Source organism: Panthera onca, chromosome B1, assembly GCF_046562875.1.
Source record: "Panthera onca isolate mPanOnc1 chromosome B1, mPanOnc1 haplotype 2, whole genome shotgun sequence".
In the NCBI taxonomy this organism is placed as follows: Eukaryota; Metazoa; Chordata; class Mammalia; order Carnivora; family Felidae; genus Panthera; species Panthera onca.
The window spans coordinates 203,090,287-203,220,992 of NC_138342.1; the positions used below are offsets into that span (position 1 = coordinate 203,090,287).

Genomic DNA, 130,706 nt, shown 5'->3' on the forward strand with positions numbered 1-130,706 from the left:
AATATTTTAAGTTCTAGTTTCTTTTTAACTAAGCCCTCTTGAGTATGTTAAATACACAATTATAACATCAGCACAAGTCAACAGTTAATGTTTTTTGTCTTGTACTAGTTTGAAGGGATTCACTGTGTCTTACTGCTGTTATTAGAAATTTTCTTAAATAATGACAAGTCATGACATGATGTGTCTAATTCCTAGTTTTAACTGAAAATTTTTTTTTAGTGTTTTGCTGCTTCGGTAATATTTGGTATTTATTTTTGACATTTGCTCTCATATCTATCTAATCTTCTTGTATTCCTAACTTCACACGTATTAGGATATTTAGGACTGCCTGCTCTATCTTATCGAATGCATTTCTAGGTTCTGATCAGAGGATCATACGATTTTTCTCTCTTAACTTATTTATGAGTGCACTGCGTTAACGGGTATCGTGATAATTAACTTCCTCTGGACTCCCAAAGTAAGCTGTAACAGTCCTTAGTATATTATTCTGTCAATATTGCATTCCATCCTATGTATTAAATTTTTATTTAGAAGTTCACACCTCTAACTGTAAAATAAATCGATCTAATCGATCTTTATAAAGTTATAATATTAAAGTTGCACTGAACTTATAACATAAATTGCTTTCTATGATAAATGTTCATTTCAATGACATTATATTCGTCCACCCTTTAAAATTAACTAGGTATTAGTGGCAAAACAACCGAGTCTGCTGACTTTTTAAACAGGAAGCATTAGGGGCACCTGGATGGTTCAGTCAAGCATCCGAGTTCGGCTCAGGTCAGGATCTCAGAGTTTGTGACTTTGAGCCACGCATCAGGCTCTGTGCGTGCTGACAGCTCGGGGCCTGCATCCTGCTTCGGATTCTGTGTCTCCCTCTCTCTCTGCCCGCCCCCCCCCCCACTTGCACTCTGTCTCTCTCCCTCAAAAGTAAAAATAAGTATTAAAATAATAAATAAATAAATAAATAAATAAATAAACAGGAAAACTCAGATCACTTTTCCAAGCTCTGAAGTGATCTACGATGTGTTCAAGATCCCTAGTTCTTCCATTTTGATGGTTTCATTTTGCCAAGAAATCACTTTTTCTAGGTTTGCAAATTGGTTGCAGTAGATGTCCATATAATATTTGCTTGCGTTTTCCATTGCAGACTTTACCTAACATTGTCATTTCTTACTATTAATCTTAAACATTTTGTTCATTTTCTTTCTTTAGTCAGCCTTTGAAAAGTTTATCTAATTTCATAACTTTAAAAGATAGGAAATTATTCTTTCCACAATGCTTTCTTAATTTCATTAATTTGAGGGTTTTGATTAGTAATTCCCTCTTCATGATTTTTAGTTATTTTACTCTTCTTTTTTAAATTTATCAAGATCAACTCATGCCATTCGCAGCAACGTGGACAGAACTGGAAGGTAATATGCTGAGTGAAATAAGCAGTCAGAGAAAGATATCATGTTTTCACTCATATGTGGATCTTGAGAAACTTAACAGAAGACCATGGGGGAGGGGAAGAGGAAAAAAAAGTTAGAGAGGGAGGGAGGCAAACCATCAGAGACTCTTAAATACAGAGAACAAACTGGGGGTTGATGGAAGGGTGAGGGAGACAGGAAAGTGGGTGACGGGCACTGAGGAGGGCACTTGTTGGGACGAGCACTGGGTGTTGTATACAAACGATGAACCATGGGAATCTACCCCAGAACCGAGAGCACACTTGACACACTGTATGTTAGCCTATGTGACAATAAATTATGTTAAAAAATAATTAAGATTTTCTACTGAGTTTTTTTTCTTTACCAGTGATGTAATTTGACGGGTACACTTTGCTGTGAGTATAGTTTTGCTGGTTTCCCTCGGATCTGATAGCAAGCGTGCTTTATAAGTAGCGGGAGGTCTCAGCACCGGCTTTCCTTTGATCTGGCCTTTACCCAGCACCACTTGGCTTAATTTGCCAGTCATTAAGGAGTATTTTTTTAAATTGTTATCATTTTTGCCTTGGCTTCCTCACATCTCCTTGATAAGTGAGCAAAGCAAAACTTTACATTTTAGAGCAAAGGTAAGTTTTGCTATATGTTACTTCTATGGACACGTATGCCTGACTGATACAGAATTTGGTAACAAGAAAAGCGTCCTACAAGAGACAGATGCGAAAATGTGCAATCGGCTGCACGGAAGGGTGAGGGCGGCCAGTAGGGGGCACACGAACACCAGCACCCCGACTTTCTAGAAGGAGACCAGGTGCCTCGGATTCCAGCTCTGTGTCCCGACACCTGCGAGGTGGGAAGGGAACCATGGCGTGAACCTAGTGCCTGAGCACGTCCGCTACTATTTTGAACTTAAAAAAAACTAACTCATATTCTACACGTTTTTAAGTCAGGAGCAGACCTGAGGTAGAGTTGTCCACCATATTTGCTCATAGAACCTCACAGTCTACGCGGCATTTTCACGCGCACACGACGACTGAATCCGAGCCCCACGGCAGCTCTGTGAGCTCCTCTCAGTTGTGGGCAGCTTCTCCCGTGGAGATGGGGAGAGGAAAGGAGTCTCCGAGGTAGCTCTCTTAGGGGGCGGCAGCCGAGTCCACTCAGACCCGCCCTCACCACCCCTGCCTCGCTAGATGTTCCCGGCACGTGCCCTCCTCCCCGGACTCACAGAGAATCAGTACACCCCACCGACCACCACATCCGTGCCTCACTGCGGGTGCAAGCGAACCCCGGGTATTTTTATAACATGAAAGCAAACGTGCTCGTTAGGATAGCCACCATCAAAAGAACAGAAGAGAACAGAGGTCGGTGAGGACGCGGAGAAAGGGGAAGCCTCGTGCACTGTTGGTGGGAATGCAAACTGGCGCAGCCGCTCTGGAGAGCAGCGTGGAGGCCTCTCGAACAACTAAAAGGAGAAATGCCATGTGATCCAGCAACTCCCCTCCTGAGTATTTCTTCAAGAGAATTGCAATCCAGATCTCCAATAGATATCTGCACAACTGTGTTCATCATACCCTCACTCACAATAGCCAAGATATAGAAACAAGGCAAATGTCCATCGAAAGACGGGTGCATAAAGAAAACGTGCATATACAGTGGAATATTAAAAAAATATTTAAGGGGCGGCTGGGTGGCTCAGTCGGCGAAACATCCGACTTCGCTCAGGTCGTGATCTCACGGTTCGTGAGTTCAAGCCCCACGTCGGAACGTGCTTTGATTCTGTGTCTCCCTCTGTCTCTGCCCCTGCCGTGCTCCCACTCTGTCTCTGTCTCTCAAAAAGTGAATAAACGTTAAAATAAATAAATAAATAAATAAACAAATGAATAAATAAACATAAAAATTAAAATTAAAATTAAAAAATATTTAAGACGTAAGGCCATCCTGCCATTTGTGACCACGCAGGTGAACCTAGGGGACGTTCTGGTAACTGAAATAAGCCAGCCAGAGACAGATAGTGTATGATTCCACCCACGTGAAGTATCTGAAGTAGTCAAAATCGCAGAAAGTCCGTTTCTACAAGCCAAAGGCTGGGGCGGGCGGGGGGGGGGGGGGAGGAGGGGCCGATCTGTGTTTGGTGGGGACGCAGTGTGAGTTTTGCAAGATCAACAAGCTCCATACGTGTGTTGAGGACGGCGTGAATGCACGCGACACGACCGAATGTACACTCAGCAACGGTGAACGCGTTACACGTGCTGGTAGGTATGTTTTGCCACGATAAGAATGAAGCGTAGCACGGAGATCCAAAGGCAAAGCCTCAACTATAAATCATATGAGTGCTGATTTTAGAGGCATTTTATTAACACAAACAAGTGTGTGACAAAGCTAAGACAATTCTATGCAGGAAGTGAAGAAATCCAGTGAGTGAACACATGTGGCCAGGGTCCAGCATTTCCTGGGATTCTCTATTCAAGTCAAGGGGCTGTCACATCTAGAAACCGAACCGCAAAGAACTACAAGAGTTTCTCAACAAGCAGGAACATCGCTGGACACTACAAAGTGCCAAGCCTTCTACCAAGCCCCCTCTGTGTTACTTTGACTGGGCACTGATTAAATTAAATGGGCCTTTCCGTATCTTTTACTTGTCTTTATTTTTAAACTCTCCTTTATGCTGGCAAAATCATGGGGGAAAACCCCACACGTTAAATATACACATACGGGGTCTTGAAGTTGAGCCCAGAATTAGGGGGTAGTCACGTAGGACTCCAGGGAGACAGGTGATCTGGTTCCAGGGTGAGCAAACCCGCCCACAGAGTAGACTGCTTACCTTCTAGAAGTCCCTTGTCATAGATCAGCCAGGGCACCAAGGGACATTGAGAAGTAGCTTTTCCCGCGTGACAAATGACACCTGCTGATACCGTTGGTGTCATCCACCAGCCACAGTAGCTGACGTGAGGGGGTGGACGGGCCACCGGGCGTCTGGGGCCTCTCCTGGCCGCTGCCCAGGGTGTCCGGTGGAGGGCGTGCGCCCGCACGGTCCACCTGCACACGCGCCCCGCCCTCTTCGCGTTTCTCTTCATCCTCGAGGGCCGTGTGCTGGCCTGCCATCGCCCCGTCCCCAGAGCCACGGCACCGTACCAGCTGGCACAGTTAACGCATGCCAGCGCCATGGGCACGTTCTGTGACAAGCTCGCTGTGCTCCAGAGAGGGGGCAGGTGGGTCTACCTGGGAGGTGCGGGTGGGGCGGTCTCAGGACTGCTCCGGGGAGGGGGGGGGGGCACGGGTTCTCCCCAGGAACAAAAGCGCTCTGGGTGTCCTCCGGGAGCCCAGGGTATCACCTTCCCTGAGACCAAACCAGCGTGGAGATAAAGCAGAGCCCTCTGTTGGGAGGGGCCTTGCCGCCTTAGCCCCAGGGAGGAGCAGGGGCTCAGGGATGCGAGGGGCCCACGGCCGGCACGACCTTGGGGATTCCAGCCCCATCGGTCTCCAGGGCCCCGCTCACCCCCACCCTGCCTCCTGCTCACCGCCTCGCCCCCAGCACCTGCTTTCGGTCACCGGCGCCAGCTCTGGGGGGACACGAGGCGGTGCCTCCGCTGAGCTCTGCTTCTTCACGAACCTGGGATGTTCGGAGGCCCTGCTGAGTCTCCGCTCAAAGGTCACTCCGCCTGGCCTGGCGGGAGCGGCCCTCCGGAAACCGTGAATCCCAGCGAAACCCCCTTTGGCTCCGGAGAATTCGAGCGCCCTCCCTCTGCTGCGGGGATCGTTGGCCGCACTTGAATGGCTACACTACACGCGGGGATCGTTGGCCGCACTTGAATGGCTACACTACACGCCACAACTCGGGATCAAAACCAGCCGCGTTTAGCCCTTGTGTCAGGGCAGCAGCCTTGGGGGAGTTCAGCAGCCCCGTGTGATGGCGTTCTGACTCCAGGGACCTCTACACAGACTGGGGTCCCGCAGGGACGCTTCTTTCCCGTGAGTCCTCCGGCCTCTCAGGGCCTTTGTAGAAAAATCCCGAGATACCGGGCCGCATGTGCCCGTGCACACCCAGCTCAGGGCTTAATTGGAGTGGGACTGATTATTCCCGCTTAGATTGTGAAGATACGGTACCGCGGGCTGCCCTTTCTCAGAATGAGAGACTCATAGATCCTTTTAATGGCGTGTTAATAATTTCATTCTGTTTTTTAATTCAGCGTATTAATTGGCCGAGGCGCACTGGCAGCACTGAGGATCTGCAGGGGTTTACGACAGAACATAAGGAAAGGCGCCTCCACTGGTCATCAGTCTGCACCCGAGAGCAGGTGTGCGAGCATCTAATATGGAAATGCCCCTAATTCACACCAGGGCCCACCAAACAAGCGGCCCAATGGAGGGGCTGGGTTTTATACTGTTATTTGTCTGCAGAAGGAAGGAGGAGGAGGTCCGGTGAGCATTTCATCGAGTTCGTCTGCACACCCTCTGGCCCCCGGCGAGGGAGCCCGGGATGCGTGCGCTGTGTGCTTGGGTCTTGCAGAAGGGGCGCGTCGAGTACTGAGACGTGCACGAGGTAACGCCGCAAGAGAGGGGAAAAGGCCCACGAGGGACCAGCTCAAACCAGTGGTGACTCACGCAGACTGCTTTCCCGGCGTCGGGTGGAGGCTGTTCAGGGACACTGAGGACACAGAGTGAGAAGGAAGGGCGTCACCGGGCAGGAGCGGAAAGGTCCCTCCTGCCACCTCCGCCCTTACAGAGCCTGTTTGCTTACCTGTGAAGTGAAGCTGGCTCCTCGCTGAGCCTCCGGGTACAGAGAAGAGAAAATTCAGGAAGCCCCAGGGGCAGTTCACAGTGTAACTAAGAAGAGGTGTGGAAGGAAGAGAGGCAGGGAGGGAGGGATCCGCCGGGCCCCGCTCCCCCTCCCCCTCCCTCAGAGAGTCATGGGGGCAGGTGAGGGGGCTGCGAGCAGGGCTGGCCGGACGGTGGAGCTGTGATTACCGCCCCTCTCGGCACCCAGCAGGGAGAGACAGCAGCTCCTGAGTGTCCCCGCAGGGGCGGAGGGGGGCGCAGCTGTGTATCTGTCCCCAACTACGTTTGAGAAACCCTCCCGGTCCACACGGGGCCAAAAGCGCATCCGGCCTCTCCCTGCGTCTCGAATTTGACGAATGGCACTCACTAGTCACCCTTCCGACGGCATCCGAGCAGCCACCACGTGTCAAAAGTATAAAACGCTTCCTATGGGAACGTCCCCTTGGCTGAAGGAAGTGATCTAAGTTCAAGACGAAAGTAAGTAAACAGCACTGGGGGGAAACTCTTATCAGCAAAATAAACACACGGAAGTTCTCCTGGAGCCGGTAAGCCTTGAGGTTCATCCCGGACGGGCGGCGGCTTGACAGGCTGGCCTGACAAGTGAGGTAAGAAAAGGCCAACTGTAAGGTGACCAAATGCGCTCTGTCCCCCGCGAGAGGATGCTAACTGCACAGAGTGCGAATCACATACCACCTGGTGAGTCTGGTTGTCGGCGACATGTCAAGATGTGCACCTGTTGCCAGTTTTCTAAAACGGAATGATGATCCTTCGACAATGAAAGTAACGGGACATCAGTCGCTGGATAAGGTCCTAAGCGAGAAGATTTACCCACACGCCGCACATCGCCCACCTCGCGCCCCAGGGCAGCTTCCCGCCGCACCCCTGCTACAGGGGAGAGTCCACCCCCCCCCCCCGCCGTGGGCTGTCCTTTCTTGAGCTGAATGGCGGCAGTCTCCTGGCCTCTTCGCTTCTAGGACACGTGTCGCTTCTGCTCTCCAGCACCCCCAGTGTGGACAAGACCCCAGGCCCAACCCCAGGAGGCGGCGTCCTGGGGGTTATCATCCCAGGAGACACACTGTCATTGACACCCTCCCCCCTCCTCTTCCTCCTCCTCCTCCTCCTCATCCCCATCACCTCGTCAAATCCTATGCCAGACACCATCATAAGCAATAGGCATCTATCCCCTTGCTGGTGCTTTCGGCTCCCACGTGGCTGGTTTTATCGCTGTCCTGCAGCCAAGGACACTGAGGGGAGACACCTGTTAAGGAGACTTTGAAGAGCCCCCAGCTCCTAACAAGGAGACCAACATTTTCTTATGTTCACAAAAACACGAGTGAAAATCACATTCACTCTGTATTTTCCATTGAACAAATGACCAAAAGCGCGAGCAGTCCACAAAGAGGACCCATATACAGATAGCAAAATACTTAAAAAAACACCCCATCTCTATGGTAATTCAATGATCTCCCGTCAAAAGGAATGAAAACTAACAATTTGCACTTGTTGAAATGACATGTTACAGTCACGGGGCTCCCACATCTTGTTTTCCAAAGCGATGTTGCCGATGTCGAGCGCGTACTGAGTGTTCACGCAAAGGACGATGCACGCTGTAGACTTTTGCTACCCCCTGGGCTGCTTCCTCTGCAAACAGACTTCTGGTAATTAAGTAAATCGAACGTTCATTTGAAATAAGTGACCGTTACCAATCGACCCCTGGGACTGTCAAAATTTAAAATATTCATAGCAAAAAAATAAAAATAAAACTTACCCGAAAAGAAATGTCCAATATGAGAAGAAAGGCAATCTAAATTATGACACATTGAGTAAACAGGTGAATTCTTGTATTTACGCCATTGTTACGTCCGTGGAAGGATGGTGAAGGGTATACGCACTATTGTGATGTGGAAAAAATAGCTGACGTCATGGTAAGTTCACAAGTTGCCACTCCTGTAAAAACACGATGCCTACGAATTAAGGATCCAGCATGAAAATGAGCTTCCCCTCTCTCGTGCCTATTCAGCAGGAGCTCCTCAATAAGGGGTGTTAGCAAATGACGCTTTTTTTTTTTTCTTCACAAAACTATCTGTTGTTTAAGAAGTTACCAGTCAGGGGCACCTGGTGGCTCAGTCGGTTGAGCGTCGACTTCAGCTCAGGTCGTGATCTCGCGGTTCATGGGTCCGAGCCCCACGTCGGGCTCTGCGCTGACTGTGCAGAGCCTGCTTGAGATTCTCTTTCTCCCTCTCTCTCTGCCCCTCTCCTGCTCATGTGCGTGCTCCCTCTCTCTCGAAATAAATAAACATGAAAAAAATTCTGAAGAAGGAGTCACCAGTCAATTGAGGAAACTGATTAACCTCGATTACATTCTATCATCTCCTTCTGACACATCACCCCGGTCTCTTACTCTCTTGCTGTAGACGTGGATAGCACTGTGCAATTCCATCAACAGCACATTTATAAATTAGTTCTTAGGTTACCTCATCCTGCTCCTCCTTAATCTCACTCATACGGTCGACTTTTCGCTGAACTTGACTAGACGTTAGTGCAGTCACCTTGTTACAAATCGTTGACCCGTTTGCTCACCTGCTAGAAAAGTGTTCCTCTCTCCGCCGTAAGACTAATTCACGTCAGGTATCTCCTCGGGATCTGGGCTGTTCCAGTCCCCGGGGGGGATGGGAAAGCCAGAAGGCATGCTCAGGGAACCTTCTTGCTTGGTCGTCTCTTGTGCCCTCGTGGCCCCATTAACTGAGTTGTAGCTTTGTTCTCAGGATCTTCACAACCCACCACGACCACCAGGGTCTGCAGGTGAGTCCCTCCGTTAATTGCACTCGGACTCCTTCCAGGAAACCTTCCCCATCCTCCACAGCTCTTGTGACTTCACTCTCATCACCCATCTGGGAAATCTGGGACGGGGATCCTGATATCTCCTGATCAATGCGTTACAATCCCCCTCCTCTCGTGCCCCAAACCCCAGACCGCCCATCCAGAAACCCTGGGAGACATTTCTGACGGTAGCTGCTTCCTGGAACCCCACCTGCTGTGTGGCCGTCCTTTCTGGGTTACTAAATCTTACCTGCCTGATCTGACATTATTCCATTACCAGCAGTTGGGTCTGTTCCCTGTAACAGGCGGGTGAACACTAAATCCTAGCTCTTCTCACTTGGCCCAAAGCTGGGAGGCCACGAATTCCTTCGCGCCTGGCAAGAGCTCAGACCACACCACAGATCCGTTTCAGGAAATCGATGTTATGCGTGTTGCCGTGTGTCCTCTCATAAAACTTGCAAAGTCAGAGCAAGAGAAGATACGGACATCGGTGTATCTATCGCTAAATGTTTTAAAGTTAAAATCAAGCTAAGTAGCGGTGAAGTAGAGTGTTTTTGGAACCCCACCCTTTGCAAATATACTTCCATAATATCCAGGGAGGTCTGGTTCTTCCTGAGAACAATCCATTTTCCCAGAGCTCTGCCTCAAATGTGAGGGTGGGGTGCGGGGAGACGGGGTCCGGCCTCGCCTAACATGCTGGTCTGCCCACCCCCGGGGTCCTCCTACACTGCAAGTGGCATCACGCACCCATGTGGAGACCCACCCCTGCTCACCCGAGTTCCATGCACCTGCTCATCCCTTACCCAGGTACCTTTTGGGTTCACGCTGAGGAAGAGGCATGCCTTCAGTCAAGGACCTGGGGAAGAAGCCCAAGAATCTCTACAACAAAGATCAATCATCAGGAAACCTGAGGGCCGTGGTGGGCATGTCCCTTAGGCCCTGTGGTCAGGGTGTGGCCTGAGAGGGTCAGGGCAGAGGCCCGGGTAGCTCCTGTCTGGCTCCAAGGGCATCACAGCTCTCAGAGGCCCACTGTTTGCTAACAAGACAGATGTCATGGCCACCACGGTGTCTCCCGTCCCCATCCTCCCGAAAAGAAGAGTGGCAGGTGTCCTGGACCCCCCTCGAGTCTCTCTGAGGGGTAACCACCTCTGAGTCGGCCGACAGTGACCCCCACTTACAGGCTGGTCAAACTAGCTAAGGGACCAGAGAAAGAAAGCCACGTGACCAGACCCTCTGTGTTTGGAGAGCTACAGGAAAGCAGCACGCCTGCGGGCCGAGGGAAGGGAGGGGGACAGCAGTGGTCATGGGTGGGCCTTCAGCCCCGGTCCAGCTGGCTGGGAAGGTATCTGATCGCGCAACGGAGGGGGCCACCCTTAGCGCTGCAACCACAGGATCCCGGGAAAGGGTGTTTGCACCTGGCAGTGAGGGAGCGGGCGTCTCCTCCTGCCTGCGTGGTGGCCCAGAACTGGGCCTGCGTCCAAAACCCCACTGCGTGCAGAAGCGAGACTGTGGGCTGATGGGATCCTGGGGCTCTGCCACCTGGTGTTGAAGCCAGAGGGCTTCCTTGAAGGGACGTGGGACAGCTCAGGGCCGGGACCCACACCCAGATAATACATGTGCAGAGTTCAAACGAGCACCTGGCTGTAAGCCAGGTAGGGAAGCAGCCGTTTGTACAACAGATGCACGTGTTCTCTTCTCCGGAAAAATGCTTATTCAAAGGCCTGAAATTATTCTTAAAGTCGGACAAAGTATAACAGGCTCAGAATGCCTACGCCATGCGTAGGTTTTGCTGAGATGCTCACTTTGAGAGCTTTGTGCTTTTCCTTTCTTTTTTTTTTTTTCTCTTAATACTTCACCTCTCACATCTCGGAGAGGAAGGCCTTTGCACTCAGCACTTTGGGAACATCAGGAATGGAGCTGCGGTGGGCTAGGAGGCTTTCTGGTACTGCTCCGGGACTTGCCCATCCACTCGCTCCATAATGGACGTTGTCACACAGAAGTCCCGAGCGCTGCTGTGCACAACTTACTCAGACTGGGGGTCAGGCTCCCTGGAACCGCCTGAAAAGACGGCATCCAAGGACCAGGAGGAAATGGACACAGATTCATAAAGAGATAAGAAGACCAGCAGGTGCCGACAGCACATCAAGTGAGCGGAAAGAAATCGAGCCTTCACTTCCTGTTTCATGTTTCTGTAGCTGAGGACTCGTTCCGTGTGGGTTTGGGGGTGCTTAGACTGCAGTCCAAGGGAATCACTGTCCAGTGGTTTCATTTAATTGAACACACACCAGATTGGCTGAGACCAAAGCCACTCTCCCTTTGTTATCTTTCACAATACATCCCAAAACTCAGCGTCCTCAGAATCCCCTCAGTATTTTTTTAGGACTTGTTCCAATTCCCTTGTTGTCTCTGGGTTCTCCTGAGCTCAGAGAGAAACTCATTTCCACATTTCACCCCTGCACAAGTTCACACCATGATGTTCACATCTGTGTGCTAGTTTTCAAAATCGTAATATCCCCTCTTTATTTTCTCTTTGACCCAACTTCCCTTTACTTCATGCCATTGTGCTCTACAAGTTCTTGTAAACTACCTTGAAACAGTTTTGAAATGAAGGACAAGATAGATTGGTTGGCCAGTTGTTTGGTAGATGACAGATTAGATGGAAGGATGGACAGGCAGACAGAAGGATGGATGGATGGATGGATGGATGGATAATAGATAGATAGATGATAGAATAGAGGAATGGCAGATGGATGGAAAGAAGGAACGACAGATGCACAGACTGGATAGACGGATGGATGGATGGATGGATGGAAGGAAGGATGGATGGAAGGAAGGATGGATGGAAGGAAGGATGGATGGATGGATAGATGGATGAAAAGATGGAAGTATGGATGGAAAGATGGATGGATGGATGGATGGATGGATGAATGATAGATAGATGGAAAGATGGATGGATGGATGGATGGATGGATGGATGGAAAGATGGATGGATGGATGGATGGATGGAAGGATGGATGGATGGATGGAAAGATGGATGGATGGATGGGTGGATGGATGATAGATGGATGGAAAGATGGATGGATGGATGGAAGGATGGATGGATGAATGGATGGATGGAAGGATGGATGGATGGATGGAGGATTAGATAGAGAGAGAGGATAATTTAAGATAGTATTAATCTTCCACATAGGAGAATATAAATCAAACTCTTAACACCAATGACCTGGGTGGAGGGTGGAGGAAGAGCACAAGAAAGGCGACTGGAATAGAAGTGAGCAGGGGTGTGTTTTTTTCCCACTTTCTAGTATTTGATTTTTTGCAATGAGCACTTATTATTTTCAACACTTAAAAAATGCAAGGTGGGGCACCTGGGAGTCTCAGTTGGTTAAGCGTCCAACTCTTGATTTCGGCTCAGGTCAGGATCTCATGGTTCATGGGTTCAAGTTCCACATCAGGCTCCTCACTGATGGCACTGGGGTCTGCTTGGGATTCTCTCTCTCTCTCTCTCTCTCTCTCTGTCCCCCACTCTCTCTGCCCCTCCTCTACTCTCTCTGTCTCTCAAAAATAAACATTTGTTTATGCAAAGTAATAGCAACATATATAGTCTGTGAACATAAATACTACACAAATGAAGTACTAGAAATATAAATAAATATAAATATAGGGTTGATATGCAGTATGTCCCTAAGTTTTACATGTGAAATGCCATGAAGGCATCACCAATGTACATTCACGCCAACGGTGCAAAAGGATCCCTTTTACCAACATGCTCACCAGTACTTGTTGATAACCTAATTTCTGATCTGTTGTAACATGTCTCAAAAGGTATCTTGATTATAGACTCACTTTGTATTTGGAAGATAGAAACAAAAATGGATTAACTAAGATTCGAGGCAGAGCAGAAAGAGAACTACAATGGTTTTTAACCCACTCCCCGCAGAAAAATTTAGAGATTTGTAGTTTCCTGCAGAATAGTCATTGCATAATCATTCATAATTTTGTTAAATGATTTGATTTTTTTGTTTGCTTAGTATACGTGATTTACGATAAGTAGAGTCCACGAGATTTTTTAAGTACAATACATTAGTAATTTAGGAATAGATATATTTATATATTTGGTGGGTACTTTGATTTATTTTTACATGATGAAAAATAGGGGTATCTATAGGAAAAATGTGATCCAGAGAATGAATAACTAGAACAAATAAGCATATAAACAAACAAAACATATCATCTAAAAATGGTGCCAACACATGTCTCATGTCTCTATCTTCTCCTAATATCTCTACTTTCATGTACTTTGACATAAGCTTCATACGCAAAATTTGGTATCAAACGCTATTGCAAAGAAATTATTTTTACAGCAGTTATACAATCTGTCAAAATGCCACTTTATTTCAGGAACAGGAATTATACTGGATTGCACAGAGTAACATAAGAGAAAGGGGCATTTGCGTCTTAAAAGCTGATTATCCGAAAGTTCTGAGGCCTAATGCAGAGTCCTAACACACTGGGGGATTAGGTAACTTTGGCTCTCACAAATTACCCCTGGACTTAGGGGTATTTATAGAATATTGAGTTACATAAGGCATGCAGATATAAATTTCATTAGGAACGAACGCTGACAGCCGCATTCTGTCCGTCGGATCTGGCCGGACACCTGGCATGCGCTGGGTCACTGGCGCCGCGCTGCATAAGCTCCTTCTGGACGTGCCAACCACGCCCCACGCTCCTTCCCCACTGGCAGAACCTTGGCACGAAGTGTCTGATCTACAGCGTCTCTTCATTAGCCTTCAACCCAGGCCCGTTGCTGCTCTAAAAATAAAGGTCCACCACCTGCGTGTCCTCAGATGTGCAGTGACAACACCGGGCAGCAGGCGCCGTCTCTCAAAATGGCTCCCACTGCCCAAGAGACAGAAGTCATATTCCTTTAAAGAAGGATCGACGTCTGCTCCTGGCGCATACACTTCCACCTATGGAAAACTGAATCAAGAAGATGTCAGTTGACAGTAACTCTCAGTTTCTCAGAAACAGGTAAAATAGAGCTCCGTGAAAAGAAGTAAAAAAAAAGTGGAAAGTCTGAAGTTGACAGAGTTGGTGAGGTCCATGGGAATAGGGGACGGGGGCAAATAGCCATTGGTTTCCAGACCACGCTGACCACACCTCTGCTCTGTTAACTGGGTCAAGTTACCGTCTAAGTGCGTAAGAGCCATGGAAAGAGTCACCGTCTTGATTTCACAAATGGGGAGAGGAAACCAGAGAGAACAGAGATGATTTACTTCAAGACCTGAGCACCTTGATGAGAACGTGATTCGTTGCGGCTTAGACCACTGTTATTATCAGCACACATCGTGATGGAGACAGCAACGGTTGACTATTTTGTGCTCTCGACATTTGGATCTTGACACAGAAGACAGCAGATGGGAGGCAGGGTCCGTAAACTCGGATTACTTTCTCTCTGCCGGCCAACAAGATGTGAAGACAGACCACGTTCTAGAAGGTTCCAGCAACAGTCCACTCTAACTGTACACAGATACATCTCGCACACCAAGTAGAACAGGGGAGGTCGGGCACCTGTTTACAAGTCCCTGTATAGCCATTTTCCTATCACCCCACCAAAAATGAGACAAGAGAGACTCCCGTGACCATCAGACTGTAAGGGAACTATTTGCCCTCTGGTTTGGGAAAAGGCCAGGAGAATTATGTGGTCACTTAGGCAGCCTCAGTGACCAGTCAGCCTTGGCTAACTGGGTCGCAACAGGCTTGAAGTTAAAACATAGGGTAAATCAGCTTCTTAGAATATTATGCACAGGAGAGAGATCATTATCAGGTACCAATTGTTGACTGATTAGGTTACTTGCTCCTAATGGTGGCTCCCGGTGTTTTAATTAAACACACAATGCCAAGGTGCTCCACCAGGTGGGGTGTGAAGTAACCGGAAGGGAAGATTCTGCCAGCCCCTGAAAACCAGGAACAGAAATTTGAAGACATTTCTATTCCCAGATGGTCTCGTATGAATAGTGATGTTTTCAGGTGCATGACAGACACCGATTTTATACGGCAGGTGCACACATTAGATGAGGGTCAGTGAAGACAGAGCTTGCCCTGGGCCGGGCGGAGGTGGATGGCTTTGTGACGGTCGTGGACCCTGACGAGGTGGCTTCAGAACCCCCTGGGAACGCCCAGAAATGCTGCCCAGCATCTTCCCGGGTTGAAGACGCGTTCCCAGGGGCCCAGCTACAACACGACCTCACAGTTTCTCAATGAGCCTAGGGACTCAGCTGATGGAACCTTTGTTTTAATCTATCCATCGTCCTCAGCCTGCAAGTGTCTGTGAGATCGAATCTCACCCACTCGGTGAAATCAGGTAGCGGTGTCACGGAACAGGAAATTAAGTTGTCACCGTTGACGGGTAATACCGCACCACTGACGAAGCCCTCGGTGAATATTTTTCCCATTTGACGTCGCAGGAGCGTGAAAGGGGGATAGTGAATGTGGAGGGTTGAAAGGCTGTGCTGGTAAGAGTCCTCTGTGAGCACCTCATGTCAGCACCTCGGGGGAGGAAGCCAAGGTGCCCGATGACACTGTAGACCCCATGGGACCTCCGGGCCTCCAGATCCCACACCTCTGCACTTTGTTCCCCCCTGCACAGCGGCCAGCGTTGCCTACACAGCGAAAACACAGAATGCAGGCAGAATTGCTCAGAGAAACACTTTGGGGAACTTTCTTCCTCTGGAGTGAAGAAGTTCGGGGGTGCCTGGTGGTTCAGCCCGTTGGTTAAGCATCTGACTTTGGCTCAGGTCATTATCTAGAGGTTCTCGGGTTTGAGCCCCGTGTAGGGCTCTGTGCTGACAGCTCAGAGCCTGGGGCCTGCTTCGGATTCTGTGTCTCCCTATCTCCCTCTCTATCCGTCTATCTCTCTCTCTCTCAAAAATAAATAAACATTAAAAAAAAACCTTTGTGTTTCCAAATGATTTCCTTATTTCATCATTTGTTCCTTGGTGACTGACTCCTCCACTGAGGATAATAATAAAATCATGAGGTTTTCAAGTTTTCTTGTTTTAGTAAAACACGGTGTCTAAGCCAATGGGAAATACACGGGTTATGGTGTTTGCCTGCAGTAATTAGATGGAAACAGCCGTATCCTTCAGTCCGTGGAGCTGGAAGTTTCTAAGCAGCTTTTTTGTTGTCTGTATATGTGGGTTTGAGGGGCGGTTGTTTGGGTTTTGCTTTCTTTCTGGTGAGATGGGTGGTTCAGACATTTATGCGTACACGCTGGGGCACCTGGGAGTCGGCTAACGCCCACACGCTTCGTCAGTGGTGGTGTTTCTTTGGTGCAAGAAAAGGCAACATTCATCTGCTTATTCATATTTCCTGAAGGATGAGGAAAAAATTAAGAATTTATCTTCAACTTAATTATAACAGGGAAGAGTGTTACCTTTGGTGTTTCTTTCCTCCCCGCCAAAAACGGCAAGAAAAAAACGTCCCTGAGCCTTGGGCCTCATTGTTCGCAGATTCGTCACAGCTGTCCTGTGGAGAATCTTCTTTCCGTGACCGCAAAAGGGAAATGTTGTTTAGTATTTCTCTTCTCTAAGCACCTGGGTGTTAAAAATGACAGGGAGCATATTTTATGCGTATTAGTTTAAGAAATCTGTTGAAAATCGACGCGGGGCAATGAGATGAAGTCCGAATCCACTGTGGTGACACATTTCCATGACACAGAGGTGGGGGCTCTTGCCCGGAGAGTGTGGCCTCACTACCGGCCGGCAGGGAGCGAGCAGAGCCTCTCAGGACATGTGGCCCCGAGGCGGACGCTTTCCCACAGGCGTCCCTGGAAAAGCACTGGGTCCGACCCAGCTTCTCCAAACCAGAAGGAAAGAGTGGAGGTCAGGGGAGTCATGAGCCCCCGGGGGGAGCAGTGACCTTCCTCTTCCAAGAACAGCCTCTCTGTGCAACCCCCGCCCCCCCCCAGGGAAAAGCCAGGCAGATACACCAGCCCCTCCCCTCCCCCCGCCCCCAGCGACATTCACCAGGCTTTCTCGGCCACAGAAGCCTCTTTGTTCTAGGCTTTTCCTTTCTGTGCTTTCCGCCTGTACGGCCTGTTGTCACGGGGAGCGAGTTGAGTTCAATTATGTTCCTTCCAGACCAGCTCCCTGGGAGGGTCAACCAAAGACCCCAAGTCTCAGAGCACATATACATCTAATTATTTAGGCCTTAAACGTTCAGCTTACTTGGGGCAACTAGTGACTTATCTCTTTAAGTCGAATGAAGGCCTCGGACTTTCCTATCAGGATAATGACGCAAAAGGCAACGTTGCCAGGGATCCTGTTGTGTGATGTGCACCAAGTCGAGTGTTAAACAAAGGCGATCGAATACACCCCCATGAAAGTCAGACGGAGGGGTCACACGAGCCCGTTTAGAGTTAGGAACCCAACGGCGAAGGAGGGGGTATAACTGACCCTCATCTGGCTGAGAAGCAGGGTCCGGGCCAAGGCTCCGTCTCTGATCCCCGGTATCTGCACTCGTTCGTGCAGATCTATCGTCTTCTCATAGGCCCCGGGATTCACTTACTGTGTCGGGCACACAAGTCATGGTCTTTGTCAAGGTAGGAGAGAACGCTCACTGCCAGTCAACACGAGCTGAGTTGAGCTCAGTAGAGAACCAGGGTGATGGACCCCTGGCCGCCGTCCGCCCTCCCCAGCGTCTGACGGGGGGAGCGCTGGCCGACCAAGTCACCGGGGACACCGCGTTCCAGTGTTGAATACGTCCAGTGGACGTGTTCGAGGAAAAATCGAATAGCTGAATATCAAAGAGGACCCGTCTTCTGAGCCTCCGCAGTAAACAATGAACTCACGAATTAAAAACGCCTTGTGGGAATATTTGAGTCTGAATTGAGGGCAAATGACATGTTGATTGAGCAGCAGAGATGCTGCAACAATGAATTCAGGGAACAGAAAAATTAATTACCACCCCCCCAGGACCACGCCCTCCAGCTCTCCCGCGGACCAACGATGCGGCTCACACACGCCATCTTCCAACGCTGGGCAACATCACTGGGACACAGGAAGGTGCAGCGTCTATTGGTTACGACAAACACTATGCCCGCAACTTAGTAGTACAAGAAAATTGAAGGCGTGACATCTTCTGTCTGCCGCGTTTGCACGTGATCTCACTGATCTCACGGGAGCTTTGCACCAGCCGACTCAGTTTACCTGAGGTATTATTGATCGATCAGTTTTCATTTCGCACCCAAAAGCTAAAATATGATGGAATGTAACGTAAAATATTCATTCTCAGAGGTTCCCATTAGATCATTATGACAAAAAATAATATGTAAAAAATTACCCATGAAATTGAGCTAAATAAGACAGAAGGAAAATAAATGCCACCGGGAGAAAAGGTTGCACCAGTGTCTCTGTCTTAAAGACCACGTGTGGGGCACCTGGAGGGCTCAGTTGGTTGAGCGTCCGACTTCGGCTCAGGTCTCGATCTCGGAGTCCATGAGTTCGAGCCCGGCATCGGACTCTGTGCTGACAGTTCTGAGCCTGGAGCCTGCTTCGGATTCTGTGTCTCCATCTCTCTCTGCCCCTCCCCCACTCGTGCTCTGTCTCTCTCTGTCTCGGAAATAAAAAAACATTAAAATTTTTTTTAAATTAAAAAACAAAACCAAAAATAGACCATGTGTGCTTCCTTAGAATTGGATGGAGACGTTGATGTTGAGGTCCTAGTTATTAATTCTTCTTCTCCCAGGTATAATTGATACAAATCGTAAATATCAAAGGTGCACAAGTCGATGTTGAGATATAGGTGTACATTGTGGAATAATCAACACACCAAGCTGATTAGCACACCCACATCCCTACATAGTCACCATGTTCTTTGCTTATTTTTTCTTCTTCTTGTTCATTTATTTATGTATTTGGTGAGTAGTTCTTAAGGTTTAAATGGCTGTTTATTTATAAAGAAACCAATTTCTGTGTTACCATATTGGCAGGCCTCGACGGAACACTTGATGCGATTTGAGGGGAAATCTCATTTCCTTGACTAGATTGAATTGAGGCTACGCCATTGTAAAAAAGCTGCTGGTTGACTTGAATATAGAAATAGAAAAGAAGTATGTTCTCAGGGGGAAAAAAGCACGGTTCACGTTATGTAGAGGGAAGGACAATGACACCGCAGGACAATAGATCCCAACCCGGAATAAGCATGTGTCTGGAAGGAACAGTGTCCGCCCCATCACCAGGCAGAGGAGGGGAAGGTTGCTGCTGTGATCTGGGGTGTCAGTGGCCCGGGGCGGGGGCACAGAGAGAAACGGATCTGAATTCTAGGATTTTTAAAGCACTGTTCGGTGGTCCTCTTGATGGGGATCTTTTCAGGAAAGAAACCCAGCAACAGTAGGCAGATGCCATCACAAGGAAATATGGTTCAGCCGAAGCAATGATATAAGGGAGCCTAAGGAGGGGTCTAGGGGAGAACTCTCTGTAGGTCTGACATGCTTCCCCGGTGCCTTCTGTCCTGCCGAACTGAGACAACCAAGGAGGCTCCAGCGCCCTCCCAGGCACCTCTCTTGAACTGAAATAAGAATGTGGGATGACAAACATGTACAGGAAAGGGGACTCAGTCAGTGTCAAGACGGATAAGAATATATACTTCCTCCGAGGAATGAAGAGTGGGAAATAAAGTATGGGATCAGCATGATGCCCTCAGATTAAGTAAACGTCATAAAAATAGGAGCAAATCCGGTTCCGGGAAGAAGGGGTAATACAAAGTTGTTTCGACTTCCGCAAGAGTCAAAACTGGCTCCATGGACAAGGCATGGCATGCGCTGGGTCCTTCATAAACAGAAGAGGGTAGAAAGAGAGAAGAGGAACATTTCAGGTGACGAGACAGCTCGAGGAAGTTCCAGAAGAGAAAGGGCGGCGGGGGGAGACCAGATAAAGATAAAACCGTCTTTGCCAGAACAGAGCATAGGGGTAGAGAAGCCGCGAGGGCAACTCTAGAAGCGAAGCCAACCTGCTGGGGACCACGTGCGCGCAGAAGGAAACAATGGAAGCCAGGCTTGAGAAAGTGAAATTTAAACCTGCAGGCAAAAGGGAGTCCTGCCAAGGGTTTTGAACAAGGGATTCTCTTTATCACTGCCTCACTCGGGGAAGGGCGACGGGGCAGCACGTGGCGGCCAGCTGGGAGGAAAGCAAGTGACGACACGTCCAGGGAGGAGGCCAGCCAGGGAGTCAGGAAGAGGTCTTCAGGGCCTGAAAGAGACCTGTGGCAAAAAGACATGAAAGGAGAATACAGATGATATATAATGAGAGAGTCAGGCTGTTCCTAGTGTCTCCCTCTGCCCATTCCAGAATATGCCAGAGCTTCCAGAACGAGAAATCCCTTTCGAGGATGGTGTTCACCAACACAAGAGTCAACTAGTAAGAAGGAAATGGACCCACAAGTAAAATCATTTAGTTACAAAGCACGAAGTCTGAGAAGTTTATACAAAAACCACCACTTTCTCAAGTTGTGTCTTAGACACGTCTGGGCGTGAAAGAAAATTCATAGCACACGTGGCTACTAGAAGTCACGTTATAGCCTAGAAAACAACCTACCACTCATTGGACTTCCACAAACACTACATCCCCCGATTAGGGAATCTGTGTGTGAGAGTGACAATGTCCACTGCCCAACCTCTAAGCTCGCTGTTTCATTGAAACCACAACTTTACATATCCTTTTTACATAAACACTCCTGAGTTCCCCCATTTGAGAAACATGGCAGACGAGGATATTACAGAAAAATTCCTTCTACAGACACCTAGAAATGCTTTTACTATTTTTTTTTTTTTAGTTCAAAGGACTGTGCAGTCCCTGGTGGCAGGAGTGGTGAGCTGGGGAAGGCAAGGAAGATGCATTGATGACACGGGACCTTAGGGCTCAAAAAAGACAGGATCAAAAGCTGTAGGTTGGCACTACACACCCACGAGAATGGCTCCAAAGCCAAAACACCGCAACACCAAGCACCGGCAAGGACGTGGGGAAACGGGGGCTCCCGCTCGGTGTTGATGGGGACACAGGATGGTGTGGCCACTTTGGAAGATGGCTTGGTGGTTTCCTGCAAAACTGAACATACTCTTACCTACAACCCAGGAACCACACTCTTGGTATTCACCCAACGGAGCTGAAAACGTGTTCGCACACACAACCTGCACATGGGTGCATACAGCAGCTTTACCATAACGGCCAAAACTTGGACGCCCTTCAGTAGGTGATGATGAACGAACTGTGGTCCATCCAGACATGGAATATTCTTTGGTGCTAGAAAGAAGTGAGCCATCAAGCCACGATAAAGCATGGAGGAGTTGTACGTGCATATTACTTCGTGAAAGCAGCCGAAATGCAAGGGCTACGTACCGTATGCTGCCGACGGGTATGACATTCTGGAGAAGTGAAAACTGTGACAAGGTCAGCGGCTTCCAGGTGCGGAGGATGCCGAGGGCAGGATGAACATGTGGAGCACAGAGGACTTGGGGGGCAGTGAAAGTATTCTGCACGACGCTATAATGGTGCAAGCGTCACTATACGTTTGTTCACACCCATAGAATGAACAACACCAAGAGTGACCCTAATATGAACTGTGGACTCTGGGCGATGACGACATACCCATGTGGGTTCATTGATGGTGACAGACATGCCATCTGGGGTGAGGATGCTGATGATGGGGGACCTGTCTCTCTCTCAAAAACAAAGAAACATTTAAAATTTAAAAAAATAGAAACAAAAGAGGAAATGGGAATTGTAGCAGGTATAGATACAATACTGACAAAACTCAACAATTGCTTGGGACCTTAAAAGGGACACCGTTTGTAGCAACTAAGAGTGAAAAGGAACATCGTTGGCCTGATGAGCAGGATCTATGGAAAACTCGCCATGATGGCATTCCATGGCCCCACGTCAGGGACGCGGAGCACGCCAGCCTGCTATTACCCCTTCTCCCCTTTGCCCCCAACGGGAGGGTATAACCGGCCAATGCATCAAGAAAAATGAAATTTGTGAGAATCATAAGGCAAGAAAGGAAATTATTGGAATCTGCAGGCAATACAGTTTTCAACATAGAAAATCAGAACACGGGGCACCTTGGTGGTTCAGTTGGTTAAGCATCTGACTTCAGCTCAGGTCACGATCTCACACTCCGTGAGTTCGAGCCCCGCATCGGGCTCTGTGCTGACGGCTCAGAGCCTGGAGCCCACTTCGGATTCTGTGTCTCCCCATCTCTCTGCCCCTCCCCTGCTCATGCTCTGTCTCTGTCTCGAAAATAAATAAAAACATTAAAAAATGTGAAAGAAAGAAAGAAAGAAAGAAAGAGAAAGAAAGAAAGAAAGAAAGAAAGAAGAAAGAAAGAAAGAAAGAAAGAAAGAAAATCAGAGCACATCTACAGACCAGTAGCACACGGAGAGAGGCAGTTGTAACACATGCTTTCGGAGCCATCAGCCATGTTGCATCGTGTCATAGCCAATGTGTACAAGAGTACAGAGCAGCACGAGTGCCATACGTCCCTGATCATAGCAACAGCTCAATTACCATTTCGGGGAGCAGCCTGACGACGGCTAAGGAAGTCGACGGTGCATAAATCCTACGACACACCCATTCCACTTCCACGCACCTGCTTTAGAAAACCCATAAACGTACACAGTTACGTTATTAAAGACACTCGTTGAACGCGGTTCACAATATCAAAGATTATGAACACCCTGGTTATCCCTCGCCAGGAAAATGCACAGCTATAGACAAAGAATAAGAACAGGCAAGAGAATTCACAGCGACATCAAGACGTGGCTAACTCTGGAGCAGGAGAGGGGAGAGGGCTGGGCAGCAAACTTCACCTCCAACACCCAATGGTGTGTGTGTGCACGCGTGCGCCTGAGACACAATTTTCTGAAGTCTTGTGGGTGTTTTAAATTTTTACCTATAAAACCATAAAACTAAAATAGACCCATGCAGTGTAAACACAAAGGAAAGAAGGAGCAAGGGGCAATGGAGGGAGGGAGGGAAGAAAAACAAAGAGAAGAGAGGAACCCATCCAGAAATAACCGTGATTATCCTTTAACATTTACGAAGAGCATGATGACTCTTGATCTGGTTGTGCAGACACGGACACAGCTCGACTTGTTCGATAAATTCCAATACATACCTAGGTTTCCTTCCATGTATACGAGGGCTGAATTATAAACATGGTTAATGAGATGTTTCCTCAACTATCTCTAGTAACACAAAGTGGAATGACAAGGAAGGACCTAGCATAGACCCTCTGTAGTTTGCCGCACCATATTTATACTCTGCAGAATATCCATGGAGCACCTGCCTTGTGCCAGGCATGATTCTCAGGGCTGGAGGTAACGCAGCAAATAACACGGGTTCTGCCCTTGGGGGGTACAGCGTATGGATGATTAGGGCTTCCTGTGTTAACTGTTCCCGTGCTTCCGAAGTGGGCTTTCAATTTACTGGGAATCGGAGTGAGTGCAAATATTTCTCCCACGATCTTGTTCACATTTATTATTTTGCTTCGTAAATCCCCTGCTCAGAGATAATTCCAAATAAAAACTAGCTTATTAACCAAACTAGGTTATTTCGCTAGAGGGATCCAAAAAACTAAGATTTTCCCAGGTTTGTGGATCTGTCGATGAAGCGAATTTTTGCTGCAAAAATGCAATGTTTACCCCCTCTTATCGTTGTTTGCAAATGTCTAGTGAACAGCTATGATCTGAGCTGAATTGTGCTCAATGATAGAAGAATGAAATAATTCTTTGTGGTCTCAGGTGCTTGTTGAAGAAGTGATGGGATGAACGCATGAATGAGTGAATGGTTTAATGACGATTTGCCTAGAGCCAGGACATAATTTTTCAAAAGACCGTAAGGCAAGTAGCAATGGTGTAGGGGTGGAAAATATTTTAAAAGCATCCTATTACCCAGGTAGCCTCGATGATAAATACAAGCACTTGCTTTTTCTTCTTCTTCTCTTAATCTCTAGTAGGGGAGCATGGAATTACAGGCCTGTGAGTTTTCTTCCATTGGGCAAAAATCAAAATCATTCTTTTTATAGCTGAAGAATACTCTATCGTGCATATAATATACACCACATCCTCTTCATCCGCTCATCTATCGAGGGTGGTTTCAATAAAACACTTGGGCTGTTGCTGTAATTTGGTTATTGTAAATAATGCTGCTATAAACATAGGTGTGCATGTATTTCTTTGAATTAGTGTTTTTGTATTTTGGGGGCGAATCACTCAGCCATGAAAAAGAACGAAATCTTGGGGCACCCGGGTGGTTCAGTCGGTTAACCATCCGACTCTTGGTTTCCACCCAGGTCATGATCCCACAGTTCGTGGGGTCGAGCCCCACATCAGGCTCTGCACTGACAGAGTGGGGCCTGCTTGGGATTCTGTCTCTCTCCCTCTCTTTCTGCTCCTACCCCCCCACTCTTGCACACTCTCTCTCTCTCTCTCAAAAATAAATAAATAAACTTAAAAAAAAATGAAATCTTGCCATTTGCAGCAACATGGATGGAGCTAGAGAGTATAATGTTAAACGAAATAAGTCAGGGAAAGGCAAATACCATATGATTTCACTCCTATGCGGAATTTAAGGAACCAAACAAGCAAAGGAAAAAAGAGAGCGAGACAAGCCAGGAAACAGACTCTTAACTCAGGAGAACACACCGGTGGTCACCAGAGGGGAGGGGGCTGGGGGAGGGGGACACACATGATGGGAACAAGAATACACTTGTGGTGAGGGCACCGGGTGTGGGGAGGACGTGCAGGGCCACTGTATTGCACACCTGGAACTAATATTACACTGTGTGTTAACTACACTGGAAAGAAAATAAAATGAAGTAAACACAACAAACAAAAACCAAAATCACTCTATGCCAGTCGAAGGCAGACTTGAGGAGGGCCTTGAAGGTGAGGAGGCTGTGCCCGCCCACTGGAGGAGATCCCCGTCCCCCTCCCTTGGGCCCCCCTTCCCTGACCCCTTCCCCCCACCCCCGCACCCACCCCCCTGCCCAAGCCCTGACCACCTGCTCCCCCCAACCAGCACCATGACCCCGCCCACTTATGGAGCAGGCCCCGCCCGCTTGTGGGGACGGCCCCGCCCACTGCTGGATTCCGGGTTTGCAGGGCGGGACACACAGCCTTTCCCGCTGGAAGCCCTGGGCCTAAGGTCGCTCTGCGGGAATCCTCGGAAGACCGTCCTCTGTCTGTCCCGGGTGCTGTCCCCACCCTCCTGACAAGCCGGTCCTCAATCAGCAGGTGCCTACGAAGCGCCCTCTGCGGATCTTGGGGGGCACACTGCGGCCTGTCCAGGGCGAGTCCTGGAATGGCCCTCAAATGTGGCCTGTTTCTCAGAGTCCGTCCTGGTGGGGCTGGGAGGCCCGCTGTCTGTACCCGTGTGGTAACCTGGCTCTTCAGGCCCTTCACGCGTTCTGAATAGTTCCGTTGGGATATGGGAAGAAAGCCGGAAGGACGAACGGGGTGGCTGCCGTCCCAACCTGCTGCCAGAACCGACGGTGGCCCGCGTGGCATCCCCGACCAGGAGACCAGCTCCGCGGGGGCGAAGGCCGCGCACAGTCTCCACCAGGCCAGGCCCGGGAGGACGGAGGCCTCGGCACCCCAGGCCCGTGGCACGGAGGCTGGGTAGCCGAGGTCGTGAGCAGACTCCCCATCCACACGAGAGACACACGTGCTGATGTCCCAACGCGAGAGCTCTGACGGGGCTTTAGGAAACCTCTGGCCGGCTGGCCCGACAGAACGAACGATCCCAAGAAGGTGTTGGCAACGAAAGTCCCACGTGCAGGACACTGCGGAGCGTGCCCGGTGGGGGGTACAGGTGTGCTGGGCCCTGTGGCTCCTGAATGGGGCTCGGCGTGAGACCTGCTGACCCCGCTCCCCCCTCGAGGAAACCGAGGCGCCGAAAGACCAGACAGGCGCAAGGCGGTGCAGACAGCCTCTCGGAGCCAATACCGTGCCCTTCGCTATTCCCTCCCCGCATAAGAAGTATCATTGTGGTTCTCCAGGTAAAATGATGTTTAAATGGACCCCATCCATTTCGAAGCCAGTGAAAAATGAGACCGTTACAAGTTAATCTTTCTTTCCATTACTTAACTAAATCTCAAAGGGGCAATTAAAACCAAGAAACAGTAAAGACACACAGTTAACCATGTTGGTTCACTGTAAAAAGACGGGGTGATAGGACTCCCCGATGCCTCCCCAAAGCTTCTTCTGCCAAATATCCATAAGGAAGACGCCTCTGAAAATCAGGAACCAGAACAACCACGGAGAAAACACTCAAGGACACACAAGGACGCGGGGGGAGCGCAGCTCCGGGACGATCCAGAAACCCCTCCGCCTCACCTCCTCCGTCCCCGACTGAACTTTTGTAATATCGGATGCTTCCCGTGAAAAACGTCAATGCCGTATAATTCACTGCTTTGAAAAATGAGTGAACCGACTGCATTTGACATGACTCCTTGAAACATGGAATATTTAAAATTCATGCCCCAAACTTAATGTATAGATACATCACATATTTTGATGACTTTGCTGATGTCATAAGAGCCTTGTAATATCTCACAAGGTGTGTTTTATTCCTTCTAATGTGTATCATGTGAAGATTAAGAGGCTATATTATTGCCTTCAGAATGGCCTGCTATTTCCTGGAAACAGTACTTTGCCGGACCTGTCCTTGTCACGGTGCCTTTAATCATCTTCCATCACTAAGTGATTGTGTTTGCATCAGGAAGATGTATCCGGGTCGGCCGCGCAGGCAGGCAGTCCGGGATCTGTTCTCGGAGCGCCATCTAGAGGCTTCGCGGGGCCTGAAAACCATTCTTCACGTTATTTACTTGGCTCCTAACACCCTTTCGTGAGGCTGGGAACAGAGGCCTCCAGGGGTGCTGTCATTATGTAACTTCTCTCCCAGGGGGAACCGATGGCTCAGCTGAGGGCCAGCCTGGCCGGGGCGGGGCTGAACCCTAGTCTGTTCCCTCCCAGTGGGAACAGACAGGTGACACTCAGCTGAGGGCCAGCCTGGCCGGGGCGGGGCTGAACCCCGGTCGGGGGCAGGTTGTACCAGGGAAACAGAAAGCGGGAAGCTCACCCGTGAACCTCCAGCATCCCTCGAGCTAACATCTCAAAGCCGCCGAGAAGCTGGCCTTGGCAAGGCTTTAACAGATTTCCTTTTCTGACAAGCAGGTGCGCAGGAAGATTGGGGGAGATAGGTGCTTCCGCAGGAGCACCGCACGAGGGCCATCTTCCCAGCCCCGCGGGCTCGGAAAGCACTGAGCTGGGCCGCCACCCGACCACCTGCCACCGGGAGGCCACGGCGGCCACCGCGGTTCTGGAGAGGGCAGTAGACACCATGGAAGAGGTCCCCGCCCGCCAGGCTGGGGATTCGCAGTTGAATCGCGCCCTGTGGGTTTGTGAGCACCAAGCACTAAGACCGGGGAGGGGACCCTGCTTTACGCTGGAGTCACACGTGCTGTCTGTGCTGCCGTTTGAGCACAGGCGATGGAGACATGTGACTGACCGGTCTCGCTATTTCAGGAATGGCCGCCGACCTACCGAAGGTTCCATTTTCTGCTACTACAGCAACAAAGCCATAATTTTGATGGAAATGCGGAACAATCCCATCTTTCCAAGAGCATTATTTTTTTAAGGGAATGTTTACAGAGTAAACGTAGAGACAAGAAAAAAGCATCCCTCAGTAGCTCTACAGACAAGTGGTCCGTGATGGGTGGGAGGAGAGGCCTGACCCCAGATGAAAACTCCCGTGAAGGAAAACGGTACGGAACGGCCTAAAATGTTCAATGAAATCACAGAAAGGATGATTGAGAAAAGGCATCAAAGTGTGGATGGGGAAAAAAGAGGAAAAAATCAAGACAAAAATAATCTAGGTGAAATACTAAATATTAGACATTAATGCTAGTAGTGATGGGTGTTAGCCAGCATGCATTTATGTAGCACTTGCTGTATACTAGGCACTTGACCTGTGCTCACAAGTGTTCCGATGGAGCCCTGGGCTGGAACTGTCACCCCCGCCTGACAGCTGAAGAATGAGGCACCAAGAGGCAAGGATTGTCCCCGGCTCCCAGGGCGTCAACGCAGGGCTGGCGTTCGAACCTCACAGCTCAGGAGTCTGGGCCCTCGGCAGCCTTGGTGCGGACCGGCTGGGACACTAAACGGGGACCAGATGTACCACAGAGTGTAGGGGGAAGTAGAGAGGAGAAGAAGGCTCCTTATTTCTTAAAGAATGATCTGGCCTGGCCATGCCGTGGGGGACATCCGGGCAGGCTGGTGGCTGAGACGGGGCTGTGTTGGCCACCTGGTGCCCACGGCAGTGCCTCCCTGGCCCTCCCAGTGACAGGACATGGGGCCCTATCTGTCGTGATGGTTGTATGTCCGAGGGATGGCTCCCAGATCCCTGAGCGGGACAGTCCAGGTTATGAGACTGGCAAGGGGCTCGGAGATTTACGTACACGTCAAAGGGAGGTCGGAGGCATAGACACAGGAAGACTCCAGGCTACAGAGTTTCCTCGAGCTCACGTGAAGGCTGTCTTCATCAGGGCCTAGAAACTTCCAGACAGCTCAGAAAATGTTTGGGGCTGGCGGGACATCAGCTGAGCGCTGCAGACAGACTTCGTCCAAGTGTAAGAACAGAAAGTGGCTGGGGTGCCTGGGTGTCTCAGTCAGTTGAGCATCTGACTTCGGCTCAGGCCATGATCTCGCGGTCTGTGAGTTCAAGCCCCGCGTTGGGCTCTGTGCTGACAGCTCAGAGCCTGGAGCCTGCTTCAGATTCTGTGTCTCCCTCCCTCTCTACTCCTCCCCCGCCCATACTCTGTCTCTCTCTGTCTCTCAAAAATAAATTAAAACAGTAAAAAAAAAAAAAAAAAAAAGAACGGAAAGTGGCTGGGATGTGGAATCTTCCTCGTGGGGCATTGCCCAACATTCCCTTGGGGACCACCTCCCTCACCTCTTGAACTGAAAGGTGAGTTAATGCCATTCCGTTGGGAACAAGGCAGGAGAGTCGTGTTGGTCTGACCGGTCACAGGCGCCCCGCACACGCACCCCTGGCCTTCTTTGGAAATCCTCTTAGTAGAAATCCATCCAACCCAGAACCCCAGAATGGAAGAAAAGCTTTCTGTGAAGCACCCGGGTGATAGACTTTCCCCCATCGACATTCGCACAAACCTACCTTTGTTTAGTTAATAAATAATTTGAATCCTTAAAACAAAACAAAACCAAACCTTTATAGCAAGTACCCACCCAGTAATGAAACACTCTGGGTACCTTTTGCCACGAATGCACATCTGTTTAATGCCGTGCACGTACTTTCTATGAAATTTAATTTCTAAATCTATTTATGGTTTTTAATTTTCCAAGTCATTAACGTTCACATGTGGATTCCCACTGAGCTCCCCGGTTAAAACGTTTCATGGGGGGAAAGTACATGTTTTGCTGAAAGGAACACATTTGTTGCCCACTGAATGAGGTGCACAAATGAAATCCGAGCGCTAGCAATGGTACCTGTCTCCCTCTTGGCCATCGGGGTAAATCCCCAGAACGCGTCTCCTTCTCCAAAAACAGTGAGCCGCTCTGAGGTGCTGTAAGAGATGGGATTCCCTGTAATGTCTCTTGACTAAAGAAGCTAGTGGGGGACCCTTAGGGAGCAGCTGGTTCGTGCAAAGGGCCTGCGGTCCCCTTTGCTTCTCTGCCGTGCATCTCGGGGATCAGGGCTCATGTGACGTAGGTGAATTGCACTAAACACTGCAGACAAAGGGTACTTTCCTGTTCCCGGGTCTCCATCCACAGGAAATTTTACTTTTGCCAACATGCCCTTCCGATGCATAAAACAAAACGAAACAAACACATGAAAAACAGCAATCCCAGAAAGGAGTCTCCAGCTCACGTTCTAACTCATACCCTTTCATTCTGGCCAGGCCTGAGAGCAGAGAGGAGGAAAGTAAGAAATGAATTATTTCTTTAAAAACAGGACATGAGCAATCTTAAAATTTAATTTTCAGAAGATGCAAAATCCTTCTGTTTCTCTCATGAGTTGACCGGGGTAGCGCATACATTCCCCCAGCTCTAGAAGATACAACTGAGGCAGGACATCTGGCAAGGCATACAAGGTGCTGATTTAACATATTGCAAAGGGATTACCACCACGGCGTCGCCATCACATAATTACGATTTCATTTTGTGGTGAGAGCTTTCCGGGTCAGCTCTCTTAGCAGCTTTCCCATATATAATACTGTATTGTTGGCCATAGTCACCCTGCTGGGCACGGGACCCCCAGAGCCCACCCATCTTAGAGCTGGAAGTTTGCTTCCTTTGGCCAACGCCTCCTGTTTCCCTCGCCCGCCCCTGGTAATGAGCATTCTACCCCCTGCTTCTGCGGGGTCTCCCTTATTAGATTCTGCATATAAATGAAACCATACGGTGTTTCTCTTCCTCTGACTTACCTCCTTTAGGATAATGTCCTCAAGGTCCATCGCAGTTGTCTACAATGGCAGGATCCCCTTCCTTTTTGTGGCTGATATTCCACTCTGTGTGTGTGTGTGTGTGTGTGCGTGCACGCACGCGTGTGCCTGTGTGCGTGCACATGCGTGTGTGCACGTGTGCATCTGTGTGTGTGTGCATGCATGCATGTCTGTATGTGTGCATCTGTGTGTATGTGTGTGCATGCATGCATGTGTGTCTGTGTGTGCACACGTGCGTGCGTGCCTGTGTGTGCACACGTGGGTGTCTCTGTGTGTGTGCACGCATGCATGCGTGTGTGTGTGTGTGTGTGTGTGTGTGTGCGCGCACGCACACATCTTTATCGGTTCATCCATCCATGGACACTTAGGTTGTTTCCACGTCTTGGGGATTGTGAGTAACATAGCAATGACCGTCGGGGGGCAGGTGTGTCCGGAGACAGTAATTGCGTTTTCTTTGGAGACACGCCCACGAGCATTAACAGATTCCAGTGACAAACGGCTAGTAGGAACGTGGAAAGCTGCAAAGAAGTGTTGTGGTCGGCTGTCCCCTAATTAGCCTTGACTCGGTTTTGGAGCTGATGACCTGGGACGTCATCGGTTTGGTGAGCACAACGTTCGTAAACGAGGGCTCACTTTTCAGCTATTCACAGCCCCACACGCCCACCCTGCTTCCTGCTCGGGGCAGCCGCGTCTCAGGGGAAGCCGACTTCTGGGGCTGACTTATATTAACTTGTATCTAACTATTCTCAAGAGGTGGCCCTGGAAATGGCAGAACTGATGCACATTTTTAATAGATGGCTGATTTATTTAAAGGCCCCACTTCTACCCCAAATCACCACATTTTGTGATCACGCAAATCCTAAATTTACTCTTTCTGTAACTGAGCTATTGGAATATAGACCACACCCCTCATAAAAGGCATCGTTTCTTCTATTTTCATAGATAAAAGGAAACAAGGCTTAAAGAGTCCAACGACCGGCCCGTAATGAAAAAGCTGCCCAGCCACTGAGCGGGGACGCAGTGCAGGACTCGTGGACCCCACACACCTCGTTGTCCTTGGCCTGGGTGCGGTCGTCAGCCGACAGCCACAGGTGGGAACAGGGGAGGTTGTGTCCGGGTCACGGGTCCTTCCCAGGGCAGCAAGCCGTGAAAAGGAAGCGTGACCCCCGACATGGGCGTTATCAGGGGAGCTCCCAATTCCCAGCCTATGGGCTATCATCTATCTATCCATCATCTGTCTATCTACCTATCTATATGTCTATCATCTATCTACCTATATATCTACATATCTATATATATATATCATCTATCCACCTATCGTCTATCATCCATCTATCTCCATATCTATCTATCTATTCATTGTCTACCTATAATCTATCTAGCGGCTATCATCTATCTCCTATTGGTTTTGTGTCCCTGGAGAACCTTAACTAATGCAAATAGTAATGCAACCAGGGATGCATAGCTTGAATTTAATCATCAGTAAACATCAGCAAACCCCAATTAAGAAAGACTCTATAGGGGCGCCTGGGTGGCTCAGTCAGTTAAGCTTCCGACTTTGGCTCAGGTCATGATCTCACAGTTCATGGGTTCGAGCCCCATGTCGGGCTCTGTGCTGACAGCTCAGAGCCTGGAGCCTGCTTCGGATTCTGTGTCTCCCTCTCCGTCTGCCCCTTCTCCACTCATGCTCTGTCTCTGTCTCACAAAAATAAATAAATGTTAAAAACAATTAAAAAAAAAAAGAAATACTCTATAAAATAACTGGCCTGTGTCCTTCAAAACTAACAACATGAAGAAAAGGAAGGGTGGGGAGCCGTCCCAGGTTTGAGAAAAGTCAAGAGACGTGGCCAGTAAATGCAATACAGGATCCTAACCTGGGTTCTGGATTCAAGGGAACCTCTAGAGCTTATGACTGGGATCACCGGCAAGGTCAGAGTGTGGACTGTGCATTACAGTTCTGTATCAAAGGTAAATTCCTTCCACTCGATAACTGTACGGTGGCAACATAAGAGGATACCTTCGTCTTCGTTCGAAGGAGACATAGCCACAGTGTTAAGGGAGAGAGACCAATGATGTGTGTGACGTGTGCCGTGTGCTCTCATGTGGTTCTGAAAACAGTGCTATTTCGGCTCACCGAATCAGCGCCTTAGCCGGGCAGCCTTGTGCTTCTCACGGCCGTCACGGGAGCACGCGATTCAAGGGAGCAAGTAGGGCTCCCAGGGCCCAATGGCGTCCCCTAACCGAGCCGTGAGCGTTCCTCACCCCCGTCCCCTGATCCTAGCCCAGCGCAGTCTCAACAAGAGCGGTGTGGATTCCAGAAAGGAACTAAAGGCAGACAACCGCTCTTTGGAGGCAAAGCCCAGTCATTTCTAGACAGTTAATGGATGACACCGATACCTTCCCCAGGTACTTAATCCCTTCTGTCTCCCAGGGAGTAACTGGTAATCGTATTGGGATCACCTATACTGTGCTGCAGAGATACAGCAGGTGGGATGTGTGATAAAAAATACGAGATGTTGGGGCGCCTGGGTGGCGCAGTCGGTTGAGCCTCCGACTTCGGCCAGGTCACGATCTCGCGGTCCGTGAGTTCGAGCCCCGCGTCAGGCTCTGGGCTGATGGCTCGGAGCCTGGAGCCTGTTTCCGATTCTGTGTCTCCCTCTCTCTCTGCCCCTCCCCCGTTCATGCTCTGTCTCTCTCTGTCCCAAAAATAAATAAAAAAAAAAAAAAAAAAAAAAAAAAAAAAAATACGAGATGACCCCAGCCCCAGTCCTTGGATTCTGGTCCCACGGTCCAGGACGAGGAACCAGGTGTCCCTGGAGAAACGGCCGAGTCTAGGGCTGGGCCAGGGTAGATGCAAGGTGAGCCCGCGGTGTCCGCGAGAGCCAGAAGGTCAGGAAGGGCTCAAAACAGCAAATGGCAAAGGACCTGGGGGCCAAGCCTAAGGAGACTGTGGGGGCCAAAGTGGAACAGTCTGGACAAGGAGAGCAGTCGCTTCATAATGGATCATAACCCAGAGTAGGAAGGAAGTCTCCTGACTCCATGCCAGTATACATGAGTGGCTGGAGAAAGAAAGAAAAGGCAGAGAAGAGACTCGTGTTTCTTACAGAAGAACCCTAAATACCGTATGCAGACCCTCTCCCTCCAAGAGGAGGGCTCCCAGCCCGCAGACCCCTCCCTTGAGGGTGGAAGGGCCCTCGGCACTCGGATGCAGGAACAGACCAGGAGAGGGGGAGTCGGTCACACTGCGGGGAGAAACCACCGACACCCCTCGTCACGTGAGGAAGGTTAGCGCCACCCTGATGTGTGGGTGCGGGCCGCCCACCAGGTCTTCCCAAAGCCCCCAAACCCCACCCCGGGCCCATCAGGAGGGGCCGTCGGACAGACCCGGACCAGATAGCATCCTCAAAACCATCGTGCTCTGGTTTTGAAACAAGGGGAGACGAAGTGTCGGGGACCAGACCGGGGAGAAGTGGCAGCCGGGTGCCAGTGGCGTCCAGAGAGGGCACGGGTGCGACCAGCGGGGGGATCCAGAAGCCGGCTGCAGCGGACAGCCAGCCTACCAAGGTCGGGCTCCTGAGCTCCCGCAAAGGTACGGTGGAAGCCACGTGTGGGGCGGGGAACTCTGCACTGTCTTCGCAACGGTTGTGTGAGCCTCAGGTTGTTGAAACAGAACAAGCATGTGTTTAAGATAGTGTAAGCCAAGGGGCGCCTGGGGGGCTCAGTCACCTGAGCGTCCGACTTCAGCTCAGGTCACGATCTCACGGTTCATGGGTTCGAGCCCCGTGTCGGGCTCTGTGCCGACCGCTAGGAGCCTGGAGCCTGCTTCGGATTCTGTGTCTCCCTCTCTCTGCCCCTCCACCACTCATGCTCTGTCTCTATCTCAAAAATAAATGAACATTTAAAAAACTTAAAAAACGTAAAATATTATAAGCCAAACTGGAGACAGCGAAGAGGTCGGTGGCTGCCAGGGGTTGTGGGAGGAGGGAGGACGAACAGGTAGAGCACAGAGAGGTTTGGGGCAGTGAGACTATGCTGGTACTCTGTAATGATGGACACATGTCATTATACATTTGTCCAGACCCTCAGAATGTACGAGACCAAGAGGGACCCTGACGTAGACTGTGGACTCTGGGCGATGACGACATCATCAGTTCTAACAAATGCACCGTCTGGTGGGGGTGCTGGTGGAGGGGGAGGCTGTGTGTGCCGGGAGGTGTGGGGGGCAGGGGTACCCGGGAAATCTCTGCACCTTTGTCTCAAGTTTGCTGTGAACCTAAAACTGCTCTAAAAATATAAAGCCCGCCAAAAGAAGTGATAGGGCTTTTAAGAAATTCACAACCGTTTCATTCTTTCCCACGAACTACGATTGCTAAACAAAAATGACTATTGAAACTAGAAAATAAGCCAGTTCCGTTTAACCCAATAAAGGCCAAGTAACAGGAAAATCTGTCTGTGCCCACCCTCGCCAAGATGTCTGGGAAATCTGCTCCACACTGCAGTACTAATAGAGGCAGCTGGAGTTCGCCTGCCCGACACAGAAGGTAAAAATACTTGTGGAAATTCTGGAGGGTACTCGCTCTACCTGCCATAAACCCCCTCAACCACCTGGCGATACCAGAGACGTATTTAAATGGCAGAGTTTCTTTTATGACCTTGGGAAAATATAACACAATCTCATGGAGTCTGGATCGGCCTTAACGACAGAGAGAGGAAATAATCTGAACCACCAAAGCTTTTTCTGATAAACGTCACGTGTCTACTACAAAAGTAAAATATGGAGGTAGGATTTTTGCGCCCAAGGGATTTCAGCCTCTTCCCAAGAGAAGGAAGAAAAAGTTCAAAGGAAGGCTGGGTCCATCCGCGCATTTTAACTTCACGAGAGACGTACGGTCGGCCAAATTTCCGGTGTTTCCCAGGCCACCGCTCCGCTCCTTTCTAACGGCCGCCTCCTCTCTTGGGAAGCCCCTGATTAATCAGCACGCTGAAAAGGAACACAGCCACCTGCACCTGTGCCCCTCTACAGAGGTGTTCAGGCCCACGCGGTGATAACCACGTAACAGTGCCTGTAGACGAAGTGCCCCTTCTTAGGACGCCCTCCTGGCCACCACCCCTGGAGGGGGCCCAGCACGGCTGGGCTCTGCCCGCCGCCCCGGCTCTCCGGATCACAGGCCCACGCGTCCGTGCTCCTGGCCACGCCACCACGCGTACTTAGGCCCAAAAAGGGAGCAGGTGGAGTCAGGTACGGCTTCATACGGGAGAACCACGAGTTGTCTTTTAAAGTTTTATTCGTTTACGGCAACAAAAACCAGAGCGTACCCGGTAACACGTGCATTTAAGGCTCTACAACCAGGATTTCCGAGCGGCCGGATCTTGTCTACACCACAGACTACAACCACCGGGAGGCCTGGGGCTTTGCACCCCGTGCCAGCATCGGTGGAAACCGGAGCAGCCACCTTGCAACCCGCTCTCTGCAGGAACCCGCAGACCTGAGCTGTGTCAGCCTAGTGCAAAACCTTAGGTGAACATAAAATGCCAAGAATCAAATGCCAGAATTAAAAGCATAACGCGTGACGGCCTATCGGCACACGTGGCATCCCCCGGGGCCGTGGTCACTCACTGGAACGGGTGAGCAGCACTCAGCGGCCTGCCCCCCGCCGGCGGCCACCCCCCTATTCCGTCATGGAGGCAGACGCCGGGATGAGCTTCGGCTTCGCCTGCTGGGGTGGTGCCACGTCGGGGATCTTCTCCCCGTACTTGTACACGCTGACGGTGACGTCGATCTTCTCACCTCCGTACTTGTTCTTCACGTTGATGCTGTACTTGCCCGAATCCTCGGAGGTCACGCCCTTGATGGTCATGCTCACGTACTTGGCCTGCTCCACCTTGACCGAGAAGTGCTCGCTGAGCTCGATGTCCTTGTCGTTCTTGAACCACACCACTTCAGGGTCAGGGTTTCCAAACACCGTGCAGGTCAGGTTCAAGGTCTTCGGGAGGGAGGCGTGGGCGGAGAAGGGAGGGTTAGAGACAGAGAAGTCATACCAGCCCTCCAAAGGGGCCCGGCTCCCTGTGACTCTCACTGAAGCGTTTACCTATCCCCCACGTTCATTTGGCCAATACGCTCTTTCTGTGTGTAAGCACCACACTAGACACGCGAGATCTGAACACAGCACACGCGAGCGAGTTCGCCGTTCCGTGAGGCAGCTCATGAGAAAAATCAGTGTTAGTTTTCCCTCATTATTCTCAGTTTTAATCCATGGCCTGACAAGATTAATGCATTTAGAGGTAACGAAACTCTACATTTTACAGTAGACATATTTAGCCTGTTTCTAATTTTCCTTTCTATTCCAACCAATGGATCCATTTTACCAACATCTTCTCTGGATTTCCTCTGGCAAATCCAGAGAAGGTGTCTTCTAACCAGTAATCAGGCGCAGCAAACGCACTGACAACATATGCTCGGCCCATGAGCAGCTAACAGCACCAGCACAGCCTCGTTGTGAGGCCCACAGTTCCTCCGTCTCAGGAACTCGCTAGAATTTCTTTAGCTGCTCAAGAAAAGGCCTATAAATTTTAGTGTTTTGGCCTAATAAAATTCTCTCGTGTCTCTGTCCCCTCGACACTGACTTAGGACGGCTGCAGACAGAGAGAGGTTCCAATCGGATATCAGCAACTCCACTGACAGGCAACAAACAAACTCCAGGAAGTGGTTTCCATTATAAATTCCAGAAGGAGGACCTCGAAAACCGGAGTGCTTTTCTACCTTCCTGCCGGGCCAAGGGTGGCAGGGGGTGCAGGTGTGTCCCACCTTCTCGGTGGGCAGTCACCACCTGGAAGGGCCAGGACCCCGCAGAGGCCCAGGGCCGGGAGCCACACCTGCCACACACCGGCTGTGTGATACCTGCGTCAGGCTCCGTGTCCCTGTGGGCCTGTGGTTTCAGAATATTAAACTCTGCCGTCCCCTGAGAACGTGAGGGTGACCAGGGGCAGCCTGAGACCGCCGTCGGGGTGGGTGGGGAGCTCCCCATGGTCCGGGCTCTGGGAAGCAACCCCGTCCCTGGGCTCCCCCTACACTGGGCCACATGAGGGGGACCACATTGCGGCCGTGTCCCACTGTCCTTCTTACCTTGCCCTCCATTATGGTCACCACATCAGGTAAGCCACCGATCACCTTGCCACGATCTGCAACATGAAGGCCACTGGGTTGAGTAAACCGTCCCCGGGGACGTTTCTAGGAGCAGGCCCCGTGCCGCGCAGCAGTGGATACAACACAACACGGGAGGGGCCCCCACCACTAGGAGGGGGACGACGGCCGGCCGGACCCACTGGTCCCGTGAGGGACGGAACTGAGGATGAAGAGTTCCCCGAGGGCCACACAGGGAACCGGAACGTGGTCCCTGGAAGGGAGAGGGGTCCCCTGCGTCTAGACAGCAGGACTCTCCCAGGGCAGTGGACTGTCCACTGTGTTATGTTTCCACTGTTTTCTGGGTTACGACGCTTGACATCCTAGAAACCTTCCTGCCTGGGAGACGGCGCCTCCCCCGGCAGCCAGTTCTCAGAGACGACAAAGGTCCCAGCCTGGGACAGGCCGCCAGCCCATCTGGAGCCAGCCCACCTGTACCCACCCCTGCACCCTGGAGGTGACCCCACCCCTGCCCCCGGAAGGCGACATCCCTCCACCCCACCTCCCCCACCCACCCCTGCCCCCGGGACATGACCCACCTCCACCCTGTGTGCCCCCCCACCCACCCCTGCACCAGGATGTGACCCCACCCACCCACCCCTGCACCGGGATGCGACCCCCCCACCCTGTGTCCCTCACCCACCCCTGCCCCCAGGAGTTGATCCCCCTTCACCCACCTCCCCCACCCAGCCCTGCACCTGGAGGCGAACCCCCTCTATATTGCATCCCCCACCCACCCCTGCACTGGGAGGTGACCCCCCTCCACCCTGGGTCCTCCACCCACCCCTGCCCCTGGGAGGCGACCCCCCTCCACCCTGTGTCCCCCACCCACCCCTGCCCCCCGGGAAGCAACCTCCCTCCACCCTGGGTCCTCCATCTACCCTTGCCCCTGTGAAGTGACATCCCTCCACCCCACCTCCCCCACCCACCCCTGCCCCTGGGACATGACCCACCTCCATCCTGTGTGCCCCCCCACCCACCCCTGCACTGGGATGTGACCCCCCCACCCTGTGCCCCCCACCCACCCCTGCTCCCAGGAGGTGACCCCCCTCCACCCCACCTCCCCCACCCACCCCTGCACCAGGAGGCGACCCGCCTCCACCCTGCGTCCCCCACCCACCCCTGCACTGGGTTGTGACCCCCCTCCACCCTGTGTCCCACACCCACCCCTGCACCGGGAGGTGACCCCCCCCCTCCACCCTGCATCCCCCACCCACCCCTGCTCCCCGGGAAGCGACCCCCCTCCACCCTGGGTCCTCCACCCACCCCTGCCCCCCAGGAGGCGACATCCCTCCACCCCACCTCCCCCACCTACCCCTGCACTGGGAGGTGACCCCCCTCCACCCTGCATCCCCCACCCACCCCTGCCCCCTGGGAGGCGACTCCCCTCCACCCTGGGTCCTCCACCCACCCCTGAACCCCGGAGGCAAGGTGACACCCCTTCACCCCTGGCCACAGGAGGCGACACCCCTTCACCCCACCTCCTCCACCTGCCCCTGCATCCAGAAGCCCTATTCCTCTACCCTGATCATCCCAGGGCCTGGTGCCAGGCAACTAGGGGCCTCCCCTACTGACCAAAACCCACAAAACTGTTCAAACTAGTCAGTCCTAAGTTGTTCCCCTGCCCTGTCTGCGGTCCCACGGAAACCCGAACACAGGTCACGGCCTCAGCGCTCTCTTCACTCCCGCCTCCTCCACACCTGACCCGGTGCCTCCCCAGGTGCCTGGGTCTCTAGCACCTGCGAGTGTGATGGACTCTGATCCCCTGAGCCTCCCCTCGGCCTCCTCCACCTGTGGCTGCACCTGCCTGACATGTCGTAGAAGAACAGGGGGCAGGCGGGTGGAGGGCGGAAGGGAGGCGGAGGCCACACAAATGACAAGGAGCTGACAAGGGGAGGTGGGCTGGGCAGGGGCACAGGGAGTGCCGGGATCAGGAGGGCAGGTGCCAGGAGTTCTGGAAGTTTCCCCACCCACGGAGCAGGTCTGCTGTCTATCAGTGAATACACGGCATTAAAACTCTATCGTGGGACCCGCTGCCCCTCCCCAGATAATAAAGGGTGCTCGATACCACATAACATATACTCACTCTTCTCTGCAAAAGCGGCTGCCCTAGGAATTAAAGAGGTGGAGAGAACAGGAAGTCAGTCATGAGAAAAGGCTCTGGACAAGCACCACACATCTCAGGGCTTCGCCGGGCAGGGGGCGAGAGGAACAAGCAGTGTGTTCTCCCCTTGGAAGGACACCAGGGCACAGGGCCCAAGGAACCGTAAACTGTGTGCGTTTCTCCTGCCCTCTCCGCTGCCCCTTGGGGGGGCCCGGTGGGATTCCCTCTCTCAGCAGGTGAAACCCACAGGAAAGGTCGGTATTCAGGCTCGTAGGCTGGAGAGATTTCTTTCTTCACCAAATTCACCAGATGGCACTGGAGAGTTTTAGATATCTTTGAAAACCCTGGTTTCGGACTTAGCCGTCTGTTCACTCGTTCAGCCAACGTTTCCTGACTAGCCTAGCATGGCCGGTGACTGCTGTCCGTTCTGGGTACTCCCAAATTCAGAGACACACTTAAAATCTCAAGTGATTCTTTAAAAAGTTGCTCTGAACAAGGTGATATTATCCAGCGCTAAACATAAAGGAGGCTTCGAGCCATGAGAAGACACAGAGCAGCCCTGAGTGCAGATTCGCTAAGTGAAAGAGGCCGGCCTGAAAAGCCCACGCATCCATGATTCAGCCCCGTGACCTTGCGGAGACAGCAAAACCGTGGAGACAGGGGACAGTGACCAGTGGTCCACAACGAGGGACACAGAGGATGTGGGAGGCATTGAGAATTCTCTGTACGATACTCTAGTCGTGGGCAGGTGCCACCATACATTGTCCAGACCCACAGCCACTTAGAGGGAACCGTGATGTGCACGGCGGACTCTGCGTGGGGATGATGTGTCCGTGCGGCCTCATCGACGGCAACGGATGCAGCACCCAGAGGGGATGCTGACGGGGGCGGGCTGGGTTCCGGGGACCCGGGAAAACTCTGCACCTTCTTCCCCATGGTGCTGTGATTAAATGGCTCTAGAAAAACAAGGTCTTTAAAAAGAACCTAAATACCTAACATTAAAAAATTGCTCTGCGCCACATTACCATAATTGTAACTATTGGAGAAATCCATCATTATAATCACTGAAGCACCCCAGGGTTATGGGGACTCTAGAAAGTTACTTTATAAACACACACACGGCTTAGGGGCATGCCTGCCCCCCCACACTGGACGCTTCAACCGCCACTTTTAGGTCAGTTCCCTGGACAGGGCGCCCAGCGGCCACCCACACACCCACGAGGTCGGTGGCCCCAGGGACAGACAGACCGCCACGCACACACACAAATCTTACTTGAGCTGCTGGAATTCTGCAAAGGCCTCATCGAACGCTGTAAGGAAACATTTCAAACATTTTAATGGTTTCGTTGCCAATGTATTGGCTTAATGAAAACCGACAAAGAGCCAAAGACTAAACTGATTATTCGGAGAGAATCTTCTCCGAATGAAAATCATGAACCCGAGCGCTTCCTCTCCCAGCATTCTCTGTGGATCACCGAATACGAAGTTAAGGGGTGCTAAGGAATGTGATCTTACCCTGGCCGGACAGGTCGAGGGAGCGATGATGGTTATCTTTGCCGTCGTAAATCTCAAAAGTGTACTTTCCTTTATCTTTCTCCGTGGGCTCACAGATCTGCAGCCAGGCCATATCCTCGGTGCCTCCAACCCTCATGTGCTCACTAGACGCGATCTTGGCATCTCTTTAAAAAGAAATCAAAGGGGGCGCCTGGCTGGGGGGCTCAGTCAGCTGAGCGTCCAACCTCAGTTCAGGTCATGATCTCGAGGTTCGTGGGTTCGAGCCCCGCGTCGGGCTCTGTGCTGGCAGCTCGGAGCCTGGAGCCGGCTTCGGATTCTGTGTCTCCCTCTCTCTCTGCTCTTCTTCCCCTGCTCGTGTTCTATTGCTCTCTCTCACAAAATGAATAAATGTCCAAACGTTTAAAAAACAAAAAAAAAAAATATGGGCTAAAAATGTTGCCTATGCCTTCAGGTCAGAGCAGAGACAGCCCGTCCTGTTCCACCTGCCGCGGCTGACGCCCCCTCCTTTGTGGGCGAATGCTGACCTCCGTCCTCTGTGCTCAGAAACCACTTCTCTGACAACTGTTTCAGACACACCCCTGGGGTGTGGTTTGGAAAGAGCCAGACCGCAGGAGCCCTGCTTTGGGAGGGGACACCACCCACCTAGAGAGGCAGGAGCAGCAAATGTGAAACAGAAAACCTGCTGGTCTCACAGGCTTCATCTTCTTCCACGTTTTACCTCTGGGCTTCTTTGGTGCTTCTCTTCTTTTTTTTTCTTTTTTTTTTTTTTTAATATTTATTTATTTATTTTGAGAAAGAGAGAGAAAGCGAGCAGGGGAGGGGCAGCGAGAGGGAGAGAGACCGCACTGTCAGCACAGAGCCCGACGAGGGGCTCGAACTCACAGATTGTGAGATCACGCCCTGAGACCGAGAACTGGACACTTAACCGACTGAGCCCCCCAGGCGCCCCAGTTGGTCCTTTTCTTCGCAACCAAGCTAGTGAGGAGCTGACAGACTGGAAACTGACAATGTGGTCTCCACGTATTATTTTCCCGTCGGCGGTCTGCTGGATTGCAGATGAAATGTGCATCGGCAACAGAGCCACGTTTGGCAAAACCCAGAAGGTGAAGACATTTGCCTCCTGCACCTTCAGGCATTTCCGTCTTCCCCTTCCGTGAGGCCCGCCTGCTGTCCCGGGCCAAGGCCACAGGGAATCACGCTTGTACTTACTTGTGATACCAGTTCGCTTTCATCTCTTCGGTAAAATATTTCATGAAACACTGAAGCCTGATTCCTTCTGGGGTGCAGAGCACCTTGAGCGGAGAAGCGGACGCGCCTGCAGGAAACAGAAGAGATGCGGATCTAAGAAGGGCGGCGTGTGCGCCTTTGGAACGCAAGGCGCTACTGCCCTTTGGCAGCTCAGCTTGAGGAGAGGAGGAAAATTCTCGCAAACGGCGCCGAACACCGTTCATTCTGCGTGAATTGATCCGGAACTGAAGTATCGGGGGGGATGGTGAGTCGGCAGAAATGATGCAGGGAGGGGTCAAGGAGGGGTCAAGGACAGGTCAGGGACGGGTCAGGGACGGGTCGAGGACCGGTCAGGGACGGGTCAGGGACGGGTCATGGAGGAGTCAGGGAGGGGCCAGGGAGGGGTCAGGGAGTCCTAAAACTGCAGTTCGGCCTTCAAGCTGAGTAAAGACGGGATGAGAGGGAGAAGGCAGGAGAGGCGACAGGGGAGGAAAACCCACGACGTGAGAACAGACTTCATGTGTCTGGAGCAGGAACGCGGCCTCGCGCGACACGACACAGGGTCTTGGGGGGGGCGAGGGGTCAGGACTCAGGAAGTTACGGCGAAGGCTCTGACCCGGAAGCGGAGATCGTTACTAGATGCATAACTTCAGAGAACCGGCGTGGGCCCAGGGTATTCCATCACCCAGAAGACGCCGTGTCCGTGCCCGGCAAAATACGAGGAAACGATATGATGGAGAAGGACCTTCCGAACGCACCATCTCCTAACTGTGGTAAGCGACCTGGAGACTTCTATTCATCCTGAAGTCACAGCATTCCACGCGGTCATCCTACCTGCAGGCGTCGCCGCACCTGCAGCCCGAGGTGCCGGACGCGCAGTAGCTCTGGGGCTTCAGGTGTGACAGCTTTCGGCTCCAAACCGGGTGGACATTCTCCTGGAAGGGCCGAGGGGTGTGGGGTGTGGGGGTGCAGGGAGAAGTTGGGCAGGAAGACAGACGTAGAGGGAGGGAGGGAGGGCTGAGAGCAGAGGAGGGGCAGGGGGTGTGAGTCTGTGTGTGTGTGTGTGTGTGTGTGTGTGTGTGTGTGTGTGAGGCTGGGTGTGTCTGTACATGTGTGTGATTCTGTGCGCGTGTCTGTGTGTGAATCTGTGCGTGTGTGAGTCTATGCATGTATGATTCTGTGTATGTGTGTCTGTGTGTATGTTAATGTGTGTGTGTCAGTCTGTATGTGTATGTGTGCATGTGTGTGAGTTTGTGTGATTCTGTGTGTGTCTGCGTGAGTCTGTGAGTGTGTGAGTCTACGTGAGTCTGTGCTTGTGTGTGTCTGTGTGTGTGTGACTGTGCGATTCTGTGTGTATATCTGAGTCTGTGTGAGTCTGCGTCTGTATGTGTGTCGACGTGTGTGTGTCTGTGCGATTCTGTGTGTGTGTGTGTGTGTGTGAGTCTGTGCTTGTGTGTCTGTGCATGTGTCCTGCATGAGTCTGTGAGTGTGTGTGTCTGTGCTTGTGTGTATCTATGTGTGTGTCTGTGAGTGTGTGTGTGTCTGTGTGTGTATGAGTCTGCACAAGTCTGAGTGCATGAGTCTGTGTGTGTGTGCGATTCTGTGTGTGTGTGAGTCTGTGCTTGTGTGTATCTGTGTGTGTGTCTGAGTGTGTGTCTGAGTCTGCATGAGTCTGAGTGCATGAGTCTGTGTGTGTGTCTAAGTGTGTGTGTGTGTGAGTATACGTGAGTCTGTGGGTGTGTCTGTATGTGTGTCTGTGTGAGTCTGTGCTTATGTGTGTCTGTGCTTGTTTGTCTCTGTGAGTCTGTGTGTGTCTGTGAGTGTGTGTGAGTCTGTATGTGTCTGTGTGCGTGAGTCTGTGTGTGTCTGTGTGTGTGAGTCTGTGAGTGTGTGTGTGTGTGTCTGTGCTTGTGTGTCTGTGTGTGTGAGTCTGCGTGAGTCTGTGAGTGTGTCTGTGTGTGTGTCTGAGTGTGTGTGAGTCTGTGTGTCTATGTGAGTCTGTGAGTGTGTCTGTGTGTGTGTGTGTGAGACTGTGAGTGTGTCTGTGTGAGTCTGTGTGTGTGTGTGTGTCTGTGCTTGTGTGTCTGTGTGTGTGAGTCTGCGTGAGTCTGTGAGTGTGTCTGTGAGAGTCTGTGCTTGTGTGTGTGTGTGTGTGTGTGTGTGTGTGTCTGTGAGTGTGTGTGAGAGAGACTGTGAGTGTGTGTGAGTGTGTGTGTGTGTGTGTGCGTCTGTTCGTGGGCACTGCCGATGCTCCCAGGAGAAACCGAGGGAGGTGAGTGTGCTGTGTTCCCGAGGATGCAGGATGGAGACGGCCCCACCGACAGGTCCAAGAACAAAGGCCCCATTTTCTGAAAGCCGAGGGGACCCACGGCACAAGGGATGGTGGTCCGTGACGAACGGCAGGTGGTGTGGGAGCCCACAGACGTCGGTCCGGGACTAACGCAAGGCCGGGACACCTCGAGGTCGCCAGAAGTGTCCCTGCGGCCTGCGAGGGGCTCGCGGAGAGGACGGCCCGGGGCAGCAGGCGGGGCCCTGGGGGTCCTGGACCGTGGCACGGGGCGCGGGGGCTGCGGGGAAAGCGGTGTGCTCCCAGCACACACGTGTCTTTCAGCAGACGGCAGCGGCTCCTGCCCCTTTCCCTCAGGGGCTTCCGCACACGCGGGCCTGGCCTCTCGGGAGAACACGGTCTTCGCGTGTGTGCCCCTGGAAGCCCCGCGTCTGTTCTCTCACTACTCTGGCCCCCGCACACGCCCGCTCGCGTCTTCAAGGACGGCGCTCGGCTGCCTCCACGGCGCATGTGACACGACAACTTAACACAAGGTAGTTCCCAGGGGCGCGGGAGCGCACCCACCTTCCAGACAGCTCCATCCGCCTTCCCCAGGGGCTCCACCGCCACGAAGGCGTGTTTGGTCCCTTAATGACCATCGAGGCTAAAACTCACTTAAAACGTGGTCACGTTTCCTTGACCAAAAGTAGAAAGAAGTGAAATCTAGCCCACAGAGCTGTTCTGAGGAGACAACGAAAACCACAAAACCACAAGAAGCTTTTGAGGAGGTCAGAAAGCCTGGCGAGAAAGCACTTGGGTTTGGAATCGGACGTGCGCTACTTGGCGGGAGAGCCGCGGCTCGAGCTAGCGGACACCCACAGTTGAGCCGGGTTCCTGCTGCGGGCCTGGCCGCTTGCTCCGAAGACAGAACTTAGGGGATTTCTAGAAAGCCCACAGCGATAAGTGGTGTACCCCTTAGCATAAAACTCTACACGAATGCCAGCTAAGGTTACTGAGTTACTAACCGATCCCTTCATTGTCCGTTTCCGTGGAAGGGGACGTGGAGAGAAAGAATTTATTTGCAAAGCTAGAGAATGGCCTAATACGTACGACGCAAAGCCAGAGGCTTAAAATCTACGATGGCTGCTCCACGTGGGTAATAAAGACGCTGACAGCAATTACGTGCACGGCAATCATCCAAACAAAGCGGCAGCAAATCGGAAGACGTGGCTAATCAGGAAGTCCCAACTGGGTTTTTTAAAATACGACATAGATCCTAAATACAGTGCTGGAGACCCCTTTAGAAAGCCTCGGGAGCGGTCGGCGGACGGCTCTGTCTGGCCCCCGGGGCCACCCGGCGTCCACGCGCAGGTGCCTCAGCCTTCCCCTTGCGGTGCTAAGTGCCCGTCTCCGCGAACGAGATGTCCGCACCCAAAATAACTCACAAGTTGGTGGGCATTTACTTACCGCAGACTCTGCTCATTGCCAAAACCATATCCTCATACACTGAAAGGAAGAAGGAGAGGTGCCGTTACGACGTACGCTTTCCTCAGGACGCAGCATTTTCATGTTTAATTAAATGGATACAGGAAATCCTCATGTTCATTTGAAAAATGAAACATTACAACGGTGACATTTATCCATTAAAGGTTCACGTGTGTCATAAATCCCTCTAACCTGTTCGCTTTTTAAACAAGGAACAAGAAAACCTTACGCCACGTAAATCCAACTATACCTTTAATTGAATTTAACTTCCTCGCTGTTTCAATCATTTTAACTGCATTAGTAATGGGATAAAACCTGGCTTACGATGACACACTCAAATGGCGTTTCTAATGAAGGCGAAGTAACATCACACATTCTTCTAGAACACTGAAGCAGGTTAGAATGGAAATAAAACACAAATCTACTTTCTCCTGCTGCGTTACCGCCATAAGGACACAGACGGACATGCCCTCATAGCACATTGGCATCCCGCTGGCAAAACGGATCTCTCGTTGTGGGAAGCAAAGAGGATTTTGTTTTACCTTTGCCAGCGATCTCCAGGACAGACACATCTTGACCTCTGCCGTCTTTCAACGTTGCCTTGTATTCGCCGAGGTCCTTCTTTGACAGCTGCAAGAAAACATACCCCACATGCGTGTAAAATCAATGCCAAGATGGAAAATGTAAGAAGCGCTAATACGGTTTTTAGCCAACCCTGGGAATTCAGGCCACAAACCGGGAGACAGCGCAGGATTTGCAAGTTATTAGAAAGACGAGCTTTTGTTTGGCCCTCCACCGTTTCATACAACACGGCGTACCTTCGGTATGAGGAGCTGACAAACTCCCTTCTCCAGGTCAGGCAACGTCTCCGTTTCATACAGAACATCATCCTTCAGCCATTTGAAAACGGTCTCTTTCTTAGTGTTTGCAACCTACGCGGCAGAAATCTTACGGTTAGTATGTGAATCGCTCCAGGAAAAAGTCTCTGGATTTTAAATCACAGACTTAAAAAAAAAAAAAAAAAATACCATCAATGTTTATTACAGCCTCAGATAGAGGCTTATGGAAAAGCTGTCAGTCCTAATAATGGCCAATAGACTTCTAAATTCCAGCTTCTGAAATAATTAAGCCCTCACAGTTGCACACAGAAGGACAAATTGTCCTAGTCCGCGGAATTAAATGATGTGAGGCGCTTTTGGTTTATATGAAATGCCAGTAATAAAAACAAGTCGTAAGCAGTGTATTTTAAATTTGCAGATAATATGAAATACTCTTAGACGTCTATAAGACCATTCACTGGCTGCTTTTTGGCAGCAGGACATTTCAGATGTGTTCTTATGGAGTGAATGCAACCATAACACAAGATAAGCCCACTGGGACTGGGAACTCCCCTCCTAGTAAAATTCCTCACAAGTCAACCTCTGACGTGAGCTCGAATTTGAAACTAAGCTCTGCAGAATTCCAAGGGTGAGTACGCATGTCGATCCACATGCTGTGACATGTACATCATACGGGTGAGAAAGAAGCCTGGTTCCTATGAACGGAACGTACCGGCCACACCAGAATGCACGGGCTGGACTTACATCCATTTCATTTACAAGATGCATTTACGTCCCATACGGGCTCAGCCACAGTGAGGTCAGTGTCGAACAAACAAATGACAAGTATCCAGACAGCGAGACTCGATCCGATTGCGCGGTAGCACGGCCCAGAGATTCCACGTGGGCCCTGAGCTGGTGTCACTGGTGACGGCGTCAGAGCGCCATCCCCGGACAGCAGGGACTCTGAGTGTGCTACTCACGCTTGCACCCCAGGCCACGGCGGCACACCCACGAATGTCTGCTGAGCCGGGGGACGGACTGTTCCCACCAGACTGTGGGACAGGAGCTTGGTTCTCTAGCCGGAAGCAAGAGTTGACAATAAATGGCAGGACGGACTGCATCCAAACAATTCCGGCAGACGACCTCCCGTCCCTAACCAAACCTCGGTATCCATTTTCAGTGCCAACCCATCCCCCTCACGTCCTTCACCTCAAGTCAGTACTGCTTTCCCTGACTCTGGTTTTCCCGGCTGCGTTGTCCTTGAGCGCTAAGTAAACCCTTTCCAAGGGCCTCCCGCCTCTGTTCTCTACAACAGACACCCTCAACTGGCTTCCCGGTCCAAGAGCTGGGACGTTCTTCTGCCCCTGGAGGACTCTGGTCTTTCCTCTGTACTCTCTACGATTTCTCCCTACTGCTCCTAAAATACGGGCCCCTGAAAGGTACATAAATACCTCGAAAAGACAGTAGCAAGACCCCCAAGACATCCACGTGGCACACGCCTGACTCACTCTCCAAGAGGGAGCGCCCTGAGTCCCCACGTCTGCTGTACAAGAACTTTCTAGAAGATTTTCTTCGGTTTCAGACTCAAGTTTCTTTTACTATAAACTTTTCTTTTAAAAGACGTTTTTTTCTGCGGCACCTGGGTGGTTCGATCGGTTAAGCGTCCAACTCTGGATGTCAGCTCAGGTCATGGTCTCATGGTTCGTGAGATCAAGCCCCAGATCTGGCTCTGTGCTGACAGCATGGAGCCTGCTTGGGATTCTGTCTCTCTCCCTCTCTCTCCGCCCCTCCTCTGCTACCTCTCTCTCTCTCTCTCTCAAAATAAATACACTTTAAAAAATATATACATAAATAAATTAAAGACGGTTTTCTGTGAAGTTATATTATGAATTATGTACCCTTGCATAAATTATCTCCATGTGTCTCAATGTCTCCATTGTTTTTTAAGTAAATTTTAAAAATCTGCCCAAGTATCATTGAGGGAAAAACTACGTAAAATAGGTGACAGAATCACAGGAGATGGGGACACAAGTACACAAATTAAGTGCATTAAACTGCAAAATACTCAAATCCCAGTTAATATGTATTCAGTTTCTCCAACAGCTGTGTTTAAACACTTATAAATCGCTTTGGTCAGGGAATGTGAATCGTCCTCACGGATTATATGTGAAGGCACATACCACTGGGATGATAGCAGATGTACACGCAGAAGGAGAATTCCCATTTCGCCCATGGAGGCGGGTACTGAATGCCCACAATCAGAAAAAGACAATGACCCAACCACCACCAGCCCCTCTGCCCCGGCTGGCCAACGAGAGCTGCTGACTGTCTGAAGAACAGACCTGGGCAGTTGCTGGGGTCGAAAACTTTGAAGATACACACCTTCTTTGCATTTGACAATCATCTGAAAACACTGTTGCTCTTCTGATCCTGTTTCCGAAGTAAACGGCCCGTCCTCGGGGACCCTGTGGAGTTTCCCTGTAAATACCTACTGTTCCCACTTGCTGACCAGACACTTGTAACTTCGGTGCCCGTCAGCTTCTTGTACTTTAAGAATGAGGTGGGGGCGCCGGGCGGCTCAGTCCGTTCAGCATCCCACTTTGGCTCAGGTCATGATCTCGCGGTTTATGAGTTCATGTCCCTAATCGGGCTCCGTGTGGACAGCACGGAGCCTGCTTGGGATTCCCTCTCTCCCTCTCTCTCAAAAATAAATACACACCCACTCACGTTCTCCCTCTCTCTCAAAAATAAATACACATTAAAAAAAAATGTTTTTAATGAGTTTGTCTCTGTGTCTTCCTTGTAAGCATACCGGGGTAAGAAACTCACTATGAGAAGAAAGACATCCAGGAATTTTTCTGAAATAGCTCTATAACAACCTCGAGTGTGTCAAATATCAAAACTTTAGCCTCAGTTATTACACACACAAAAGAGCCAGGAACAGGGCCTCTAGTTTCAAATTAGTCGCCAACACCAACAATGAGTGGGGATGAACAGGAAAGGTCGGGGTAAGCATGGGGTCTCAAGGCCCACCGGGAATGCACCGAGGGCGCCCACGGCCCTCACGCGGCTGCCTCCTGCAGACCGTCCTTACCTCATGCCCCCTGTCGCCGGGCCCTGTGCCCCTGCCGCATGTCAGCGCCCTGCACGTTTCTGCACCTGAGCACAGGCCTCCCCTTTACCCCGGCCCCTCATCTGACAACAGCAACGTGGAGAAGCCGGCATCCTGGTGCCCCTGCCCCGCCACCCCAGCAACCCTACTATCACCCGTCTCCTCCTGCCCCCCCCCCCGAATGCCAGCTCCCTGCACGGATGCACACCTGCATGGCCCACCTGCTCCTTCTCCATCAACCCATCAGGCCAGGTGCACAACCGGCTGACGACTGAAATCACCAGCACACAGTGCCCATTCTCACCTCCTCAGACCGGCCCCTCACGCCGTGGTCCTGACTGTCGCCCGTTCTCACCTCCTCAGGTGAATGCCGCTCCATCCTTTATCCTACTTTCCTTTGCTTTCACCCCATAACTCTTTGTTCCCGACTTCACTGAGATACAGTTGACAATATCATTATTTAAGTTTAAGGGATATGACGTGATGATACGATATATTCAACTACTACGAGATGGTCACCACCTTGAGATTAATTAACACATCCATCCCCTTACATAATCACCTTTTTTTTTTGTATATTTATGGTTGAGAACTCGAAGATCTACCCTCAGCAGTTTTAAGGGTGTTATATGGTATTACCAACTACAGCCACCATGCTGTCCATTTACCAGCCCTCGAACTACTCATCTTACCACTGGAAGTTTGTGCTCTTTGACCAACTTCTCCCCAGTTCCATAACCCCCAGCCCCTGGCAACCACCCTTGCATGCTGCTTCTGTAAGCTCAGTTCTTTTAGGTTCCACATATACGTGAGATCGTACGGTATCTTCCTTCTCTGTGCGACTTACTTCGCTTGGCACAATGCCCTCAAGGTCCATCCATGTTGTCACAAGTGGCAGGCTGCCCTTCCTTCCAAAGGATGAGTAACACTCCACATTAAGGATACACACGCTGCATTAACCCATTCATCTGCCCACGGACACTTGGCTGCCTCCTTCGGCTGTTGTGAAAAATGCTGCGGTCCACACGGACGCACAGGTACCTATCTGAGTTCCTGGTTTCAATTCCTTTCTCTGCCGGATCCTCAGTAATTCTACATTAAATTTTTGAGGACCTGCCTTACCATCTGCCACGACGCCCAGCCTCCGAATATCCACAAGTTGGCAGTTTCCGAGCTCCGTTGCTTTGTCCGTGCCCTGGGCCTCCCTGGAGAAGTCTCTCCAACCTGACTGCCCCTGGACCATTCCTGGTCTTCCTCCAGTGTCCACCCCAAAAACCCTCACTCTGTTGAAATTCTCTGTTTACCTTCTCTCTCATCTGCTCGTCTGTGAGTAGCTTGAGGAACAAAACCCCGCATTATCGATCTTCCCCAGCACCTATGATAGTGCCAGTCCTGCAGGAGATGCTCCTTAAAGTCTGGTCCCCCAAACAGAGCTCTGTATAGTCAGTAGTAACTAAGGCTTACTTTACTATTCAATTGTTAAAGAAAAGCGTGAGGAGCATCTTATTCCCAAAACATACCTTTTATTTCTTAAAGAAACCACGTGAGCGGCACGGGAATCACCGGATGAATGTCATCGTGGCACACTGTCCCTGAGTTCACTCACCAAGATCTTAAATCTTCTAAACGGCCCACTTGACTTCCCTGGCATGCCACCACACCACAGTCCCCTCATAAAGAGCAGAGACGGGCACGGAAGTGCAAGACCACAACGTCCACAAGACACAAAGTCGCTCGGCACGCCCACGTGCGGCGTTTCTTCGCGTCCTGGGACGGACGGCACACGCTTCCCCGAAAGGGCTCTTGCCGGCCCCCGGACGACACCTTACCACTTTCTTGTTGGAGCTCAGTCCTCACCTTACAAACAAGTCGAACCTCGCACTCGTCTGTAACATCCCAGTGCAAATATTCAGCAAAATGAGGGCCTGGGGGGAAAATAGAAAAGTTTTAAAAGGGGGAAGAAATACACACACACACACACACACACATATATATATCACACCCACGCAATGCATATATACACACACACACACACACACACACATATATATTACACACATACATATACACACATATATATCACACCCACACATACGCATATATAGACACACACATATATACACATATATATATCACACCCACACACATATATATCACGCACAGGCACACATATACATATATGTGTGTGTGTGTCTATCTATACTTGTGATGCATTTTGAGCAGAAGAACATAGCTTTTCTGTTTGAAACTGAGATGACATTTCTGATGGATGTACCCTTTCCTCATCACCACCCCCCGAATCATTCACGTGGTAAGTACTGAGTTCTGACCAGCCCCGGTCCCCAGAAGCTCAAGGTCATGGCCTCCAAAACACCAGCTCAGGTCTAGCATACGGGAGTGGCCTGGAGATCCAGCTCGTACTTGGCATGGTGCCCCAGACTGAATGGGGGACCATGGGAGACTATGTCGCTGTGGGATGGCCAGACCACAGAGGGATGGAAAATGTGTGTGTGTGTGGGGGGGGGGGGGTGGAGTGGGACTGTAAGGAGACCAGCGGGCTCAGGAGAGACTAGCTGGTCTGCAGGTTGGCCACAGAGCCCGGGTACCTCTGGTTACCCTGATCATGTCCCTGATTCGCAGTGACAGAAGTATGAACACTACATAGTAGATTCCGGGACTTTTAAAGGTAGAAGCAAGAAAAGAATACAGATGAAATCCATGTAAAGTGCAAAAAACAGAAAAACACCCAAATTTCTGCAGATAAAAACCATCTAACATCGCGGTCATTTAAAATAGCATTTAGTCATTGGGCATTGAGCAGAATTGGCTTTAAAGAAGCATTCAAATAAACACTGAGTCTGGGGGCTCCTGGGTGGCTCAGTTGGTTAAGCGTCTGACCTCAGCCCAGGTCATGATCTCGCAGTTCGTGACTTCAACCCCTGCATCAGGCTCTGTCCTGACGGCTGGGAGCCTGGAGCCTACTTTGGATTCTGTGTCTCCCTCTCTTTGCCCCTCTCCTGCGTGCTCTCTCTCTCTCTCTCTCTCAAAAATAAATAAACATTAAAAATTTTTTAAAAAAGAAAACACTGAGTCTGTTGGGGGCTCGTGCTGGGGGCGGGTTAAGTACATACCTTGCTTCCTGAGGAACTCCTTTCTTTGAAATTCAGCCTCATCCAGAATAGCCTTGAATGCTAAATTCAGTATTTAAGGGGGAAAGAAATGAAAGATGTTTGCTTCTGTATGGTCAACACAATTTTCTTTGAATTTTCTTTTACAGGCACACAAAAATAGTGTTGCATACCGTCTCCGATGAGAACCAGAGAAGACTGACTTTTGGCTTTTCCGTCATGAATCTGCACAGTGTAGGTGCCTTCGTTCTCGATAGTAAATCGGTCCATGACCATCTCGATAATGCCCGTTGCTTTGTCGCATTTAATTCTGTGTTTCTGGAAGCAATGGGGGAAGTAGAGAGGTCTACAGTGAAATTCCGTCTTCCGGTCTGATCCCTGACGTTAGGTAGTGGCATAATGTCACTACTGCATCTTCGGGGACTGGGACGTACACAGAAACACAGAATGAAATTTTATCCACTAAACCTCTTGGAGAACGGCACATCCACCAAGGGGACACAAACGTCCCCTCGGTGACCAAGCCCGCGTTCTGTGTGGGAGCCGACGACGCCAGGAAGGCTCACTCCCAAGAACAGGCGCCTAGAGTGAGAAAATTAGACACGCAGGAGGGACGAAACGGTGTGGATGTCAGCGTACCCCACGCTGACCACGAAACCACGGGGAGCCAGCAGCAACGCACCGCGTGGCCTGCGGCTCCCAGGCTGCCGTGTGACCAGGGCCACAGGAGCTGCGTGTCAGGCGGGCAGAGGTTTTCTGGAGGAGTGAGGAGGAACTGTGCGTGCCTTGGCAGTTCTGGCACCTGGTGCCCGAGTCCTTCCTGAGGCCACGACCCGACACGGCCTCTGAATGCTCCCAGCTGACCGCCGGCCCCATGCCCTTCAGACTGGTGTGGGGAGCACTTGTCTGAACAGCCCTGGGGATCGGCGGGCTGCCTTCCCCTGAGATCCCCGCAGTGCCCGCCTGCCCTACAGGGCCATACCTTGCCCCGGTCCAGATGTCCTCTCGCTGTCCGCCCGTCCGGCTGGACGGTAAATCCTCAAGAGCGAGGACTGTCCTCACCCTTTCCACCTGGCACGTGAGCGCCCAAACAAGCATGTAGGGGATTCTCGACGAGAAAGTCAGCCTGTGCCGATCGGCTCATTTTGCCGTCTACGGCGCTGAGCTGGCGGTGGTCCCTGACCGCAGCGTAGTTCCCCACCGACGCGTCCGACCGGGGACATGACCCCGTGCTGCCCAGCCCACCCGAAGCCCGGCTTCCTTTCACGCTGCTCTCATCTTTCGTGACAAGCTGACACACGCGGACGTTTTGTGGTGGCTAACGGACTCCATCTTATTCCCACCTCGGACACCACGGAATCTGAAACTAAGCAGGGCCACGGAGGTGCGGGGACCACATCCAAAGAATGAGTCGTCTCCGATGCAGAGAATCAGCAGGGAAAGGACGGCACCAAGGCACTGGGGCTCCTCCCTAGAGATGCTGCTCACGGCAGGGCCTCGACCTCCGCGTGCCCAGGGTGACCTACAGGACGGCCCCTGCTGGCTCTCGTCCTCTCATTAGGCTGAGCCCCACTGGGACTGTGGCAGTGACTCTCCAACCTGAATGATGACCTCGCTCCTGAGAGGGGGAGGCCCACGAGCCAGGAGAACAGAACAAACACCCGTGACCCGCGGGCAGCAGGCTAAGGAAACCCCATTGGCCCCCTAGAAAGTGCGCTCCCTGACATGCCCCTTTCTAAGAGTTTAGAATTTCTGTCTGCAGGTAACTTAACAGAAAACCTGTGAACAGGGGCGCCTGGCGGGCGGGAGGGGGGGCGGTCAGTCAGTTGAGCATCAGACTCTGGATTTCAGCTCAGGTCGTGATCTCACAGTTTGTGAGCTCAAGCCCCACGTCGGGCCCTGTGCTGACAGCTCAGGGCCCACTTGGAATTCTCTCTCCCGCTCTCTCTGGCCCTCACTCTCTCTCTCTCCCTCTCCCGCTCTCTCTGCTCCTCCCCCACTTGCTCTGTCTCATCTCAAAATAAATAAACATGACTTAAAACATCCGTGAACGGAGCCAGAGAAACAGGACTCACTTTCTGACAAACACCGCGTGTAATTTCCACGGTGCTGTCCTCTCTCTGAGACCACACTGACACCTCAGCATTCCAAATGGCTGTGTCCCAAGAGACTTCAGAACACAGCTATTGGCAAAACAGCAACTTTGCCCAGTTTACCGGTGAGCGCATCTCCAGGAGCATCGGGCACCGTCTAAACTCTCCTGCAGGAAGGCCAAGGCCCCCGTCTTTGCCCGCTCCCCTCCGGCTCCTGGCATCTAGCTGTCAAACCGCCAGCGCTCAGCACAGGCAGCACCAGGCTGGCCTGTCCCCCGCCCACCTCCCCCAGACTCACCCCGGGCACCCCCGTTCCCCACGCCTTCCTAACGGCTTGGGCCTCTCCAGTCTCTGCTGCCCCTGAGCTCAGATGGCCCTGCTGCTCTGTTCTCAGTCCCTGCGTCCTCCCCTGAGGGACCCGGTCCTCCAGCTCCAGGGGACCCTCCAGGAGGGCAGGCTCACCTCACTTCTCTGTCCCTACTGCTGGGCTGGCTCCGGGGGACCATCAAAAATGATTCGCAAGACATACCCCGCGGGAGACAAAGACGACTACCACATTCTCAGTGGTTAACGATGAGGCTTCAGGTCCCGGCTCATCAAATACACCTTGTAGGTTTTAAGTGAATCAAACCTACTCCTCGGCCCTGACTTCCAGTCAACATTAAAAAACCACCTTCATAGTTAGAAATTGCAGTGCGATTTCACAGACATACGGCACACGATATGTGCTTGTTTGAGGTCATTTACGCCGTGTCCAGACGGGACGCTGGTCTGTGGAACGTGACGGGGAGACAGAAATGAGCAAGAAAGGCTGGCTTCAGATCGCTTTCCGGGAGAGAGAGGCCAGGGTAAGAGGCGGTACTGATCACAGAATGTGGAGTCACTCCTGGTGGGGGTGGGGGGGTGCGGGGGGCAGGAGGAGGGGAAGGCCTGTAAGTAAGGGCACACTCAGACACCTGTAAGCGAGGGGACTCCAGGAGCTTCCTTGTCAAGTCTGAGAAGCAAAAACACGGCACTCTCACCCCCCAGATTCTTAACAATACAACAGCCGTTTCCATTTTCTCGGCTTCCGCACTGTGGTATCTGGGCAGGTTTTAGGAATTCATTAGGCTTCTCGCTATTATGCAGCCAGATGAAGCTCAACGATTTTCCGGGTGCCATAAATACAGGCTTTTATGTGACTTACGCAAAATAACATCAATCTTCACATGGGAAAGTCACCTGTGGATTGCTAATTAACCAATGAAACAGCTCAGCCCTACTCCAAAAGATTAGCCACGCAGCAAAGACATCAGTTTTTAAAGCAAGGTCTATGCAGCAGGTAGGAAACGTTAATCAAAAGATGTTCTTCAAACAAAGTGCAATTACACTAACTTCCTTTTCACCTCCTGGCACGATCTCTGCTCGAAGAAAATGCCTCCAATTCCTTCATCATGCCGTACTCTCCCAGGGACAAGAGTCACGTTTCTGGCTTGTTTGCAACCAGGAAGAAAATACTGCTATCTGTCAGCCGATCCTCCCACGTCTACGATTCTAACGTACGTCACTGTTTTTCAAGGTGAAGAAAAATCACATGCTCTTTGTCCATTCAGGATTTCTGCCCAATAGCCGCTCACGCTACCAGATGAGATTTACCAAACGCCCACCGGACACAATGCCCGCACTAGGGGTGAGGGGCCCGGTGAGAGGCACCTGCGTGGCTACAGTGATTCCCCCATTTCAACCGCCCCGTGAACGTGTGTGCAGCACACACAGGGGTGAGGCGTTCAGGGGTTAGTAGGATGGTACACGGACCAAGGACACTTCACACTGAGCATCCAGGGGAAGAGCAGAGGAAGTACAGTCCCCTAGCTTTCCGTGCAACAGTAACGAAAGGGCCCATCGGGCAAGGTTTTCCTTTAGCTGGATCTCCAGGTGAACTATAGTTACTAGACAAGAAGAAATACGTCGAAACACAATCAAGGTTCCACAGCCAGAAAAGGAATATTTAGAGTAACTGTAGGATTCGTTGCACACAATGAAAAGCAGAACAACGGTAAAAGCGTTCGAATCCCAGCACACTACCCATTGTTGGCGATTCTGCTGGTCTTTGCCCAGATCTGCCATAACAGAGAGCAGCCTAAAAGTTCAGGGAAGGTGTAGAAACAGATTTACCAGGAGGTGCCTGATACGGGAAGTTCTCTGTGGGAGGGGGGCCCGCCGGCCATGTTGCAAAATGCATGCCTTCAAAACCACGATCGAGAATAAATACACCTATCCATCAGGGATATTCCCACGTCCCTCGTGTCACCTGGACCTTTTGATAAAACCAGGCTCAACGTCTCCGGGGGGGGTGCCTGAGTGGCTGAGTCGGTCAAGTGTCCAACCTCGGCTCAGGTCATGATCTCGCAGTTCGTGGGTTCGAGCCCCGTGTCCGGCTCTGTGCTGACAGCTCGGAGCCTGGAGCCTGCTTCGGATTGTGTGTCTCCCTCTCTCTGCCCCTCCCCTGCTCACACTCTGTCTCGTTCTCTCTCAAAAATAAAAAAACATCCACAAATTAAAAAAACAGGCTCAACGTCTCTAAATATAACGTGTCATTTTTTTTAATGCTGGCAGGCTGGGATTCAGAGGGCTTCCGATCTCTTCTCTGGCCCAGGCCAATCTCTGAACATCCCAAGAATCAGCCATCACACGGGCATCTCACCAACCTGCTACACCCCAAATTCTACCGCTCAAACACAGAACACTGACTTTAAGGAACTGACCTACTGAAGTAAAACCTGGCCCTCTTCAAAGCCCCAGATCACTCACACATGAACTCACCTCGCTGTCGGAGACTTCTCTGTCGTTAATAATAAATCGGTAGCTGGCATCTGGTGATAAGTGCTCAGCCTGGAGCCAGAAGCGGACCTGGCCCTTATCAAAAATCTCATAAGCTAATTCTGATTTCAAAGGAATTGCTACAGGAAGAAAAGAAATCAGAAGTCAATAACGCATGAATCCTTATGAGAAAAACTGCTACATATTGGTGGAAAATATCAATCCCAGTTATTAAATTTTTTGCGAACGCGAAGCCCAGGAGTACTGAATTGGATTATGAAAACCCGAAATAAAAATAAACCCCTCGTTAGCCTGCTGTAGTTGAAGGCGTGCCGTGCGAGCTTTGTGTGCCCGTCGGCACAGCCTCGCTTTCCTGGCTGATCCGACGGCTGCCAATGTATGGATCTCTGTATTCAGTGTAACTCAGTCACCGAAGGTGCCATCTGACCCACTCACTTGGATTAGGAACAGCTACGCTAAGCCCCAAATTCTAACCACTCTCCATGCAATACAAATTTCTACGACTTACGGTACCAATTCGTTTTTGTTTTAAGTGCGCAGGGGACACACCTGTAAGCTGGGAGCGTGAAATGAAGGCGCTCTGCCCCAAAGAGCTCCGCCGTGAGCTCCGTGCGGCAACGAACACCCCCCTCCCCCGGTTGCGTCAGCCTGCAGGGTCCCGGGCTCACTTACTGGGATTTTTGATTTCGTTGCTCAGGGCCATCAGACGTTCAAGCTCTAAAATTAAGAAAAATACGCGCGTCGGTTTTGCCCTGTACGTTCAGAAGTTTATAAACAATCGAGCGGAGATGGGACATCACCGAGATTTAATCTGGGGTGGTGTAAGAAATGTGAACCAGAGGGGCGCCTGGGTGGCTCAGTCGGTTAAGCGTCCGACTTCAGCTCAGGTCACGATCTCGCGGTCCGCGAGTTCGAGCCCCGCGTCGGGCTCTGGGCTGATGGCTCAGAGCCTGGAGCTGCTTCGGATTCTGTGTCTCCCTCTCTCTCTGCCCCTCCCCCGTTCATGCTGTGTCTCTCTCTGTCTCAAAAATAAATAAACGTTAAAAAAAAAAAATTAAAAAAAAAAAAAAAAAAAAAAAAAGAAATGTGAACCAGAAGTGAAAGCACGAGTCGGAGTTAAGCCACCTTCGAACACTCTCTTCGGCTGAGATCCTCACCATTTAATAACCCGGTCCCGACGGGCGGTGGGGTGTGTGAGGGCAGAGCCTTGGGGACAGCGGGTTTGGGGTGGGGGCGGCTTGCAGAGGGGAGGTTTACAGAGATCCATTTCCAGACCCTCTAATTCCATAGGATCCTAATGTGGATCCGGCAGGCTGGGGACAGGTGGGTGGTCTGTGATTTTCTTCCCCCTGCAAGATGGCCTTCTTCCAAATGCTTCGACCCACCCCCCCCACGATTTCACTGTGATGTATTATTGCCACAAGTTAACAAAAACAAAAATGCATCACTCCCGAGTCTCAAGGACAAGCTAAGAAACCCTGAAGGTTCTCAGCCATTTCTTCCCTGCTTCCTTCTTTCCTTCTCTCCTTCCTCCTCAATGAGAATTGAGAAAGGCAGCCGTGGTCACGAAGGCATGTGTGAACACGCTGATTTGAACTCAACAATGAAGTCGGACTGCTCCTGACTGGACGGCTGGCCTGGCTTCCCAATGAGGTCTAAGGGTAGGAATCCCCGTAAATCAAATGGGCAAAACCTGCAGCTTCATCCACAAGACAGACGTCCAAAGTCCACACACGTTACAGAACACGCTGTAAATGAGCATCATTCGCAACTATTTAAAAGGAGGGGCGCCTGGGTGGCTCAGTGGGTTAAGCGGCCGACTTCGGCTCAGGTCATGATCTCGCGGTCCGTGAGTTCGAGCCCCGCATCGGGCTCTGTGCTGACAGCTCAGAGCCTGGAGCCTGTTTCAGATTCTATGTCTCCCTCTTTCTGACCCTCCCCTGTTCATGCTCTGTCTCTCCCTGTCTCAAAAATAAATAAAACGTTAAATAAATTTTAAAAAATAAAATAAGAGTAAAGACGCCATCTAGAAGCTTAACGATGGTGCCGAGGGGGTACAGACCACTCTTCAGGGTTACCCAGGGGTGTTTGGAGCCTGAATGGTTTGAGGACCACTGAGTTGGGTCAGAAAAGGCAGCCTAAAAGGCACTGCAGCAGATTGTGGATGTGCCCCTGTCTCTGGGCACGGGCACACTGAGTGAGGACCCCACATGCAGACGCTGTGCAGAGCCCCCCGCTGGAGTCCTGCTCGGTCTGGTGAAATCTGCATTTGCTTCACCAGGCTTCCCAGCACCTGCACTGGACACGCAGGGGCCTGACGTCAGGGGCAGGGGGCGCCTCCCCGCGGGGGCCCAGGCCGCTCCCGCCTACCCACACCGGACGGCCACTCTAGGTCAGCTTGCCTCAGGACCACACTGCCTCCGGCCACCACGCCACGGGTGGCCGCACGGTCTGCTCATCAGGCGCGAGAGGCATTTTAATAGAGGGCTCGGAGGGACTCAGAAGCTTCAAGGACCTGAAGAAACCTGTCTGGAACTGCACAGTTCACCCCACATCCTGGTAAGGCTGACCTTGAACTGCACGTACGGCGGACAAGGGCTGGACACAAACAGACCGAAGCCCAGGCAGCACAAGAATCCGCCTCCCGAGGCTCCCTCGTTTGCCTAGCGGAGTCGGGTGTGTGAGCCCACCTGAGACCACCTTCCCCGAGCCCCGTGGCCCGAACAGACTTTGCTCATTTCCTCCTTCAGTCTCCTACTCCTAGGAGAGCGCGAGAGGTTGACTCTGCTGGCCGGACCCTATTTCACACGCCGAAAATGCATGTTTTCTTTTATCGTCCTGATTATTCAATGTTGGGAGGGAAGGGGGCATCTTCCGTACGTGTCCCCTGCATCAATCTCACGGACTTACCTGCTAATATGCCCCTCCCTGCTTGCAAGCCTCCGAAATGTAGCAAAACCCAACGTTAAAAGCACAAGAGGGAAGAGGTGGCCACCTGGAGGGCACAGGTGGCTGAGCATCTGACTCTTGGTCTCGGCTCAGGTCGTGATCTCAGTTGGTGGGTCCGAGCCCCGCATCGGGCTCTGTGCTGACAGCGCGGAGCCTGCTTGGGTTTCTCTCTCTCCCTCTCTCTGCCCCTCCCCTGCTCACTCCCTCTGTCTCTCTCTCGAAATAAATAAATAAACTTGAGAAGAAAAAGCACAAGGGGAAGCTATAAAGGCAGCAGGTCCTGGGCCGGTGATTTACATGGCGGACGGACTACAAGCTCCAGAGTCTCCTCAGTCCCACAGTAGGTTTGCTTCTGTAAATGTCCCGCACCCCAGCCTCCCCCCGGCACACGCCCTTTCCCTAAGTGAGTCCTTCCTGTGTTGCCGTCAATCTTTCCAAGCGTCACACGCCGAACCAGGCGAGCCCACGTCACGTGGACCTTACCTTCTTCATCCAACACAAAACTGGAGGACACTCCGTCGGTGTCGCTTACGGACACGGAGTACGTTCCTAAATCCTCTTTATCCGGCTTTTTGAAGTACAGCTTCGAGCTGAAAGGGAAGAAGCATAGGAAACGTTACCGTTTGTGACGGTCCCCCGGAGTCCCAGCGACCAGCTCCAAAGCGGACTTACTGGTCTCCCACCGTCTCGATCCTGAACTTCCCGTCGTCTCCAACCTCCTCGTAGGCTTTGCACCAAGTGAACTGGGAGGCGTCTGTCATTTCTTGGCAGTCAAAGCTCAGGTAGATGTTTCCTTCCTCGTCCACACCCGCACTGATCTCCTTCGTGCCTGAAGGGCGAGGACACAACTAGACGCCTTAGGATTCTTTTTTTGGAGGGGTGGCTCCTTTTACCCCGACTCATCAGGTTGCTCTCCACGGTCACCGAGGACGCTGAGTCGGACCCGTCGGAGGGCAAACCACGCGGGAGCAGAGGGCAGAGCGCGCTGGGCGTTCCGTCCATCCCCCTCTCTGCGTCCAGTCCCGCCGTGGAGAGCGTGTCGGCCAGGAAGACCCTTCCTCTCTCAGATCTGGCCCCTCACCCCTGCTAGGGGCCCAGGCAGCCGTGGGCACACACGGGCCCCCCTCTCTGCTCTCCTTCCCTGAGGGGCAGTGGGGGGGGGGGGACTTCTGGCTACTCTGGGAGCAGGTGGACACCCGGCCCATCGCAGGCCAGTCCGAGTCGGCCCCTCGGGAACCAGGGACACGTCAGTCTGGGCAGGTACGAATAGATCACCGGTTTCCGAGAAGACAGAGAGGCACGGAACGCCGGGTGGCAGAAGGAAATGAAGCCAGCCGCAGGGAGGGGAACCGCCGACCCCCCTGGCTGCGGCTCGAGCACACTCCTTCCCCACGTGCCCTGTGCACCGACCTCGTCCTCAGAGGCCACCTCCACGGGGCTTTGGCTACTTGGAACCACGAGCAGTACCAACGGCTTCGTGAGCTCCTGGTCCAGAGGCAGCAGTGAAACGAAGACCACCGTCATCCCCGCCGGTTGCGGTCCTCCTCCACGTAAAGCTGCCACTGACTCTGCCACGTGGCCTGGGGCACCCCACCCTGACCCGAGGGTCTGCCAGGGCACGGGGCTGGCTGGACACACGCGCTCCTGTCTGCCGCTCAGCTGCTCCAGCATTGCGACAGGACCCAGCCGTCGCGCGCTCCCACAGACACAGAGCGCGCGCCCCTCCTCCCGCAGCCCGGCCACCGCCTCGCGTCGCTACGCGCCCCAGTCTCACCTGGTCTGGCCTCCACCAGCACCGGCTCAGACGTGTCCGACGGCCTTCCCACCCCACTGGCGTTCACGGCCCGGACCCTGAAGACATAGGTCTTACCCTGGTGCAGGTTACAGACCTTGGGAAGACAGAGAAAATACCCCACGTCAGTCGACAAATGACACAGACTTTATACTTTTCACATTTTACCGTGAACCTGCTTTTTAAAAAAGCAATTCATTTTCCAGCTAGAACGGCTGCACGCAAGGATCAAGGAAGGCCAGAGGTGAGACAGGCTGAGGATCACTCCCAGCCTTACTTTGCAAGAGCAAACACTCACTCTTCAATGTTGCTACGTTGTTTCTTTTTTCTCTGCATGTTTCAAAGCAGAATTAAAATCACACCTCCAGTTTGCAACCTGAGGTTCATACTTAACACGATTCTATGGGACGAAATATTATTTTCACGGTGAGGGCTAACTGCTCAAGATATCCCATCATTTGGAGGCATGAAGATTAAATCATTTTCCTTTCGCACATACGGAGGTAATGTGTACCGCAATCCACACTGGTAAGTAAAGTATACCTAAGTCATTTGTTTTGCTAGATCCTTAGAAGCTGATCGGTTCATTCAGAAGAACCCGATCTTGTTTTACACTGTCGGCTTGCTTCCCAGAGGCCGATGCCGATTTACGTGTCTGAAGGTGCAGCCGGGGACACAACTCAGGTGTGGTCTTTACGTACAGGCGTGTACGTGCCACGCCACGGAGACCCCGGTCAAGCGACGAAAACCCCTGGGTGAGGGCAGCTGGGGAACAAACCAGCCAGGTGGCCTCCTGCTCCAAAGACCAGGGTCACAACTGCCCCCAGTGACGGGCAAACCGTAGGTGCTAAAAATAGAAACATGTGGAGCAGGAACAGTGCAATCTTGTTAAATGTACTAAAGCTGTGCGTGTCTCGGGCAGAGTCTGTGACCGATCCTGAATTATTCGGACGAACTCCAAGGCCTGGAGCGCAAAAAACCAGTAGTGGAGACCGTGCACGGTGGCACCGAGCTATGCGGGCGGCCGCCTGGTGGCTCGGAGCCCGTCCACAGCGGGACCAAAGTCACCCTCCCCGCGAGGCAGCGAGCGAGCGGAGGAACACGGTCACCTTTAAGTAACGGTTGGCGGTTGCTGCCTCGTTCACGGTGCTCCATTCTCCAGAATCTTCCTCCTTATAGTCCACAAAATACCCAGAAATGGGGCTGTTGCCCGTGTACATGGGCGCCTTCCAGAGCATGACCAGCGACGTGTCCCTGACCTCACAGAACGTCAGATCATAGGCAGGACCTGCAAAGTGGAACATACCCCATGCCCATGCACGCACACGCCGGCCACACAGCACAGCCGCCGCCCTGGGGAAACACTACTTTTTCACACCATGGTCATCGCTAATCTGCCTACTGAATGTCTCTATCGGCGTTTGTCCGAGAACGTCCGGGAGGAGCGTGGAGGGGGGAGTGGGGGCGTCCGGCCGGCCCCACAGCCGTGCATGGGGCACGGGGAGCACTGCGGCCACCCTCGCGATGGCTCGTGAGCCCACATCGCTGCTCAGGACCAGCAGCCTGTCTCACAGACAGAGCAGGTGCACGCAGGTGGGGCACACGTGTTACCCACCCCCACGCAGGAAACCTGTCCGCCGCAGCGCCCGCCCCCTGGCCAGCCCCATGCATGCGCAGGGCACTCGGGGCCCCAGAGGGGACTCGTACCAGGCTCAGGCATGGTCCACGCCTCACACTTGAAGAGCTCGCTGGGGTCCGACGACTGCCCAATCCCCGCCAGGTTGACGGCCGCGATTTTGAACTCATAGAGTGAGCCTTCTGTCAAGCCATCCACCTACGCGGATTATTCAAGTTAACGCATGAAATAAGCGTTGTGTTGCACTCCGTTCATGACTGACTCACGAATGAACCCTGAGGGAAGGTCCACGTCGGTAAACTGTGCAGTGAGGTCAGGGAGGGCTGCGGATGCCCCTGCCGCATGTGGCCGCTCCAGGGGACCTCACCTGCTTTGCCCTGTTCCTTCCTTGCATAACCTCGCCTACAGGGGCGGCGTGATGACCCCCCCCCCCCCACACCGGCAGATAGGGCTCTGAGGGCTTGAAGACACGAAGGCACAGAGGCAAGTGAACAGTAGAGCAGAGGGGCCCGCCCTCAAGCCCCCGTCCCTTCTGTGAACGCCGGCACATTGGCCGCCACAGGCTGGGGACCCGAGGCCTCCCTGCCAGACCAGGTCCTCACTCTGTGACACCGCGCAATCCATCACCGTCCCCAGCACACCGGCTGGAGGCCCTTCGGTTGGGACCTCAGCCACACGAGGGTCTGTACCCAAACGTGAGGGAAGGCCTTGACCAGGACCCTTAGCGCTGCCTGGCAGTTTCCAGACAATACTGTCTCTAAAAACAGATGACCTGCAAAGCGAGTGCGTTTCAAGTTCAACGGCCTCGGGCACCTGGGTGGCTCAGTCGGTGAAGCGGCCGACTTCAGCTCAGGTCACCACCTTGCGGTCCGTGAGTTCGAGCCCCATGTCGGGCTCTGTGATGCCAGCTCAGAGCCTGGAGCCTGCCTCGGATTCTGGGTCTCTGTCTCTCTCTGCCCCCACCCGCCTGCTCATTATTGTCTCTCTCTCTCTCTCTCTCTCTCCCTCTCTCTCTCTCTCTCAAAGGTAAATAAACAGTAAAAAAAATTTTTTAAGTAAATGCTTTTCTCATACACACGTGAACACACATGCACACACATGTGTGCACTCATACCCATTCATAAATACACGTACACATTCATATGCTCACGTGCACACACAGGCACATGTGTGCATGCTCACGTGTTTGCACTGTGCACACACGTTCACACACACAAGCCTGTGACCTACACTGTGCGAACGAGGAGTGGGAATGTCAGAGGTCAGAAGAGAAAGCCCACGGGCTGCTGAGGGTTTGTGTCTGGATTCGGTCCCGGATCTTCCTTCCTCCAAACCCACGTCCTTCCCACTCTCTCCGCTCGGACAGAACAGGCGTTTGGACAAGTGACTCCCTCGGGGGCGGGCATGCAGCCTTGCTCAGGAAAACCGCGACAAAGAAGCCGGGGCGGGGGGGGGGGGGGAGGGGCAGGGGGACTCCCTGACTGACACCTGCTGGGCGCAAACCTCACATCCCCGCGGCCGCTCGCTGCGACAAGCTCGGGGCCTGGAGCCGGCCGCGGCGGTGTCCCTAACCGCCCCCTCCCCCGCCCGCCCCCTTGCCTCTGCACCTGCTCCTGCTTCACAGGACAAAATGCTTCCTAAGGCCCAGTTCTAGAGATACAGGATCCCAGGAGACTGCGAACTTTTCTTAACCCGCTTTTGCTTCCGTGTCACGTGATCTAGTGTCTGAGTCGCTGAAGGAAGGACTCTGCCCGGGACGCGAAAGCAGAGCGGAGACCCGTGAACCCGGAAGAACCAACCGTCAGGATCCTCTCCTTCACAGGCGAAGAGTTGACCTCATGCCAGTTCTTATGCTGAGCCTCACGCTTGTCTATGTAGTAACCCAGGATGGGGGCCCCGCCGCTGAACCTGGGCACCTTCCAGCCCAGCGTCATGGAGTGGCCGTCGCAGTTCAGAAGCGTGACCCCGTACGGATGCGAGGGGACAGCTGCAGGGACACAGGGCGGAAGGGTTACCCCAGAGTCGGCCTGGGCACCCCCTGCCCCGCGGGGCGGCTCCTGCACTGGGGTAAGGGCGGGCAGGCAGCAGTTGGGGGGGTGGCGCCCAGACTCGACCCATCTTTGTGTGTTTTCATCTCTTCCTTTGAAGAGAGGACGCGTCCGTCGTATGTATTTATTGCTATTTCTAAACACATCCCCCAATAAATAACACAGGCACACAGATATCTTCCAATATTTCAATAATACAAGGGCGATAAATTATTGAAATCTGACCCAGATGGCTGAAATATGAGATTCCTCCCCCTCCTCTGGGGAAAGCCTCGAGGAGCCGTCTCATCACATCCATGAACGACACCTGTGCCCCCCGTGACCAGAGATGATGAACCTTATAGACGCCAGAATCACTCAAGTGAGCACGAATTTGTATTTCCCTTCTGAACCCATTTGGAAATGGACCATCTTTTCCTACCGGGTTGAAGAGGGACACGTCTCTGCTCCCCCACCCCCAACTCTGGGTGACCTACGCCCAGCCGTCCTCTGTCACCTGAGACACAGGTGACCCGGGAAAGATCCGTTCTCATCACAGAATAAAAATGTAGATGATTGCTTTTCGTTTAGTAGAAAGGACTCGAAGAGGAAAATGGTAACGTTTGGAAGTCCTTCCCGGGAAAAACTGACAGATTAGAATAGTGACCTTAAAACGAAAGAATAACTGATTTTTTTCTTTTTTTTTTTTTTTTTTTTTTTCTCTATTTCCCACCTAAGTGTTATCGGACCCGACATTCCTCGGAAATTCCGTAACACTGTGTATCGTCAGAAATCGTAAGTGAGCCCGCGGGTTACTCACTGAGAGCGGCCTGGACCTTGATGACGTCCGACTCCTGAGAGTTTTCACTTGTGCCGACGGCATTCACCGCCTTCACCCGGAACACGTACTGCTCACCGGTGGTCAGGCCGTGCACCACGAACCTGAGGGAGACACCAGTCAGGGGAGCGACTACGTGGCTGAACCGTTTTTCTCTCTCCCGCAGCACGAGTACAAATCGTGGGGGACACGCCAACGTTTTGTTGAGTTTTGTTGACACGCCAACGTTACTCTGAGTCAACTTGTGTGCGCATGGCATACATGGGTTCACGCTGGCAGTTTTAGCTTTCTGATGCAAACCAGCACGCGGGGTCAGGAAGGAAGGCGGCGTGACGCCTCGCTACGCCAGGAGCTGGAGGGGCACAGGTCTGGGGGAACGGAAAGCAAGCCCCTCAGATCCTAAGCGCCCCTCTTCCTCTGTGTCGCCCACGTGCCCTGCACCCCCCCTCCCCTTCGCTTCCCCAGTTACCAGGTTCTGTCTGAATCACACGTCTATCACGAAACAGCATTCAAGTCCTCATCTAAAAGAACCCACGTGTGGAAGGCTTAGAAGCAGAAGCGTTCCGGACACGGAAGGGAGGCTCGAACACCGGCCTCCACACTCAACAGATTTGGGCCCCTAGTCACGTGCCTCCCCCTTGGTGAGGCTGCTAGCCCATCTGTGCAATGGGACATCGGCCCCTTCCTCCAGCACCCCTGGCAAGTGTCACCCGGGAAACGGCACGGGAGGATCTGGGTCGCCCCGCACAGGCCGGCGCTCTGCCCGGTCCGCGTAAGCGGTCACCGCTGGCCTCACCGGGCCTGTGAACGTGGTGTGACCTTCTACAAAACTCCGGCCTGAGAATGCTATTTTCACTTCTTTGTTCTGAGATCTCTTTCTGCATTTGCCGCCCATGAACTCTAAATAACATCTAACCAATGCTCTCAGTCGCATCTCTTCTTTCGCAGCCACGGCCTTTTCCAATTTATTACTTTCTTAAGAAGACTGAAACGGGAAAGATGGCTGAGCCATCACTGACCGCCCGTCCATGGTGCAGAGCCAGACAGCTGCCTCTGTTTTCTGGAGAAGCACATCCTGGAGAGGGCCTAACAGGGTCTGACATTCTGCACCCTTGGCAGGAAAGGGGAGTGCATCGATGCCGGAGTGAAGACGCTCCCTCCCACGGCAGGAGGGGCCCAGGTCCCCTGCACCAGAGATGGGACGTCCCCCGGCTTTGTCTCAATCGGTGGTAGAGTGCGGGCTCTCACTTACGCGAATGAAGCAATTTTAAAAGTTCAAAAAATCAACACAGAAAAATAAAACACCTCTCAGGTCGCGGTTGTGACTGTAACTTTCCCGCTGGAAGGGAAGCCTTAACTGCTCCCGTGTCGGGAGAGTCAAGGTTCTGGAGCCTCCTCTGTCATGAACACACTAATCGTTTCAGGCACGAGCCTGGGGACCCGAGCAGCCTGTCAGCTCTGGAGTCCTGCGCCCCTTACGTGGGCATAAGAAACAGACCTTTGTGTAGAGGCTCACGGGCGTGGGCGCCACGGCGTGGACCGCTCTGAGCCTGAGCGGCTCCTGTCTGGTTTTGCGTCTCCTATTCTGTCCCCTCACACGGCAGTTCTGGGACCCCCACAGGGCCACACCTGTTGTAGCCAATGGGCTTGTGATTGCACGGCTCCCAGACGTTGGACCCCGCCACGGAGCAGTCTACGTAGTAGCCGAGGAGATCGTCTTCCTGCTTGGGTCTGTCCCACCGCACAACCACCGACGTCTTCGTGTTCCGCGACGCCAGCACCCGGCCAGGGGCAGAAGGCACGGCTGTGCAGGGGAGACACGGTGACAGACGGGACACGGTATCAGAGTTTTGGAAGCTGTACCACAGACCCTCGAGCCCTTGTGTCCACAGGGAAGGACGACCTGAAATCTGCACATGGAGGGAAGTGGAGGGCAGGCTGCCACCCGGGGAGCCAGAAGGTGCCGGACCTTCCTCCGTCCTCCCAAGTCCTACCTGATTCACAAAGGAATTACAACCACCGAATCTCCCATACCCCCACCAGAAAAGTTGAAAATCATGTTCAGGGGCGCCTGGGGGGCTTAACCGGTTGAGTGTCCAACTCTTGGTTTCAGCTCAGGTCATGATCTCACAGTTCATGAGACTGAGCCCCACATCAGGCTTTGTGCTGACAGCGCTGAGCCTGCTTGGGATTCTCTGTTTCCCTCTCTGCCCCTCCCTGCTGGTTCTCATTCTCTCTCTCTCTCTCTCAATAAATAAAACTTAAAAAAATAAAAAATAAATAAAAAGCATATTCTGATGACACACACACTTTGGCTAACAGGGTAGCTAACAATTTCCAGAGGGTGAAATGACTGATTTTAAGAAAATAAGACACATTTCTATCAGATTGATCAGAAACTTGACGGGATTCCAAATCTAATCGTGATTAGACCATAATTTTTTCTCACTGGTGCAATTCAGAATTTCTGTAACTCTTACTTGACATATTCCAAGAGGGAACTTGAAGCCATACGGGCAAGGAGTTCCGGTGTGTTCAGGGTTTTTAAAAAGGTGGCCAGTGCCTAAAAATATTTCTAACCCATTTATTAGTTCGATGAAGATAAGATGGAGGGACACCTGGGCAGCTCAGTCGGTTAAGCATCCAACTCTTGACTTTGGCTCAGGTCATGATCTCATAGTTTAGGAGTTCGAGCCCCAAATCGGGCTCTGCGCTGACAGCACAGAGCCTGCTTGGGATTCTCTCTTTCCCTCTCTCTCTGCCCCTCCCCTGCTCACAAGCTCTCTTTCAGTCTCTCAAAATAAATAAGTAAACTTAAAATAAGACAGAACTTTGGAGAAATGTTGAGTACCAACCAACACAGGGCAAAGAGATCTCTGTCTCCTGTAAAATGAAATTTTAAGACAGCTTGAATTTTAACTCCCATACAACATGAATTGTCTTTTTCAACACAACATGATGGCCTCTGATGTCAGTGACTCAGGGCCTGTCCCCAGCTGTGGTCACTCACGGACATGACCGTACTCACCAATCATATCCTGGGCCTGAATGGGGGCAGTGATCTCCGATGGTTCGCTCAGGCCATGTTTGTTGGCTGACAAAACCCGGAACACGTATGGCTTCCCTTCAGCAAGGTCAAAGACGGCGTAGCGAGGGGACCGCACGGCTGTCTGGGCGTTGACCCGCTGCCAGCTCCCGCTCCCGACCACCGACTGTGAAGAGACATGGGATTCGCCAAAGGAAGCCAAGAACGGCCCAAACACGTGCTGAAGGAACCATTCTGCTTTAGCTAGCCAAACTAATCTCTAGGGACGTCCGGGGGTAGGGCGCATCCTGGGCCATCAGTAAACCTTTCCTGAATCACGCGAAAAGGGAATTCAACTGGGAAAAGTAGGTAAGAAATTACCCCAAGTTGGAAATGCTCAGCAGTAAAAAGTTTTACGTGAAAGCAAATAAACTTCAAGGAATTAACACATAGGTTGTAGTTTTAGTAAAGTGGAATGAACTGTAAAGAATGAAAGATAAGATATTCATAAAATTCTATCGTAACTCGACTGGTCACATTTCAATTTAAAATGTACAGTATTTTGCGACTATTATCGTAGTAACAGCAATCTACCTAACCAGCAGCAACGTAAGACGCGCTATGATACATCCGCACATTGGAGAACGTAGTCACTCAGGCTGCCTTATAAAGATCCTCAATCAGAGGAGAGCGACTGTTTTGCTAAATGTAACACAGGATGCCAACTGTACCGATGACATATAAAGTATACAAAAGACTATAGAGAAAAAGACTCTTAATATATGTATCATACATTCATCGTGACTATTTCAGGGGTGCCCGGGGGGCTCTGTCAATTAAGTGTCCAACTTCGGCTCAGGTCATGATCTCGTGGTCTATGAGTCCGAGCCCTGTCTCAGGCTCTGTGCTGACAGCTCAGAGCCTGGAGCCTGCATCGGATTCTGTGTCTCCCTCTCTGCCCTTCCCCACTCACTCTCTCCCTCCTTCTCTCCCTCTCTCTCTCTCTCTCTTTCTCAAAAATAAATACTTTTTAAAGCATAATGACTATTTCACATGATGGAGTTATCAGTGATTTTCATTTTATTCTATATAATGTCTCTGGATTTCCCAAACTTTCTATACTGCAGGTTTCGTTTTTATCATTTGATTTTCTCATCACTGATAATTATTTTTTTAAACTTCAGTTACAAGTTTGACTTGTTTCCTATAGAGAAAGATCCCCCTTCCTGAAGGGATCCTGAGGCAGCAAAAGCACGCGCACGGTGACCCTTGGAAAGGCTCCCAAGAACAGTGAAAGCGTTTCAAATGACCCCGGGCTTCTAGAAGTCAGAGTCACATTGAAAGCTGTCTCTCGTTTCAGCAGGAGCAAAGTCACCGTCTAGGGGCTGGTGCAGGCACCCGCAGTCGGAGGCCCCCACGCGCCCCCCGTCTGACACTCAGCTGGGGCCGAGCAGAGAGGAGGAGCCTCGGGTTGGAGGAATGACGACAGGGAGGAGGGAGGAAATACAAGGGGCTTACTGCCAAGCTTCTAGAAGCCCAAGAAAGGCTCGGGAGCCAGAGCTAAGTCGGGAGCTGCTCATCCTTCGGTGGAGGCTGGAAGGACGCGTGCAGGTCCCCGTGCCCGGAGCAGGGCCCCCAGGGCATGCGTCTGGAGCTTCACCTCAGGCAAACTAGCCACTGAAGCGGCCACTAGCCGCTGAACCATGGGCGTCACAAATGACCGGCCACTAGCCACTGAACCACGGGCGTCAACACGGAGGGAATGGGCTGGGAACCATGGGGATCAACACGGAGGGAACGGCCCGGAAGCCGTCCAGGAGCTACCCAGCAGAGGCGCAATCGCGCTGAAACTCCGCTCCAGGTGATGCGGCAGGCCATCCGCTGGGCGTCTGGGTGCTGGGCTCCCGCCCCCCACTCTTGGTGTCAGCATAAAGCGGGAAAGAGGAATCCGTATTCCTGCGCTTCCTTCCGGGCCTTGACAGGAATGAAGTCACCACAAGACCACTGCAGATGGGCTGGGGGCGGACCGCCCGCCAGGAGCCCACACTCAGCGTGGCCCAGCTCCGGCCCCTCCCGGGGGCCTCACGCTGCTCCCCAGGCCCCCGGCGCACGCCGCCGGGCCCTGAACACTTCGCCCTGCAGCACTGCAGGGTCAGCCGCCACGTAAGGCAGCCCCGCAGACCAGCGGTGAGGGCCACGGGGTCCGTCCACGCCCTGGAGGCTGAAATAGCACTCACTTCATTCCCGCGTCTGCTTCCTCTAGTTGTACCGTGCGCCGTTCCTGTGCCACACGCACCTGTTACTTGTTCTGTCCCGTGTGTGTGCCATAAACGGCACGCTCCCCCCCACACTGTGGCGTAAGTGGAGGGTCACAAAACCAGCCACGGGATCTGGACCACAGCGATTTTTCTCAGTATGGCCCACAGCCCACTAGCAGGTCACTGAGCCCGTGAAGGGGTCAAAAGCTGTGTCCAGCGCTACGGGACAGACCAAAGTCGGAGCGCATCATGGCATGCGGTAAGGATGTCGCGGTTTGGGAGTCGTTGGTTAGACATGTGCACGTGTGTGTGCGACTGTGTGTGCATGTGTGCAAGTGCATGCATGTGTGCACGTGTGGGCATGTGTGTGTATGAGTGTGTGCATGTGCATATGTGTGCATGTATGAGTGTGTGCGTGTGTGCATGTGTGTGACTGTGTGCACATGTGTGCAAGTGCATGCAGGTGTGCACGTGTGGGCATGTGTGTGCGTGTATGTGTGCGCATGTGCCCGTGTGCATGTATGAGTGTCTGCGCATGTGTGTCTGAGTGTGTGCATGTGTGTGCCTATGTGTGCTTGTGTACATGTATGAGTGTGTACGTGTGTGTGCATGTATGTGTGTTCGTGTGTGTGCAAATGTGTGCGTGTGTGCTTGTGCACATGTATGAGTGTGCGTGCATATGCGTATGGGTGTATGCATTTGTGCATGTGTGTGCACATTTATGAGTGTGTGCATACGTGTATGAGTGTGTGCTCACGTGTGTGCATGTTTGTATGAGTGTGCGCGCACGTGTGTGCATATGTGTGTGAGTGTGTATGGGTGTGTGCATGTGCATATGTCTGTGCATTTATGTGTGTGTGTGTGTGTGTGTGTGTGTGTGCACGTGTGCAGGGCTGCAACACACAGCTACTTCTCTCTGTGTCCAGACCTAGAGCCCTCCAGCCAAGAACCGGCTCTCCCACCAGCTGCAGTGTGAATCCCTGTACAAGACCGCCACCAAGTGGCCACGCGACCTCTGAACAAACGCAGACCAGCAGCAAACGACCCTCCTGCCCAGGTCTCACTCGTCCTCGAGACGTGGGAGCTAGACTGCGTCGGCAGGAAGAAAACCTACGGATCCCCCATTTCGGTGCCTTGGTGGGGGTGGGGCCGCTCGCTCACAGGAAGGCAGCAAACCCAGACCCAGGACGCAGTCCCCGGATTGCCACTCGCACGGCCGGGCTGGCCACGTACTCACAGCACAGCCGGCTCCCTCAGAGCGCAACCCACTGAACGGCACAATGTGAGGGTTTACAACACACGGTACCTTCTCGATGAAATACATCAGCGGCTCCTTGCCGCGGGGAGCAGGCGGGTCCCAGCTGAGGACCACATACGTCCTGCTGATCTCTGAGGCGTGCACGTTGGTGGGCGGCCCTGGGATCTGCACGTCGCCTGCAGGAGTGATGAACTCAGTTAGTGCTGGGTGTGCCCCAGGTCCCCCCGTTCGCCGGAGCCCATCGTGGGAGCGCGGTCCCCGGGGTACGTTCCCAGGCACCAAAGATCTGCCCTACCAGTGACGTCCTCTGCTTCGCTTCTATTTGGGGACGGTAAGCAAACTATTTTTCCCAGCCAAGTCTAATGCACTGCTTAAGATCACCTAATTAGTTTTGTTTCTGACATAAGCCAGCTCATTAAAAAAAAAAAAAAAGAACCTAATCCAAAAATCTTCCAGAGTTCCGCTGGAAGGGGAGGCAGGAAGATCCACCCGGAAGAAATAGAGGGCTTAACCACAGTGGAGCTTTCGAGGTGCCAGGAACCCGTGCAGAGGAGGTGCTCGCGGTCTGTGTTCCGCGATACGGAAGCCTTCCGGAAGGGGATTACCCTCGCTCTGCTGGTCCTCTGGGTTATTTTCCTCGTACTGCTCGCCCTCACAGCCCTGGATCTGTACACCGACCTTCTATAGCCCGTCGTTCTTCCCTCCCTAGGGGGGCCCGGGTTCACAAGCACTGGAACCTATACCCACAGGTTTAAAATCCTGGAGTGATATCAATAAGCCTCTTGCAAATAACTAGTTTGGAACATTTGTGATCGGAGGGGTCTGCTGTGCCTGGCTTGTGACACACCCCTTGCTTTAACACACGTGAAGGTGTCGGGGGCGTTATATCTGGAGAGAGCTTTTCATGAGATGTGGAGGTTTTCCAGACCCACAATCTCTGTAGCTGTGATACAAAATGTTATGAGCTTCCGATTAGATTAGCACATGATTAAACCGGTTTGAACGTCCCCAGGACACGTCTGAGCCCTTCTCCATATCCCATTGCGCCCTGGGGACTGTGCAGCCGGCAAGGAACTGAACCACCACATGGAGACGGGACAAACAAGACTGGGTCTGGTTTCCCAGGAGTCCTGTTACACATTTTACAGGCCACTCAGCACAGAAGGGTGTCGTGGCCTGATCTAGGAGCTTCCTGGCAAGGGGCTTGGATTCAAACAAGGACTCAGGGAGTCTCTCCAGGAAAGTGCCCAGTAAGGCCGGGTGGAGCGGGGCCCCCGGACACCCGACGGGACCCACGCACTGCGTCCCCTCCTGAAGAGATCCGGACACAGCCCTGACGGGAGAAGATACAGGAACCTCCCCCTCGGGGGACGCGTGCCGAGCCCCCAGGGCTGCAGCCTGGTTTATGCTTTATGCCCAAGGTGCCGCAGGACGTGGGAGGCAAGCCCAGGGAACAGAGGGCGGCAAGGCAGGTGGTGAAGGCAGTAAGGACGTGTGAGTGCCCGCTCACAGAGCTGCCGTCCACGTGCTTTCAGGTCTGAGCGTGTCACTGTCCTCAGACCCCGCACAGAGCCGCCAGGCCCAGAGAAAACGGAGCAGGAAGCATCTCGTCCGATGCTGGGGGAGAAGGAAGAGTCCCCGTTCGTGTCAGCAGGGGACCCCTGGCTGGGGCGAGATGCTTGGGTCCCAGAGCCTTTCGGCGTCAGGCCGACCCGCAGCGGCAGGAGCCTCGGGGATGTGCTGTTGGCGTCAGCCACGGACAGCAGAGGGGGGCCAGGGAGGGGGACAAGGAGAGGCCACGGGCAGAACCCACCTCTGTTACCCACACTCCCAACAGCCGAGAGGAGGGCGCAGAGAGAAGCAAACGAAAGCAAACGGAGAGGACAGAGAACTCCAAGTGCGTTACCAGGTTACCCTGGGGTGTCCCCGTGCCCGGGGCTGCGCATCTCTGGAGCCCACGGCGCTCCCGCATGACTGCAGGTCAGCAAGCTGGGACACTCTCCCAGGACCCGGCTCGCAGCGGTGGGACGGGGGCCCAGGCCCTGGTCTCCCGATCACAAATCCTGCACTTGGTTCTCTCCACCCCAGGAGACTGCAACCCCCACAGGCTGCCCAGACGTCCCCTCCAAGTCAGTGAAACCCGAGCTTCATCCCCGGGATGACAGAGCCCGAGAGACGGTGCACGTGTTCAGAGCACACGGTGCCTTCGCCCCGGACGCCGGGTGTGCAGTTAGCGGAAGGCAAGCCATCTGCCTGGGCTGCGAGGCCTGTGGGCCCTTCCCAGAACGGACTGTGTGCCTTGAGAGCGAGCAAGTCAGGAAAGGTTGGAAAGCTGAGCGACATTCAGAGAGGGGCACTGACCGTAATTAACACGTTTGCAAGGGGGGTGCCGGGGTGCCTTCTCTGACCCGCCTGCCCCAGACCTCGGACAATGTGCGGCCGCACCCCGGAGAGCTGGCGCCCGCTGGCTGGACTCCGGGAGTACCATGGCCCGTCTGAGCGTCTCAGCCCCTGGCCCGCGTGGCCAGACACAAACAGAGCCTCAGGAACACCGGCCACAGTCTGGATATAACACAGCCATGTTCAAGAGTGCATCACACAAAATGAAGGCACCTGCCTTCTTATAAGAAAGGAAGCATGAGAAGCATGAAAAGTGGGGTCTGTGACGTCACTCCAGTTGGAAATAAGATGCATTGCATCTGTAACTCCCATTTTATCAGCCGGAAAACAAAGTCTCTTACGTTGTGTTATTTCTTTGGCACTTAATAGCTGGCCGTTTACACCCAACACGTCCGTATCTATGTGTGAAAAGGCAGATGTTCTCTGCAGACGGGCACGGGTCCTGCCACGGGAAGGTTTATTATATTATTTCTTACTGCCATCGCTTTGCATGGTGACCTTCACGTAATGCAAATTTCACCAATAGGCGTGGGGAGCAGCCAACGCCTCCTCGTGTGGGGTAATTTTATGTGAATTCCTACACACCCACTCAGGTTGGCTCAGATGGTTCTCTCGTCACTTACCCCAGACGCGAACAAAAGAACTTCCTTTTCCTCGCGTCTGTCAAAAGCGCCTACGTTACCCAGGCTGGGGTGCTGCCGGAACCCCTCCTCCACTCTTAGCAGGACCAGATTTTACTTGTTCAAAGAGCGATGTTTCCATCGGGTATTTATGAAGCCACAGTAAGTCAACCTTCCCTAAGTTGTTTTTCTTTTGTCACCGCTTTCCTGGGCATCTCCCCCCATCTCTGAGAATGTCTGGAAGTGGAGGTCTCATCTAAGCCGTCAGATGTTCCCGTGGGGCTCAGCCAGGACTCTTAAAGGCGTCCCTCTGGATGCTGGGTGTTGAGATACTAGAGAAAAACCATTTTAGGTGCAGAAGATTGCAAGCCTGGAGACCATCTGGGGGCAAGTATGGAAATCAACGAAGGACCCCTCAGTCCGCGGCTCCCTGAGGACAGAGCTTGGACCACAGCGATTTCAAAGGAGAGCCTGCTCCGAAGTACGTGTCCTGAGGCTCCAAACTCAACTTGCTTCGTTTTTAAGTTTTTCATTGTTCTCTATGAACTGTCCTTGTAAGTCCACGTAAGATCTTTGGCTTTCTGATTCATAATGCCAGGTTCCCCTCCTTAATAAATTCATCCTCCTCCCTGTCTCTGAGAGAACTATCTAGGAGAAGGGTTCATAAAATCCAGTATAAATCAGGGAAATGCAAACTTTCAGACCAGGGATACCGACTGCAAGAACTCACTCCATTTCGGTTAAAATGCTGGAAATACAATCTTGGCTTAAAAGGAAAAACTAAAATAGTCCTCCACTAACGGAGTCTGAGAGAAGGGGCCCCAGCCTCAGCCAGTGATCAAGGCTCAGATTCAGTTTGATCTTCTCTGCACGCCCCCAGGAGAACGCCGTAGTGAACCCTACATGGAAGCAATGAGGCCCCGTGAGGACCCCTGGATTCTAATCCTCTCCTCGCTCTGCCCTGCTTGTGCTTCCTGACTTCTACAGGCCGTAAGCACGCAGGCCTGACCCGCGGGTTTTACGTTTACGTGTGAAGCCTGTGCTGACCAGCTGATCACGCTCTACTTGCCACCCTGAATCCCCAGCTGAGCCAAAGCGGTGAGAGGCCACTTACCCTCAAGGTCGTCCTGATACATTACGACTTCTTTATCCCCCTCCAAATGGACCGCTGCAGAGAGAAAGGTTGGTGCTCAATTTGGCATCCAATGGTTTCCTGAAGAAAGCCCAGCTTCCCTAACCGAGCGTGGGATCCAAATCACCTCCGCGTTATGATTACAGCATACTCCCGACTCTACAGGAATCAGCGTAGGTATTCCGAACAGGCTTAAGAGTTAGTGCTTCCCAGATCTTTGTACCAGATCAGAAAGACCGGGGGGGGGGGGGGGGGGGGGGCGGGGAGGGTAAGGAACACGTACGGGCTCACTTAAAACCACGATTGAGGGGCCCACCGTCCCATCCCTTTCGGGAATCTGGGTCGTGGGAAATTAAACTTCGGAAACAGAGCGGCCTGGTCTCAAAGCCTTCTGAGTCTTAGCATGTGTTGAGATCGCATCACCAACGGACTAAGAAAAGGCTAATTCTGAACCCAGAGATCTGGATTCCAGTGGAGGGGCATGAGGACGGCAGTGTGCGTTCGTGGTGAAGCACACGCACCCGCCCGGCCGCCCCACCCCTAACACGGCCCCGGTGGACACACGGGCACCACGAAATATCACCGCCCCACGCTCGGCCCCAGGAGACGTTCTTAAGGCTCACATACAGCTGAGCACAGAAGACAACGTCCCAAGTTTCCAAGACACGACTGGAGCCTGAAATCTGCACGGCCTACCTTGTAACCTCCTGAGGTCTACGGGGTCAAGGGCAGCCACGGCCTCGGAGACTCTGGAAGGCCTGCTGATGCCCGCGCTGTTGACTGCCCTCACGCGGAATATGTAAGACCTCCCTTCAAAAAGGCCTGTCACGGGGTATTTGCAGATTTTCACAGGTGAGTCATTGCACTGAACCCAATTGTCTGTCCCCACTTCGCATCTGTGAATTACAAAAAGAGTAGAGAATAACAAATACATCAGCCTAGTAAATTCACTCAGGTCTATACATCTATTCTACACACACGTGATGTATATAGGACAACTGTAACAGGAAAAGACCTTGCGTTGGTAGAAACCGATGCTGGTGAAGTACTGATTTATGTTCAAAAGTAGTACAAATAAACCATAAAAGACAAAGCTACTTAGGAAATGTGAAATATATTTATATATTTAAAAGCTTGATGACTTACAGCTTGAAAATCAGTTCCTGCCTTCAACCACATTTAGGCAAAATGACCTCCAAAGGTCATTCGAGGCGTATCCTTGATAGTCCTTTTTCCGACACATGTGGCGAAATCACAGGGTGCCCTAAGCTCCCCAGCATGCCCAATGCCAGGGTGCAGGGGAGTGCCCCGCTGCCCGTCCCCCACACGCCTCCCACCCTACTGAGCCCCAGAAGTGAACGGTCTCCAGCCCGCTGGCTCAGTCTCTCCCGATGCCAGAAATACGTGTCTTTCAAGCACGTCTCGTGTGGAATTTGGAAGTCTTTTGAAAACAGTTAAGTGCTGACCAGACACCTGGAAAGGCAGAAGAGATCGGCCTCCATTTTTCACAGGCTGAGAAATTTCAGCACCAAAACGTCATGGCAAATTCCCAGAACACAGCAAGTTCAGAGAAATCATTTTCGGAGCCATTCGGAGCCAGGTTGTGTATTCACTTTAAAGAATCAACTCTCTTTCTAACTCTTCGGAATTTTTAATGGAAGTTCTGCGACCCACACGTGCTAACCTGTTACAGTCAGAACGTGACATGGTCATAGCTGAGCATCTGGCAAGGAACAACTTGGCTTAAATCAACACCTGGCTGTTGCAGGACGGGAGGGCGCATAGGGTAAGAGCTGCCTCCCCCGACCTGAAGTCCTGTTGTGTTTATCTTTGCCAATGAAGGAGAGAGGGGGCAGGTCATTAACTGCGAAGGGCCATGAAATTGTTTTCGCCAAATCACTGAAAAAATTCTCAAATGTCACAGGAAAACAGAAAATAGCTTTGTTTTAGTTTTTTGTTTTTTAATTCAAGGTAAACCCCGACCGATGCCCTCTGCAAAAGCTGACCTTAGCACTTCCAAATATCATCCCGATGGTGAATATTTTACCTAAACAAGCAGCTTTGTTGGTGTGGAAAAGGGAACTTAACAAACGTACTGACAAAAAAAAAAAAAAAAAAAAAAAAAGATTTGATTTTTCTGAAACAAACGTCTTATTTTACTGTGTTTTATACATACGGCATCTTAAATCCCTCCCCAGACACATCATCTTCTGATAGATCCATAGCTTAGACCTTTTATCTTACTTCCAAATTCATTTTCTTTGACTACAGTTTTTCTCAGGGATTGGTGTGTGTAATTGAGGCATAAACTGCATGTGCAACAAATTCACCGACTCTGCTTGGTTTCCTTCCCAGGCTCTGAGCGCCACACCAAGTAAAGGAACATGAAAGAATTAAGACTCTGATGCGTTTTGTGATGATCCACATTTAAGTTATTAAACTCAAAGGTGAAGTCCGATCTTCTGTACTTGAAATGTCAATAGATTTTTTTTTAACTTGGAAACAAGAAGAAAACCTAATTTAATGGAGAGGAAGACTGGAATTTGGGTACGAATGGGCAGGCGCTCTTCCCAGCCACGCTTCACGCGGCCTGTCTTCTGCTCCGGAAGGAGGCGCAGGACTGAAGTTCTCCCCAGAACCCACAACCAGGGTTCCGCGTGCCGGGAGAAGCTGGAGGGCATTCGGTACTGGGTGTCGGACAGGCAGGCAGAGCTCCAAGCACCACAGGCAGAAGTCTACCCGCCCTCGCCCCGCCATTTGGTGATATCTTCCAACTATCCGGTCAAGAGCCTTAAATAACCATATAGTGACGTACCTGATCAAGAACGCTGTCGTGAACTTGAGTTCAGAAGTATATCCAAAGACACTGTCCGTGCCAACAATAATTTCAGGAACGTTCCCATCCCCGGAAGAAGACAATGGGCACTCACCGATCGATGAAATAGCCAATGACAGGGCTCTCCATGGTCGTGTTGGGCGGCTTCCAAGTCACGATGACATAATCGCGGTTTGCGTCATAGCACCGCAAGTCCATAGGCGCACCAGGAGCCCCGGTCACCAGTGGGTCTGCGTCTGCACCGGGGGGAGGGGGAGGGGAGGCATGAGGCTTGGGACACTGTCAAGCCTGTTCATGGCTCCTTCAAACTCAGACTTGTATCTACTCGACTCGATCTGACCCCTGCTTCGTCCTCACGTCTAAATGACCTGACTTCTTTTTGACTATGATGGATTGGTGACAAGAAATATAAGCCTAGTTAGGAGGTTTTAAAGTCAACATGTTCTGCCCTCTATAAGGTACTCAAGTCTATGATTTTTTTGTAATTGATTCCAAAATGGAAGGTCACCTTCTCTTGATAGTGGATTATCCCATAAGGTCATGTCAAAAACTAACCAATGAAGTGATAATAGTGTGGCCTTTTTAACGCCTGAGAAATATTACCTTAGACGCTTTTATCTTTCAAAATCCTTTGGAGATTGAGGATTTAAACCTTTCTTTTTCTGCAAGCTGTGAGCAAACATTTAGGTCCACACGACACTCACTCTTTCATGGGCCACTCGTGACCACGGTGCACATTAAGTTTTATTTTCAGGTTTTAATTACAGGAGCACTGAGGCCAGCAGAGCTATTCAGAAAGTGGATACGCCAAACATTGAATTTCCTTATCTACAATCTGTATTTATTCCGTAACCATGACTGTCACACTCTCCTGTTCGAGGCATATTAAAAGCTAAGCATTTCGTGACATTGAGCCAAATATTTTCTCTCCCATTCAAAATCCTCAGAAAGTAATCAGAACAGTAAAACTCCCCCCTACGTGCATTATTTTCCTCCTGCTGGTGGTGCTGAATAAGCAAGGCGATTTCAGCTATGCTGTATTTATTGCATTTTTATGGGGCAAGACATCTTGCCAGAAGGCGTACAGGAGAACCGGAGGGACACTTTAATGCCAACCTAATAAAAATGGTAAAACTTCACAGAAGGGCCTAAAACCCCGGCCCTGCAGGTTTATGCCATCTTGTGGGAGTGGGGAGGGGGAGGGTATTTGTTTTACATTTATTCCTTTTTTTTTTTTTTTTAAGTTATAATACTCCCTGATGATACAGCCCTTTCTTGCGCTCTGACAGCTCCAGTGGAAAACAGAATATGCTGATGGGACCATCCCAGGCACATATAACCAGAGCTGGCGGTAGGCACAAAGGTGCCGGGAACACCAAGTGCAGGTCAGGCTGGGCAGCCCGTCCGAATGGAAGGGCTCAGGACAGCAGCACCGGGCAACTAGAGCGGAAGTGTTCTGGGATCTTCGGCGGGGCTCAGCTGGGCCCTGTGGAGGAGGGCCTCCAAGCTGGAGGCCACAGGGGTCTGGGAGTAGATACAGGCAAAAGGGCTCTGCCAGGTGAAGAGAAAAGCCCGGGGGCTGTTGAGTGTCCAAGGGAAGGCTCCAGCTGAGGGTCCAGACACCTGACCCCCTGCCCCTCCAGCCTGGAGAAGTCCCCCAGGCCTCTGAGCCTCCACATGTGCATTTGGGAAACAGAGAATAACAGCCCTTGCTTACAAAATGGGCCTAAGAATTGTAGGGTATATACACATACGTGTGGATGTGTGTGTGTGTGTGTGTGTGTGTGTGTGTGGACGTGCACATGCACACCTGTGTGCACACATACACAGACACATGCATACACTGCATACGTATGATATACATAATTTTATCCATTTCATGTGTCCATGTGTCCATTTTGTACAGGATAGATACACGATGTGTACGCATATGACACGTCCACGTACAAACGTGCACATACACATACACACATCTCCGTGCCCACGTGTGATAGGGATTCGTAGATCATGTACAGAACGTGTGACCCTGTGGCTGGTATGCCATGACTTTGTCCTCAATTCCATGAACTGGGAGTCAGGAAGCCGCCGGCGGGACCACGTCAGGAAGAAAGGGGACAGCGCGCAGACTGCTGGATGTCAAGCTCTTTGCAGGTGCCAATGCCACGCGGGCATCCTACCCACACACTCGCTGGAGGCAGCGGTGACAACAGCAGCCCTCCCCTCCCGGCCTGTCCTCGTGAGTGCGCCCAGAGGCAATGAGGGGCGCCCCCCTGGAACCCCCTAGTCCGGGGCCCCCTCAGCTCTGCAACGCTCTCGAGAATTAGTAACGCAGGCGTATTCATGCTGGAAAGCCGTCTCATAGATTCTATCGATTTATCAACGGAGAGACAAAAATGGAGATTCTGATCTGTTCCCAAGTGTAGTCAGGGACTCGTTGTCAGGACAGGAGCTGACATGCAGGACAGGGAACGCTCGCGTCACGTCAGGAGGCTCCGAGGAGCAGAGTGAGTGGCCCCACACACGCACCTGCTCCGGCCTAGCCCCTGTGAGGTCCCAGCCTCCCGCGCTCACGCCCTGACTGTGCCCCCCTCGCCCCTGGAGGCTCCACGTACCGCAGACAAACAGGAAGGCGCTGTGCTCGCTGATGCCCCCTCTGGACACAATCCTCAAGGTGTACAGACCCTCGTCGTCCTTGTTCAGGTGGCTGAACGACAGGGAGGCCTGGCCTTCGCCGAAGAACATCTTGGTCCACTTGGACTCCTTCACTAGCACATCTGAAAGAGCGTGCAACACGGGATCGCCTCAGAAACCGTCAAGGAGATCGGACGATGAAAGTGGACAATGTGTCCTGGCCGGGCGGCGGGACACAGAGGAAGGGAGCCTCAGCCTCACAACGACCCGAGGGCGTGTGACACGCCAGGAGCACACACGGTGGCCCGTCGGGAGGATGGGGGCATCCTCAGGACAGTACCGAGGCCCGCACTCGGGGTGCACAGACACCCGGCGCGTCTCCGTGGGGACGGGGGGTCGACCTGGGCTCAGAGCTCCCAGCCGTGTGACTGCTGTCTGCCTGCCCCGCCCCACCCACACCTAACCACGTGGTCTAACCACGTGGTCTAACCACGGCCACGGCCACGGCTTCCTCGCAGGTAACACTCTCCTGGGCGGAAAGCTGGCCTGGGAAAGACCCCACCCATGCGCCTCAGCAAAGAAAGGACAAGCACGGACAAACCGTCCATCAGAGGCCGCGAAATGAAAAAGGCGGCTGCGGAAAAAGAACAGATGAAACCACAGCGGTGAAAACACCCACTCTGGAAATCAAGGAAACAGCGAACGAGCGATCCTCGTCCGCCTCCTAATTTGGCTACATCCACACTTGGGAAGGGCAGAGAGACCCTGCCACCCGCCTCCCAGGGGAGAACAGCCACACGGGGTGAGTCTTAGGACAGGCACACCGTTTGGGGCACAAGCACAAGTTCCAAGAACGTGTCCCAGGGTAACAGAGATGCATGGTGACGGTTTCATTCAAGAACTGTCCCGGGGGCACCTGGTGGGCTCAGTCAGTTAAGCATCTGACTCTTGACTTTGGCTCAGGGCACGATCTCATGTTTCGTGGGTTCAAGCCCCACATCGGGCTCCGTGCTGGCAACACAGAGCCTGCTTGGGATTCTCTCTCTCCTTCTCTCTCTGCCCCTCCCCTGCTCGCTCCCTCCCTCTCTCTCAAAATAAATAAGTAAGCTCTAAAAAAAAACCAGAATTGTTCCTAATGGGAAAAATAAAGACCAACTCAAGCCCTGAGACCGAGGACAAATACGGACCATCCTACAATGGGATACGGTGCCCCAGAGCCAATGACATCAAACTACTGTCATGAAGACACTGTGTGGCCTTTTGTGAAATGAAGAAAAGGAGAGTTGTAAGTTTTAACACGTATGTACACATACAGGATATATTCTACAGCCAAGTGGTAAGAGTAATTTTGGGGATGGGGCACCCGGGTGGCTCAGTGGGTTGGGCGTCTGACTTCGGCTCAGGTCATGACCTCATGGTTCGTGAGTTCGAGCCCGGCGTCGGGCTCTGTGCCGACAGCTCAGAGCCTGCAGCCTGCTTCCGATTCTGTGTCTCCCTCTCTCTGCCCCTCCCCTGCTTGTGTGTGCTCTCTCTCTCTCCCTCTCTCAAAAATAAACATTAAAAAGAAAAAAATTTCTAAAAAAGACTAATTTTAGGGTGAGAAAAATTACAATTTAGGGTTTTTTTTTGCAAAAAACAGACACGACATTTGTATAAGAAAAAAGTTATTTGTGCATTTTCCATTTTAAAAACAGGCTTGTCTCAGGCTTGACTGGCAGGCTCAGGAGTGCATTGCCCAACAAAGTACCCTGCTGCACCCAGTAGGACTTTCCCTTCCTGGAGCCCAAGAGGCGAAGCCCCACTCAGCAGCACTCTGTCCCGACAGCGTGAGCCTGCTGGGATTGTCTCTCTCTCTCCCCTACTCTCTGCCCCTCTCCCCTTCACACTCTTTCTCAAATAAAAATGAAAAATATTTTTAAAAAATTTTAAGTATCATAAAAATAGAAAGTTTAAAATATTTTATCACTTTTTCTCTCTTATCCAGAGGAACTAGCACAGTACCTGATACACAGCAAGTATAAGTATAAATAAAATATAAAAATATAACGTGATTTAATACAAAATACAACGTTAAAATGTAACCCTCCAGAAAGAAGTGAGTGAGATAGGATGATCAAGTCATTGGAGTGGAGGGGGAAGGCTCCCCAGTCCGCAAGCTGGTGGGGGGGGGGGGGGCCTTGCGGGTGCCCAGGTCTTGGACCTCCAGCCTCCAGAAGTGTGGGAGGTCCGTCCACTGTGTAAGCCGCCCGGCCGTGGTATTTCTGTCAGCGCAGCCGGGACGGGCTAGGACACCAGGCTATTCCCGGCAGGATGCTGTCGTGGCTCGTGCTCTCGAGGACCTGTCTGTCCCCACAAAGTCCCTCACGCGCCATAGGGAATGCACAGCACGTACGCATGTGACTTGCTTGCGGTCACATGTATTTAAGACCAGGGCCCATCAGCTGGAGTGGCATGTCTAGCCAGGATCCAGTCCCCTGACCAGAGGCCCACCCCACCACGGGCTCCGTAAGCATCTCAGGACTTGCCAAACGGGCCTCAAGTGCAAATCACACCCAGGGGTGGGTCTCGGGTTTTAATATGAGTAAACTTGGTTCTCCCTCCTCCTGTTAGATTAGAGTTCTAATCCATCTTAACTTGTGTCCCCAATTCCACATGTCCCGTTTGCACGGTGCACCTGCCATGCCTCACGGAGGATAGCATTCCTCGGGCTGACACCACTTCGGGGTTTACCAGCCACCTGGAGCCTCACAGCTCATTAATTTTAGAGGGTAAAAAAAAAAACCCGAAATCTCCTTGCATTTTAATGTCTACAAATAAGCCACTGATAAGTCTCTACCGGTTCCCTCTTGAATACTAAAGCCCGTGAAGATCTTACCGTGACTGTGCACGCGGGGCGTCTGGCACAGCTAAGCCCCCTAATGCCACAAGGCCCAAGCTCGCCATGGGGACAGGCCAGGCACTGGCTCCGAGCACAACTTCTCCGCACACAGGTCAAGGCCAGGAAAGTGCCGCGTCACCCGGATGCCAGGCGCTTCCCCGTCACTAGGAAACCCTCCAAAGCTGACATCACTATCCTCCGGGGACATAATGAAAACTTTCCTCAAACCTATGTCATTCTCCACAGAAGAAGTAAATTAGAATCTTGGAACTCGAGTTAGACCTCCTGTCTTAAATTAGAACTACAGAGGGTAAATGAAATCCCGTCTGTCACCACAAAGAGCGTCCCCCTCCCTCCCTCGGCTCCGCTCAGACTGGACACGTGGTCCTTGCCATGTATTTGGCAAAGCGTCACGTTCTGGGACATTTCTTACACTTTAAAAAGACACGGCTTTATATTTCTATTTTCCTGCAGCCGGATTATAAATACCTTGTGGGCAGGCTGGCCTACGTCCTTGTCATATTTTGCACCGTGTTAGGGCCCAAGAAGAGATAAGCAGGCCAGTCGCACTGGCTGCACAGAAAACCGGTTTCTGTTAGGAGCCCCAGGGCAGACACGATGAAGGAAAACCCTCTCGCACCATCCTTGCACCTCACAGGACAGCCGTGCACGCTGGGAAGGAGCGCAGCGTCTGCCCCAGTCCTGCTGCGCAGGAAGCACCTTGAACAAGCCCCTTGTCGCAGCGCCCACCTGTCGCAGGGAGCCACAACCCCATCCCCGTCTCGGGTCCGCGCGGAAGAAGAGTGTCACGTTCAACACACGGTCCAACACACGATAAATGGCGGGGGTTGTTTTAGCCAAGGAGGAACGTAGAGACACAGACACCTCGCTTCTTCTTAACCCCAGAAAGACCCTTCTTAGGCAGCTATCAAGATCTCCTGTGCCTCCTCTAAATTCGGGCACCCCCGTTGACCTCTCACACGCCGGGGTGAAGGTCAGGGTCCGTAACAGGCTCCCGGCTCTCCCCAGTCTCCCTGCTGGCCGTGCTGTCTGCAGCGACCACGGCGGGGACACGAACGCCCAGGGGTGTCCCCGGTCGGGGGGCGGTCCCCACATCACACTCACCATCTCGGTACCACTCGGCACGCGGCTGCACCCTCTTCAGCTCCGGCGTCACCAGCAGCGTGCACTTGAGAGTGACAGTCTCGCCTTCCCTCCTGAAGGTGACTCCAAATTTCTCCAGAAACTGGACGTCAAAGTGCATGTACGGGATCACGGACGAAGGGGGCACTGCGCAGGGAGAGCGGGACAGCGTTACGGCGGCAGGCGCAGCCATTCCCAGCCCAGCAGGTGCACAGCAGGCCATGACCGCGAAAGTCCCCCAATCCACCATCACACATCCCGTCCTCGAGAGAGGTGCGTGACGGGATAGACTGGTGTCCCCCAAAGTCACGTGTCAAAGCCCTAAGCCCCAGAGAGAAGGTACGAGGAGGCGGGGTCTTGGGAAGGGGAGGAGTTCTAGATCAGGCCATGAGGGTGGGCTCCGTGACGGGACTAGCGTCCTTATCAGGACGGGCAGACGCTCGGGCTCTCTCTCCTCCGTGGGCGGACGCGGTGAGAAGGCGCCATCCGCACAGCTGGAAGGGGGCTGCAGCCGCTGGGCCGACACAGTGATCTCTGACTTCTGAGATCCGTGAGTAGACGCGTGAGGTTGAGGCCCCCAGCGTGCGGTCGTGTCCTGGCAGCTGAGCTCACTAACCCACTCCCAGAGAACCAGAAGACCCGTCCTGGAGAGGAGCGGACCCTCTGTGACAGAGGGGACAGAAACAGGTGGGACAGGAGGCAACCCGGAGTCTGAACCACAGGTAAGAGTAAAGGGTTTGAATCCTGCATCGACCCCACATGGGGGGCTTTCTTGTTGTCAGAATGAACTGTGGCACATTCATCAACTGAATGCCGTTTACGCTGCAGACAAAATGAATTAACCAGATCCAGAGGCACCGAGACTGAATCTCAAAAATACACTGTTTAGTGGAGGGGGCAGTATTTTAGAAAAAAAGTGCACAGTAAATTTTCGAAATAAAAACCACCTGTGACTTAGAAACACATGCCTTCAGGGAAGATGTTTTTAAGGAGCTGGGAGCTTCAAGGTAAGAGTTTCTTCTTGGAGGAAGACGGGTGAGGGGAAGGAGGGAAGGATTGTGGAGATTCCTCAACTCCTGATAGTTTTGCTCCCTAAAAACACCCGAAGGTCACCGAAGTGTCCATTTGAAAATGCTTAGCTTTGTGTTCTGCCGATCAGACCCCAATTTTTTAAAAATAACTGAAAAAAGTGGCAAAATATTCACATCTGCTGAACACGGGTGGTGGACGACTGCACAGTGTCTATTATGTCATGGTCCGTGCACATCAGAATGTTATAGATACTGCAGAGGTTTTACTCAAGCAGACACAATTTTAACCAACAGAGGAACCCCGGGGGACGGGACCAGGAACAGCCCCCAATGTCCCTTCCGGCTCCACCAGTGCCTCAGGGCCATCCTCCCGGCGGGCTCCACATGGTCCCTGGAACCCAGGGGACACCATCAGACGTCTCCCCAACACACACACTCTCGGGCCTCCCTGCCTCTCCACCTGTCGGCTCTGAACTTGTCCTGCTCACCCGCTAATGGTCTTCGACAACCCCCGAGGGAAGGACACGAGCCAATCCAATACCTGACCCAGAAATGGCCAAGGGCCGACCACACACAAGTGTCCAGCGGCTGCCAGAAAGGCTTTCCCCTCGGGCACCCGACCTGAAGTCAGGTCTTCACCGACACCTGACCTGTAACATCTCCACCTCCCGTCAGGGTAAAATGAAAGCTGCTGCGGAATCACACGATTATTCTTTCGGAAGGTCAGGTCAATCCCAAACCTCACTCCCATCCCGTGAAAAAGCCACGGTAAGTCACTGAGTCAGCCTGCCAAGTCCTGGTCCTGGAGATGCTACGGACACGGCTCCCTTCTCCACCCTCACCCGACTCAGGCCACCCCAGCTTCCTGGCCTTCTGGCTCGACACCAGCCCTGGGACTCAGGAAGACACTCGACTTGCCTCATCAGGGGCCCACCTCAGGTCGCCTTGGAAACAGGGGGCCCACCGGTGGCCTCCAGTCCCCAAGCCCCGCAGAGGAGCTGACAGCATCAGACATGTGTCCACAGTGCAGAGAGGGAGAACCTTCCCAACAGGTAAGTGAAAGAGCCGGGCCCGAAGTCACAGGGGCTACGGGCATCACACACAGCGGGACGGGAGCGTCCACCGTTTAAAGGCAGGGCCCCGAGCCAGCTTCTGAACGTCATGTGCCACACGCCGCCACCCTGCTCGACGGTGGCTGTCTGCTATAAATGGGCCCTGTGGCAACAGCACACATTCAGGTCAAAGATCTGGATTCCGTGTTGTCCCCAATCCAAAGGTGTGAGGTCCGTCAGGTTCACCAGCGTCTCAGAATTCCACGTAGCCACAGAGTTACGTGGGGACAGCCTGTCAGCATACTAGCACTGCCAGCAAAGACGGAAGAGTCTTCTGACACATGGCTTTAAGAAACGATTCGACCCTCAGAAAATGACTTTTTAATTCTGTGCTGTGTCCCCACGCGTTTTTCTGCACAAAAAGGAAAACAGCGGACTTACATCCGATAGGGAGTCCCACCGAACGGAACGGCTCCTCGTCTCCGTGGAACCCTGCAAGACAAGCTGCTGAAGGGCACGGGGGACGGGAGGCGCCAAGGCGTGCCCGCACCCCGGGAGGACAACTCACTTCTGACGACCACGGCAGCGTTGGTCGACACCTGTCCGTACCCGTTTGTGGCCACCGCGGAGTACGTTGCTGTGTCGTCAAAGTTCGCCCTTGGAGGAGAGAGAGCAAGGTCACGCCCTGAATGCACTGTGGGACTGTTCTGCAGGGGCCGGTGACCCTAATCTGAGCACCAGGTTCCTCAAAAGCCAAGCGTGTGACCCAGATCCTTTGTTCGTGAGTGGTTTAAGAACAATGCCAGCTCTGTCTGTGGAACGAGGTGGTAATTATAGACACGGCAAGGTCTGATCCCAGACTACGGCTTCCCTGTCCTCGAGGAAAACAGTAGTACAGATGCTTCTCAATCTCCTCGACTGCATTCTCAAGGGGAAGTCTATGTGCCCCTCTGGCTCAATTTTTCTTCCTCTATAGGATTCGTGGCTTTATTTTGCCAATGGGAAGGCCCCCCTGACCTCCACCACCGGGAAAATTAACTCCACCTCACTCCATACCTGGGGTTCCCATGTGGACGGGAGAGTATTTCCCAAGCCCCAAAATAACAGATACGAAGCACCCACTCGGGGGTGTTTTGAAGCTGTCGAACTGGACCCAGCCCAGGCAGCCATCCCCAGGGCCATAGGGATGATGGACACCCACCTCCAGAAAGAACCGTGACCCAGGAACCGCCAGACCCCAGCTTCTCCAGGCTGGAGCCCCTCCGCACCCCCCCCAAAACTGATCTGGAAAAAGTTGAAGCTTCCCAGCAGGATACAGAAGATGTCACAGAGACCACGGATATAGGCAGGAAACTGAGCCCCAACACGGGGCTCAAACTCACGAACCACAAGGTCATGACCCGCGCCGAAACTGAGAGTGGGATGCTTAACCCACCGAGCCACCCCGGCGCCCCAAGCCATTTCGTTTTCGTAAATGCATTCTGCAGACAGGAGGGTATCCTGCATCTGGGATCAGCCCCACACCTGCCCCTGCAAGCAGCACCCCCACCGGCAACAGCACGGCACGGCCAAGGCCACACGGAGAGAAGCACGGAGGTCTGTGAGAACCGCTGGGTCAGGGTGTCCCGACCCTGTGCCACGTGCAGAAAGGGGAGACCGGCCGCCACAGGAACACGGGTCCTCAGAGAGCACGTATGGGGAGGTCACTTAGCGCCGTCCAGTCGGGCACCGTGAATCTCTTTCCTGTCTCCTTGGCCTCCTGGACTTCATCCCGGTGGTCCTCAGGCTGTGCCCCGTGGTTTACAAACTAAATCTTCCCATTTTGTCTTCAATGTATATTTTAGCAGTTTTTCAAAGTACGGCAGGGGTGCCTGGGTGGCTCAGATGGTTAAGTGTCTGACTTCAGCTCAGGTCACGATCTCACGGCTCGTGGGATCGAGCCCGAGTCGGGCTCTGTGCTGACAGCGTGGAGCCTGCTTGGGATTCTCTCTCCCTCTCTCTGCCCCTGCCCCACTCCATCACGCACATGCGCGCCCTCTCTATCAAAATAAATAAAGTTTAAAAAGAAAGATCCTTTAAAAAGTGCAGGAACCACAGGCACTCGGCAAGCGGCGCTGGGATATTACGAGCTGGCAGACGGGTCACGTCAGATCCTCGCCTTCGCTCCACCCGCCTGACGAGTTCATCCGCTGACTTTGTAACGGATAGACAGCATCCGCCTTAAACTTCTCAAGTACGTCTACCGTGCACCTGCCCTTCACTCTGGTGACTCTGACAATCAAATAAAACAACATATTTGAAAACATTTGTAGTTTGTAGGACCGTCCCTCGCTCGTACATTATTCATTAAAACATATTAGCAGAGCTCCCGGACCCAAGTTCGAAGATGCTTCCCTGCTCGCTCCGTGACTCGGGCTCTCTCCTCTGCCTCCACATTCCAACAAAGCAAAACAGACATCTAAGCGTTTTGAGAACTGCAATTAATTGCTTTCGTTTCTCTGTGGGTGGAACAGCCAGAAGGGACAGCGGAAGGGAATTCACCTTGTGACAGAGTCCCTAGAAACAACTCGGGAGAAGGGAAGGAAGGGGCAGGGTGAGTCCTGCAGGGCAGGACCCAGCCAGGCAGCAACTTCTACAAGATTCTGAGCTCATGTCTCAGCCGAGAATAAGAGACGGAGGGGAGCTCCCTAACACATTAGCACTGACAGGTTGTCAAGGGACCAATTATCACTTAGTACTTAGCGGCAGGGATGGGACTGGGGAGGAGGAAGCCGGTACTTAGGAGCTGGAACCTTCCTCGGTGACACACAGACTGATTGTGTACGTGCTCGTGTGCATGTATCCAGAACAGGGTCCACGGCGCTCGTCTGGGGTGCGAGGAAGTCCATACGCCCAAGTATTCAGACGCCCTGATTTACTGCAACCGTCCGGGGAGGGCGTCCCGCACAGGTGCTGGCTGTGGATAAGTCGACACTCGGTCTTATGTTTACTTTTATCTCGTTGCTTTCGCGTTTCCCCTTTGCAAATGTTTTATGTTGCATAAAAAACGCCGGGACATCGAGAGGCTGTAAGGAAGCGTCCCTGGGTGTACAGGGTCCTGCTCACACACGCTGCCCCGTGCTGGTGCTGCGTGCGGGCTGCGGGAAGGACGGTGTCTGGGGCACTGGGGCAGCGTGGAAGCAGAGGGTGGACGGGCCGGGCACGCAGATTTTGAGGAGACTGTACCCAACTCAAAATTCTGTCCAACCTTCCCACGGGCCAGCAGGACTGCGTTCTCTCTCTCCTCCCCCAGGCCGCACCGGGAGGTGGCATTGGGCAATCCCCTCCCCATCCTCTGCCACCCCCACCCCCCAGGGCAGAGCCTGCTTCCGGCCTGTCCTTCACGCTGTGAGAAATTGCAAGCGAGTGATTAAGAGGCAAACGGTTTTATTTTCTGTTGGGACAGGTTGCCGGAACAGACAGAGGGGGTTTCCTTTGGTCCCCCTTTGTACAAACTTCCCGGGGGCACTTCTGTGTCTCAAAGTCTTGATCTGAACTGCCTCAGAAAGGACTCATGATATTGTATCTAGTTTAAATAGGACGGACGAATGTTTCAGTGGTCTGTGGCCTGCCCTGGCTACTCTGGCCCAATGTCCTTACGCGGGACTCACCATTTAACTCGAATCAGAGTTTGCATATGGAAGTCTAAAGAAAGTGCAAGAGGAGGTCAGCTGTGCTGAGCTCAGCAGGCATGGGGGGGGGGGGCGGTGCTACAAAGAAAACGGGAGCCAGATCCCTCTAAACGCTCTCATTACACTATGACAGCAGCATTAAAATTCCCTGAAGAAACAGGACGCGCATGGTGAGTCCCCAGAGAAAATCTTACGAGCGTATAAAATACTGTCGAATTCGAACAGCACCAAAGGGTCAGAAGCTTCCCTTCCGGCACTTTAAGAATTCAGACGGCCGCCAAGGAGTATTCCTGGAGGTGAACGTCACTCCCGCGGCCACCAAGGAAGAGCTCACAACTCCCCCTCCTCCCGCCCCTGCCCTCCCAACAGACGTGGCCAGCACATTCCCCACCACTCAGAACGGCCACAGATCAAATGATGGCAGGTCAGCACTTTGGAATGAACAGCTGAGCCCAGCGGCAGCTGCGGGGGCCCCCCCACCTCCACTCTGTGTCTGAAGAAGGTTCACACTGCCTCTGCCCAGAGGGTCCCGACCCAGGCCTATCTGGGTTCATGAACTGCAGATAACGGCATCCGGGGCCCTTCGAGGATTTATCAGTCTGTTTGGTCCAAAGCCTGTATAAATTTAAACGTTTTGGGGCCTCTGGGCGGCTCAGTCGGGGGAGCGTCCAACTCTTGATTTCGGCTCAGGTCATGATCTCACGGTTCATGGGATCAAGCCCTGCGTGGGGTTCTGTGCTGACAGCACGGAGCCTGCTTGGGATTCTCTCCTCTCTCTGCCCTTTCTCTCTCTCTCTTTCAAAAAATAAATAAGCATTTTTTAAAAATTTTAAAGTTTCATACTTGAGAGTGGAAAGTGGTTTTTCCTCTTAAAACTGTCCTTACCACGCAGCTGGAGGGGAGCTGGCTGGATCGTCAGCCTGACCCTCGTAACCCTCACCGGCCACAATGCACCCCAGGCCAGAGAAGAGATGTCCCTGAGCACAAACGCACCCCCCAAATGAGGGTGGACATTCTCCTTCTACACAGCGTGGCTCTCTGTCCACTAAAGTTTCATGAATTGTGGAAACCAAAGGAGAGAAAATTGCAGCAAGGGGCCAGGGCATTCCAATGCCCCAGGCGAGGAGACCCTGACCCTCTGTGCGTGCTTGCACCTAGACCCGCCCCCCTTCTGCCTGCTCATCTCAGCGGCCCCCCTTTCCATGAGCACCCCGCCTCCGATCTGTCACACTTCCTGTCGTTCTCTCTCCAGAACCCATGTAGAGCCCACACCCTTCTCACCAGCCACGGCATGGCCACCAGCACTCAGCCCTGCCTTCTGTTCAGAGCCAGGCTTTAGACCCTTTCAAGACACGGGTCAGATCTTCCACCGTCCCCTTCAAAGTCCTTGCCACGGCCCACAGCGTCCGTGTGGCCCTCACGGTCCCGGCTCTATCTCTGACCTCCCGTCCCTCGCCGGCCACAGCCCAGACCAGCCCGAGGGCCTGGGACACAACCTCTTGGAGCCTCTGCTGCAGCTGCTGCCTCAGGCTGGCACCCTCGTGGCCCAACTCCCCATCTATCCCATTCACCATCTCCTGTAAGCCTTGTTCAGAAGATGTCTTCTCAGGGAGGGCTGGCCTGACCACCCCACTTAACCCCACAACCTAGCCCACCCCCACACCAAGAGACCCCCATTCCCAACGCCCAGTACCACAGCCTCCTGATTTACTCTATAATTCACTATTTTATTACGCTTACGGTTCACCTCCTTATGCCAGCATGTAAGACCTCAGAGATGAGGACCTCAGTTTTGGTCCTGTATCCCAAGCATCTGGACCAGTGCCTGGTACACAGTAGGTTGTCAATAAACAGCACCAGTAGGCCCATGAGGCCAGAACCTCCAGCTTCCTGAAAGAGCCTCATATTTACCTGGCAAAACAGGGTAACGACTTGTCAGACGCTTCCATGTTCATTACAGTCTTCTAACACCTGTTCTAAGTAACCTGTAGGTTCAGTGACAGTTCTGGTGACGGGGAACCTTCCAGGCCTCCAGAGGCACATACCCGGCTGTGCGTGACTGACGAGGAAGCCGGCCTCGCGTGAGGAGGAGGGGGGACACGCAGCCTGGGGCTGACAGCCAGCCGGCGCCCCGTGCGGTGCGGTCCTGAGTGCTGGGTGGGCGGTGCCTGGGGGGCTCACGCCTGGGCTCTACCCCAAAGTCAGAGTGGGAAACAGGGAGGGAGAAAACGGGCAGGAGGCAGAGGATGAAACAGCGAGGGCGACGAAGGAAAGCGCAGAAAGGAGGCGAGACCGACTTCCCGCTGGGTGGAGGGGAGCCGGCAAAGACTCCCGCCCGGATCAACCTGGGTCAGCCTCTGCCGAACCTCAACCTTGGGCCTCGTCCTCACGCTCGGGAAGCCCACTACGTCAGCTCAGGGAGCCCCCAGCTCCGTGTCGGACCGGGCTCCTCACCGCCCCCCAGGTGAGTCCCACCGCCTGGCCGGCCTTCGGCACGAGACCTGCCGATGGGTCTGGAAGGACCCCCGCCCCCTGACGCTTCCTCGTGGTGGTGTCCCTCCGCGCCCCCGCCCGCTCCGAGGAGCACACCCCACTGCCCTTCTGGGGCAGGGGCCTGGGCCCCACCCCCTGGTCGCCAGACGGAGGCCCTCAGGATCACCTTCTCTTTAACGGAACCCAGGTACAAAGGCTTTTCAACGAAACAGGAGAGAATCCCCTCGGCGGAAGAAGTGCGTCTGGGAGACGGAGCCAGGTAAAGGTGACGATGTACTGACTCGTGACTTCCACGAGTCGTCTTGGGAATTATTTCATTGGAGCTATTTTACTGGGGATTCCTTTACCTCTAAGTAAACGGAACCTAATTATGACATGGTGGCTCCACAGGGTGGTAACAGTGAACCCAGGAAAGTCATATATTCTAATGTCTTACTGATTTCTTGCCTTTATATTAGGATCCCTTATCTTTTCCTGGGAAGGACTTGATGTGACGTCCTACACACACACACTCACCACCTGTTTAGATCACGTATGTCAACGTGGATGTGGTCCTCACAGTAGGCCCTATTCGGCCAACTAATAGAAGATAACATTTTTATCATCCTTCTCTGGAGAATTATTTTCAGATAAAAGTATTACAATCCAGGAAGCATTAACGACCCATCCGAAGTCACCAGGTCAGTGGTAGATGGGGATCCGAATCCAGGTCTCCGGCTGCCACACCAGCGGGGGTGTGTGAACTACAGGGTGTGGGGGAGCCTCATTTATCTGAGAAATCAACAGCCGGAGCCATGGGAAAATGTCACGGTACGCTGTGTGTGAGAAAAGGTGCACTGCACAATGTTACGATCTTCTTGTAAAACAAAAACGGTGTACACACGCAAACAGTAAAAGAACTGCAGAATCTTACTTTCGTAACATATACGTACGTATATATGTATATATATATATACACACACACACACACACGTATATATATACACACACGTAAGTATGTGTGTTTGTCTGTGTGTGTGCATGCCTGTGTATGTGTTGTGTAAGGAAAATGACATGCTATCCATCCAGCAAAATACTGATGCCAGTTGTGGGAAATACGATTTTTTTCTTTCACTTATCTGTATCCTACATTTTTTTCAATTTCTGAGAAAAAAATATACAAGTTGTATTTCCTTGAGGAGCCTGGGTTGAGGGACTACTCCTCAAACCTGTACGAGACGCAGCCCCGCGGCCGGACAGGTGTGGAGGAATCCTCTGCACCCACCATAACCTTTACACCTGAGCGTGTCCATCTGTCCTTAAACCACTCGCCCTGTTCCCAGAGCAGGGGCCCGGACAAAACCACTGGGTCTGCCTCCCTGCGGCCCGACACTGAGGATAACAAGGGAAGCTTCTGCCACAGGTTAACTCGGAAATACCACTGAGAGCACGCGGAACACACAGGGATGGGGTGCAACCTGACCTCCTGGTTTTATATTCGGTTTCTCTCCCGCATGAGCAGCACGGACTATTTGGGGCAGGTGTCCCAGGGCACGTGGCCAGGCCCACCGAGACCTTACCTGTTGATTTCCAGGGTGTGTACGCCATACTTGCTCTCGATTCTGTACTTCCCCGGCTCTCCTGCTTGGCAGATCAAACTGCCGTCTTTATACCTAAACGAGGGAAACGCTGATCTTAGTGCAAAGGCAGAGTGGACTTTGCATTTTGTCCCAGCCTTCTTTACGGCCCCTCGGGACGCTACTCCCTGCCTGTGCGAGCTTCACGCGGGGCCCGTGGGCACAGCGGAGCGGCCGGGGGGGGGGGGCGATCTAGGGCCCGCGTCTGCCTGTCTGTTTAGGGGAGAGCAGCTCTTGCAGGATTCAGCCCGTCTGGGCGATCCTCAACCGATGACAGCGAGGGCCGCAGGGCTCCTTGGACTCCGTCAGGAATCCAGGAAAAATCCTTCCATGAGAACGAAATGTTGCCAGCGTTAGCTGGGTTCCGGGCCAGCCTTCCAGAGAGTTCCACAGGATCAAACCACACTGGACCCTGACTCGAGGAAGCTGGCCTCCTTGCCCCATGCAGGACAGCAGCACCTCATCTCCCTGAGACCCAGAGGCTGCGGGTCGCAGCCTCCCCTGCCCGCCTGGCACGTGGGCTCCTTTTTTCTGATCTGGGCTGAGCGCCCCAATCCAGGGTGTGAGTAAAACGCTTACAGTTTTTGCAGCAAGCTACAAACTTCGGGAATGTTATCACTTCCAGCAAGTGAGGAAACACACAAGCACATATGGGGCCTGGAGACTTGTCTTGGCTCCTAAGGTCCGGTCGACCACAGCCCAGCTCCAGCGGGGAGCCTTCCCAAGTTAAAAGCAGAGCCACTCGTGTAAACACGGGCCACCCGAGGGAACTCTCTCTGAAATAAAAACCCTCTGAAAACTCAGCTGAGTCTGTTGCACCGACATGAAAAACGTTGCCATGGTATCTATAATGGACGCCCTGCGAGTTTTTATAAAGGCCTTTCCCGGAGTCTCGCACAAGGTGGTCGGCGGGACGGGCCGTGTGCCACGTGCTTCCTTCTCGTGGATCTCCCACTGCACGGCTCAGGCAGCCGTTTCCAGATCCCTGCAAGAAAGTGCAGGCACCGGGGCGGCTCGGCGGGTAAGAGTCTGACTCTTGATTTCGGCTCAGGCCATGACGTCACCGTTTGTTTGATTGAGCCCCATGTCTAGGTCTCTCTCTCTCCCTCTCTCTCTCTCTCTCAAAAATAAACAAACGTTAAAAAACCATCAGTAAAAAGAGAGGGCGAGAACAGGACAGCCCTCCCCGGGCCGGGAACGGCACTCACCACTGCACCACGGGGGTGGGAAAGCCTTGCACGGTGAAACACAGCTTCACGGACATCCTCTCCCACACGGTGTGGGACCGCAGGCGCACCAGGATCTCGGGGGCCCTGCGCATCCGCTCCTCGTACGAGTGCCTTTCCCCGGAGAGCTTGTCCTCCACCTGTCCCGGGGACAAGGATGCGTCAGCGCCCCTGCCCCGCCAACAGGCCGCGCGAACGCAGCGGGAGCACCCAGGACGAGGCCCGCGCCTCTCCCGGAGACGCAGGCGGCCCCCTACCATCTGCTGAATGGCGTATCTGTCCAGCTGGTGCTGCGCCTGTGAGCGAGCCAGGTGCACGTTCTCTTCCATCTCCGCCAGCTCCCGGAGGAAACGCTGCCGCTTGGCTTCGCCATACGAAGCCACCAGAGACTGGTACCTGCGGGAGAGGCGACGTTATTCTCAGGACACACCGAAAAGGGCACGTCTGCCTGTGTTTATCTCCCTCGAGACCTCTGTGCGCTGGTGAGCCTACACCACACAGAGCTGTGACGAGGGCAGGTGTAGGAGGCGTGAATGAGACCATGCCGGGGGGCGCCTGGGGGGCTCAGTCGGCTGAGCGTCTGACTTCGGCTCAGGTCGTGATCTCGCGGTTCGTGAGTTCGAGCCCCGCGTCGGGCTCTGTGCTGACGGCTCCGATCCTGGAGCCTGCTTCTGATTCTGTGTCTCCCTCTCTCTCTGCCCCTCCCCCGCTCACGTTCCATGTCTCTCTCTCTCTCTCTCTCTCTCTCTCTCTCTCTCTCTCTGTCTCGCAAAAATAAATAAAAAATCGAAAAAAATGTAAAAAAAAGAAAATTCAGGGATTGAAACAAAAATGCATTATTTTTTATAAACACATAAAACGTTAAAATTGAAATATAACTGGGGCGCCCAGGGGCTCAGGTGGTTGAACATCCGACTTTGGCTCAGGTCATGATCTCACAGTTCATGAGTTCGAGCCCTGCATCAGGCTCTGTGGTGACAGCTCAGAGCCTGGAGCCTGCTAAGGATTCTGTGTCTCCCTACCTCTGCCCCTCCCCCGCTCATGCTCATGCTCTTTCTCCCTCTCTCTCTCTCTCTCTCTCAAAAATAATAAATAAACATTTTTTAAAAAGACAGGGGGCACCTGGGGGTTGAGTTGGTTAAGCGCCTGGCTCTTTCTCGGCTCAGGCTCTGATCTCCCAGTCTGTGAGTTCAAGCCCCATGTCGGGCTCTGTGCTGACAGCGTGGAGCCTGCTTGGGATTCTCTCCCCCTCTCCCTCCCCCACTCGCACTGTCTCTCTCTCAAAATAAATAAACATTGAAAAAGGGAGAAAGTCAGCATCTGGCGGCCTAGGGGTCTGACGCCCCACGCTGAGGCGCCCACACAGACGACGTGAGATTCCTCCTGCGCGGAATCCTATTAAAAACCGCCTGTTCTCCTGGGGAGACTGCTGTTCTGAATGAATTTAGGACTGGGTTAAAGCCTCCTGAATCCACAGCTACAGACAGAAAGCAAACCTGTGTTCCAGGAAAATAGAGAGGATGCAAACAATTAAGCTCCTTTCACCTGTGGGAGCAGAGAACAAGGTGCGGCTCATCTGGCCGGAGGGGGGGGGGGGGCATCTTTGTGAGACCAACAGGGCCCGGCCCGCTCCCGGCCCGCCTCTCCTGCCCCTTCTCCCTCTCCCTCCCTCCCTCCCCTTCTTTCTTCTCTCTCCCTCTCCCTCCCTCTCTCCTCTTCCCTCTCCTACTCCCTCTCCCTCCCCCCAACCACTGAGGGAGCATCTCCACTGCTCTGTGATGAGGTGTCCGGGCCTCTGGCCCTCTTCTGCAAGCCCACAGACAGCCTGTGTGATGCACGGAGGCCCGTCTTTCACTAGTACAGAAGCAGGGGCATGAAAGGGCTACTTCTAATCCACGTATCCCCCAGGAGGACACGCTGAGATGTGCAGAGCTCCCGACAAGTCTTGGGTTCCTATTTTACGTGAAGATAGAGTGGTAATTCCAACGGACGCACCAACGGACGGGTTCATCTTTTGAGCACCAATCAATCTGTCCCATGCGTTAAACTAGTTTCTGCCGTAGGAGGTGAGGAACAAAATGAGCTGGGGAGACATGGGTTATAACCCACATACCTGCCATGAGTCAGCTTCCTACTTCAGGCGAGTAGCCTCGTGTATCCCAGAAACATTTTCCACAGCCAGAAGGTCACCAAAGTCATTATCGCCAAAACCACGTGAATCCCTGACCTCTCAGATCAACAGAAGCCGACCTTCCCCCCATTTCACTCCCTCAAAAACTGAGGAGTGGAGAGTTCTTGTGCCATGTTCAAGGACACAAGGAATAGTTCATAAACTTATAAAGCTCTAGTCCTCTCAGTCCCCGCACCTGAACCCTAACTATGGGTAGAACCATTTTTTAAATATTCCAATACCAGAAAATCCAGAGTTTTATAACGTACGTGTTTTAAGTTTTTTAAATGTTTATTTTTGAGAGAGAAACAGAGCAAGTGGGGGAGGGGCAGAGAGAGAAGGAGACACAGAATCTGAAGCAGGGTCCAGGCTCTGAGCTGTCAGCACAGAACCCGACGCGGGGCCTGAACTCAAGAACCGTGAAATCATGACCTGAATCAGACCAAAAGTCAGACGCTTAACCGACGGAGCCCCCCAGGCACTCCTCTAACGTACACATTTTGAAGTGATTCTCTTACAAAAGAAATCCTCACTTTATGATGAAATTCATGTGTCAAAACTCCCATAAGGCATTTAAAAGATCATTCAAAGATTAAAAATGAGGGCTAATCTCTTCAGCTGTACATTTTTATTACACAGATCCTTCCATCGTGAAATTCATCAAAAATGAAACCTGTTTACCAAAATCTCATTCTTCTTTCAGGTTTTCAATGTGTTAGAGATATCGAGAAAATTTTCTAGAAGTAGGAGGGAGAGGTGAGGGGGGAAGCAGCAGGAATGAAATAAAGCACTCATGACCTACTCAACTATTTTGTTCTTCTAAGATCACCGCCTGTCTCTCTGATCTGGAAATAATTTTAAGACTGACGTCCCTATTAACCCATGTCACGCCCGTGACATTTTCCCCATGAGCTGAGTCCCCTGACATGCACGGCACGGCTGTCTACGGGCCCCTCACGATGGTTTCCCCACCGACACCCGTGGGAATGCTGGCGCGTCTCAGGAAGACCGCCTTCCTGGAGTCGGCGACCTTACTGCCCCGCCTGAGCAGCTCAGGAGGCTGTCGGTGGGGGTTCCACATGACCTTCAAACCGCCAGGTCTTAGGGCTTTAATGTGAGAATCCTGCTGTGCGTGGAAAGCTAGCGAGTGCCACGTGGGACGGCGACCGGGACCTGACACAGGATGCCAGCGGCAACGCACACATGGCACGCGGCCCCGTCTGCGACGTTCCCTTCTGCGACAGTTATCCTGTTAGGGTCCACTGAGGTGATGTCACTGACGAATAAGCAGGCAGCGGGAGCTTATGCTTTTGTTAGAAGCAAGCATCACCGGGGCACCTGGGTGGCTCAGTCGGTTAAGCATCCGACTTCAGCTCAGGTCACGGTCTCACAGTTCGTGGGTTCGAGCCCCACGTCGGGCTCTGTGCTGACAGCTCAAGAGCCTGGAGCCTGCTTCGGATTCCGTGTCTCCCTCTCTCTCTGCCCCTTCCCAGCTCACACTCTGTCTCTCTCTCTCTCTCTCAAAACTAAATAAACATTAAAAAAAGATTAAAAAAAAAGAAGCAAGCATCACCTGGGGCACAGGGAGGGGGGTGCTCAGACAGTTACGCGTTTGACTTCACAAAGCTCAGGTCACGATCTCACAGTTCGTGGGTTCGAGCCCCGCATCGGTCTCTGTGCTGACAGCTCAAGAGCCTGGAGCCTGCTTCGGATTCCGGGTCTCCCTCTCTCTCTGCCCCTCCCTGCCTCCCAAAAATAAACATTTAAAAATGCCTTTAAAAACAAAAAAGAATAAAAAAGAAGCAAGTGTGACCTTCCAGGCTCTCTCGGGTGTGCGTCTGGCTGCCGCCCAGTCACTGTCCCCCCCCTCTGGCCTTCAGGCCCTTCCTCCCGAGGCGCCGGGACTCCGCGGGCCTGCGCGGCCTTTGCAGGCGGTCTGGGGGAGGCGGGGGTTACCTTCTCTTCTTGTCCTGCTCCTCCTCCTCCAGCTCGGTGCTCACCCTCTTCGCACAGATACTGCACGTCGTCCCCAGCGCCGTCTGGCCGGAAGCCCTCTGGGAAGACGACTTCCTCTGGGCGGACGACTGCGTGGAGGTACGCCTGGGTGAGCGCAGAGAAATCAGACGCGTCAGAGAAGTACACGGGGAAACGTGACAGATGCACGCAGGGCGTGCGAAGGAAAACGAGGTGCAACAGAGAGGGAGCAGACCATAAGAGGTTCGGCAATACAGACAGCAACTGAGGGCTGCCGGAGGGAGGTGGGGGGGATGGGCCAGATGGGTGACCGGCACTAAGGAGGGGGCTGGCGGACGGGCACTGGGTGTCATACCTAAGAGATGAGCACTGGGTTCTACTCCGGAAGCCGGGACTGTGCTGTAGGTTAGCTAACTTGAATTTAAATAATTGTTTTCACGCTAAAAGCAGGGGTACTTGGGTGGCTCAGTTGGTTAAGCGTCCGACTTCGGCTCAGGTCACGATGTCACACGGTTCCTGAAGTCAAGCCCCACATGGGGCTCTGTGTGTCAGCACCAAGCCTGCTTTGGGTCCTCTGTCTTCCCCTCTCTCTGCTCCTCCCCCACTCATGCTCTCTCTCTTTCTCTCTCACCTCTCTCAAAAATAAGTAAATGTTTAAAAACAATGGTAGGGGCGTCTGGGTGGCTCAGTCAGTGTAGCGTCCGACTTCGGCTCAGGTCACGATCTCACGGTTCGTGGGTTCGAGCCTCGTGTCGGGCTCTGTGCTGACAGCTCAGAGCCTGGAACCTGCTTCGGATTCTGTGCCTGCCTCTCTCTCTCTCTGCTCCTCCCCCCACTCGTGCTCTGTCTCTCTCTCAAAAATAAACATTTTAAAAAGTGTTTAAACAATGCTAAAAAATAATAAAAACTAAAATTAAAAACAGTACACAAAGTTATCATCACAGACACGCCACCTTTTCCAGCGGCGGCACGCCGGCGTGAAGGAGCACGCACACGCGTGCAGACACACAAACGGGTGCGTGCACGCTCACAGCTAGCACATGCGCATGCGTGCACGCACACGGAACTCCGCCCCCGTCTGCACTTGCCTGTGCCCGGAGGGGCGCGTGCGCGCATGAGTCGGCCTCTCCCCCTTGCCATTTTCCATCCGTGCCAGCCAGCGCCTTCCACGGCGCTCTTGGCCCAGCGCCACGATTATATATATCTCCGGGGATCTGAGGCTCCCGGAGGCTGCCGGGAGCGCTGTGAATGCTTGGCTGTGTGTCACAAGGATGGCAAAGGACACGGGGCCGCGGGCGCGTCTAAATATAGGGTGTCGGCGACACGCACGAGCCCCCGGCCGGGCCCGGCACGCCCGCGGCGTCTGTCCGTCCTTCGGCACAGCCGTCTAACCGGCCCAGGCCAATCCCGGACTCGGCACACAGGCACGTGCTGCGGGTCCCCGAGGACGCCGGCTTCAGAAACCACCGGATCTGCGGCTCGACGCCAGCCTACTAGGCACCGGATACGAGTATGGTTTTGCTATGCGTATTATTGCGGCAAAATTATGGGTATCGGCCTCCACGTGATCTTCACTCCGCCCCTATGAGCTTTCCTCCCTCTGACGCTCTTCCTGTGGCCCTTCCCACCGCCCTTGTGCTGACTGGTTTTGTTGTTGTTGTTGTTGTTGTTGTTGTTGTTCGGTTTTATTTGAGAGCAAGAGAGGGAGCCAGAGAATCCCAAGCAGGATACGCTCTGTCAGCCCAGAGCCTGACGTGGGGCTCGAATTCACGAACTGTGAGATCACGACCTGAGCCGAGATCAAGAGTCAGACGCCCGGGGCGCCTGGGGTGGCTTACTGGTTAAGCGGCCTCTCTGGTTCACCAGTTCGAGCCCTGCGTCGGGCTCTGGGCTGACGGCTCAGAGCCTGGAGCCTGCTTCGGATTCTGTGTCTCCCTCTCTCTGCCCCTCCCCCACTCATGCTTTGTCACTCTCTCTCTCTCTCTCTCTCTCTCAAAAAAAAATAAACAATGAAAAAAATTAAAAAAAAAAATCAGACGCTCAGCCAACTGAGCCACCCAGGCGCCCTAGACTTTCTAGATCCTAGTTCTGGAAGATGTGTAGAGAAGAGCAAAGTCAAGGAGCACTTACGAAAAAGTCTCTGTGTTCATCATCTACACTAGGGGCTCAGAGCCAGTCTATCAGCATCTACCAGGATCCCAGGGGCACAACCTGGAGCTTCCAGTGCAGCCAGGAGAGCTAGATTTCCCCTGGGGTGCTGGGCGCGGGCGTCAGGGAGCCTGCCATCTCTGCCCCTCCCGGTGCTCCCGCCCAGGTTGCAGGGGACCGGACGCCAGACCCCCACGACCCAACCTCTCCCAGTCTAACTGCTGAATTTCAACTTACTTTTTGGCAGCATATTCATCCAGAAGGTACCTCGTCTGAACATTGCGGTACGACTGGTCAAAGTGTTTGTGTCGCTTCTGGTAGAAGGGCACTGCGGCGAGTGACATCTCGGTGGGTACCTACGAGTAAGGAGGGAGGCGGACGGTGCTGAGCTCCATCCCCCGTGCAGTCTTGCCCAGGCAGTGTCTACACCAGCATGTCGGGTTGTTCCAAGGGGGGAAACCAACTTCAGTCCATCAAACCCCTTCGGGGGAGGGACGAATGGAAGAAACGTTATGTAAGTGAAAATAATCTTGGGCTGGGAGACCAGACACCTATCAAGTTCCCTGGGGTCCGACATCATTTTCTGTTTGGTTCTTTGGAAATTAGAAGATTGGGTTGTAGGTTTCTTTTCATTGTGAGCTCACCAAATGTTTCCACAACACCCCGTTTATCCAAGGCAACGTGAAAGGCAGTGTGAGTGACAAGGTTAAAAATAGGTAAAACACCGATTAGAGAAGTAAACAAATACTTAGAATACAAGATAAGAGCGGAAAGAGGGACACACGCCCTGGGAAGCTAGGAGGGGGCACACGTAACAGGAGAGAGGGCAGCCAAATGAGGTCCCCTGAAGTAGGTGACATTTGAGAAGAGCCTTGACAGATGGATAGGCTGACAGATGCAGACGGGGCAGAGAGAAGGGCATCCCATGAGCGCAGGTAGGAGGCGGGGAGACAGGATCTCAGGATACTTGAAGAGACGGGACAAGAAATCACTCTGGAAAGCTTGTAACCACATATGGTGACCTGGAAAGGGAATTCGTCTCCAGGACGCTGTCCAGATCCACGCTTCAAAAATCACATCCCGCAGGGTACTTGTAGATGCCCACGGCTGGGGTGGGTGGGAGCAGGGCTGAGCCCAGCAGGGAACCCAGAGGGGCGCGGGCACGCGACACATCTTGGTCAAACTCCCTGAGAATTCGTCCTGCGGTGAGGCGTCTGGGAATTTGCAGTAGTGCTGGCACCTGGCCACGGGGCCACCTGCACCCACAATAAACAAAGCGCCACTTCTCACTGGGCTATTTGGCCGTCTCTGAAGCGTGACACAGGCAGTATGCCTCAATCTCGGTGACCCCTAACCCCCCAAACCGAGGGCCGAAGGAATTCTCAATCCGAGCTCCACTTTGGTCCTTTGTGTGTAAGTTCATCCCCCCCACTCGAAGAAGAAAACGCAGAGGCAAGGCAGTGCTGGGGGACAACGGGAACGGAGACCAGGAGTGGTCAACACACAGGTGCGGCTCTGAGGTGAAACGGCCTGGCCTCCGCCACCGTTCAGACCTTGGCGTGGGTGTTACAAAACCCTCCAGGCGCTCTGCTGGTGATCCCTGTAGACTGTGATCTCCCAGAGTCACAGAATCGCAGGGCTCGGGAAGATCCTTAGGGATTATCTCTGCCCCCACTGTACTGGGGGTGGGGACGGGAGCAATGCCTCCCCTGGAAACGTGCAGAAAGGGCTTCAGACTTCTATCTCTGGGCCTCTGACCCTTTGCCACACGAATACCAATGTTTCCTCTTAAAGACCAACCAGTCAACCAGCCTCCACGGGTCCACTGAGGGCCGGGCATGTGTTTTACAGCATAAATCTGATTACAAATACGCAACGGAACGCGGCGTCTAGTGGAACGAAGCGAAAAAGCCGCCTCTCCATCCACCTCAGCTCTGACACAGGTATTCTAGCGCTGAGGCCAAGACCACAGGTTTGACATTGGGCAGACCGAGGTCTGAATCCTGAGCCCTGCCCGGTGACGTGGCCGCGGGTGACTCTCTCGCTGCTGTAACCCCGGGGTTCTGAAAGGATTCTGTGGAACGTTTGGCACGCGGTCTCCAACAACCAAAATCGGCAGCTGTCCCCGTCACGCTACGTGCTGTCGCTGTTGTCCAGCCGGACGCTGTGGGTAGGAAAAGGTATCTGAAAAAAATGCATTCTGTCACTTGACTATCTGAAACGTCCTCGATGGCATCCCCGTGGGTTCTCCGGCGAGTTCAGCAAGGTGAGTCTTCAAGAAAAGCTTCCTGCCCACGACCGCGTGGCTTCCACTGATTGCGTCCGGAGTCCCTCGTGTGCTGCGGAAAGCTCACGAACCGAAGTCAGACCGGGGTCGGGGGACACCCTGCACCACTCTGAACCAGCTTCCCGTCTCGGGCTTCTCCCACCGCACCTGCAGGGCCGGAGGAAAATTCTACGGCACCAATCCAGGACGATGCCCGCGGGTGCTGTGATGCCAGGTGGTCACGTCCCATCTCGATACTTGCTAATGTTGCCGTTGAGTCAACCTTCAAACGCGTTTGCATTTCTCCGTGAAGGGAAGAGCCCAGAAATGGCCCCGACGATAAGAGGTGATATGCTATCTTGACATGTCTAAACTGTGGCAGCCGGCACCCAGAGGAGGGTAATACACACTCGAGGGGACCCGTGCTTCTGTTCTGACTTAACTCGGCGTGTGCTTGTGCGGGTCTGGGAGTCCTCAACACTCCCCGTTCAAGGAGCACACACTTTGTACCGATTAGCGACGCGGGGCCGGAATCGAGCTCACACGGCTCCGGTGGTCCTCGCTCCAACTCCTAGACCTGCTATCGCTGTTTCTCCCAGCCCCAGACGGCCTTGGGCAGGGCAGGAAGAGAGCACTTCACTGCACCGATCCCACATCTACTCTCTGCTCACTTCTCGACACACTGTGTGGACGGCCATCAAAATCAGGGGCTTCCGAGGACCCTGCAAATGCAATTATCCTCACTTCTGCCCACTTTTCATGCCACAAACACGTGGAGCCCCTGCCCCGTGGCGGCCACGCCTGAATCACAGAACCACTGCATTTCAAGGACGGGGCCATCTTAGAGGCCCCCCCTTGCCCCAGGGATGACGTCATGTCTTACATCTGAGCCTAGTGCCAGCGACCTCAGCTCCTCCTGCCTGTGCTGGCTTTTCCCAATCCCCTGGGTGACCCAGACTGAGCGGCAGGACCACCACGCGGCCCACGCCCACGTCCAGGCCACTCGACCTCTTCCCCGCCCAGTGGACCTCACGTCTCAGCACCTCTGCGTTGTCCCTGACCGCCCCAGACCGGGCATGCTGAGATCCCTGCAGGCTCAGCACATGCTCGCAGCTGCAGCCTTGGGTCGCAAGGCATTTATCTGAAACCACAGAGCGATTCCACAACTTGCCACGCCACGGATGATCTCATTCTGTCCTGGGTGGATCTCAGCCTTCCCTGCGAGGAAACTGAGTTTCAGATGGTAAAAATCATCTGCCCGGGTCACTGGCTCGTCGGAGACAGAGCCGACGTCCCACCTTGCACTTGTGACTCTGTGCCCACCTGCCCACACCCATCCCCGCCACTCACGGAACGCTTCTGACACGTTTGGGAATTAGGACACCAAAGTGAAATGTGAGCCTGTCCTCAAGTACAGGAGACCGTGCGTCTGTGACATGCTTAGACCTAATCCCTTCCTGCCAACGATATTTGGAACCCGCCTTCCCTGCCACCAAGAAGAAACTGAATTTGTGGACGCATTTCAACCACAATGCATTTATTTCCATTTAATAAAAGCTGTGTCCTGTGCAGCTAAAAATGTCCAAGTCAATGAGCGTACCAAGTGAAAGCTTTTCTAGAGGAAGGAAAAGGATTGGTTGGCGCCCACAGTGGGCCGATGCCCCCCAGGTAACTCAACCCTCAGGCCCCGAGACATGTTGTACCCACCCTCATTCACACCGAGGTCTACTTTCCCTGAAGCTTTTTGCAAACGACTTTGCACCAAAAGACAACTGAGCACAGAACCACTCTTAAAATCAGCCTCGATGACAAATCTAATACGGTTTCACGTCTAATGTCTGGCGGCTGAATTTCTCCAGCGTTCCTCCGAATCATCTTTCGGAACCGTGACCTGAACAGCAGAGGCCTGCCCTCGCGGCCACAGGGCTCTCCGGCTTCCAAGGACCCTGAGTCCCTGTGTCCTGACGCCGAAGCAGGATCAAATTCGATCAAGCAACGAGATCGTGTGCAGCTTCCTGGACGAGAGACGGTTGCCATTTCTTCACAAGTTCAGAGAATTAAAAACAAACCAACAGCTCCGGAAATATTCCAGTGCCGTGAACTTTTACGCACAGAGTCTCTGGGTTTTGTGTGGGTGAAGGTCCCCTGTTCAGTGTTAGTTTCCAGTAAGTTCGCTGCAAATGTGACCCAGACCTGGTTTACTTAAAACTTCAATTATCTTTCTTCCACTCGCTCTTGGACGCCTGTGTCACTTGTGTCCGGGAAGTGAGAGCTGAGACCCAGGAGGTGGGAAAGTGACCCTTCTGCGCACAGGCCTCCGCCCCAGCGCCCTCCTCGTGGATGCACCTCCAAGGGCGGGAGGGAGCACGCCGGCTCCGCCGAGGGCACCAAGCCCAGAGACTCTGCAGGACTATTGCTCATCACGGAGCACAGAGAAGGTGGCATGGGGAGCTGGCAGTGAGCCTTCTTCCCCTCCCCCAGACACCGGTGTCCAGGGCCACGCTAATGTCCCTGCTTCCTCCTTCTCTCCAGAAAATACCTTTTATTCCACACCTTTTCAATCTGCACTGCCCCCACAGACTCCTTCAGGGCTCAGACTCTGGAGAAAGGGCACGGGCTCCAGGCCCCGGTGAGAAACGCCGCAGAGCTCGGGTCAGCCGGCAGGTGCACTGAGCGGGTGGCACCCGATAACACTCGCTACCGTGACCTCGGGAAGCATCGGAAGCGTTAAAGTCTAGTCCAGGAAGGACAGACGCAGACCGAGCCGTTGGCTGTCTTGTCTGTCCAACGGAGCGCCCTCCCCCGAACAGGTCCGCCTCGGACACCTGACTGCTACCGGCTCGGCATGCATCGTTATTCCTTCTTCCAAAGCCCCGGGTTAGAGAAGGAAAGAAGAAAAGGGGACTCACCCAGAGAGAAAGGAAAACGGCACAGAGGAGAGATGCCCTGCCGGCCTGGCTCGCCCACGATGCGGCTCTGGCTGAGGAAGACACAGCTACTTCTGCCTCCAAGTGCCCAGCCCTCCCTCCCATTTATGGCCTGGGAGGCGCTATATATAGCCACAGGGACTGCCTCACCCCGAACTAATACCTGCACCATAAGTCATCAGCCTGATCTAAAAGGGAAAATTCTTTGAGTCGGAAAAAATCAAAATCACAAAATGCACAGTGCCTGTCCTGTCCGCAAAGCGCACCTGTCTCTCCCCGGGCATGGGTGTGACAATTCGGGGAGAGCCCCAGGAAAAGAGGGACGGGCCAGCAATCCACGTGGCTGGCTCTCCCGACGCATTTTAACTTTTATGCATAAACTCTCAGACTTCACTTCAATCCTGTGGAACCACAGGTTCCCTGGATCATAGACTGCCACCTCCAGAGGAGTCTGATGACGGCCAGACTGCCAGCAGGCATTTGCCTTTTGTCCCCAGGGCACTTGAGCGCTTCTGGTCCTGGAGGAAAGGAAGGCAGACTCTGTGGCTTTTTGGGTGTTTGGATTTGTTTTGTTTTGTTTTGTGTTTATTCCAGAAACGATTCGAGCTTTCTCTGGTCTCATCCTGAGGTTAATTTAGCAGGAACTGTCCTCCTAAAAGAGGAGCCAGCCCAGTCGGCAAGTTACGTCTTATTTATAGTTATTACCACAGATGTGCGCTGCGTCTAACAACCAGATAATTGCAGGGTGTCCGTCTTTTCGCACAGCATGTGTCCAAATATAAATAACACATGCCTGGCACGGCCACGGGCTGTAACCTGGCACGAATCGCCAAGAGGAGGGGCCGTGTGGCCGTGGCCCTCGACCTCAGGATCCAGAGGACTGCGATCAAACCACAGCTCGCCACGGAGGCCGTGTGACCTTCGGCCAGCTGCTCTACCTCTCTGTTTTCCCCACCTGGAAAGCTGTCTTTACGTTTCTTACAAACGTTGGAGAAAATACTATCCTGGGAAGGGCCTGGGCACTAAAAAAAACCCTCTGTGTCCGCACAGCTGGTGTATCAGGAACACAGCCAAGGACCAGCAACACAGGTCAATGAGTGTGTAAATCTCAGCTGAGAGTCCCTGACGTACTTGGTCGGGGGCTGCACGCTTCTATTCGGGGCCTTATTCCCACTTAGTGTTCCAGTGGCCTAGCTTTTAATTTAATAAATGTTAGTTAAATGGGTATCAAATAAACACAGGTAGTTGGTGTGTTACCTGTTTAGCACCTTCTCGAAGGAGACCAATCCTGCCCTCGTCCGTGAGCCCCGCAAGACGGTCCATCGTGGGCTCTGCCCCCCGCCCACGGGCACGGCCCCACAATGCGGAAAGGACGATTCCAGGGGCCCGTCTCCCATCAGATGGCATCACAGCCAACTGAGTCCCAGGAAACTAGGCTCTTCTGAGAAAACAATCTCATTCCAGGGAGAGACCGTTTCCTGACGGGACCAGAGGTGGACCAGCTTCTCATGCTCCTCACCATCCATTTCAGAATTGTCCCGGCCCCTCCTATAAGGTAGGGGCTCACCTCCTAGAATGCTGCCCTAGGAAAGGCGCACCGTCTCAGCCATACTACGTAGGGAAGCCAAACACTGATCTGGACAGAGCAGGCCCCTGACGGGAAGAGAGTCCCCCTCACTGAGGGGTGAGACCCATCTGTCTCGGTGCAGCCATCGCTGTCCTAGAAGATGACGCCATGGGCACTGTGAGGGGCACTTGCGGGCAGGCTGGGACCCTGCCCGTGTGCTCAGACACACCATACGGCAGTGGCCGCTAGACCTCCCCATCTACAGGACCACCAAAGTCTCTGCTGAAGCTCCCTGGACGCGGGCTCGTATCTTGCGCGACCCAAAGAATCCTGACAGACACATAGGAAAAACGATCAGCGATTTTATTTCCAAACCCACAGCTGGAGTTTGCACCATGCAAACGATAAGCAAAATCGGCATCAGTGAGAAATGTCAGATGATGTAAAAAAGGACACGGGACGCTAATAACTGGCATCCGATATTTTCCATCAGAGGAACCGGGTACAGTGCGTGGTTCACGGGGCAAAGTCAAGTCCTCAGGATTTCATTAAATTCTAGCGCAGGGCCCAAAACTGATATTCAGGTCACAAAATCTATTTGAGTATTTGAAAAAAAGAGCAAAATTGTTCTTAAGGTATTTTGCTAACTTCCATATACTCTTAGAAAGCAACAACCAAAAAAATGGCCTGATGTATTTTAGAAAATGTCTATCCGACAGGCCGGATATTCCTAACTGTTCTACATTACAAAGGATGAGGCCACACAGAAAAGGAGCATCCAGGGGGCCGCGACGTGGGGGGTGGCAGAAACACGGGCCCCGGCACGCCAAGACTTGCACCCGGCTCGGCCACCTGTGAGCCACGCGGCCCGTGGGACGCTCCTTAGCTTGGATTTCCTCGTCTCTGAAGTGGGTCCCCCAGTGCTGCCCAGAGACAGCATGTGTCCGATACGCGTCAAGGCCCTAACGGACAGCAGCTGCGGTGACGGGCTGGGGTGCCGGACCCCCAGCCCCAGGCTTCCCTGACTCCTCCTCGACTGGTCATCTCTCTGGCACAGGGGGTGTTCATTTCATCCCAAAGAACTTGATCCCGGTGGTCTGGCTGCAGTAGGAAGGAGCTGCCCCCGGCCCGCCCAGCCCGCCCAGCCCGCCCAGCCCGCCCAGCCCTAGGCTTCGGCCGAAACGGGTGTCCTGCCCCAGATCAGCTCACTGGCTCCGTTCACCTCTCTTCCCAGCAGCTGCCACCTACACAGGCCTCACAGGGCCATGCCCCCCTCGCCACGTCCACGAGGGTCCCGGTACGTTCGCCTCCTGGCCCGTGAGCATGCGGAGCTCGGGGCTGCCCACGACGGCTGGCTTCACTTCAGATCTGAGCTAGTGAAACTCTAATAGAGACGCTTTCAAGTGCCATACGGCCATCTCTGCCTCGATCCCATTTTAATCTGCTTAAAATACGACACTTCTGCGTGAAATCTCTTAAATAACAATCTGATTCTTAAACTGGGCAAAATCTGATTCTTTTTTTTTTTTTTTTTTTTTTTTAAATTTTTTTTTTTTCAACGTTTTTAATTTATTTTTGGGACAGAGAGAGACAGAGCATGAATGGGGGAGGGGCAGAGAGAGAGAGAGACACAGAATCGGAAACAGGCTCCGAGCCATCAGCCCAGAGCCTGACGCGGGGCTCGAACTCACGGACCGCAAGATCGTGACCTGGCTGAAGTCGGACGCTTAACCGACTGCGCCACCCAGGCGCCCCCAAAATCTGATTCTTAAAATGGGGGGCTCAGTTGGTTGAGCATCTGGCTTTGGATCTCATGGTTCGTGAGTTCAGGCCCCACCTTGGGCTCTGTGCTGACAGCTCAGAGCCTGCTTTGGATTCTCTGTGTCTCTGTCTCTCTGCCCCTCCCCCACTGTTCTCTCTCTCTCTCTCTCTCTCTCTCTCTCTCTCTCAAAAATAAACATTAAAAAAAACAGGCAAAGGACTTGAATAGACATTTCTCCAAAGACAATGCACAGATGGCCAACAGACACATGAAAAGATGCTCAACATCCCTCCTCATCAGGGACGTGCAAATCCAAACAAGATACCACCTCACGTCTGTCAGAACAGCTAGCATCAGACAACAACCACAAAAACCCAGAAAACAAGTCGTCGGCGAGGATGTGGAGGAGTTTGAGGCCACGCGCACTCTTGGTGGGTGTCTTTGTATTGTTTCTGCTGTGATCATTTCTGACAGTTTGTTCTCATCACCCCAACGGGGACAGCCAGCTTGGAACACCTGGTGGAGAGGTTTCCACATCGCTTCCCTGGGCGTCTGGGTGTCAGGTGATCTCCCCGCGAAGGCGAATTACTAGTTCTCCCCTCCTCCAGACGTCTGAAGTAGACCACACTTCTGTACATACAAGTACGTCTATTACCCCTCTATCCATAACACAACTGCTCCTGTCGGGACAAGACTCTTACCCAGAACAACTACAAATTCAGCTTCAATACAAATAAGGAGGGGCACCTGGGTGGCTCAATCGGGTAAGCGTCCAACTTCTACTCAGGTCACAATCTCACAGTTCATGAATTCAAGCCCCACATCAGGCTCTGTGCTGACAGCTCAGAGCCTGCTTGGGATTCTCTCTCTCCCCTTCTCTCTGCCCGCCTTTCTCTCTCTCTTTCTCAAAAGTAAACATTAAAAAAAATTTTAATATAAATAAGGAAAGAGATGAGAGAGAAAGAAAGAATAGATGTATGAGAGATCAGATAGCTGATAGACGATAGATAGAAGATAGATAAGGTGGATCAATTAATCGATCAGCCAGGACGAGAGACGCAAAGGCCCCTAGAGAGAACTGTGTCTTCCTGCACTCTGTTCTTGACCTTTGGACATTTTCCAACTCCTGGCTGGCTGAAAGCTAGGAAGGCAGAGACCCGCTCTAAGAAGCTGAGAGAACAGTGGAGCTTTCTAGCAATGTCACAGGGCTGGGGAGAGAGAAATTGGAGCCTGAGTCAGAGGACGCGTGCAGGACGTGAAAGGCCAGGATGCAGGAAGAGGGCGAGGCCCACGGATGTGAGCCAGGGCGCAGCACTGACTTTCACCACAATGCACTGCGAGAGCAAAAAGCAAACAAAAAGTAGTAAAGCGGCAAAGCAGGGTTTCCAGTGGGTCCATGGTGCTACTGAGACCAACACTGGGGTTTAGACCCTCCAAAAAGATAGGGCCTTCTTAAACAACCCAGGTTCTCCATGGGGACCCCGAACAGAGTGGGGGCACCCTGGAGGCAGAGGGCCTCCTGCTCCTCCAACCGGCTTTGCTTGTCCTCAGGACCCGGTGGATCCTGGTGCCATCTCCCTGCTGCCATTCAGGACGGGTGGCCCCATTCCATGAGACCAGCATCACTCCGAACCCGGACAATATCTCTAAGGCAACTTCAGTCATTCAGGCCAAGTTCACTAAACAGGAAGACTATTGTTTGCTGTGGGTGCTGTAATGACTGTCGCGATCTTGGTGGCTTAAAACGACAGAAATGTAGCCCCTCCCCATTCTGGAGGCCAGATGTCAAAACTCGGTATGTCGGGGGCCTGTGCTCACTGCAGGCTCCAGGGGGGATCCTTTCTCCTCTCTTCCAGCTCCTGATGGCCTCCTGTCATCCACCACCATGGACGCCTCTGTCTCGGGCACCTCGGTGTCTGTCTCCACGTCTTCTTTCCTGTTTCTGTGTCCTTTTCTGTCCCTCATCAGGGCAATCACATCGGATTTAGGGTCTACCATAATCCCGTTTGATCTCAGAACAATCTTTAACTAATTATATCTGCAGGAACCTTACTTCCAAATAAGATCACATGGTGTGTGGCCAGTGGGTGTGAATGGGGTTGGGGGTGGCTATTCAACCCAGTATAAAGACCTCCAGAATATGCTAATCACAGGAGGCAGCTATGTCAGTTAAGTGACGGAGTCCTGACTTCGGCTCACAGTCTGTGGGATCGAGCCCTACCTCGGGCTCTGCACTGACTGCACAGAGCCGCTTGGGATTCTCTCTCTCCTTCTCTCTCTGCCCCTCCTCCCTCCATCTTTCCTGCTCTCAAAGAAATAAATAAAAGCTTTAAAAAAAAGAATAACCCAATCATATAAAAAGAGCCCAGATTTCCAAATCATTGGAATTATCATACACATTTTTTGAATATCTGCAATTACTGTGTTCAAGAAAAAAAGGGGATAAGATGGAGAATTTCACCAGAGAACTGTATTTTTTAAAGAACAGCATGTATATTTTTTGTAATTTATTCCTTATTCTTTTTGAAACAGACTCTATTTTTTAAATCAGTTTTAGGCTCATGGCAAACTTCAGTGGAAAGTGCAGAGGTTCCCATACACCTCGTGTCACCACGTGTGAACAGCCTCCTCCACTATCAAAATCCCCAACAGATGGTACCTTTGTTGCCACTGATGAACTCATACAGACACGACGTCATCACCCAGAGTCCAGAGTTTACATCAGGGTCCCTCTTGGCAGGGTGCTTTCTGTGGGCTTAGCCAAATATATAATGGCATGCGTGCACCATTACAGTGTCACAGAGAACAGTCCCACTGCCCTCAAAATCGTCTGTGCTCCACCTGTCCAGCCCTCCTCCACCCCCACTGATCTTTTCCTGCCTCCATAGTTTTGCCTTTCCCGGAATGTCAGAGTTGGAATCACACAGTACGTTGTTTTTGCACACAGCCTCCTCTCCCTCCGTGTCAACATTCAAGGTTCCTCTGTGTCTTTTCACCACTTGAAGGCGCGTTTCTTTTTAGTGCTGAATAATATTTCATGTCTGGGTGGACCACAGCATCGCCATCACCTACTGAAGGACATTCCGGCTGCTTCCAAGTTTGGGCAAAGATAAATACAGCTGCTATCAACATACATGTGCAGGCTTTTAGGTGAACATAAAACTTTCAATTCATGAAACTTGTTTTCCTGAGTCTTCAACTCATCAGCACCACTGATGGATCACATGGTAAGAGAATGTTCGGTTTTATAAGAAACCACCAAACTGTCCTCCAAAGTGTCTGCACCATTCTGCATTCCCTCCCGCGGTGAGCAAGAGCTCCTGGGGCTCCCCCTTGTCACCAACCCTGGGCGTGGTCAGTGCTCAGGCTCTGAGCCTCTCTAACAGGAGTGAGGTGATACCTCAGCGTTGTTTTACTTTGCATCTCCGTAATGACATGTGCCGCAGAACATCTCATAGGCTTACTTGCCATCTGCCTGTCATCTTTGCTGAGGTGTCTGTTCAAGTCTTTTGCCCATTTTTAAATCGGGTTTTCCATTTTCTTGCCGAGCTTTACAAGTTCTTTATATATTTTAGATATCAGCCCCTTATCAGAGAAGTCTTTTGCAAATATTTGTCCCTGACTGTGACTTTCTGCCCAATCTCTTCACAATGTTCTGCACAGAGCAGAAGTTAGTTTTTCATTTTAATGAAGTCCAGCTGATCAATTATTTCTTTCATGGATCATATCATTGGTGTTGTGTCTAAAAGTCACTGCTGTCCTCAAAGTCATCTAGATTTTCTCCCAGAATTGATTTTTTTAAAGGATAAAAAGAAAATTCTAGAACTGAAAAATACAACCAATGGTAAGAACTTAATAAAGAGCTTTAACAACACTCCGTTGCTCTCCCTCTCCCCCTCTGGCCCACATGCCCTCCCATGCATGGACTCCACGCCCTCATGTGTGGAAACTCCCGGAGCTCACAGAGGGTCTGGAACACTCTGGATGCCCCTCAGGCAGGAGGGCGATCTCCTGGTTCATGGGATGTTTGCACTGACTCAGCAGTTGGGTCACCATTAGCCCCAGGAGAAAGGCTGCTCTCACATGCCCAGAAGGTGGAACACAGGTCAAACTCACTAAGTAACACAGAAAATGTTAAAAAGATCCAAGTCAAACTTTTGTATGTGAAAACGGCCACGTCTGAGATATTTTCAGTGCGCTGATGGGGTTAACAGCATATTATGTCAGAAGAAAAGGTCAGTGAATATATTGGAGATATAACAGCAGAAAATATGCAAAATAAAACAATGAGGCAAAAAAAGGCAGGAAAAATGAAAAGAGCCCCCGCCCCCAGGACAAGCCTGGCCCCCACCGCACACAGCAGTCAGGAGGCAGCAGACCCCTCTTGGGCCAGCACGATGACCTCGAAGTCCCCGTCACACAGGAGTTAAATAGGTTCCAGGGCCCCCTAACATCATGCAAAGTCCCTCCCCCTCACCTTATGCAAATAACTTCTCCTCCTCTGTGGACCCCGCGCCCCACACCTGCCCTGAGGCTCTTCTCTCGCCCCCACCCTCTACACCATTGCTTCTCAGTGCCCCCCCCCAATATGTCCCCATAGTCCCCAAATGTCCTCCAACCTCCCAGACCCTTTCCTCGGCCACACATCCTGCTGCAGCTGCTGACCTGTCCTTCCAGCCAGACCTTGGAAAGAGCTGCGTACGGTCACATTTTTCCATGCATTCACCGTCCCCAAACCCTTTGTCTAGTCCAGCCTGCCTTCCACTCCTGCCACATCACACCCCAAAATAGCTGGACGTCACCATGGCCACCAAATCCAGAGTCTTTGTCCTGCTCTCCCGCTGTCCACCTGTCCCCATCCTCTGAGCCCGCCGACTGTCTTCCCGCCTGGAGTCCATGCTCCCTGGGCCCCTGTCCCTGCCTCCGGCCCCTGCAGGGCATGGCTCGTGCCCCCTCCCTGCTCGTCCGCAGCTGGGCCACGGCTTTTGAGGGGTGAGGCTTCGATGTCAAGCAACCTCTCCGCCTTCTTCCGAAGAGTAAATGGAACCTCAAACCCAACAGGTCAAAGACCAAACTCGTGCTCTCCCTGCAGCTCCCCATCTGGCCTCTGTCAGTGTCCCCCACTCCTGAGTGGCACCAGCCATAAGCCGTGGACACCTTCCTTAGGCCACACATCCCAGGCGTCGTCCCTCCTGGATACCCCGTCCAGCCTGCCACCCGCCTCGGTCCACACCCCCCGGGCGCCACCTCGTCCCGCCTCCCGCATCCCACCGCGTGCCCCAGCCGGCTGCAAACTGTCCTCCAAACCAAGTCCCACACAAGTGTGTCAGAGTGCACACCTGGAGAGTCACCCCGTGGCACCCTCACCGCCACTCTGTCTCACCCACGGCCCCGCCTGGCCCTGCCTTCCTCCGCACGGTCCCTCCCGCCTCTTCCAGCCCCCGGCCTAACTCCCGTTCAGACTCCCCCTCAAACGCCCATTTCTCAGATGCCTTTTCCCACCCCAGTCTGTCAGGTTCCTTTGTGACACATTCCCGAGAGCCGCGTTTCCTTCTCCCAGGGGCCCTGCCTCGACTGGCAGCCACGCATTCCTTACGGCCACTGCCCTGCACGACCGTCTCTCCAAGCCGACCGTGAACACAGGGTGTTTTCCCAACCCCCGGAGGTGCAGAGATACACCTCAAGAAACACTCGCTTCCCGAACCAGTAAACCAAATAAATTCGCTAATGTGCCTCCTTTTTTATCAATAAGAAACTGAGTGGTGATAAAACCGATAGCCTTCCCCAAACATCAAAGCAACGAGATTGGTCGGTATTTGGGCGTCACTCAATGGCTCTGTACTGAGGCCCGAAGTTTTTCCATGTTTTGTAAATCAAAACACAGCCTAGGAAACCTGGCAGGCAGCCCTCGGCAGGTATCATATGTGCATTCTGCCCGGCGTGACCTCCGTCGTGCCCGTCGATGAGGTGGGGTGTTGGGGCCGCGCACCCAGGGCTGTGGACACACGTAGCCCACCCAGCTCACCTAGCAGTTACAAGTTCCTCTCTGACTCACAAGGATCTTCCGGACCAGGTAGGGGGTAAACATTTTCTCGGCAGAGAGAAACCCAAAGGGGGTGTGGAGACCCAGGCGGGAAGAAGAGAGGCCAAGACCGAGGTCGCGTATGGTTTGCGTTAGACCACCGCAGGCTTCTGCATCTCGGTAAAACTCAACACGAGCACCGGGTGATGTACAGAATTGTGGAATCATCATATTACATGCCTGAAACTAACAGAACACCGCATGTTGACTGTACTTCAATGTAAAAGATGAAAACGTGGCCCTGGATGCAATACGCATGGTTATATTTAAAACTGTACGAATCGTCCACCTGCCCGAGTCAAAACCATACAACGGGCTCCTTTCTCCCGAACAAACTGTACCCAGTGACCACAGGGTTGTGAGAGACAAAAGTGGGTGGAGATCCCCTGACTTTGACTGAAACGGTGCCTTGTGCATCACAGAAACTCAACAAGTACCTTTTTTTACCCTGTAGATTCTATTTACAGGTTTCTATTTACAGATACGGCCCTCCATTAATGGGAAGTTTATCTCTGCGATGTCATTAAATAATCACAGCGAGGCTACAGAGGCCGAGATCTGGCCACCGAGCCTCGAGCCGGTCGTCAAGGGCACTGGCTCCGGGCCTGGCTGGTAAGTTTGCTAATCTGTTGTCAAAGCTGCGTGACCCGGGCAGAATCTCCTCGACCGCCCTGGGCCTTGGCTTTCCCACTGGTAAAGTAAGACTTGGATTACATGATCCCCGTTTAAGCCCCAATACGCTACGATTTCAATCCTGAATGATCATGTCCAGGGAAGGGAGCGTCCCCGCACATGGACACAGTCACCAGCTGCCTGGCTCCAAATAGGATCCAGGAAACAGGAACCAGAGCACAAGCCGGCCACGCCAAGAGGATTCCATTCCCAAAGCACTTAATGGCTTAGAGATTACCAACAATGCGGCCCAGCCATGTGCTTGGAAGAAGAGTGGTCGTAATAAAATAAAAATGGATGGAAGGCACTCGTGAGCACATTCAGCTGGCAGGGCCGGCCTGTCCTGGCGGAGAGGGAACCAGCCAAGTGCCCCTGGGCTCCAGGAGAGGGTGGGGCGGCTGGAGGCTGGGACAGGAAAAACTGTCCGGGGTCACAGGGCTGTGCAATGACTTTGAGCCAAAATTTAAGTATCTTGATGTCAAGGCCATCGCTATTCAGCCTCCAGGGAGGGGTGGTTCCCAGGTCAAGGTCAAGGTGAAGGCTATGATCCTGTTCTGCACTGGACTCTGGCTAAACCTCCAGGGGTGGTTACTGGGTCACGTCTGCTGAGACCCTAGGCTTGATGCATAACAAAAGCAGGCTCTGGGGGCGAATTCTTCTTAAATCCGTGAAAGTCAGAAACGGTCACTAGAATCCTGTGTCACTTCCCTGGCATTTCTACTCCCAGCGGGGTGGTCTGTTCCTGCTTCCTAAGGGCAGGCTGTGCTCGGGCAGGGGGCCCCTGTGATGAGACTGGGCTTCCACACCGGGCGAGGCATGGAGGCATCTCCCCCAGGAGGCTGACGCTGTGATTACTCCAAATCTACCGGCCCACGCAAACCTTAAGACTGTGCCCTTAACAGCTGTCCCCAGTTCCCCCGGGACAGCAGAGAGCATGACTTTTTCCACCCGCATAACGAGGTGGGATGAAGGAAACTTTCTTCTCGGGGTTAAACGGAGGTCAAGGCAACACTCACCCATCATCCTCAGACAGCTAAGCTTTTGGATGTGCCTGGCTTAGGATGAGCCCCGCTCTCCAGCACATTCTCAGCAACTGGGTCCTCACGTGGTCTCTGGCTCTTCGAGTCTGTTTGCCGTGGGGAAGCTGCCATCGCACAGCGGCCTCTTCTTCCGAGGGGCTCAAGCGCCAGCCTCCAGCAAGTCCCTCTGGGGCCACCGCCATCATGCCAAGACACCCATTAGGCCACAGGCAAACTGACTAAAAGGAGAGATAATGACGCCAAATAAGTGGCCGTACACGTGGTCCCAGACTGACACTCCAAGCGTGCATCCTAGAGATGGTCACCGATGAGCCCTGTGACATCAGATCACGCAAATATGCAGCCTCCCACTAGATCGCAGGCGGTGAAAAGATAGTAGTCAAACAAAGCAATCACTAAGATCTACCTCACCCCCAAGCGTCCGTGGTTCTGTTACAACGCGGGGACCACACAACCCATGACCCACACGGGGACCCCCTCAGCAGTGGGAGAAGGGACTAATAATCAATACGCTGCGACAACGGGCGTGTATCTGCCATCACCCTGTGAGGGGTCATTTTCATGTCAACTTGACCGCGCCCAGGGAGGCCCGGGGTGCTGGCGATTTCCGGGGCGTCTGTGGGGGTGTCCCCAGAAGAGATCAGCACGTGAGCGGAGAAGCCCTCTGAAATACAAGCAGGCAACATCCAATCCGCTGAGGCCCGAAAGGAGCCCCAATCCCCTCCCTCTGTGGGGCTGGGACAGCCGTCTCCTCCCGGCCTCGGACCTCGCTTCCCTGGCGCCCAGGCCGTCGGGCTTGGATGGAGTTCTACAGCGCCACTCCCGGCGTCCAGCTCGCAGACGGCACACGGGGGGACTTGCCGGCCTCCCTCATCACGGGAGCCGATGCCCGTAATAAATCTTACTTCCATCGACCCAGCGACCGACCTGTCCATCTACCCGTAGCGGACCAGTTCTTTTCCTCCGCGGACGCTAACACACAGCCTCGTTATAACCAACATGAGATAAGCATCCAAGAACGGGACAGCGCCGGCCACCTCACACTTTGATCAACGGTCACCACCGCAGGAGGCACGCCGCATAAGAGGGAAACACAGGCAGGCTCTCTCTGGGCGAAAGACAATTAAAATGTTTCTCCAAAAGACCAACGTTTGTGCGGGGTCCACGTCGTTCTGCCTACTTTGCCCGTGAGCTCTGTACTTAGTTATTTTCTTTTATAACTACGTGGTGCTTACACGGAGTCATGTCACTGAACCTGGGCTTTCGATTGTCATCCTTCCTTAAGTATTTTTTATTATTATTATTTTTTTATTTTTGAGAGAGACAGAGAGTGCAAGTGGGGGGGGGGGGAGGGCAGAGAGAGAGAGGGAGAGAGAATCTCAAGCAGGCTCCACACTCAGCGCAGAGCCCAATGCAGGGCTTGATCCCACGGCCCTGGGATCATGACCCGAGCAGAGACCAAGAGAAGGACACTGAACCGGCTGAGCCACCCAGGCGCCACTGTCATCCTTCTTTAAAAGCATTTCTTCCAGGGCGCCTGGGTGGCTTGGTCGGTTGAGCGTCCGACTTCGGCTCAGGTCATGATCTCGCAGTCTGTGGGTTCAAGCCCCGCATCGGGCTCTGTGCTGACGGCTCAGAGCCTGGAGCCTGTTTTGGATTCTGTGTCTCCCTCTCTCTCTGCTCCTCCCCCGTTCATGCTCTGTCTCTCTCTGTCTCAAAAAAATAAACGTTAAAAAAAATTTAAAAAAAAAAAGCATTTCTTCCATCAGAACAGACTTTCTTACTTGCAGAAGATTCTGTGGGGAAAACGTACACACACCACACCAATGGCAGAATATCTTAAGTTAATGGAAAGTTTATGTGCACAAAATTCTCACTACCGCCAATTAGGCATAAAACCACAAGTCCCAATGCCAGGGGCCCAAGAACACTCACTTATTCATAAATTAAAAGATGATCTTTCTGAGTTAAATTTGGGAGTGATGTTGGGAAACTGAGCAAATTATTTTTAGATACGTACATAGATATGTTATTACTGTCTCACCCCGGGAGAGGTAGAAACCAGTCTCATTCTCTTGTTATAGTTCAGCGATGTCCCTGCACATATAATAGATACCCAATAAGTACTTCTTGATTTGGTTGTTTTAAAAAAATAATGAAATAAACTGAGCTAAGACATGTGGTCAAGTCAGGGATGGAACCTGCTTTTAAACTATGAAATGTAAAACTATTAAGTATCAACACTAACTGTTTTGATGTACCAAGGAGATGATATAAAGTATCAACAATTAGCAAGATATGACTCAAATTATTATAGTGTTTTTCTCATTTTTTAAATATTTATTTTGAGAGAGAGAGAGCACGCACGAAGAGGGGAGGGGCAGAGAGAGAGGGAGACACAGAATCCAAAGTAGGTTCCAAGCTCTGAGCTGTCAGCACAGAGCCCGACGTGGGGCCTGAACCCACACACCGTGAGCTCATGACCTAAGCCGAAGTCAGATGCTGAACCAACTGAGCCACCCAGGCGACCCACTATAGTTTTTGAATTCAGTTTTACATTTTATTTTTAATTCTCTGTAGATTATCAGGTACTATTTCTTCAATCTAAACATTCTCAAACGTTTTGGTCAAACACTCTGGAGCCCTACGCACCCTTAAAAATGACTGATAACCCAAACAGCGTTTCTTCATGTAGGTTGTATCTACCTACATCGACCACACTAGAAATTTAAACGGAGAAATTTTTTATAAAATTCATGTGCTTTTTTCATTTTAAAGTAACAAAAACGAACCCATTATATATTAACACCAACAACATATTTATGAACAATAACGATATTTTTGAAGACAAGAAAACAGCTAGAGCGGCACGTTTTCGTATTTTTGCCAATCTCTTCGACGTCAGGCTTAGGGAAAGACAACTGGGTGTGTGTTTGTGCATTCGGTGTGTTGGGACCCAAGTGCGGGCTGAGATGTGTGGAGGAAACCCAGTCAGGAGCAGGGTCAGCCCCATCAGATGGCTGTAGACAGTCTTCCTCATCGTGCTCTGCCACACGGCTAACTTCCGGAGGATGAGCCGCGACGTGGGATCTGAAACCACACCAGCCCCTTCGACAGCTCCCACACATGGGTGGATCTTCACCCACGCAGAACCTGGTAACGTCACACATTGGCCATTTGGAAAATAATAGTTAACTGAATTATGCAATCCACCCAAATGCCATCACCCGGAAGCAAAAATTCACATTGTTAAAACAATCACTGACCTTATCAGCATTATGCAAATGATTCGGACCCCTCGGCTCCCTAAGAGATATCAGAGATCTCCCGGAGACTCCTGGCCACACCTGGAGAAGTGCCATACCAGCCTCTTTTAAAGCTCTGCACCTTCCAGGCTTGGGAAATCTCGCCAAAGGGAGAATTCAACTTACATCCACTAGATGGAGCTCCAAACCCTCAAAACCATCTTTGTCCTTCTAAGGGGGAAAAAATGTACCCATATCAATAACTTGGAGAAGAAATCCAAAAGCACTTGATGAGAGAGAGGGAAAACATTAAACAAATTTAACTAATTTTATTTCTGGGGCACCTGGGTGGTTCAGGTGGTTGAGCATCTGACTTGATTTCAGCTCAGGTCATGACCTCACGGTTCATGAGATCAAGTCCCACATTGGGCTCTGTGCTGACAGCTCAAAACCTGCCTGGGATTCTCTCTCCCTCTCTCTCTGCCCCTCCCCTGCTTGCACATGCATGCTCTCTCTCTCTCAAATAAATAAACTTTTAAAATTCTATTGCCAACAATCTTTTGCAATTTTGGGAAAAATTATATTAATCCTAACTTGGCTCTAACTAGTCATAGTAATAGTATCTAACCAAAAACATATCAGTGTAAAGAACTCCAAGTTGATTAATGGCAGATTAGTTGTTTATAACAACTCTTACACTGAAAATAAACTTTGGAATATCTGAAGGTGTCTGTGTGTGTGTGTGTGTGTGTGTGTGTGTGTGTGTGTTTGTATATGCTGTGATGGTTAACTTTAATGTGTCAACTTGGCCATCCCATGGTAACTAGATGCTTGGTCAAACACCAGTCTAGACGTTGCCATGAAGGTATCTCTTAGACAGGATTAATAGTTAAATCAGTAGGCTTGGAGTAAAGCAGATAACCCTGCATGGTACTGGGTGGGCCTCATCCTATCAGTTGAAGGCACTGATAGAAAAAAGACTCACATCCTCAGAAGAGGGAATTCTGCCCATGGATCACCTTCAGACTCAAACTGCAACTTCTCCCTGGGTCTCCAGCCTGCTGCCCAGCCTTCAGGTTTTGGACTTGCCGAAACCCCATAATTGTGGGATCCAATTCCTTACAATGAATCTCTCTCTAGGTCTGGTTTTTACATTTGATTTTATGTGTTATCTTCTGTTGGTTCTGTTTCTCTGGAGAACGCTCATTTTCTCTCTCTCTCTCTCTCTCTCTCTCTCTCTCTCTCTCACACACACACACGCACACACCCACACACACTCACACACTCACACACACAGAAGAACTGACCAAGAATTTCACAAGGTATACCAGCCTAAACAGAAAAGAATAATAAAGTCCTACACGATGAGTATGGAAACAATTTTTCCTTGATGGCTTCTGTTAATCACACACACACACACACACACACACACACACACACACAAAACCCCTTCATTCGACGGCCTCACTTAGGAAGGCAGAAATAAAACTCCTGTGGCTGAGAGGAGGTGAGGAATCTGGCGGGCGACCCCCTCCCAACCAGGAAATCCAGAGGGGCACAGGTCAGGGTGAACACGGGGCGATGCACAAAACCACAGCCTCGGGTCAACCGCCCAGTACCATCACGAGAACCTTGTGCCTTGAGCTTGGTTGAAGGGAGTCCCAGATTAATGGTTCCCACCCCCGCCCAACCCCGCCCATCCCCCCAGCAGCCTGGTGGAACTAAATGTAAACAAAAAGGAAAAGGTACCTCATTGGTAGGAACAAATGGTTCCTACAATCTTTCAAACACAGTAACTAGCACATTGTCAAAGAGAAGGAAAGATCCGTGACAACTACCCCATGCATCAGAGACAACAGACAGCAAAAACAGATTCTGAGACCTCTGCCGTGGCCGGCATCAGGCAGACACAATATGCTATAAACCGTAGAACCATACGCTCTTAACAGATGTGCTTATGGCATTCGCCATCAGGGAAATGCACATCAGACCACAATGAAACACTGCATGCCCGCTACATGGCTATGATGTTCAAGGCTGATGGTAACCAGCATCGCAGAGGACCCGAGAAAACAGAACTCACGCACACCGCTGGTCGGGAGTTTAAATGGTGCCCCCACTCTGGAAAACCATCGATGCCGCTCCCAGGTACACACTCCAGAGAAATGAAACCAGGGGCCCACACAAAACCCGTGCATGAGCGCTCACAGCAGCATGGCTCGTCAGATCCACAAAGTGGAGACAGCTTGACCGTCCAACAGATGATCAACAGGTAAAATAAGACATCGCGTACCGGTCGTGAAGACCACCTACTGGGCGATTCCATTTAACGAAGGGTCCAGAAGAGGCCAATTCTTGGAAGCTGAGAGAACTTAGTGGCTGAAAGACTGAGTAAAAAAGGGGAGTGACCATCAGCGGGGACAGGGCTGATTTGGGGATGAGGAAGACATTCTAAAGCTGACCATGTGATGGGTGCACAGCCCTATGAATGTGCTACATACACACCAGGGAATCGTACACTTTAAACGGGTAAAGTGTATGGTACGTGATAGATACAGACATAGATATAGAAAACCTTGGATTACGAGTGCTCCGCAAGACGAGCAAACATTTCTAATAAATTTTAACTTGATAGACGAGCGATGTCTTGCAATTCGAGTCGTACGTGACACCAAATGTCACATGATCACAACTGAGCCAATGGTTTTTGAAATTTGCTTGGATGTACGAGTGCTTTAGGTTAAAAGCATGTTTCTGGAACAAATTATACTCACAAACCAAGGTTTTACTGTGTGTGTGTGTGTGTGTGTGTGTGTGTGTGTGTAGCCATGGGGCTAAAATATATGCTAAACCACTGAAATAAAAGGCAATCCTGAAGGTATCTAAGATAACAGGAAACCATAAAAAGGCACACCTCAGATTTTAAAATAACCAACTAGAGCTCTCAGAAACAAAAATCAAATAGCCAAAGTCAACAACACAATGGGTAAACCTAACTGCAGATTCGTCACATTTCACGAACCGGAATACGAATCAGAATAAATTATCCAGAGACAAAACTGCTAAGAATATATAGAATAATGTGAGAGCTATACAAGGTAGAAAGTAAGACATTCTAAAATCTGCTTTATTAGAGATTGACACAGAGCCAAAATGTGAAGAGACGATAACATCTTTCCAGAACTGACGCAAAATACCAATCCACAGATTCCAGAAAACTCACAAATGCCAAGCAGAAGAAAGACAAAGAAATCCACACCTAAACTGACTGCGAGAGACACAGAGAGGGAGAGCGAGCCGACAAAGAACCAAACAAAAGCGGAAAGGGGTCCGGGGTTACACGCAGTTTGAGGACAGTGGACCCTCCACAGCAGCCACCGAGAACAGCGACGCCGGAGCGGTGTCCTCTGTGGCCACGGGGGAGCGGCTGCCCCCCGGAACCGTGTCTGACAACCAGAGAGCAGATCCCCTGAGAACAACAGCAGTGCGGGCGACGTTCCGGACAAACAGCCACTGAGAGACTTTCCGAGCAGCAGAAAACGCTAAGGGTGTAACGCAGACGGAAGGAAAACGGCTCCGGGTGGGAAATGTACAGGACAGAGCTACAGGGCAAAGAAAGCGGTGAACCACCCCAATCCTATAGAAATGCTCGTCCATGAAACTCACAGAAAAAAAATTGCTTTAATTGGGTTGAGTTTTATAAGACCTCGATGACATCCTAACAGGACACGCATCGTGGCGCACATCGCCGGCATTTGCCTCGTTTGCAGGACACGCTCATCTCGGGGAAAGAGGGCACGCATGTTTTTGTACACGGCCCAAGTCAAACGGCTTTTGCATTTTTAAAAGGTTGTAGAAACAAAACCAAACACAATAAAGAAAAACACGGACAAAGACCAGTAGGTGCACCGAACCTGAAATATCTACTGTCTGGCCCTTTAGGGAAAACATTTGCTGACCGTTGGTCTGGAGTATTTCGATTACAGGGTGGTGTTCTTTGGATTTGCTTTCTTTTCTTTTCTGTCCTAGATGCAAAAATATTTTCAGTGAAAAGAGCAGCTTGTTTTTCTCGGGCAAAGAAAATGCGGTTATAATGGGAGAATGTGGCAGGAGGTGACCTAACAAATTAAACCCCAGGAGCCAAGGATGGGGTGTCACTTGAAACGTGATGTCCTTAACTTTGCTAACAAAGTCACCTGGGAGCTCCTGGCCACATCTGACAAGCAGCTTCCCCGTCGTGGGTCTGTCTGACACGTGGATGGCCACACTTACCTAACAAAAGTGAGTTTCTCCTCAAAACAAAATTTAAACCCCATGAAGTTTGAATGACTGGACAGAATTGTTGGCATGTATGAATTTATATTTGAAAATTTCAAATGGAATTATTTAGAGATATACTTCTTTTTTTAAAAGATGGATGAAGTCCTTTTAATATATGATGCTAGAACAGCTGGGTATCTACATGGAAAAATATATACCCGGCACATGCCAGACATGAAATTTAGTACGGGGGCGCCTGGGGGGCTCAGTCAGTTGAGCATTCGACTCTTGATTTTGACTCAGGTCATGATCCCAGGTTGTAGGATCGAGCCCCGTGTCAGGTTCTGAGCTGACAGCATGGAGTCTGCTTGGGATTCTCTCTCTCTCTCTCTCTCTCTCTCTCTCAAACAAGTAAAAATTAAAAGTCTTAGTATAAATTTATATTATACAAAAATTTAGTATACACACACAAATTGTGGAAGCGGAGATACAGTCCTAAATGTAACAGTAAAAGCTATAAAGCTCTTGAAGAAAATATAGAATATCTTTGCAACTTGGGAAGAGACAAAGACCTCTTAGGTCACCGAAAGTAACACCACGAAATAATAAAACTGATACGTTTGGACTTCATCAAACGAAAATACTTCTGCTCATGACACAACATCACTGAGAAAATTTAATGGACAAACCTCAAATTGGGAGAAAATATTTCTTAGAATGTGTATCTGACAAAGAATACATATCCAGAACACAGAAGAAGTTCTTACAACCCAGTAGTCACGTGAACAACCTGCTGTGGTTTGAATGTTTCTATCGTTCCCCGCCCCCGCCCCCCCACCCCGACAAAGTCATGGGTTGAAATCCTAATGCCCACTGTGTTGGAATTAGGGGCCTTTAGGATGTCTCAAATCATGTGGGTGGAGCCCTCATGAGCGGGATTAGCCTCTTAAAAAAGAGACCCGCCATAGCTCCCAAACTTTCCACCATGTGAAGTTACAGCAAAGAGACAGCCACTTATGAACCAGAACGCAGACCCTCACCGACCAGAACCAGACCAGCTGGTGCCTTGATCTTGGACTTCCCAGTCTCCAGAACTGTGACATTTTTCTGTTCTTTATAAGCTACCCAGTTTATGGTATTTTGTTATAGGAGCCCAAATGGACACAACCCAGTGAAAAATTCAGACAACACTACACAGAGGGAGATAGAGAGACAGACATAGAGATATGTAGATATAATTAGTCATCAAGGAAACGCAAATTAAAACCACAATGATACCACTGTATCCTCATTGAAACTGCTAACATTAAAAAGACTGACAATACTGGGGCGCCTGGGTGGCTCAGTCGGTTAAGCATCCGACTTCGGCTCAGGTCGTGATCTCACAGTTTGTGAGTTCAAGCCCCGCGTCGGGCTCTGTGCTGATGGCTCTGAGCCTGGAGCCTGCTTTGGATTCTCTCTCTCTCTCTCTCTCTCTCTGTCTCTCTCTCTCTCTGTCCTCCCCCTGTCGCACTCTGCCTCTCTCTCTCAAAAATAAACATTTAAAAAAAATTTTGTAAAAGACTGACAAATACCAAGTTTGGCAAGGATATGAAGCAGCCAGAACTCTCGGGCATTGCTGATAGAAATGTAAAACTGTACAACCGGGGCGCCTGGGTGACTTGGTCAGTAAGCGTCGACTTCGGCTCAGGTCACGATCTCATGGTCCGTGAGTTCGAGCCCCGCGTCGGGCTCTGTGCTGACAGCTCAGAGCCTGGAGCCTGTTTCAGATTCTGTGTCTCCCTC

General features: G+C 52.2%; 1 protein-coding gene across 3 annotated transcripts; it reads right to left on the bottom strand.

The window, feature by feature from the left end:
• Nucleotides 1–35,812: 35,812 nt before the first annotated feature.
• Nucleotides 35,813–110,407, bottom strand: MYOM2 (myomesin 2). Of its 3 annotated transcripts, none has more exons than XM_078445224.2 (38): nt 110,276–110,361; nt 107,028–107,284; nt 105,338–105,456; nt 102,935–103,078; nt 99,066–99,204; nt 98,791–98,948; nt 97,526–97,618; nt 90,371–90,459; nt 90,244–90,294; nt 87,702–87,866; nt 83,680–83,841; nt 81,162–81,303; nt 78,928–79,127; nt 78,214–78,267; nt 74,128–74,255; nt 70,567–70,750; nt 69,168–69,342; nt 67,521–67,642; nt 66,473–66,660; nt 64,745–64,871; nt 64,147–64,325; nt 63,020–63,134; nt 61,918–62,074; nt 61,729–61,835; nt 58,969–59,013; nt 58,279–58,415; nt 53,557–53,701; nt 53,387–53,446; nt 52,113–52,180; nt 47,141–47,254; nt 46,865–46,952; nt 46,305–46,343; nt 42,554–42,659; nt 41,345–41,508; nt 41,103–41,139; nt 39,812–39,834; nt 37,669–37,724; nt 35,813–36,529 (listed from the first exon to the last, which is right to left on the bottom strand). In XM_078445224.2, exons 3-38 carry the CDS (start codon nt 105,442–105,444, stop codon nt 36,215–36,217), a joined length of 4,383 nt encoding a protein of 1,460 aa, XP_078301350.2. In that variant the 5' UTR covers nt 105,445–105,456; nt 107,028–107,284; nt 110,276–110,361; the 3' UTR covers nt 35,813–36,214. The 3 variants fall into 3 exon arrangements, with proteins under 3 accessions (XP_078301350.2, XP_078301351.2, XP_078301349.2); XM_078445225.2 differs by having other exon boundaries at nt 107,028–107,264; nt 110,276–110,352; XM_078445223.2 differs by lacking the exon at nt 107,028–107,284 and having other exon boundaries at nt 110,276–110,407.
• Nucleotides 110,408–130,706: the final 20,299 nt, after the last annotated feature.

Bases quoted from the DNA above. Each gene is read 5' to 3' on its own strand.
- MYOM2 (XM_078445223.2), bottom strand. From the start codon at position 110,398: ATGGGAGGGAGGGCTGGGCACTTGGAGGCAGAAGTAGCTGTGTCTTCC. The intron at 67,643-69,167 runs GTGTGGCCCTGT...TGTCTCCCTCAG, and splicing joins AAGCCCATTGGCTACAACAG to GTTCGTGGTGCACGGCCTGA. The intron at 62,075-63,019 runs GTGAGACTGGGG...CTCGCCCTTCAG, and splicing joins GCTGGTGGAGGCCAGACCAG to GCACGAAGGAGATCAGTGCG.